This window comes from Schistocerca nitens, chromosome 8 (assembly GCF_023898315.1).
Source record: "Schistocerca nitens isolate TAMUIC-IGC-003100 chromosome 8, iqSchNite1.1, whole genome shotgun sequence".
Taxonomy (NCBI): Eukaryota; Metazoa; Arthropoda; class Insecta; order Orthoptera; family Acrididae; genus Schistocerca; species Schistocerca nitens.
Window position 1 is genome coordinate 574,157,579 of NC_064621.1, and position 144,179 is coordinate 574,301,757.

At 41.2% G+C, this 144,179-nt stretch overlaps 1 protein-coding gene and 1 non-coding gene across 3 annotated transcripts; one reads left to right on the forward strand and one right to left on the reverse strand.

Annotated features, from left to right (window-relative positions):
* Positions 1–9,161: 9,161 nt before the first annotated feature.
* LOC126198506 (uncharacterized) lies at positions 9,162–120,484 on the reverse strand. Of its 2 annotated transcripts, XM_049934890.1 has the most exons (7): positions 120,406–120,484; positions 17,339–17,449; positions 16,654–16,790; positions 12,749–12,819; positions 12,480–12,563; positions 9,747–9,881; positions 9,162–9,577 (listed from the first exon to the last, which is right to left on the reverse strand). In XM_049934890.1, exons 2-6 carry the CDS (start codon positions 17,447–17,449, stop codon positions 9,760–9,762), a joined length of 525 nt encoding a protein of 174 aa, XP_049790847.1. In that variant the 5' UTR covers positions 120,406–120,484; the 3' UTR covers positions 9,162–9,577; positions 9,747–9,759. The 2 variants fall into 2 exon arrangements, with proteins under 2 accessions (XP_049790847.1, XP_049790846.1); XM_049934889.1 differs by having other exon boundaries at positions 9,162–9,881.
* Positions 29,537–29,611, forward strand: Trnar-gcg (transfer RNA arginine (anticodon GCG)). Its single transcript has one exon. It is a non-coding gene; the product is annotated as a tRNA-Arg (tRNA).
* Positions 120,485–144,179: the final 23,695 nt, after the last annotated feature.

Genomic DNA, 144,179 nt, shown 5'->3' on the forward strand with positions numbered 1-144,179 from the left:
CGTTGTGTATGTGTGGCATCAGATGAGAGACAAAAGAGAGACTCACCTAAAGATAACACGAATTTGTGTAGCATGAAAATTTGGAAAGTCTCAGAGAGAGAAGAAGTGATTTACGATAGGAAGACAGAATCTCTGTAGCAAGAATAGACACGATGGCTGAAGCGAGAGAGGTGGAAGAAGCATACTGATATCGTTTCTGAGACAAGGGCTCTTCTACCGTTAAATACAGACACGGAAGTGATGAAGATTTTAAAATAATTGTGTCTAAATGAATGTGGACAGTGAGATAATCATAAAAGGAGAAACTGACAGTGTTTTAAATTTGGTGACGTAGAGTAATTTGAATGAATTAACTTGAAGACAAAATATAAAATGATGAATCGAGGAAAGAGATCTACGAAGAAGTATTACAGGAAAGTAGACACTTTCGTACGACTCCTCCTACGGTGCCAAGGTAGTGCTAAATTAGAGACAGTACGAACTGCAAATGGAAACATTGTGGGAATAGACAAAGTTCAGGGCATAAAGTACCACTACGCACGGTGCTGACTGTAGTTGAAATGTCATGATGGAAAGATAAGAACCAGTGAATAAAGGCTAAAGGAAGTCATCAAAATGCTCGAAACGGTGAAGACAAAACAAGAAAATTTATATTCTGTCAAAGGTAGCTGTTACTTTTTAGCCTTACCCCGCTTTGCTTCAGAAATAGTGACAAGATTGCTTCTGTTTGTTTACTGTATCATTTCTGTTATAAATTATTGACAGTTAGATATAGGTCTTCGAGGATGGTAAGTTTTAATTTTGTTTGGTAAATGTTAACTCAGTAGAAACGTTCATTTGTCATGACACATTTCTCCCGTTGCCATATTTAATTTAACACCACTTAGCTACATTGAACCCGTTTCCATTAATAAAGCCTTGTCTTACTGTAAAATTGTTGTTCCATGAATCCCTTCATCTACAACGTAACAACTACTTGATGTCCTTCCAAACTGTAACTTCCATTAGCCGTTGTTTTGCAAAAAGAACCTCACAGCCTAAAGCCTACACCAATTCTATGACTGTAATATATATTTTCTTGTTTTTCTCTAAATCCGCCCATAGAACAACTAGTTTCTCAATGTTTGGTTCTTATGTAATAAGCCGGCCGGTGTAGCCGTGCGGTTCTAGGCTCTTCAGTCTGGAACCGCGTGACCGCTACGGTCACAGGTTCGAATCCTGCCTCGGACATGGATGTGTGTGATGTCCTTAGGTTAGTTAGGTTTAAGTAGTTCTACGTTCTAGGGGACTGATGACCACAGATGTTAAGTCCCATAGTGCTCAGCGCCTTCTTATGTAATAAAAAAAAATGCATGATGAAAACGGAAGTTTACTGTGTAATAATACAAATTATTACCTTTGTACACTGATTAGCCAGAACATTATGACCCATACCTAATAGCCGGTGTACCTACCTTTGGCACGGGTAACAGCAGCGACGCGTCGTGGCATGGAAGCATTGAGGTCTTCGCAAGGCGCGGGAGGGAGCTGGAACCACATCTGCACGCACAAGTCACCTAGTTCCCGTAATTTCCGGGGAGGGGGGTGATGAGCTCTGACACCACGTTCAACCACATCCCATATGTCTTCGATCGCATTCAGATCTGGCGAGTTGGGGGAAAGCGTATCGATTAGAAATGGCCACTGGGTTCTTCGAACCACAACACTACACTTCAGGGCTTGTGACATGGCACGTTACCTTGTCGAAGAATGCCACTGCGGTTGGATTTACTTTGTCTGCAACCTGTGTACGATACCTGTTGATCATCATGATGTTTTCCACGGGATCCACTGGACCCATGGACGCCCGCATGAATATTCCCCAGAGAATAAGAGACCCACTGCCAGCTTGTCTCCGACGTGCTGTGGAGGTGTCAATGAGTTGTTCCTTGGAAGATGATAGGCTCGCGCCCTCCCATCGGCATGAGAAGAAGGTAGCAGGATTCATCAGCCCACGCAACGCTCTGCCATTCGCCAGGGTGCAGTGCCACTGAACTTTGTGTTCAGACGTACTCCGCCCAACATTAAAGCCTGCTGTTAGTTCCGCCACTGTTCGCCACCTGTCCTGTTTTATCAGTCTGCCCAGCATACAGTCGGGTCCACAATGGTTCGACAGAGTGTATCGACGTGTGGCCGCTCAGTCCCAAGATGTGTGGACTAGGTTTCACCTTGGTTTCGCCGCCTGTTGAAGACAGTCAGCACAGCACTCATCGAACACCAAACAAATCGAGCAGTTTCCGAACTGCTGGTGCCGAGCCTCCGGGCCATCACATTCTGCTCTCAGTCAAACTCAGGCAGATCACACTTCTCCATTGTACACACAGACAGCGCGCTCTCTGCTACTACAAGAACTGTGCGTGTGAATGACCAGCTGTTACCCCTCGCCAGTTGACACAGCTATTGCCTGGATGGGCTGATATCGGTAACAGGTCGGTAGTCATAATTTTCAAGTTGATGAGTGTGTATTCCATTCTTGCAGCTGCTCCACCTCGTACTTAATTATGTACTCAGTTTGTAATGCTTCGTTCAAGTGAGTGTAAGTTATTCACTACAAGTCAATGAGAATTAAAGTATAACACGTGATCTTATGTGAAGAGTTTCAGACTCCTCGTAACAAAATACGGTGGATATTCTTACTTTCTCGTAGACCTTCCCGTTAACGGCTTCGTGGTCTACGTTCGTTGCTGTTACTTAGAACTTTGTGTGCAGCGGCAGACATCTCAGCATGACATATGCGACACGTATAGACGGCTCATTAGCACAGCTGTACATTACTTATACACAGCTGACCATAAGTTTGTTAGTGCAGTTCTTCTAGGTACGTTACAACGTGAATCGCCAGTGAAGCCTTTTAGACTGACACAAAATGATATTAAGTTAATAACAATAAGCGTCGGTCATTCTAGGCACTATCTGCTTGTGCTTTTTGTATTGACGCAATATGTACAGGAACATTGTAACACACTATAATTATTACAAACAGTAGCAATGCAGACACGACAGGTACATACCAACTTTCAGTATGCGAGTCAAGAAACAATGATAGAATTCACTTACCTTTGTCTGTCCTCTTACTGTGAGCGTCAAGTGAATTTATGGTGTGTTACAACTTCCAAGTTGTTCCATTTAAGAAGTGTGATAGCATTTACTTTTACAAGTATTCTGTAATCTCTTATAATACAGTATGAGCATAGATTGTGTTAACTGAAAATCTGTTACTACTATTCGGTAATTCTACATTAAAGTCTGAAACGGAGGCATTTGGCTTCGACCCTTTATTTCGTTCTTTTTTGTATTTCCACCAATGTAACAGCAGTGTTGCGAAACCCAGCTCGCACTATTGGCCCACGAGACTCAGAGGGCCATAGATACGAGTTCCCAGGTAGATGCTGTGTTTCTTGACTTCCGTAAGGCGTTCTATATAGTTCCCCACAGTATTTTAATGAAAAAAGTAAGAGCATATGGACTATCAGACCAATTGTGTGATTGGATTGAAGAGTGCCTAGATAACATAAAGAAGCATTTCATTCTCAATGGAGAGAAGTCTTCCGAAATAAGAGTGATTTCAGGTGTGCCGCAGGGCAGTGTTGTAGGACGGTTGCTATTCACAATATATATAAATGACCTTGTGGATAACATCGGAAGTTCACTGAGGCTTTTTGCGGATGATGCTGTAGTATATCGAGAGGTTCTAACAATGGAAAATTGTACTGAAATGCACGAGGATCTGCAACGAATTGACGCATGGTGCAGGGAATGGCAATTGAATCTCAATGTAGACAAGTATAATGTGCTGCGAATACATAGAAAGAAAGATACTTTATCATTTAGCTACAATACAGCAGGTCAGGAAATGGAAGCAGTTCATTCCATAAATTATCTGGGAGTAGGCATTAGGAGTGATTTAAAATGGAATGACCATATAAAATTAATTGTCGGTAAAGATGATGCCAGACTGAGATTAATTGGAAGAATCCTAAGGAAATGGAGTCCGAAAACAAAGGAAGTAGGTTACAAAATGGTTCAAATGGCTCTGAGCACTATGGGACTCAACTGCTGAGGTCATTAGTCCCCTAGAACTTAGAACTAGTTAAACCTAACTAACCTAAGGACATCACACACATCCATGCCCGAGGCAGGATTCGAACCTGCGACCGTAGCGGTCTCGCGGTTCCAGACTGCAGCGCCAGAACCGCGCGGCCACTTCGGCCGGCCGAAGTAGGTTACAGTACACTTGTTCGCCCACTGCTTGAATACTGATCACCGGTGTGGGATCCGTACCAGATAGGGTTGATAGAAGAGATAGAGAAGATCCAACGGAGAGCAGCGCGCTTCGTTACAGGATCATTTAGTAATCGCGAAAGCGTTACGTAGATGATAGAGAAACTCCAGCGGAAGACTCTGCAAGAGAGACGCTCAGTAGCTCGGTACGGGCTTTTGTTGAAGTTTCGAGAACATACCTTCACCGAGGAGTCAAGCAGTATATTGCTCCCTCCTACGTATATCTCGCGAAGAGACCATGAGGATAAAATCAGAGAGATTAGAGCCCACACAGAGGCATCCCGACAATCTTTCTTTCCACGAACAATACGAGACTGGAATAGAAGGGAGAACCGATAGAGGTACTCAAAGTAGCCTCCACCACATACCGTCAGGTGGCTTGCGGAGTATGGATGTAGATGTAGACGTATTGATTTCTCCGTAAAAAATGACTTACCTGACATACCATTCTCTTCTCTTGTCTTCTCTTTTTTTCCCTTTTGCTTTGTTTGTGTTTCCGACGAGCCTCCATACCATGTTTTCGGGTTTGTACGAAATATGCAATTAAGAATGTTCCGTCAGTTCTTGGTAGAATATTTTATACATTATGACGGAAAACTCAAGCGACAGTGATGTAACATCGTACAACATTTATTATATCTTTCAGAAACCGGTTTTCGGCTGTTACGTCTTCATCAGGTACAAAGATAAATATGTGGTTGAGTGAATTTTTCGTAGCCTCAAAGATTTTAAACTTGTGCATCTAGTGAGTGTCTTTGTTTCCAAAGATGAAACATATTAGTGTTAGACGTAGGAATAAAACGAGAGGAAGATTGTTTAAATAAGAAATTTGATACATTTACAAATTAAAAATACAACAATTTATGATAATCGTTCTTAGAAGAAAATAAATTGAACAATAAATGTTGGTGACATTTCCAAGTCTGGCGATGAATAAAATGCTCTTGTCCGTAAGAGGTCCTAAATAATAAGCAGATTAGATACAATAGTGAAATTAAGCAAGTAAGTGAAGCAGATATGATTGTACAAAGTAAAATTTTTTAACATGATAAGAGAAATTATAGTAACTGAAATACGGAAAAAAATGGGATATGTGAGTGTGAGGGGTAATTTACAACACGTCGTGGATGGGGTTGTGAGTAGCGTGTGCAGTTTGCAGTGGCGAGTTAGGGAACTGTGTTTGGTCGTATAGTACTAACCTTGGGCGTATGCACATATGTGCATTAATTTCTATTACTGCAAGATAGTTCATCTGTCTTCTTTTATGGAGATGTTGTAATACTTCTTGTTGCGCCTTGTACCCACGGGCTTTTTTAAGTATGTGACCTGCAACAGTGGAGTCTCCTGTTCTAAGTATCCAGCTTTTGTAGTGTTCCTTCTAATCTTCTATCTAACAATTAAAATGTGGCTCTAAAGTATACTAAAATAGCAGCTCAAAGATGATATTTATTTCCCCATTTAACGAGCCGATTGTGCAAGAATACGTTAACTATCTGGAAATGTATTAATCATTACACATTACACAACGAAACCGACCATAATGATGTAGTTGAAATAAGTCAGTTGTGGACCTTAAAGCCTCGTAGAATAGCACGGAACAAGTTTACAGATCCATGCAGTAGCCTGTGGTGGAAAGCAACGAAACAAGATATTGAAGGGAAATCAAAAATGGTTACTTCAAGAGGAAACAGTACTCAGTATGAGCAAGGTAATCACGGAGCAAGAGGTGGAGTGACTCACGTAAATCAATCCGAAAGAGAACTTGACAGGAATTAAATAATGATATAGAATTGAGAAAAAATTTCTTAGAGCGTAGGTTACTGTGGAAGTGATACGTATGTGGTATAAAAGCAGAGAAGAAATGCGAAGCATTAAGAACTCTGTTGAATGGAAATATCTCGTAACTTGAGTCGTCAGAAGGAACATGAGAGGAAGGAAGGTCTGTGGGACGCTAACACCAGAAGAATGGGCAAGAGTGTGCGACATGAGTTATGTCTTCCAGAAGTAGTTAACACGGAACTAGGTGCCGAAATAGCACCCGAAAACTTTTAGAAGTAAACGAATATTAAAGCTGCTAGATAAATTACTGAGGACTAGATGCACGGAGACGAAAAATGTAATTAATTCGTGGATATAAAATAGTCATGAAAATAAAGAAGTGATGTACACAAGAACGAAGCAGTGACTTACTAGAGTCGTTTTCTTTGAGGGTGCAACAGCCATATGCTCATTTAAGATACTGACTTGATTTATAAGATAGTGATCAAAATTAAAATTTAATGCGCAAACATTTTTTTATGATGCCTTGTGCCACAATGTTATGCACAAATCATTCTGTCTTCTGAAATGACACTATGAAGAATATAGTATACAGTTGTTATTCATTAGTGCAGTGCATTACTGTCTATATGATTTGTCTGTTGTTGGGAAGACGACGTCGAAATTTTTTAATCACTACGCTTATGAGTACTTATACTCTCTATAGAGTTTCAAGCTACACATGTTTACACAGCATGCAGTGCACCACACAACACTCCAAAATAATGACGTAAAAGACGCTGAAATTTAATAACACAACGTTCGTGTCTCCTGTGCAAAGAGATCGTTTAGTAGTTGTCACCGAAAAGGGGATAGTGTAATTTATGGCCTCCGATTTGCGGCTTCTTGTAGCAACGCATGAAACGTGTCTTAGACGAAAACCAATCACTTCACGTCTACATGATAAAATGATGTGATAGCTCTAGAAGAGGAGATTTCATGTAAGAGAGATAATAATGTAACCGTATCAAGACCTCTATGGAAATATCGTATCATTGCAAGAATCTGAGCAGCACTGCCAGACTGAATCTCAGAACGGCTAACAATGAGTGAATTCGAAAGTCTTATATCGGGTCTGCAGGTGCCGTAGCACATAATGGCAACCAACACTGTGCAGCCACAAATGCACTGTAAAGCGTTGTATGACAAACGTGAGGCCTCTGCCACGGAACACCCACTTCCCACCCCACGCTGGCTCTCTACTTCCGTTTAGATCCACACATACATCCAGCTAAACAGAGTTTGGTAAAAGGCTTATTTTTCCTCTTCTACTTCTACTAGGAGAGTTTCGGATAGAAGGATGAAATTACTATCTATAGGTCGTCTTCCCCCTGACAAGTCTTTTTTTATCTCGTTCTTACTTTTCCTTTGGCGGATGTATGGTGAAGGATGTAGGCCATATGATGAATTAAGTAAGACCTACAGTACATCTACAATAGCCTTTCTCTGATAGGTTCCACAAGATTGTCACTAATCTAGTAATCACATATGATTGAGGCCACTTCCAGTTTTCTTTGGACATTATCTAGTAATTATTCACTTCCATTATATAGAAATACTTTCTAACTCTATTCTATAAAATGTCAGACTAATTATCCAAAACATAGCAGTTGCTTATTCATAATGAAACTGATTTTTTATAGAATATATGGACTCTATTAATTAGTTTTGTGTACATTGCGTTTACTAGTTTTGGCTGGGGATGTTCTGGGCACTGTCTCCGGAGTTTACGTTTGAAGCTGCCTGCAAGACCTTTAAAAACTTAGTACTACCTTTATGACACTTTTGCTACTTACCTATTTAACGGCTGCCTGGGTAGCGATAAAGTTCTATGACACATCTTAACGTTTTCTACCATATGCACAGAACTAACGGGCAGCTAAAGTTTGTCATACACATTCACTAAAGACGGAAACTACTAATTGTCTTTCCCAATAGAGAATAATTATGTTGGTAAACTGAATCATTTCTTCGGAAAACATGGCTGTTCGTTAAGCACTTGTTTAGTACCGAGAGACAACGAGATTCCCGCCGCACAGTTATTGATACTCCTGACGGAATACTTAATTAACATCCTCATCAAATACGAATGACGTTACACGCAACATTCTTAACCAAAATCAAGCTCACGTGCACTGTATTACATGCTGCCTCATATAGCACTGTAAAATTTTGAAGTATGTTTTGCAGAACACACTGAAAAAAATCGTTTGATCACAACCATAATTAGTAAGTTCAGTTGTCATTGTAGTTTTGGGTGACGGAAGGGAGTCATTTAGATAGAATATGTTAATCAGTAAGCGGTATATAGGCTCACAATCCCAGTCGTGACACCAATTGTTTGCAACCGTAGACGAGAAGTAACAAGTTTTATTTTCTGTTGAAATATATGTTCGCAAATAACCTACAGAAACTGTGTATTTAGTGTCATGTAACGGCTAATCACTGGAAGAATGCGTAACGCCTCCGAAGAACCCAACCGCGCTCTCGAGTGTCTGGTCGCCATCTGCAGTGCATCGAAGGCCATCGTTCCTCTGACAAGCGCACACGTATTTTTTCTACGGTGTCTGATCAATGTCGCAGCCTGAGAATAACAATTTTGATAACGATTCTGTATTATATTTTGTCCTGTTGGATGTATCAAAATGTTTATGCCGTCGTTGGCGCGAAGTAAAGTGCTGTGTAACTGCAATGAGGATAAGCTCCGGCCACAGGTGAGATCCCTCTGCTGTACTGAGACATGATGGAGCCACAGATGTGTGCAGAGTGCAGTTAATGCAAACTTCAGCAGTTAAAAAGTTTTGGGTGATCTTGTTAAATCAGTATGTATAGCTCAGTTGTTGAGATGCAGAAGTTAACACGTTGCAAAAGTCAGCTTTATGTCGTAGACCAACGATAAAAGATAAAGTACAAGGATAGAAAGTACTTCCCATCAGGAAGTAGGAACCGTTAAATCCTCGTTTCCTCAATATGTACCTTAGTCTCGGCATGGTAGGGGAAAGAGAAGTGACAACGCTATGAAGTACACTTTTCCATATATTTAATTCCTGAAACTTTGTTACAACTGCCATTGTTCGAAATTGGTTCACTGAAGCAGGAAGTGCGTTTGTTCTCAAAGAGCTGTTACACTTGCGCAAGGGCTTCTAGAACATGGAAGACAGTTTCGAAAGGTTCCCCAAAGCGGGTACACAACCTTTCTTTGTGTCAACAGGTTTGTCATACCTTAACTTCTTAGATTGAACCATAGATAAAACTGACTAAGGCTAGTAACATAGAAACCATAACATACTAAAAAAATTACGCATTTACAGCAGATACCACCGTATCTTAAGTTGTTCGTTTTGGCGTACATTCTCTTTATCTGTGCGTAGAAATAAATTTCCCAGACCGTGTCCTGGATGCCACTTGTTTTAATCTTTTTCTCAAACTACATACGAGTCTGAAATATGTTAAGTGAGAAATTGTGTTTAATAACATATCCTTTCAATGGTAAATAAATATACTTCCTATTTAACAACATTAATTAGCTGTTTCTATGGAAAATGAAATTTAACTTTAGGGTGAGAAATAAAAACGATATCAAAATGTACTACGTTAATAGTTTTTACCATGAGTACAGCATTAACAGACCACTTTTTGAAACTTAGATCTGTCCACTTCACTGTGATTACTGACAATTTCCCATATCATCTCCATCAACTTGTCGCTGGGTTCCTTGACAGTTGTGAAGATTTGAGCCACTTCTGTAACAGAAACATTCGCTTTATGCAGTTCTCAACCGGTTAATTGCCGGACAGGATTAAATGTGTAATGTATTACGAACCTGTCATAAGTTCGGACTGGAGAAGAACTGGAAAAACCGGCAAAGTCTGTTTCAAATGAATTATTCCGGCATTTGTTTAAAGAGATTTAGGGAGATGTAAATGTCCAAAACATGAATGGCTGGATGTCGGTTTGACCCAGCTTGCAACCAGATGAGTGTCCATCGTTTTTGCAACGCTCCTCTCTGTCAGTGAAACTGGTCTGCAGATCGATGCCGAAAGTCATGTGAAAGTGTTAACATCATGTGGCAAGAGGTGTTTGCTATCGTTGTACAGGGTTATTCTGAATGATGGAACCACTTTCAAAAATTCGTTTGTATTCAGGTACAAATTCAGGTACAAGCTTTATGCTAATGAAGAGAGGAAGTTTCAAAGTTTGTGGTGGGCGGCGACGGGCGGGCTGTGATGGTTTCAAAAGCGGCCGGTAGAGTTCGCACGGCATAGGACCGTCGTTCCGTTTCACTGTCAGTTGCGAGTCGGATGGCGACTATGGTGCACAAGGTTTTCTGCGTTCTTGAGTTGGCGAAAAGTGAGTCGCAAACAGCAGTGCAGCGAGCATTTCGCACCAGATTCGGTGTTCGACCTCCAACTCACAAAAGCATTAGCCGTTGGCTTAAGCAATTTAAAGAGACTGGGAGTGTGTGCAAAGGAAGAAGCATAGGCCGACCGCGTATGTTAGAGGATGAAATTTACTTTGGAGAGCACTACATACGGCAAACATAAACCCTTCCTTGATTAAAATAATACAACAGATGTATAAAGATAACATTTGCCAAGTGAAAGTTGGTAATAAACTTTCACAGAGATTTAGAACAAGCAAAGGCCTTTTACAGGGCTGTCCCATGTCACCATCATTATTTAAAATGTATATAGATATTAGCCTTAGAACATGGTCTCGTAAATGTAATAGTATGGGATTAGAAATAGGAGATGGAGTTTATCTACATCATTTATTATTTGCTGATGATCAAGTAGTCGTAGCACAAGATGGGGAGGATGCTAACTATATGTACAATCAACTAGCAGTAGCATACAAAACTTGGGGTTTGAAGATTAATTACCAGAAAACAGAATACTTGACTAATGATTCAGATGAGCTGTACATTGAAGGAAAGAAAATCAAAAAGATAAACACTTTATCTTCTTTGGGATCCATTTTATAAATCGAGGGAAAATCAGAGTCAGAAATCAATAAAAGAATTAGTAGCGGACGGAGGGTCATTGGGATGCTTTACTCAGTCTTATGTAGCAGGAATGTAATGAGCAGAACTAAAAAATTAATATACAAATCCGTATTAGAGAGTGTGGTTCTGTATGGAACGGAGACCTGGACAATTAACATGAAGCACATTAAAAAATTACAAGCTCTAGAGATGGACTTTTGGAGAAGATCGGCAAGAATCTCCAGGAAAGAAAAGATAAGGAACACCGAAGTAATAAGGAGAATGGAAATAAAAGAAAGAATATAGGACGTAACGGATAGGAAGAAATTACAGTGGTACGGGCATGTACGACGAATGGAGAAAACCAGAATACCAAAATTGATACTGGAGTGGGAACCGGAGGGGAGAAGAAGAAGAGGACGACCTATGACCACCTGGCTCCAAAATGTACAGCACACAATGAGGAGAATGGGCGCAGAGGAAGAAGACACACAAGATCGAAACACCTGGAGGAATATTTTGAGAATATAGTTTAAGAACGTTGATTTTTTGCACTGTAATTTCCAAGTAAATTATTATGTTGCAGATAAGCCTCTGTAATGAGGAAAAGCTCAAAATAATAAATAATAAAAGAGACTGGGAGTGTGTGCAAAGGAAGAAGCATAGGCCGACCGCGTATGTTAGAGGATGAAAGTTTTAAATTGATATCGAACATTACGAAAAAAAAATTTGAAACTTGCTCTTTTCATTTAGTATTTGTAGTTGAATAAATATGAAGTTTTGAAAATGGTTCCAGCGTTCAGAATAAACATGAATATGATCATTCTGGAAATAGTGTTACTACTACACTACGTTTGAAGGGGAAGAGATTCAGTAGGCAACGAAAAGGATAGAAGTTTGGCTGATTAGGCCATACAAAAATTCAACAACTTTTTGTTATGATTGTGTGCGTCTTAATGGAACTGCGAAAACTGTCTTTTAAGGTAAAAGGAACTGCGAAAATGTGTTTTAAAGAAAAGAGACCTCTAATGAAACATAGAAGTTAAAACAATAGCTGGTGAGACGCACGTAGAATCCCTCGAGCAATCTTACGGGGGTGTTAGTGTCGGTGATTTGAGATCTAATATGTCCCGTTTTTGTGTACATGTGTTTTGTAATGTCGTTACGGATAGCGATTGCTTCGGACGTTGAATACCTCCCAGTAGCCGTCATCTTAATACACGTGCAAAGTATGAAATGAACCGACAAACTGAATTTCCATCACACACATCGAAAATGAAAAACTACCGTAATAGTTCGTTCACGACACACACAACACAGTAGAAATGATTAATGGAAGAAGATGAGAGCGACTAACCGTATCCCAGAAAGCAGTAGCGGTCCATGATGAAATCCTCATGTGAGTACACTATGTTATACGGTCCGCTCAGTAGAGATTTCCCTGGAAAGAGAAGTAGATATAAATGTCTATGTCTAGCTCCTCCACAAGAATAAGGTAACTCAAAAACAAATGAGTTTGTTAAGTTCTAAGAGTAACACGTGTGTCCTGTTCTGCCAACCACGAAAAAAGGCTCTGCAGTTCTAGAAAACTAGCTTACATTTATGAAAGTATGAATTTGCCCTTACATACGCCTTCGTAGACCTTGTCTATCCTGTTTCCATTTCCTGTGGCTGACGCAACGCAGTTAAGGGGAAAGCTGAAAAAAAAGAGAACAATACTAGTAAGTTTAAATGTATATATCTCACTCATGTGCAATATACTGATATTCTCTGTGGTAAATTCTGAAATTATTGCTAGGGCGCAGCCTTCTCGTTGAAATTGGCTCCAACGTTTTCCGAAGTCCTTCCAGCCAGTGCTGCAAACAATTGGTGTTTTATTTTATTTTACGTGATTCTTTATAATAGTTTATGAATTTAGGAACCGAATCAAGAATTACATCATCCCATATGTAGTTTTCAAGGTGTGGCAGCTTAAAATGGCACACTGCACCGAAACAGAAACCCGAATTTGCTCTCCGCAAATAATTCTCTAATCGTCAGAGCACGACAGCAGGTTATGCCAATATCTGTCCTACTGCAAGTTCACAGAATCACTCGTAACAAGCCATACAGTACTTGTGTCATTTACCTGGACGAACGGATAACGCTGTCCAGCATGCAGGGTTGCTATCCTTCGAATTTCAGAACTGTGATCACTCCACCGCTGACTTTTAGATTCATTCTGTAATTGTAACATACATTGAGTTTTCGCCTGCTGTCTCTCTGAATGGTGAAGTTAATGGCGTGTTTCAGTTTACTGAGACACCATGTTTATCGGCTGTAAAACCTGTAAGTTTCAAAAATATAGAAAAATAGGCCCTATTTTGGTGATATATTTGCTGTGTAACATCATGGCTCCTGCATAACTGTGATTCACGTTCAGAATGCGTCTCAGCGTGAATTTATCTGTACAATCACCGGATCGAAGTACTTTCAATCGTTGTAAGATGCAGTCAAGTCGTTCGCAGTTTGATGCTTATTAAGAAAATCTAAAGTAATAATGAAAGTAAAGTATTACAAAGTGAAGAACTTACATCAACAAAACAAAAAACAACACAAGAATGAGGATACTGTATCAGAAAAATTTACAGTTGTCCTCGTTATTACAGCCATCATTCAATTGTTCGGTTGAAGATACAGACAGCTGCTTTAGAAGTGTTGCAAACATTGAAAATTCCGGTAAAGAGAACTGTGTCTCTCAAGACTGCACACAGTTCGAAATATTTTTAGAAGCGTTTAGCAATCAACGGATGCAGTAGCCCTTATAGCAAATTATACTTCGTAAGCTATAAGTGACCACCAGTCTCTGAAAAGAACTACTTATATTACCAGCTGTCCCATAGGAACATAATGTCAAGAGCTGACAAACAAAAAGCTTGTTAAATATCTATACGCAATGTACTTGTGAACGGATTAACATTTTTATTATTTGATGTTTAGCTTGCAGTTAGCAGCATATTCTTTTTATATAAATTCTATTCATTGAGTGAGCAAGAAAATTAAACACACAGACCGGGACTTAATGGCAAATTAAAACTGTTAATACACAAGCAGGCAATACATGAAGCACGCAAAAGGGAATACAAACGTCTCAAAACTGAGATCGACAGGGAGTGCAAAATGGCTAAGCAGGGATGGCTAGAGGACAAATGTAAGGATGTAGAGGCTTATCTCATCAGGGGTAAGATAGATACAGCCTACAGGAAAATTAAAAAGACCTTTGGAGAAAAGAGAACCACTTGTATGAATATCAAGAGCTCATATGGAAACCCAGTTCTAACTAAAGAAGGGAAAACAGAAAGATGGAAGGAGTATATAGAGGGTATATACAAGGGCGATGTACTTGAGGACAATATTATAGAAATGGAAGAGAATGTAAATGAAGGTGAAATGGGATATACGATACTGCGCGAAGTGTTTGACAAAGCACTGAAAGACCTAAGCCGAAACAAGGCCCCCGGAGTAGACAACATTCCATTAGAACTACTGACGGCCTTGGGAGAGCCAGTCCTGACAAAACTCTACCATCTGGTGAGGAAGATGTATGAGACAGGTGAAGTACCCTCAGACATCAAGAAGAATATAATAATTCCAATCCCAAAGAAAGCAGGTGCTGACAGATGTGAAAATCACCGAACTATCAGTTTAATAAGTCACAGCTCCAAAATACTAACACGAATTCTTTACAGACGAATGGAAAAACTGGTAGAAGCCGACATCGGGGAAGATCAGTTTGGATTCCGTAGAAATATTGGAACAAGTGAGGCAATACTGACTCTACAACTTATCTTAGAAGAAAGATTAAGGAAAGGCAAACCTACGTTTCTAGCATTTGTAGACTTAGAGAAAGCTTTTGACAATGTTGACTGGAATACTCTCTTCCAAATTCCAAAGGTGACAGGGGTAAAATACAGGGAGCGAAAGGCTATTTACAATTTCTACAGAAACCAGATGGCGGTTATAAGAGTCGAGGGGCATGAAAGGGAAACAGCGGTTGGGAAGGGAGTGAGACAGGGTTGTAGCCTCTCCCCAACGTTATTCAATCTGTCTATTGAGCAAGCAGTAAAGGAAACAAAAGAAAAATTCGGAGTAGGTATTAAAATCCATGGAGAAGAAATAAAAACTTTGAGGTTCACCGATGACATTGTAATTCTGTCAGAGACAGCAAAGGACTTGGAAGAGCAGTTGAATGGAATGGACAGTGTCTTGAAAGGAGGATATAAGATGAACAACAAAAGCAAAACGAGGATGTAGTCGAATTAAGTCGGGCGATGTTGAGGGAATTAGATTAGGAAATGAGACGCTTAAATTAGTAAAGGAGTTTTGCTATTTGGGGAGCCAAATAACTGATGATGGTCGAAGTAGAGAAGATATAAAATGTAGACTGGCAATGGCAAGGAAAGCGTTTCTGAAGAAGAGAAATTTGTTAACATCGAGTATAGATTTAATTGTCAGGAAGTCGTTTCTGAAAGTATTTGTATGGAGTGTAGGCATGTATGGAAACATGGACAATAAATAGGTAGGACAGGAAGAGAATAGAAGCTTTCGAAATGTGGTGCTACAGAAGAATGCTGAAGATTAGATGGGTAGGTCACATAACTAATGAGGAGGTATTGAATAGAATTGGGGAGAAGATGAGTTTGTGGCACAACTTGACGAGGGAAGGGACCGGTTGGTAGGATATGTTCTGAGGCATCATGGGATCACAAATTTAGCTTTGGAGGGCAGCGTGGAGGGTAAAAATCGTAGAGGGAGACCAAGAGATGAATACATTAAGCAGAATCATGAGGATGTAGGTTGCAGTAGGTACTGGGAGATGAAGAAACCTACACAGGATAGGGTAGCATGGAGAGCTGCATCAAACCAGTCTCAGGACTGAAGACCACAACAACAACAACAACAACAACAACAACACACAAAAGTGTACTAAGCCAAAGATTCTAGAAACTGTATGGACTGCTTTGATATTATCGCATTTATCAAGAAACAATAATATTTGGCCAATCCTTCTGGGTATATGTGTATTTCGGAAGTGTCTACAAAATCCTTTTTGTATTGGAACAGATTTTATTGCGATGAAGCACTAGGAGATCACTATCAACATGTGGTTGAATATCTCTTCTCTTGAAACTTCATGGCAGATTAAAACTGTGTGCCCGACCGAGACTCGAACTCGGGACCTTTGCCTTTCGCGGGCAAGTGCTCTACGATCTGAGCTACCGAAGCACGACTGCCAGGAAGTTTCATATCAGTGCACACTCCGCTGCAGAGTGAAAATCTCATTCTGATCTCTTCTCTTACTTACTTTATTTACATTGGTACAGAATTTTTTTTCCGTTGCTGTCAGGGGAATGCAAATGCAAACTCAGTGAGGAATGTAGCCTTCTTAAGAAGATAAATAAATTATCACGTATTTATCGCTGTCCACCAGTATCTAGCCGTTGTTATAACATGCCGAGCCTCACATAAAGCAGGTTATTCCAGTGACTTACAAAGGCACCCTGCTGAAGTTCCCGGTAAGGTTCATCTCGATCATGGTCTCCCCAGGCGACTGGACGTAAGTAACACAGCCCAGGTCAAACAGGCCGGGTACCTTGTACTGGTATTGCTGGTACCAGGGCTTCTCCTCCTGTGGATCCAAGGCACAGCTTGTAAGTACAATAATCACAGCATGTGATATGAACTATTCCAGCTTATAAGTTAGAGCGTTAATACACTGATCAAGTGAAACTGTATAGGTTTTATGTTAAAGACTAAATTCTCTAACAGGTTCACGAGAACCGAATACGAACTCAACGGACGAACGCAGGAAAGGATTTAACAACACACGTACAATTGAATTAGATATATAGCCAATACAACGTAGAAAATTGATGTATACGTTACACTGGGGCAGTCTAATGTGTCACGTGTATTAAAAATGTTATTTTCCTTTAGATATTGCTGTCAACTCAGGCAGTTCCTGACTTCAGGTTTTACTGACTCCTGTTACGGAAAAGATTGCAAAGAATGCGTTTTGTGTGACAATTTCTTCCAATTATTTTTTACTGTCTTACATAAACTATGAATCTTATTTCCTTCTGTCATAAATACATTGAAAAATTGCTTGTAATATTGTTTAATCATAAAAGTATTGTGGGCTTGTATAATACCTTTCCTGTACTGCTACTAACTTACGGTAGTGATGTAGAATAACTCCGTGGAGGCATCTTGCAGTACACAGCCCACACTGTCAGAGGAAGCACCCTCCGCCAGCAAGGGCAGCACCAGGAGTAGCAGCGGAAACATCTGTCGGCAAAGACAACGCTCACTGTTTATCGAAATTAGTGGAATATAAGATATACAGGGTGACTGAGATGCCCCTACCTATGGGTATAACGCAACCCACAAGGCCTTCAGAAACCATGTGCTACGTTTTCATATTCTCTCGCTCGATACTTGCAAGCTATTAGTCCTATGAAAAAGCTGAACAGATCGCTTTTACAAAATTTAATGAACATAAATGTTGTACTGGGATACGCACCCGCTGGAGGCCAGCGTTTTCGAGTTAAACAAGAAAAATGCTTTTGGACATCACTTATGTACGTATTTCTTGAATACGAGGTGTGGCTAGAAAAAAACCGGACTAGTACTGGTGAAACAATAAAACGAATGCAATAAGGCTGAAAGTCGCGTGGCCTGTCACGTGACTCTCGCTCCGCCTACTGCTCGAGTTTCATCTGCCTCCTGCACTCAGTCTGCCCGTGGCGTCTGTTTTAAGTAGTTGACGTTTTGTCTGTGCGTCGGAAAATGTTGAGTGTACAGAAAGAACAGCGTGTTAACATCAAATTTTGTTTCAAACTAGGAAAATCTGCAAGTGAAACGTTTGTAATGTTACAACAAGTGTACGGCGATGATTGTTTATCGCGAACACAAGTGTTTGAGTGGTTTAAACGATTTAAAGATGGCCGCGAAGACACCAGTGATGACACTCGCACTGGCAGACCATTGTCAGCAAAAACTGATGCAAACATTGAAAAAATCGGTAAACTTGTTCGACAAGTTTCCTTGTCAACTCCTGTTAACTCAGACACTGCTCTGATTGTTAAACGGCGATCTTGTCGAACAAGTTTACCGATTTTTTCAATGTTTGCATCAGTTTTTGCTGACAATGGTCTGCCAGTGCGAGTGTCATCACTGGTGTCTACGCGGCCATCTTTAAATCGTTTAAACCACTCAAACAGTTGTGTTCGCGATAAACAATCATCGCCGTACACTTGTTGTAACATTACAAACGTTTCACTTGCAGATTTTCCTAGTTTGAAACAAAATTTGATGTTAACACGCTGTTCTTTCTGTACACTCAACATTTTCCGACGCACAGACAAAACGTCATTACTTAAAACAGACGCCACGGGCAGACTGAGTGCAGGAGGCAGATGAAACTCGAGCAGTAGGCGGAGCGAGAGTCACGTGACAGGCCACGCGACTTTCAGCCTTATTGCATTCGTTTTATTGTTTCACCAGTACTAGTCCGGTTTTTTTCTAGCCATACCTCGTAGTTCGAAAACTACAGGTTCTAGCAGATAAAATCGCAGTGCAAAATTTTCGCACAAAAAAGTCCTGTCTTTTTTTTATACAGGACCCTAGTTTGCACGTAGCGAGCGAAAGAATATGAAAACTAGCACGTGGTATTGGAGGGCGTTGCACTTTACATAAGACACGTTAATAGGGGCAGCTGAAATCTCCCTGTATACGTCGTCATTAGCGATTCTTTATTACGTAACAAACATACCGTAGCTAACGAAAGTCACGTAACAAAAGAAGTTCTTCGTCGCTCCATCTAAACCATACACTAGAGTTGACGATAATTGGAATACCCAGAAACAACGTTTCGACAATATCCATACTGGAGGACGTGGATGACAGTGGACCCGCAACAAGTAATTAAGGCTAGAGGAAGAAGATCGAGACGGAATCAGAGTAGTGCCGTCTTATATGCGACAAGGGAACGCCCTGCTAAATCAGTAACGAGCTAGAAAGTGAAACTGAGAAGACACAACAAGAGCCAGCATGCTGGTAAATGTCATTCACTACATCCTCAGCACGTGAGATTACAGGTGGCGTATTGAGTCTGTGGATCCACTGGACACATGAGGGTTATCTGAGCGGGTTATTGGAACATCTAGTTCTTGTTCCTATTGCATTAAACATCTGTACTCGTCGTATGTAAGACGAATCGACAACGGAACTTTGCATTGGTTGTGGACCTGTCTGTGTCGACACTTCAACGGTGTCTTCTGGGGGGATGGACGGATAGCACGCAAGTCATTCCATAGTCGTCCACTTTCCACAAACTAAAAACGCCACAGGCCGTTAAATGCCCTCAATAGCGTGGAGAGAGGCGATCTTTTGTGTTACAGAATTAGTCACATTTCACGGTGTCCTCGAAGGCATATGTCGCGGCTAATGAAAACCTGTTGCAGACCAACTCTAAACCTATATACCTCGCGTTTCACGAGCAGTAGACTTAAACTTAGGCCATTTGAGCATGCCTCCGGCATCGAATAAGATCTTAATTATCACTGAACCTTCGCAACCTGAACCCAGAGATTCGCACAGTGGGTGTGTAATGTTAGCACCTCTGGAGAAGAGGTTATGGTAGAGAACTGTGGCTGGATTAGGGATACAAATAAACTGAATTAATTTCATTGAACTGAAATAAATGCAGTCACTAAAGCTGAAAGCTGTCAAGGTGTAATGAGATGAAATTAAAGCACCGGCTATCATATAACCCTGGGTTTGGTGTGGGGCGGCTGTGGGTAGGGTGGACTGGTGTGGCGTGCTGTGGGGTTGTGAACCACTGAGGGCCATGGCGGGACGAAGCCTCTCCTTCTTTTCTAGGTCCCCGGTTCAATACACAATACGCAATACACACAGGCAATCGCTCAGAAATTCTGAGGATAAACAGACATCCCAGATTTGAGTATTGGCTAGACACGATTTTCATTAGCTACGATATGTTCACTGTACTAGAGTGCAATGTTTTCTGAACACTCTTTGTTTATATCATTTCATACCGGAGTATATCATTCTAGCCACTTTCCGTGTCAGTGAACATGTCTCGATTGCCTTGTACTGAAGGCAGTCTGATCAGCAGAAATGAAATGATTACAGTTGGATTACTTTTTCCACCTTTATTACAACGGCAAAAAAAATGAAATGATCGTGTGGCTTTGTTGAGGGTGAGGACCCATTTGGGGAAGGTCGATCGCCGAGTTTCAAGTCTTATTTCAGTGACGCCACATTGAGCTACTTCCATGTCGGTGATGATGCTGAGGACAACACAACACTCAGTCCACGAGCGCAGAAAATCTCCAACCATACCGCTGCAGGGCAGGCAAGAACGTATCTACTCAGCTAAGAATGCGGACTGATCAGCAAAGGTTCTACTTCATGAGATTGTGTCCACATACAGCGATTCCACACGTCCAGACAATGACCAGTCCACTTTATGAAGACTGTGCAAACCTACTTCCAAGAACAGCGTCTGCCACCTTCGTATTACGCTTATTCGCTTGACCTGTAGTCCACCGAATTTACCTGGGACGTTGCTAAATGACGTCTTGTCCATCACTGTCCTCTGGCAACAACGTTGCTAATATGCTGTGCAGTAACAAAAGAAAATGGATGAATGTTGCAAGACTCCTTACTTGTGTCCATGTCTGACGTTTTTCATTTGCGATTTCCGTTCAGAGGGACTTGAACTCTGGCCGCTGATTGGAGCCTCAGGAAAAGAACTGGACACCTTTATTAGTTAATTCTTGTCGATTCCTGACTTCTATTTTCAGCCTAGCCAAGTGTTTTTCTGTTGATTTTTTATTTTACATTTTCGAACAGTAACAAGAATAAACTTAAATCTGAAAAGCTAAAATCCTGGAATAAAAAGCCTCCCACTCTATCGAACATGAGTCTGAGACCAGTAAGTTTTACACTTAATTCAGGTTACATATTTTGACTCACGTGTTGGTTGGTTATCGTTCGTAATTATTGCAGTACTGTTCAAAATAGTTCAAATGGCTCTGAGTACTATGGGACTTAACTTCTGTGGTCATCAGTGCCCTAGAACTTAGAACTACTTAAACCTAACTAACCTAAGGACATCACACACATCCATGCCAGAGGCAGGATTCGAACCTGCAGTATCTGTATTACTAAATGATTAACCGGCGGCAAACATCACGTGCGGGCTGCATATCTAACGGCTTCCTGGGGCAACAAAAATTTATTGACCGAGTTAAAAGTTTTAAAATGCTGTTATAATCTCCGTATAAGAGGTATAATCTTGCATTAAATGGTTAACACAATGAGTCATGTATTAAAGCTATAAAATGGGGATAGGTCTTGAGTCGAGGTAACACATACGGTGCGTAAAATATCCAGACCACATTCATCCAATATTTGTATTATTAGAACTCGTGGCTACTTCTAACATACTTCATGTGTAGTTCAAACCTTCACGAAACTTTTTCTCGCTGACACTTCCTACAAAATGATGAAAGCAAAAAAGTTTTGCGTTTTCTACATTTTCGCCGCCCATGTTGTGAATTTGCAACCTCAGGCATGACGTTTTATTTTTTTGCTTCTTTACCACTACATTTACTGGCAACACATTTTGCGGATGATTTCCACGTATATCACGGAATGTATCTGACATGTTGTATCATTATGCGAGTTATTGTTCAGGAGATACGACAATTTATGTATAGGCATTCGATTCTTTTAATACTCGGGTGTGGGGTCTACAAGCTGCGTACTGTTCTCCTTGCCAACCATAACTACCGCACGGTAAGTATAAACAAATTATTGGAGTTTACTGTTCTAGGTAACAGGTAACCTTCTATGTATCTAAATAGTAATTAATTTCCAGTTTCCACGGAGGGCAGAGTAAATGCTATTATTTCAAAAATCAAAGGAATATATGTTTGGTTACATAGGTTGTTCGGTGTGGGATGTCGTTATGTGACAACCAGGGACTGCTTCTCCCTTCAATACGACTCTGTTAAAGTTTACTAGAATGAAATTTTCACTCTGCAGCGTAATGTGCGCTGATATGAAACATCCCTGGCAGATTAAAATAGTTTGCCGGACCGAGAACCCAGTTTCTGTGAAGTTTGGAAGGTAGGAGACGAGGTACTGGCGGAAGTAAAGGTGTGAGGACGGCTAGTCAGGCGTGCTTGGGTAGCTTGCATGGTAAAGCACATGTCCGCGAAAGGAAGAGGTCCCGAGTTCGAGTCTCCGTCCGGCTCACAGTTTTAATCTGCCAGGAACCTTCTGTTCAAGATTCTCCGTGAGTGGTCTAGTATCAGAGGCATCTATTTACACTGTGAAGGCAGCATACAAAGCGATACTTAATTACTTCTCAATACGCAGAACCAGCTGCTAATGTGCTGAGCACACAACGACATGTGACACCTCTGGCAGCTTTCTTAGATTCGCACATGTGAAAGTCGAATACGAATGTGAGTCACACGGCACGTAAATTAATTTCACATTACAACGAGAAAATACATGTAATCAGATTTTCTTGTGTAATTGAAAATTAGTAAAACATATAGAGTTTGAGTGGTGAGCAATGTAGCTTTCATAATAAACGAATTTTTTATTCAAGATTAAAAAATCTCTTTATTGCACAGGAATCATGAGTCCATTTGCTTATATTTTCTTTCTCACCTACTTTTTATTCTAAAATAGATCCTTGGCGATATCTATTTGAATACAGTTAGGACATTGTGTAGGGCATATTTCAGTGACTAACGTTCCGTCTGCTAATTCTGGATAGCATCCTCAGGGACTACAAACACGATGCTAGATGATTTTCAGGCTTTAAGAAACTCAATCAGCCGAGCTTAAACAGAACAGAAAAATTGAAATTTGACGTGTTGTTGGCTTTAGTGTTAAACGACGGAAATCTAACTTTTCTACAGTACAAGTTCCATAAAACAAGTCTTTGCTGCTTTGAGACCTTATGCTTCTCTGAGATCTTTGACAGCGGTCGTATCAGGCTACGACTCGACTGTCACGTAGTTAGAGTGAACATTTCGGTTTTCTGACCTTTTTTTAAGATAGAAAATCAACTGATTTCGTCTTTATAGCCTCAGATGAAGTTTCCAGTAAGACAAAATGTTTGACCGTGACACCTCCCATACACAACAGTTTTATACTAATAATACAGTAACCATCAAGGATGTAAACGACGACTGCGACAGCCTGAATATCATCTAGTACATCTTTCTTTCCGGCCAATTGCCAATTATATATATGTTTTGATGAAGCGACCAATAGTAGTTTACCACCAAAATAGCATTCCAGGGGACCTGATAACTTCTTAGCATCACTCAGATGTCCTGATGAATGTCCTCAAATCATATCACCAAAACATTTGGAGAAAAAATGAATCTGACTGTTCAAGGCGCTCAAATATATTACCTTCTCGAATTTTTGCACTATATTGACTACCACTGAATTACAGTGTGGGTTCCTTCTATTGCCCAAGTACTTAGTAAGAACGTCACTGAATAATTCCCGAGCCTCCGTTCTGCTTCATCACTTTTGATTCAAATGTGAATTCGAGTACTGTTCTAACAATGTAATATCAACAAACATGCCATATTTCGATCTTGTCCTTGGTATAGGAGGAATATTGTCGGAAAGTTACTTGAAACATTCTTCATCGTTCATTAAGGCTTTCAAAATTGTTTAATTTGACCAGGTGTAACGGACAGAGATCGAGACAGAAGTTATGGTCGGATACACAAGGTTCTTAAACAATTGATTTTCTTTCAAGTCTTCCAAGATTTTCTTGCAGGTTATGTAGCTCAAAGCCAACGTTGATCCTTGCTCTGCTCCTTCGTATATCCATTATGTTTTGAAAATAAATAATACACTAATTAAAATGGCTAAAATTAGTTTCTGAAGTACTCAGTGTTTACTGTTAAAGTGTTATTAGAAATTGCTCTTTTGTTATATTAGCATTCTGAAATCTAAAAGCCAAATTATGTCCATTTTCATTAAAAGTTCTATTCAGGCTTACACAGTATTTCAATCATCGTTCATTTAAGACACAGAGAATGAAAACTAAACACATCTTGTTGAAGTGCTAACTTTGAAAGCAATAAATAAAATTTTCCTTAATGTCTTGACACACTCGTCGTTACGTGGAACAATTAGGATTTTATACTATTTCTTTAAAAATTTAAGGTCTGTTACTATTTATGAATTATTCTCGGGATATCAACCGAGTAACCTTGTTGTGGTGTGGTCTTCAGTCCTGAGACTGGTTTGATGCAGCTCTCCATGCTACTCTATCCTGTGCAAGCTTCTTCATCTCCCAGTACCTACTGCAACCTACATCCTTCTGAATCTGCTTAGTGTATTCATCCCTTGGTCTCCCTCTACGATTTTTACCCTCCACGCTGCCCTCCAATGCTAAATTTGTGATCCCTTGATGCCTCAAAACATGTCCTACCAACCGATCCCTTCTTCTAGTCAAGTTGTGCCACAAACTTCTCTTCTCCCCAATCCTATTCAATACCTCCTCATTAGTTACGTGATCTACCCATCTTATCTTCAGCATTCTTCTGTAGCACCACATTTCGAAAGCTTCTATTCTCTTCTTGTCCAAACTAGTTATCGTCCATGTCTCACTTCCATACATGGCTACACTCCATACGAATGCTTTCAGAAACGACTTCCTGACACCTAAATCTATACTCGATGTTAACAAATTTCTCTTCTTGAGAAACGCTTTCCTTGCCATTGCCAGTCTACATTTTATATCCTCTCTACTTCGACCATCATCGGTTATTTTACTCCCTAAATAGCAAAACTCCTTTACTACTTTAAGTGTCTCATTTCCTAATCTAATTCCCTCAGCATCACCCGACTTAATTCGACCACATTCCATTATCCTTGTTTTGCTTTTGTTGATGTTCATCTTATATCCTCCTTTCAAGACACTGTCCATTCCGTTCAACTGCTCTTCCAAGTCCTTTGCTGTCTCTGACAGAATTACAATGTCATCGGCGAACCTCAAAGTTTTTACTTCTTCTCCATGAATTTTAATACCTACTCCGAATTTTTCTTTTGTTTCCTTTACTGCTTGCTCAATATACAGATTGAATAACATCGGGGAGAGGCTACAACCCTGTCTCACTCCTTTCCCAACCACTGCTTCCCTTTCATGCCCCTCGACTCTTATAACTGCCATCTGGTTTCTGTACAAATTGTAAATAGCCTTTCGCTCCCTGTATTTTACCCCTGCCACCTTCAGAATTTGAAAGAGAGTATTCCAGTCAACATTGTCAAAAGCTTTCTCTAAGTCTACAAATGCTAGAAACGTAGGTTTGCCTTTTCTTAATCTTTCTTCCAAGATAAGTCGTAAGGTCAGTATTGCCTCACGTGTTCCAACATTTCTACGGAATCCAAACTGATCTTCCCCGAGGTCCGCTTCTACCAGTTTTTCCATTCGTCTGTAAAGAATTCGCGTTAGTATTTTGCAGCTGTGACTTATTAAACTGATAGTTCGGTAATTTTCACATCTGTCAACACCTGCTTTCTTTGGGATTGGAATTATTATATTCTTCTTGAAGTCTGAGGGTATTTCGCCTGTCTCATGCATCGTGCTCACCAGATGGTAGAGTTTTGTCATGACTGGCTCTCCCGAGGCTATCAGTAGTTCTAATGGAATGTTGTCTACTCCCGGGGCCTTGTTTCGACTCAGGTCTTTCAGTGCTCTGTCAAACTCTTCACGCAGTATCTTATCTCCCATTTCGTCTTCATCTACATCTTCTTCCATTTCCATAATATTGTCCTCAAGTACATCGCCCTTGTATAAACCCTCTATATACTCCTTCCACCTTTCTGCCTTCCCCTCTGTGCTTAGAACTGGGTTGCCATCTGAGCTCTTGATATTCATACAAGTGGTTCTCTTCTCTCCAAAGGTCTCTTTAATTTTCCTGTAGGCAGTATCTATCTTACCCCTAGTGAGACAAGCCTCTACATCCTTACATTTGTCCTCTAGCCATCCCTGCTTAGCCATTTTACACTTCCTGTCGATTTCATTTTTGAGACGTTTGTATTCCTTTTTGCCTGCTTCATTTACTGCATTTTTATACTTTCTCCTTTCATCAATTAAATTCAATATTTCTTCTGTTACCCAAGGATTTCTATTAGCCCTCGTCTTTTTACCTACTTGATCGTCTGCTGCCTTCACTACTTCATCCCTCAGAGCTACCCATTCTTCTTCTACTGTATTTCTTTCCCCCATTCCTGTCAATTGTTCCCTTATGCTCTCCCTGAAACTCTCTACAACCTCTGGTTCTTTCAGTTTATCCAGGTCCCATCTCCTTAAATTCCCACCTTTTTGCAGTTTCTTCAGTTTCAATCTGCAGTTCATAACCAATAGATTGTGGTCAGAATCCACATCTGCCCCAGGAAATGTCTTACAATTTAAAACCTGGTTCCTAAATCTCTGTCTTACCATTATATAATCTATCTGAAACCTGTCAGTATCTCCAGGCTTCTTCCATGTATACAGCCTCCTTTCATGATTCTTGAACCAAGTGTTAGCTATGATTAAGCTATGCTCTGTGCAAAATTCTACAAGGCGGCTTCCTCTTTCATTCCTTCCCCCCAATCCATATTCACCTACTATGTTTCCTTCTCTCCCTTTTCCTACTGATGAATTCCAGTCACCCATGACTATTAAATTTTCGTCTCCCTTCACTACCTGAATAATTTCTTTTATCTCGTCATACATTTCATCAATTTCTTCATCATCTGCAGAGCTAGTTGGCATATAAACTTGTACTACTGTAGTAGGCATGGACTTTGTGTCTATCTTGGCCACAATAATGCGTTCACTATGCTGTTTGTAGTAGCTAACCCGCACTCCTATTTTTTTATTCATTATTAAACCTACTCCTGCATTACCCCTATTTGATTTTGTATTTATAACCCTGTAATCACCAGACCAAAAGTCTTGTTCCTCCTGCCACCGAACTTCACTAATTCCCACTATATCTAACTTTAACCTATCCATTTCCCTTTTCAAATTTTCTAACCTACCTGCCCGATTAAGTGATCTGACATTCCACGCTCCGATCCGTAGAACGCCAGTTTTCTTTCTCCTGATAACGACGTCCTCTTGAGTAGTCCCCGCCCGGAGATCCGAATGGGGGACTATTTTACCTCCGGAATATTTTACCCAAGAGGACGCCATCATCATTTAATCATACAGTAGAGCTGCATGTCCTCGGGAAAAATTACGGCTGTAGTTTCCCCTTGCTTTCAGCCGTTCGCAGTACCAGCACAGCAAGGCCGTTTTGGTTAATGTTACAAGGCCAGATCAGTCAATCATCCAGACTGTTGCCCCTGCAACTACTGAAAAGGCTGCTGCCCCTCTTCAGGAACCACATGTTTGTCTGGCCTCTCAACAGATACCCCTCCGTTGTGGTTGCACCTACGGTACGGCCATCTGTATCGCTGAGGCACGCAAGCCTCCCCACCAACGGCAAGGTCCATGGTTCATGGGGGGCGAGTAACCTTAACAAGGTAAAATTTTGCTCATGTGCTGAGAAGAATTCTTCAGTGAAATTTGCGCAGAAATTGACAGTCGATTTATGATAAAGCATTTAGTTTTCCAGAGCTGAAAATGTTGCAATTAACTCACATCCATACTCTGTCAAGTAAGAATTAGACTCTGGGCAAGGATTGAGTTAATGTAAACAGATTCGTGAAAAATTTCGAATGTTCACGCTGTTGTCTTACGCATTATTCCTGTTTATTACTCGTCACTGTAATTAATTATTTTGATTTTCTTACTCTGGCTCAGTTCTAGGGACTACTACAAACAATTAGGTCAATGCAGTACAGACCGTCTGCGATCAGAAACTCATTTTTTGGTACAAGGAAAGACGATCAGAAGTGAAAGTTGCGTAAGAACTTGACGAAACAATGAATGTGAAGTAGGCGTTAGTGAACTGGCCTTGTCTCTGCATAATAGCTGCTGATGAAGCGTTGAAAACCAATGCATAATCGATTGTGATGTGTCCACAACGGGTTTGTTCATATGAGATTGCCTAAAGTCTTTGGCGTATCAATACCAGTAGAAACAAGAGAGGAACAGGTAAACTGAGTTCTGACAGCACCCCTCATTACATTGTGTGTAACAGGAATATTACAGAGAGCGCGGAAATATTTTATGCGTTATTATAATGTATGCACTTAGAGTTGAAGTCGTCACTTTCAGCACTTTTTTAAGATGATCCTATAAGAAGTAAGTTGTTCATATCTATAAAAAAGTAAATATTCTCTTCCGACCACTAGTACCTCATGTCGCGGTACTCCTGTACCATAGCTGTCATTTGTATCCTGAAAGGATTTTACTGATTACTTTTCGAACATAGTTGTCAACTATATCCCATGATGCTTTTCTGAGGCACAGCACATTGTCTGCGTTGGCCATATTCTAACAGTTAAATTCGATCAGTTTGAAAGCATGCTCTATGAGTGAATCATTATGTGAGGAGAAAGTTTCTTATACAGTCGTAGAGGTAGTTACTATCGCGAAGTTGAATGAAGTTTAAAGCGGATACGTCTGTTTCCTTTGTTTATACATGATGACACCGGGATGATGTTACAAACTTTTAGGGATGATGGAGGAAGATAAATGTATCAATCTGAGGTTAGGGCTCCTAGTCTGCAAACATGTAAAGGCAATGCTGGTGCTAACACTGGCGGAAACGAAAATTTCAGAGGTGGTAGTATGAACCAAAACAAGAAAATAATGTCGGGGAAAGAAGGACTCTAAAGTACATACCGTAAGGCCTATGATCGGTTGTTCATCTTCGACACTATGAAATACATATCTTCTGTTGAAAAAGTGCTCTTACGACATGCATTTTAAAGCCCATTTTTAAAGGACTTCCTTGTTTTGGCCCATACTACGTCCTCTAAAATTAAGAAAACCAATGAGCTTGCAGTAGAAGAAATGTGCCTCAGAGTATCGAAGATAAACACGTGCTCTCAGCTCTTGAGATATGAATTTTAGAGCCCATATTTACTACACAATGATTTTCTTGTTTTGGCCCTGACTACCATATCTCATTCTTGCCACCCTACAATCTTAGCAACAAAAGCGCTGTTACATGTATTTCACAGTCAAAGGTAACGGAACAAGTTTTGGTTATAACTTTCTATTCGGCCGTTCCTTCAAACTGATAGCTCCCTGTTGGTTATCCGTCTTGGACTGACTGCAATTTAATGAAAAAGGATTACACCAGACGCATTTCGCTTTTATTTATAAAGTATCTTCCGTGGTAATACGTGAGTCGTGCTTGGGTAGCTCAGTTGGTAGAGCACTTGCCCGCGAAAAGCAAAGGTCCCGAGTTCGAGTCTCGGTCCGGGACACAGTTTTGAATTGCCAGGAAGTTTCATATCAACGCAAACTCCTCTGAAGAGTGAAAATCTCATTTTGGACCCTGGCATTATTTTAGTAAGACTACGAATATGTAGTGAACAGAATGACGCTTAGAGGAGACATTTCCAAAGCCTTGTGCCAGTAACGCATAGCGAATGACTACCTGTTCTGTTACATTGGAACATGAAACTGTCTTCGGTTCTATGTTAAAGGGCTCAGTTACATGTTGCGTAAACGAATGTGTGTTTCGAATGAATGCAGTTCCAGAATTAAATACTTTATTCACAAACGTTCTTATGCGTATTAAAACTTACTAAGCCTCCCTTTATCCAGACTTAGGCCGAAAACACCTCTGGTACGGTTCATCTACATCTACATCATACGCCGCAAGCCACATAATCGTGTGTGGTGGAGGGTACTTTTGCTACCAGTATCTGATCCCTGCAACCCTGTTCCAATAGCGAATACTGCGTGGGGAGAATGATTGTCTCTAAGCTTCTGTATTGGCTCTAATGTCTCGAATTCTCATGGTCAATACGCGAGGTGTTTGTGGGGGGAAGAAATATGTTATCCGACTCCTCCTGACAAGTGCTGTCCCGAAATGTCAATAGTGACTCTCCATGATGCACAACGTCTCTATTGTAAAGTCTGCCAGTGGAGTTTGTTTAGCATCCGCGTAACGTTCTCTTGCCAGCTAAACGATTCCGTGACGAAACGCACCGTTCTTCGTTGGATCTGCTCTATCTCCTCTATCAGTCCTACATGATAGAGATCCCAGATAGATGAACAATATTCAAGAACTTGGCGAACAAGCGCCTTATAAGCCACGTCTTTCGTGGGCGAGTTACATTTCCTTAAGATTCTTCCGATAAAACGGAGTCTGGTGTCTGCTTTTTCCAGTATCTGCTTTATATGGTCATTCCACTTATGGTAGCTCTGGATAGACAAGCCCAGATATTCTACGGTAGACGCTGTGTCCAGCTGTTTGTCATCAACAGTGTAACTGTACATTAGTGGATTTCTATTCCTTTGTATACGCAATATGTTAAATTATTTACGTTCAGGGTCAACTGCCAGAGCCTGCACCATTCATCGATTGTCTGCAGGTCTTTCTGCAAATTCATACTATCTTCAGGCGTTGCTACTTTGATATAGACAACTGCATCATCTGCGAACAGCCTGCCTGAAAGAGCATTCGACGCTTTCTACTAGATCATTTAAACGGGGTGGTCCATTGATAGTGACCGGGCTAAATATCTCACGAAATAAGCATCAAACGAAAAAACTACAAAGAACGAAACTCGTCTAGCTTGAACGGGGAAACCAGATGGCGCTATGGTTGGCCCGCTAGATGGCGCTGCCATAGGTCAAACGGATATCAACTGCGTTTTCTTAGGTAGGAAAGCCCATTTTTAATTACATATTCCTGTAGTACGTTAAGAAATATGAATGTTTTAGTTGGACCATTTTTTTCGCTTTGTGATAGATGGAGCTGCATTAGTCACAAACGTATAAGTACGTGCGGACGGTATTTGCTTCGAGATACATTACCCGTGTTAAAATGGACCGTTTACCAATTGCGGAAACGGTCGATATCGTGTTGATGTATGGCTATTGTGATCAAAATGTCCAATGGGCGTGTACTATGTATGCTGCTCAGTATCGTGCACGACATCATCAAAGTGTCCGGACCGTTCGCCGGATAGTTACGTTTTTTAAGGAAACGGGAAGTAGCCAGCCACATGTGAAACGTCAACCACGACCTGCAACAAATGATGATGCCCAATTAAGTGTTTCAGCTGCTGTCGTGTCTAATCCGCACGTCAGTAGCAGACAAACTGCGCGAGAATCGGGAATGTCAAAAACGACGGTGTTGAGAATCCTACATCAACATCGATTTCACCCGTACCATCTTTCTATGCAACTGGAACTGCATGGCGACGACATAAACGTCGTGTACAGTTCTACCACTGGGAACAAGAGAACTTATGGGACGATGACAGATTTTTTTGCTCGCGTTCTACGAAGCGCCATACACCAACAGCGGTAACGTAACCGGCATAATATGCACTATTGGGCAACGGAAAATCCACGATGGCTGAGACAAGTGGAACATAGCGACCTTGGTGGGTTAATGTATGGTGCCGCATTATGGGAGGAAGGATAATTGGCTCCCATTTTATCGATGGCAATCTAAATGGTGCAAAGTACCTGATTTCCTACCTAATGTTCTACCGATGTTATTACAAGATGTTTCACTGCATGATAGAATGGCGATGTACTTCCAACTTGATGGATGTCCAGAAAATAGCTCGCGTGCGGTTGAAGCGGTATTCAATAGCATATTTCATGACAGGTGGATTGGTCAATGGATTGGTCGTCGAAGCACCATACCATGGCCCGCACGTTCACCGGATCTGACGTCCCCGGATTTCTTTTTGTGGGGAAAGTTGATCGATATTTGCTATCGTGATTCACAGACAACGCCTGACAACATGTGTCAGCGCATTGTCAATGCATGTGGGAACATTACGGAAGGCGAACTACTCGCTGTTGAGAAGAATGTCGCTACACGTATTGCTAAATGCATTGAGGTTGACGGACATCATTTTCAGAATTTTTTGCATTAAGGTGGTATTTACAGGTAATCACGCTGTAATAGCGTGCGTTCTCAGAAATTATAAGTTCACAAAGGTACAGTAGTGCTCAAAAGTATCCAAACGACTTGAATTGCATCGCCTGATTCGCATGCAACCCACATAACGCAGCTGTCTAGCAGGTCCTCTAATCGCTCCTTGGTACAGTCGTTTGACTATTGAAAATGGTACCAACAAGTCACCACTAGAAAACACTGCTCTGTATCGCAATAACCCTAGATGTAAAGCAATACTACGATACTACAAATAACAGGCAACACCTTATCACAGATAAGACTGTCCTTAAGGCTTGTAAGCTCACATTTATTACAATAAATGACATACCTGAAATGTCACCACTCTCATTATTACGTCAGATAGGTAATGCACGTAGTAAGTTCGTCGTAATCATGATTTCTTCTTCAAAGTAACATAACTTACTTATTATTTAATACAAAATGACATTAAAAATTTAAGTTATTCACGAGCAGCTAGTTGAGAATTTGTATGAACTTCAAATGACACGACGAACCGTCTCGTTCTGCAAATGGATTCAAACCCAGGCCATGCAGACTAAGCAAAGATTTCGTGACTAACGGAAACTAACAGTCATTCCTGATTCGGTACACAGAAAGTGATATACCTCGATTTTAGACAGTATCAGTTAACAAATATCAACTTTAAATTACATAACGCAAACATTTGTAACGGTCACGAATTCCTACCCAGTACCTATTGTCCCTGTTAACGAACTACGAGAGGTGTTAAATATTGCTTCTTAACAAGTAACTTACTTGAAATGCCATGAGGTAAAGCTTTGTGTTGGACAGGGATTCGAACCCAGAACCTAATCGGATAGATTTCGAAGCACAATCAACTGTGACATATCGCATTTTCTCGGGCGGAGCTAAATGTTTTAACTGAAATGACGAGACGAAACATTAATTTTTTTCTTCCCAGGACTCCAACCCGGCACCTATCGCTGTTTTATTCTAGAGAAAACGAACGTTAAATATGGGTTTGTTGCACCAGCGACATGTGAGGATGTTTGAACTAGAAATAATATGACGAAGAGTTCAGTGCTGACTGGGAATAGAGCCCCACATATATCGTTGGTGACTACACACAAAGATACATCTGCTACCGAATTTTACTGCACCAGCAGCTGGGAATAACATTTTGAACTTACAGTGATCTCGCAAATAGTTCTGCGTCTCACTGGGAGTCAAAAACGTCAAATATCGTTAGTGTTGACAACGAATGAAAATACATTAAAATCGAAATTATTATCCACCAGCAGATAGGCGTTCTCATGCTAGATCTTGATAATACATAATGAAATCTTTAGTGCCGGGACGGGATTCTAACCCATTCACGCGCAATGTGTGGAGATGTTGAGGAATCTGCAGTTTTGAACAAACAACAAATTGTAGCCAAGCTGTATATGTCACGAAGCGAACAAATTCCGCGTTAAGGGCGGTCTGAGTTGCATTCCGAGTTCAGAACCAATTTTATCGACATACGGAAGCTCAGATAAAAGATGGAATAAGTGTCCTGTGAGCCTACATTGCGTTTGTTTCGCCACTAGAAGTAAATGACTAGTATAAGAAAGATTACTGCCGATAGAGATTCTACATGTCGCCACTCCAGACTTCATTGTGGCTCAACCTAACGTCTACTTGGTAGAGAAGGAATATCTGCTATCTAAAATTGAAATATAACACGCACCATATATAAATGAACCTCTCATCAGCCCAACAGACCACCAAATCCTCTTCAGAGTGGCTCATTTTTCTATCATAACGCCGTTGTGCCACACTGGCTGAGATTTCAGACACAGAGGCTCCCTTTATCAATTTGCAGCATGTTCAGTAAATTAATTTACTTGGTTGACCGCATCACCATGAACTAGCTGCCTTGGCTAGCCAGTGCATACATTCAACTTTATTTTGTAATCACCAAAATAAAATCACATAACTGCCACTAACACAGAACTGCCAGCAGAGTAGGATGCAGAAATTTAAATAGGAAGTGTTCCTTTCCACTTGAGGTACTCTGTTGGGCTATCTGTTTGTTGAAAACGTCGTGCAGTGCAAAAGGAAAGGTATAACTGTTGTCTCTCATAAGTATTGACCTGGCCATATGCATTATCCCACAGCGCTGTGGAATCCAGAAGTTCTGGAGGATGTGTTTTTGACTTCTGGAGCTGTTACAGCTATGTGTCGGATAGTAGTGTAATGGTAAATATCGCGCTCGGTAGATAAGATGTCGCGAGTTCGAGTTTATGCACTGCTTTTTTTTAACGCAATTCTGCTGTCTACTAAAGTTATCAATCAAATGGAACTTGTAACATAATTCCCTTCACTTCTCAACCGAAAATAGTCGTATGTGGAAAAAGGGCTAACTTCTGCGACATTTTGTTCATTTCAGGTTTAACAGACAGCCAAACAGTAGGTGCATCTCGAAACTTTTGTATTATGTATGGGTAGAGCACATCGTGCCAAAGTACGTCGGAAAAGTATTTTCTACATTAGCTGTCGTCTAGTAGTGGCGTTTTATTCTTCTTCAAACCATGTTTCAGAGCTTTAACTCAAAACAAGTTTTCTACAAGCATGTAATCAATAAAGTGCATGTGCATTTTCAGACTGTTATAGATAACGTCAGAGAATTCGCATATATCGTTGATGATTAATTTCTCTCTCATGTTTACTATTGTTTTAACAACACTAAAGGAAACCTTACGAAAATTGTGAGTTGTATTATAAGAAATATAATAAAACTAACCACAATAACCTTATGTCGAAAGTCTGTTTCAATAAAACTGAGTATCTGTTCACAAGCGTGCCTCTATCGTCACGAATTGGTAAAATAGTACTCACTTAGATTTTGATTGGGTCTGTGTTTAATTGGTATGCTGTGTCATACTCAAGAGGTATGCAAATGTGGCATTTCATAAATAAGGTTATGTATTCCTAGAAACACAAAATTTGCTTGTCAGCAGCGGAAAGAGGCGTTACCTGTTGTGCAGCATTGTGAATTTTTCACCATGATCCGAAAGTATTTTCTTGATATTTCCTTAGCCATGTTTGATCTGACTGCTTGTAGCTCTTTCACAGAAGGGATAAAAATTTAACACTCAGTGCGACTGGAACTGCGAACCATAACAGACGCTGTTTCACAACTCAGCACGTTACCACAGAGCTGGCGAAGAAATATGTGGCTTAGTTTCCTCTTACGAGACCAACAGTGGCTAGAACTTGTAAACCGCTATTTGAAGGACAAGATTAGTTGCGATTTCCACGTGCAACGACTTTCCTGGGCTGTGAAACCGTAAATTAACAATCTTTTGTTACACCTCAAGCGATAATAACTCAGATTATTCAATGGAAATGACGGGTAAAATCAAGTGAACTTGGAGATTTAATTCCGTGCACACCATGAAGTAACTCGTCGATCACAGAGTTGCCAAACATACATAGCCTTGTTGCCAAATCTCAGTTACAATACTACCAGGAAGAAGACGAACCGATGTGATCCTACAGCGGGCTGGGAAGTGACCATAGCTGGTGTCTCCAAGTCGCGGCTGCAATGGCTTGGAATACGTAATGCGTCTGATTGGCATTTCTGTATCTATGTTTAGGGACTGGAGCGTAGTTGCTAATAATACTCAGAACTGGCTGCAAACTAAGCATCATAAATCAGTACTTCCAGAGAGAGAGAGTTAAAAATCAAAAAGAATGAGAGAGAGAGTAAAAAATTGTAAAGAAATTGAATCATTATGTGTAAAGAAATCATTCATTAAAATGACAAATTCCACATTATTACGAAATATCGTATTCATGATCTATTAAACAAGAATTAACCTAATGTAATCTAAACTAATCATATCATATTGATGACTAGCCATGAAGAGTTATGAATTACCGAAATTTTTGCTAATACTAGTAACCAAATCTAAACTTGAAGAAAAAGGACGACAGTTTTTTTAATAAATCGGGACTTCTTTCAAGACCCTTTCGTCCCTGTTAACTAACCACGAAAGATGTCTGATATACCTCTATTCTGAAGTAACAAAGTGTGCATGCATTTAATGATGAAGTGCATGATGTGAAGTTCTGAGACGGGGATACGAACCCAACACGTAATCGGATTAGTAACTGACTAAGATCAAGTGTTTCGTATCAGTTTTTCTTACCAGCTGCTAGGTGTTTGAATCTAAATAAAGGATACAAACTTTTGTGCCTAAGCGACAATCGAACTGCACACCTACCGTGCACCCACGAATATAGCTTAAGTATCAGTTGCTTATTCACCAATAGTAATATGTGTGCGTGTTTGACCAGAAATAACGACACCTATTGCGATTGTTGGCAACACATGAATAGACATTAAAAATGTACCTTAATTTTCACTAACAGGTCGGTGTGCACGTGATAGGGCTTGAAATAGAATTATGAATATTTTTGTACTGGATCCGGATTCGGACCCACATACTTACCTTTGGAGGAGACCTAGAGAAGATTGCACTCCTGAGAAAAGGAACGAAATGATTGAACTATACTGTTCCGAGAGATTCAGATCCTCTAAAGAGGAGATACGAATTCGAATCACAGTCCAGCACCAAATTTTTCAACGTCTCTACTTCAATCAAGTACAAGTAAAGTAAGAGCCCTGTTTCTTTAAATGGCTATCGGTTCATCAAATAAAATAAAATTTTCTAATGTAAATAAGTTTATTTGCGACTATATTTCTGTTTACCATGACTTCCGCTATGTAATTTCCCAATGTAAACCGTCTCTGACCAGTTGGTAATGAAGGAACGTGATGTTTAATGCGGATTCTGGATTATAACGCCTTTCTCTTGATGTTACCAGGGGTAAAGTAAATCTGTTTATGCCTCTTAAAAGTAAATGCCTGAACCCACGCATTGCACCTGTGATAGTTCTTTCCGCAAGACCATTGTGGCCACATTTCCCAGCCCCAGGAGTGTGCTGCAACAGATGATGTGCTTAGCTTACAAAATTAGTCAGGGTGGAAAAAAAGGCGAGTCTATTAAATGGTTAAGTAGAAGCAAGCTTCTAAAGCGGAGATTACGCTATTCTTATGTCAGCAGGATGTAAAGACTCTTATAGGCATCATTGGCTCGAAGTGAAGCCATTTTGAAATTTTCACAAATTCAGCAAATTTCTTAGTTCGAGAAAATCCACTGGGAAGTGTGAAATTACCGGATAATTCGATTATTACCGTCATTATTACTATCATTTTCTTCATACCGCTGATGGAACACTGTACTTGAAGATCATGTGATGCCTTTTGGTCACTATAGAAGTAATTTCCCAAGAACTTCCTCTGGGAAGTGCCGCAGTCTACAATGTTGCCAGATCGAGCATATAGCCGGACATAGGATTGTGAGAGGAGCACGACTGTATTGCCCACCTTGCGTGAACGACACGGCGGTCAATGTTTTGCTCTAAGACTGTATCTACAACACATATTGCACGCTGAAGACCCAGAAGAATTAAAAAACAAAAGTAGTTTATGAGAGCAACGTTAACTATAGCGTTCGAAGTATTCAGAGTATTGTATACGTGTGTGTAAACGCCTTCCAATGCCCACTCAAGGAAGACAAGGATACACAGTCTACCTTCAATATTATAAATTCGCCTTAGTTTTCGGATGAACTCAGACTTAGGTTGATAATCATTTTGTAATATTTAGCAGTACTGTACCCATTGGTGTTAAACTCGTTTTCAACCAACGATTCCCACAGCTACAGGAACCCTACTTGTGATACCTCATAGACAAAATACTTACGCAGTGCTATCGGACGAAAAGATCAATCTGACACAAACTGTGGGAGTTTTTTTTCAAACCTTCGTACCTGGATAATGAGGTTTCTCCTATTTGAGATGTCTGTGAACATTACTGATTGAGACGATTTAAGACGAAACTAAATTCCTTCACCTACGACAATGTTTAAAGAAATCGTCTTAACGGCACTAAATCGTGGTTTGTGAATCGTGTACCGGCCGTACTCTGCCGCATTCCGCTGGCTGGAAGGCAAAAAGCTTCCTAACAAATTTCACAGAAGGAAAAGAGGGACGAAATGTCTCCCACTGGAAGGTCATGTTGTTTTATTTAAATGATTACAAAATCAGGTAAAACGAACAGATTGTCAGTATAAGCACATTACTGTTGTCAGTATGATGCTGCACTGCCCAGGGCCTGTAATGACAAAGGGCTCGTTTAGGTCAGGCATATTGTATACAGAAGTGGAAGAGAGAACACCACTAAATTCTAATTCGTATGCATTGCATACGCACTGAAATTACTGTTACAGTGTACTTATGGAGCCCAATGAGAGAATAGCGTAATTCCCGGTTAGAAAGAGCACTGGCAAACAGTCTTCGCTACATTAGGTTACTTAATCTGGTGTCACTCTGAGCTAGAATTTATGGTCAGCGACTAAGTGTAAGGTCAATGAGTCGGATGCGAGTTTTGCAACTGTGAAATACTTTCCTACATTATAGAAGCGAATATTAAATTTGAACTAATATTGCGAAAATTATGTACTTGGATACTTAGAATGAAAATCTTTCTGTTTATTGCAAAGGAAAACAATTGATTTTCTAAAACATTGTCTGTCATACACAACTTGAAACAGGTCATGTCGACCAAATTATATGGAAGAACTGACAGCGACGTATATCGGAAGGCAGTAAGATCTCTTGCCTTTTGGTTTGGCAGTACTCGATAGCTATTTCTAGGCGCAAGTAAATGAAGAAAGGCAGCGCGTTTTTGTTATCAATTAACGTCTTCATCATTTACTTTAGTTTTAATGTAATCTACGAGTAATTACTGCTGTTTGATATTAACATAAAAAGTATTCCGTAGACAGGGAAAGAACCATGTTGGGTTCGTATCTCTGTCACAGAACTTCACATCATGCACTTCATCTTTAAATGCATGCACACTTTGTTACTTCAGAATAGAGGTATATCAGACATCTTTCGTGGTTAATTGACAGGGACGAAAGGGTCTTGACAGAAGTCCCGGTTTATTACAAAAATTGTCGTCTTTTATTTTCAAGTTTAGATTTGTTTATTGCTATTGGCAAAAACTTCGGTAATTCATGACTCTTCATGGCTAGTCATCAATATGATACGATTAGATTAGATTACATAAGATTAATTCTTGTTTCATAGATCATGAATACGATATTTCGTAATGATGTGGAATGTATCATTTTAATGAATGATTTTTTTTACATACCACGAACAATTTTTTTACAATTTTTTACACTCTCTCCCTCTCCCTCTGTCACACACACACACACACAAATATTTTTGTTTGTTTGTTGTGCTCGACTATCGGCGAGGAACGAAAACATCTGTGAATGAATTTCTCAGTTTTTAGTACACTTACGAAAGAAATACAAAAGCAACTATAAGAGTTACTGATTTATGATGCTTAGTTTGCAGTCAGTTCTGAGTATTATTAGCAACTACGCTCCAGTACCTAACCATAGATACAGAAATGCCAATCAGATGCATTACGTATACCAAGACATTGCAGCCTCGACTTGGAGACACCAGCTATGGTCACTTCCCAGCCCGCTGTAGGATCACATCGGTTCGTCTTCTTCCTGGTAGTATTGTAACTGAGATTTGGCAACAAGGCTATGTATGTTTGGCAACTCTGTGATCGACGAGTTACTTCATGGTGTGCGTGGAAATAAGTCTCCAAGTTCACTTGATTTTACCTGTCATTTCCATTGAATAATCTGAGTTATTATCGCTTGAGGTGTAACAAAAGATTGTAAATTTATGGTTTTCAGCCCAGTAAAGTCGTTGCACGTGGAAATCGCAACTAATATTGTCCTTCAAATAGCGGTTTACAAGTTCTAGCCACTGTTGGTCTCGTAAGAGGAAACTGAGCCACATATTTCTTCGCCAGCTCTGTGGTAACGTGCTGAGCTATGAAACAGCGTCTGTTATGGTTCGCAGTTCCAGTCGCACTGAGTGTTAAATTTTTATCCCTTCTGTGAAAGAGCTACAAGCAGTCAGATCAAAAATGGCTAAGGAAATATCAAGAAAATACTTTCGGATCATGGTGAAAAACTCACAATGCTGCACAACAGGTAACGCCTCTTTCCGCTGCTGACAATCAAATTTTGGGTTTTTAGGAATAGATAACTTTATTTATGAAATTCCACATTTGCATACCTCTTGAGTATGACACAGCATACCAATTAAACACAGACCCAATAAAAGTCTAAGTGAGTAGTATTTTACCAATTCGTGTCGATACAGGCACGCTTGTGTACAGATACTCAGTTTTATTGAAACAGACTTTCGACATAAGGTTATTGTGGTTAGTTTTATTATATTTCTTATAATACAGCTCACAATTTTCGTAAGTTTTCCTTTAGTTTTGTTAAAACAATAGTAAACATGAGAGAGAAATTAATCATCAACGAAATATGCGAATTCTCTGATGTTATCTATAACAGTCTGAAAATGCACATGCACTTTATTGATTACATGCTTGTAGAAAACTTGTTTTGAGTTAAAGCTCTGAAACAAGGTTTGAAGAAGAATAAAACGCCACTACCAGACGACAGCTAATGTAGAAAATACTTTTCCGACGTACTTTGGCACGATGTGCTCTATCCATACATAATACAAAAGTTTCGAGATGCACCTACTGTCTGGCTGTCTGTTAAACCTGAAATGAACAAAATGTCGCAGAAGTTAGCCCTTTTTCCACATACGACTATTTTCGGTTGAGAAGTGAAGGGAATTATGTTACAAGTTCCATTTGATTGATAACTTTAGTAGACAGCAGAAATGCGTTTAAAAAAAATAACAATACAGCAGTGAATGTACTCGAACCCGCGACATCTTATCTACCGAGCGCGATATTTACTATTACACTGCTAGCCGACACATAGCTGTAACAGCTCCAGAAGTCAACAACAAATCCTCCAGAACTTCTGCATTCCACAGCGCTGTGGGATAATGCATATGGCCTGGTCAATACTTATGAGAGGCAACAGTTATACCTTTCCTTTTGCACTGCACGACGTTTTCAACAAACAGATAGTGCAATACTGTAGCTCAAGTGGAAAGGAACACTTCCTATTTAAATTTCTGCATCCTACACTGTTGGCAGTTCTGTGTTGGTGGCAGTTATGTGATTTTATTTTGGTGATTACAAAATAAAGTTGAATGTATGCACTGGATAGCTGAGGCAGCTAGTTCTTGGTGATTCAGTCAACCAAGTAAATGAATTTACTGAACATGCTGCAAATTGATACACGTAGCCTTTGTGTCAGAATTCTCAGCCAGTGTGGCACAACGGCGTTATGATAGAAAAATAAGCCACTCCGAACTGGATTTGGTGGTCTGTTGGGCTGATGAGAGGTTCATATATCTGCATTGTGGGTTCGATTCTAACTTCGGCCTGTGATTGTAGATAGGGAGAGACAGATTCCATTCTCTTCTGGCTACACTTAGTGAAGAAGATATAATGGCATTGTGGTCTGAAATTCACATAAAAAATGATATTCCCTCTCTACTAAGTTTACGTTTGGTTGAGCCACAATAAAGTCTGGCGTGGCGACATGTAGAATCTCTATCGGCAGTAATCTTTCTTATACTAGTTATTTACTTCTAGTGACGAAACAAACGCTATGTAGGCTCACAGGTCACTTATTCCATCTTTTATCTGAGCTTCTGTATGTCGATAAAATTGGTACTCAACTGGGAATGCAAGTCAGACCGCCCTTAACGCGGAATTTTTTCCCTTCGTGACAATACAGCTCGGCTACAATTTGTTGTTTGTTCAAAACTGCAGATTCCTCAACATCTCCACATATTGCCCGTGAATGGGTTCGAATCCTGGCCCAGCACTAAAGATCTCATTATGTATTATCAAGATCTAGCATGAGAACACTTATCTGATGGTGGATAATAATTTCAATTTTAATGTATTTTCATTCGTTGTCAACACTAACGATATTTGACGTTTTTGACTCCCAGTGAGACACAGAACTATTTGCGAGATCACTGTAAGTTCAAGATGTTATTCCCAGGTGCTGGTGGAGAAAAATTCGGTAGCTGACGTCTCTTTGCGTGTAGTCAACAACGATATGTGTGCTGCTATATTCCCAGTCAGCACTGAACTCTTCGTCATATTATTTCTAGTTCAAACATCCTCACATGTCGCTCGTGCAACAAACCCATATTTAACGCTCGTTTTCTCTAGAAGGTGCAGGGTTGGAGTCCTGGGAAGGAAAAAATTAATGTTTCGTCTCGTCATTTCAGTAAAAACATCTGGCTCCGGCCGAGAAAATGCGATATGTCACAGTTGATTGTGCTTCGATATCTATCCAATTAGTTTCTGGGTTCGAATCCCTGTCCAACACAAAGCTTTACCTCATGGCATTTCAAGTAAGTTACTTGTTAAGAAGCAATATTTAACATCTCTCGCAGTTCGTTAACAGGGACAATAGGTACTGGGTAGGAATTCGTGACCGTTACAAATGTTTGCGTTATGTAATTTAAAGTTGGTATTTGCTAACTGATACTGTCTAAAATCGAGGTATATCACTCTCTGTATACCGAATCAGGAATGCCCGTTAGGTTCCGTCGGTCACGAAATTTTTGCTTAGTCTGGATGACCTGGGTTTGAATCCATATGCAGAACGAGACGGTTCGTCGTGTCATTTGAAGATCATATATATTCTCAACTAGCTCCTCGTGAATAACTTAAATTTTTAATGTCATTTTGTGTTAAATAATAAGTACGTTATGTTACGTAGTAGAAGAAATCATGAATACGACGAACTTACTACGTGCATTACCTATCTGACGTAATAATGAGAGTGGTGACATTTCAGGTATGTCATTTATTGTAATAAATATAAGCTTACAAGCCTTAAGGACAGTCTTATCTGTGATAAGGTGTTGCCTGTTATTTGTGGTATCGTAGTATTACTTTATATCTAGAGTTATTGCGATATCGAGCAGTGTTTTCTAGTGGTGACTTGTTGGAACCATTTTCAATAGTCAAACGACTGTACCAAGGAGCGATTAGAGGACCTGCTAGACAGCTGCGTTATGTGGGTTGCATGCGAATCAGGCGAAATGCAATTCAGGTCGTTCGGATGCGTTTGAGCATGACTGTACATGTATCACATTAGAACAATCGAAATACAATGTTGAAATGTACCTACGTTCTGTATTTTAATTTAAAAAACCTACCTGTTACCAACTGTTCGTCTAAAATTGTTAGCCATATGTTTGTGACTATTACAGCGCTATCTATCACAAAGCGAAAAAATTGTCCAACTAAAACATTCAAATTTCTTTACGTACTACACGAATATTTAATAAAAAATTTGGGTTCCTATTTTTAAAAAAAATGCATTTGATATCTGTTTGACCTATGGGAGCTCCATCTAGCGTTCCATCCATAGCGCCATCTGGTTTCCCCCTTCAAGCTAGACAAGGTCCGTTTTTTGTAGTTCTTTCGTTTGACGCTTATTTCGTGAGATATTTGGCCCGGTCACTATCAATGGACCACCCCGTATATATTGTAAACAACAAAGGTCCTATCACACTTCCCTGTGGTACATAAGATTTTACCTTTACAACCATCGATTTTTTTCTGTTAAGAGCGACGGGTTGAGTTCTATTTACAAGAAAGTCTTAAATCCAATCGCAACTCTGCTCCGATACTCCGTAAGCTCGTATTTATTTTCATTAAACGGGAATGCGACACAGTGTCAGATGTCTTACTGAAATCAAGTAACACGGCATCAACCTGAGCGCCGTTGTCCACTGAGCTGTGGGTCTAATAGAGGAAGAGGGAGAGCTGAGTTTCACAGGATCTCTGTTTGCGAAACCCATGTTGATTTTTATAGAGGAGCCGTTCGTTTTCCTAACACCGTCATAATTATTGAGCGTAAAACATGTTCCATAATTCTGCAAAAGATTGACGTCAACGATATAGCGCTATAATTGTGTAGATCTGTCTTACGGCCTTTCTTAAAAACGGGGATTACCTGCACTTTTTTCCTGTCGTTAGGTACTTTTTGTTGCTCAAGCGATCTACTATAAATTTTTACTAGACGGAGAGCAAGCTCCTTCGCGTAATCTTTATAGAATTTTATAGGTATCTCATCCGGTCCTGACGCCTTTCCACTACTAAGCGACTGTAACTGTTTTTCAGTTCCACGATCGGTTATCTCAATATCTGCCATTTCGACATTCGCACAAAGATTGAAAGGAGGGACAGTGTTACGATCTTCCGCCATGAAACAACTTCGGAAGTCATTACATGCATTACAATCGAGGTCTGAAATGCATATTCTTTAAAAAATGTAAAACGGGATTGAAGACTTCTAGTTCCTATGAAGTATCGCAGTGTGTAATATCAAAAACAGTATAAAGTAAACGTAATCGTGTTAAGAAAGCAAATGAAAACATTACTGAAAAACATATGAGACAAGCAAGCAGAAGTTGTTGCTATGGGGAACGAAATGAGTAATTTTACAGTGAATGGATTTCTGTCTTAGTGTAAAAATACTTTATTTGTAAATATCCTAGACGTAACTGTAACGGAGTGCTAGTCATTTGCCTTTGTCTCATCCTGTACGCGGAATGAGACATTTCTATGGCTCAGCTTCCTATATTCTCAAACAGTTGTATTCCACAGAAAACTGAAAAAGCGTGGCGACTTAGGTGCTGCCCTTCTGTAGCTTTAAGTGCACTTCCCAGTCTAATTACCGTGACAGGAAGCCAACGTGTCTAGATATCTCTGTGTTCACTTCATTGGTGAACAATGTATGAACGATTGTTCCGTCCTAGTTCAATGTATATCTCGGATAGAAATTTAATTTTACATCTTAAACAGTTACAAATGTCAGAAATAAATAAATCAAAGTCCTTCACTGAAGTACCGAGAGCTACACATGAGGCGTATTTTTTCATTCAGATAAAGACGAATAACTGTCGCTCTCGCTTCTGGTGGCATGTTTCGTTGATTTAGTGGTCCTGATTTGTAAGGTCTTATCGGACGAATCTGCTGAGGTTATCTGTCCATAAACGTACGCACTACTTAAACCAACTTAAACTAACTTACGCTAAGGACAACACCCACATCCATGCCCGATGGAGGACTCGAACCTCCGAGCCGTGCGGACCGTGACAAGGCGCCTAAAACCGCGCTGTACTCATTTGGCGAAGAGTATTGCTGCAGCTTCGCGGGTATGATTTGGGCAGATGGAGGTCATTTCGATGTGGAAAAGGGAACTTGAACTTCCCTTCGATTTTATTTCAGATTTATTCATACACGAGTAACTACAATGCTAATTTTCCAACAATTCTATTAGTTGAAATGGTAGCAAAAAGATAGTAATTATTTCCCCATTTAGCGAAGGAATTGTCAAAGAATACGTTAACTCTCCGGAAATGTATTAATCACTATACACTACACAAAGGCACCCACGATAATAAGATAGACGAAATAAGACAGTAGTGGACCTTAAATTCTGCTGGAACGTTGACAGAACAGAACCAATGTTCAGATGCCTGCAGTAACCTGTGGTCGAAAGCAACGAAACCGGATATCACAGGGAATTAAAATTTTAACGATTGTTCACAGAGGAAACATTACTCAGTATGAGCAAGTTAAGTAGGTAATCCGAGGTGGAGTGACTCACATAAATCAGCTCAAGAAAGAAATTGACAGGAATGATATAATTATACGGGACTGAGAAAAAATGTTCCTAGTACGCAGGTTTCTATGGAAGTGACACACAGATGTATAAAACCAGAGCATAAATAGGAAGTATTAAGAATTCTGATGAATGGAAATGTACTACAAACTTAGTGGTCAGAAAGAACATGAGAGAAAAAAAGGAGTGCCTTACTCCAACACTACAAGAATGGGCTAGAGTGTGTGACGTCATTTGCGTCTTTCAGGAGTGGCCGAATAGCACCAGGAAACATGTAAAAGCAAACGAATATTAAAGCTGTTATATACATTACTGAGGACTAGCTGCGCGGAGATTGCAAATTCAGTAAAAAAGTGGATATGAAATAATCATGAAAATAAATCTGGTATGTACACAAGAAGAAAGTAGTGACTTGCTAAAATGTCTTTTACATTTATGGTACAACAGCCATTTGCTTATTTAATATTAACAAGTGACTAGATTTGTAAGTTGCTGTGCTAGTATTGAGGAAACACGGGAAAAAATGTTTTGAACGATTTCTTGTGCCACAAGGTCACGTACATTCTGTATTCTGTAATGACACTCTGAAGACAACGTTTTATAGGTGTCATTCACTAACAATCTAAAACCACTGAAGTAAAAGATGCTGCAATTTGATAACACTGCGTTTGTGTCTTCTGTGGAAAGTGCTCGTTTAGCGGTTGTTGCCAAAGAGGGGAAAACGTAATTGAGGGCCTCCGATTATCGGCTTTTTGTATCGATATATTAATCTAATCTTAGACGCTTTACGTCTGTATCCGACATGATGAAATGTTATATCTCTAGAAGCGGAGATGTCATGTAAAACAGATAATAATGCAAGCTTATCAAGATCTGTATGTAAATATCAGTGTAAGAGCCTCAGCAGCACTGGCAGATTAAATCTCAGAAAGGATAAATGTAAGTGAAATGGATGGCCTTGCATCGGGCTTGGCTAGTCCGTAGGAGGAAAAGGAAAATAACACTGTGCAGCCACAAACCCACTAAAGGAGGGCATATGATCAATGACCCATGACAGAGTATAGACGTAACGCTTATACCACGGATCACTTACACCTATATATACAGACCTACATATATAGATCGTGTTTAATAACAGCCTTTTTTCTTTTTCTTCTGGGCAGAAGGGAGAAATTACCATACGTAGTTCGTCTTAGTGTCATGTAGTCTTTATTATTTAGTTCTTAATACCCCTTCACCAGATATGTGGTGAAGTGAATAGAACCTAGAGATACTTAAATACACATTCTCTGACAGGTTCCACAGGACTATCTGTAATCTAGTAATCAGATATTATTGAAGTCATTTCGAGGTATTTTTGAACATTAGCTAGAAATTATTCATTTCTGAAAACAGCCATTATATGGAAACACTATCTATTCCTATTCTCTAAAATATCAGATTAATCGTCTAAGCATTAGCAACTGATAATTTATAATTAGGGCAACACTTTAAGGCCGTATGGACTGTCTTTATTACCGAAATAATCTCAAAATCATGGCAAAACTCTTGTGACACGTTTGGTACATCCATACTTAAATGCAGCCTGGATGGAGATCATGTTCTGTCAACTACACCTGTTAACGTATTATACTATAAGTGCAGAAATAACAGGCCACTGAAATATTTCATTCACTTTCAGTAAACACAGAATATACTAAATATCATTTCCAGTTTAGAATTTTTTATGTTTGTGAACTAAATCATTTCTTGTGGAAACTGTTCCTTGAGCACTTGTTTAACTGATACTTCCTACTGAGAGGCAGAACTATTCCTGCTTACCAATATCCGTATACTTGACGTAATACTTAAAAACGTTCTCATGGAAATGACGTTACACATAACATTCGTAACCAAAATCAAGTCCATGCTCCATATATTACTGTTAACTTATTAAGTGTGTTCTGCGGAACACACACACACACACACACACACACACACACACACACACACACACACACACACACACACACGCGCAAAAATCATCTACCCATATTCACATGGGTTCATCTGATTCGATGCGTGCTTCAAAGTAGCACAGAGTGGTTTCACGGTTTTTATAATGTAGGGAAAGAAAACGGTCTCGGCCGGTGCATCTGGTCGACACGTGCTTCAGTGTAACATAGCGCAGGTTATTATTTTTAATATGTTGTAAAAGGAATATTTTAAGAGAATCTGAAGATGCCCTGCGAAGGCGAAACGCAATTTTGAATAAAGAAAAATTTACAAACAAAACTTTTTTTAATTCAAATTTTCCACATACGGCTGCTGTACTGGACCGCCTAATGGAGTATAAGAAATTTCACTCTAACATTGTCATTTTTTATATAAATTAGTTGATCAGTTTTCTGATATATCATGCCATAATAACGCTAAAGACTTACGATATTCCAGTGAACTGATGGTCATCGACTCAATAATTATATTTGTTATACGTAGATTACTTTGATCCTTATAGGGCTATACGTGGCTCTTCAAAGTGCACCTCTTTGGACTGTTAAAATGATTATGGATGTGACGCATTTTTGAAGTTGGTGATTTAAAATTATGTTCTTTTAGGATTATGTTTGACATGTATCTAACAAAATGGTCAATAAGCTAGGAAATAAAGCAGCAAAAATATTCAGAAAACTATTTTAATTAGTATAGCAGTAATGTTTATTAATACCGAATGTGAAGAGTTTGAAGTAGGAAATAATCAGAAGTGAGAATACTGTTGGTTACAGACGAAAGTGAGCAGTCAGAAAAAAAAAACTTTGACGAATCTTTATGGAAAATGATAATGCCGAGAAAAAGTTTTAACACATACGATACCGCACATGGCATTCTGTGAAGCCACACGATACTGCACATGGCATTCTGTGAATCAAAAACAATGCTCCAGGAAACGCTGCATTTAACTACTGTTGATTATACGCCAGGCTACCTTCATACGGAGCCACTGAGGTACTCTTTCTAGTGGTGCTTCCGCTGCAGAAGTATTAGTATAAATGGGCACCGTGAGACGTGTAGCGCCACCACAATTCTTGCTGCCGACTACCACCACGGTTGGAGCAAAAGCGACACTGGGTCACCGCTGGCGGAACATTGTCTCCAAGAGCGGCCTTCACACGACGTCAGTCGATGTCGTTGCTGATCAGCCAAACAGCGGGTAATGCTGTACGTTAACAGTCGGCTAGTGGCATGGCATACTGGGGGTACTTCTCACTGTTATTTTGTAGTACAGGTCGTGTAGGTGAGAGATCCTCAAATTTTTGCCCTCTCACCGCCTTCTGAAACATAAATTATTTCAATCCCACGCCCCCACTCCTATTTTGCTTTCTTTCCTCAACACTTTTCATACTTGGCACAAAAACTGCCCACGATATTCATTTACTTCTAATTACTGCAACTATTAGTTACAACAATAATAATGATAATAGTAATTAGGGAGTTGCATTCGAGCACAAGTGTTTTATTCAGAGGTGGTGGAAAATGATAAAAACTACCAGTTTATAAGTAGACACAGGTGTGAGGGCAGTTACTGGAATTGAGCAAATATGTGTACTTTACTACATTTTTTTACAAAGTATTTCACATATTCGTCAATTAATTAAAATTTAACTTTTTCCGTCGGAAATGCTTTTAATTCATTGAGAATTTTAATATTTGGAAGATTACAACGTACAGATAAAAACACAACAATATCCAACATTTAAATACTAATTAAGTAACTGTTATATCTAAACTGATTGTCCACAAATGGAAATAAACAAGAGTAAAAATGCACACGGTTCAAAATTCGGAATTTTTGTGAAAGTTGCACATTTAGTCTGCTATGTATGCTTATTCAAAATAAGAAAGCAGATCCAGTCTTGGTTCGATCTTTGAAACAGCAATTCGCAGATTCCATTCCAGCTGAAGTCGAAACCAATGTTTCATCTTGAACTAATGACAGTAAACAGACGCGAAGGGTAGTAACACGTCCGCTGCCCGTCTTGCTGTATTGGGACATTCATTCCGAGTCGGCAAAAAAAAATTTCAAAAGACATCGATTTAAATTCTTTTCGAAGTGTTCTATCACTTTAAAGTTCTGTTGGTTCTTCTTGGTCCACTGTTGACAAGTGGTACGATATGATCGTATCGAATGGATTGTGGATCTAGTCATACTCAGATCAAGGCTCTGGAAATTTATTCTCGAACTGCTGACGAAGATTTTCGGATTGCACTATGCGAATTGCATTACTTTTAGCTACACCCAACTCATTTTCCTCCACTGAATCATTCAGTTATCGTTCTCCATCCGTACAAGTTTTCTCTTAAATGCAAGCACATTCTTCCTTAAAAAAAGATATTACTATTTTGGCCCTGAAGTGATACGTTAAGATCCTTTAGTTTCTGAAGAACATTGGCCAAATAGCACAATATTAGATGCCATTTTTCATCCAGAGACTGAGCCACACGTGTGGAACTACTGTTCAGTTGGAAAAGACGAACTTCATCCTTTAGCTCCACAATGCAACGAAGAGTTCTACATGAGACAACCAATGTACCTCCAAGAGCAGTAGAAGCGAACCTTGCGTGGAATCCATCTCCTCGCAAAGAATGGAAAAGAGTCTACTGTTTAAAGCTCGTGGTTTTAAATTTTTTTTACAACACTATTGCATCGTTTAGCAATTTATTGCTTTCTGTTGTACTACTTTAGGAGTCAATGCCTCACTGTGGATCACGCAGTGTGTGAAATTTACAGAAGGACAAAAAGTACACACTCTTGTCATGAACCTGTTTTTATTTCCAGTAAATGCTGCCACCCCATCCGTACATACACCAAAGCAGCGAGTCCATGACAGACTGGTGTCAACAGAAAAGGAGTTGTATATGTTTGACACCGCGTTAGTTTGCGGACGATCTGAAAGTTACTGTGATGTCAAGCTATTAGAATACGCTTGGATGTTAGCACAATATGTATGTTTTAATTGTGTCAAGTGTGACGTGCTCATGTTCCCTTAAACATTGTATTTGACGTAACATCACTACGTGATTTTCAGTGTTGTAACAGGCATGGACAATTAATAATGTTACAAGATGCTACGTTGACAGCGTATATCTGTCGAAACCGGTCATAGCAACGAAAAGAACTGCTAACGATCTTGGATAACTTCATTCTTGAGCAATAACAGAAAATGAATACACAAGAAAGAAAACGTCTTCGCCTGTAGTCTTCCCAGGGATTTAAAAAATAGAAAGTCCTCTGCATTTCATTTCCGTAATAGTAGCGTACAAAAATAAGAAGCCGAGAAGATTTCCGATATCAGCATTGTCATCAAATTACAGCTCGAATTTTGGCTCATGAAGACGTGGTAGCAATTTAGTTTTTATGTCAGTGACTATTGCATCAATATTACGAGCCTCGATACCATGTTAGTGATAGCGGCTTCAGACTCTTGCCCAACTTTCATCTTGCATGATTTTGCTGCAGGAGGTCCTAATTTCTCATCAATAATGTGTGGCCATTTAAATGTTACAATTAGGTAAGGCACCTCTAGGAGTGCTGTTAGAACTTTCTTAGGAGCCCATACACGTTGTTTGAGGAATCTGAAATCTACTTGTAGCTGGTGGTCATGATGCTTAAGAAATTAGGTGGATTTACCTACGTAGTATGGAAGTATTGTCTGCAGGTGTCTCTTTAGGTTTATGGGCTTCAAGCTATCGTTAGCTACAATCTACGAGCAAAAAAGACGTTATTCAAAAGAACGCTGTTAAAGCCTAATTTCAGATAATCAGCTTGAGATGTACGCACTTTGGTTTTGCGTTTAGAGCTAACGTTGCTGACAGAAAATCGGAACAAGTGAAAGAAGAATGGGTCAAATGGTTCAAATGGCTCTGAGCATTATGGGACTTAACATCTGTGGTCATCAGTCCCCTAGAACTTAGAACTACTTAAACCTAACTAAGGACATCACACACATCCATGCCCGAGGCAGGATTCGAACCTGCGACCGTAGCAGTCGCGCGGTTCCGGACTGCGCGCCTAGAAAGAAGAATGGAATTTGATGAAATTCCAATTTTATCCTTATTAGTGTAGGGTGACCAAACGTCCCGGAAAACCGGGATTGTCCCGGTTTTCATCCCTGTGTTCCGGTGTCCAAAAATTTGTTTCGGGACGCTCAAAAGTCCCGGAATTCAGTTTTTAAATACATTTCGTGAAACTTTCTCAAATTTTTGGGATTTCGTTCTATTAAAGGAAATAAAACACAAGAAATTAATATATTTTAGCTTACTTGTCTAAAACCTCCATTGTCCCATACTAGTAATCACAGTATCAGTATTGATACACTCAGGCAATAATTTACTTTGAGCGGTACTTTGGTCAACAAGTAGCAAGTTGTATTATTGTAACAGAGCTATGAAACCGTCCGATTGTCGCGCCACTTACTCACACACTCATTGTCAGAACGGTGTAGTAGTTGATGTTTTGTCAGACAAACTGCAATAGTTTTTTCTCGTATTAGTGGTATTATTGCTGCAGTACTGTGAAACTCATTGCCGAAACGTGCCTACAAGTTCAGTGACTGTTATTCCAAGGAATGGAATTTCATTAAGAAAGGTCGTTTTGATTACGAAGCAGAGCGTTCCGCGTGTAACTGTTTTATTAGTATAAGTCATGGTGGACGTTCCGACATAGTTGATCACATCAGGTCAAAGAAACACATTAACAGATACAGTGCACCGAGCTGCAGTAAAACTCTACAAAATTATTTTGTGAAACATCAGTCAAGTGAAGAGACGAAAGTTCGAGCAGCCGAGCTTATGCTAGCCTACCCCACGGTAAAACATCACCAAACTTATAGATCTAGTGATTGTACTAATAAGCTTAAGAGCATTATGTTTGATGATTCTTCCATTGCAAAATAGTTTAGTTCAGCAAGAACTAGAGTGTCAGCCTTAGTGAAAGGAGTTATTGCTCCCCAGAGTGTAAAGGAAATCCTTGAATACATCAAAAAGTCTTCTTTCTACGTGATACCCACTGATGCCAGCAATCATAAGGCCACTAAAACATTTCCGTTTGTTGTTCAGTTTTTCGATATTAATCAGGGAATTCAGACCAAACTTTTGAAGGTGAGTTCCCTACCTAATGAAACATCTGACGAAATTTCACGATTTTATATGAATACTATCGAAATGTTTGATCTTGAGAAAAATAAATGTGTGGCATTTTGTGGAGACAACACGAAGACAAACTTTGGTGGTTTAAAAAGACAAGGCAAATACAACGTATTTACCACATTAAAGGCAACATTGCATGAAAACATTGAAGGCATAGGGTGCCCTGCACATGTTTTACACAATAGCGTGCGACATCTGATGACAGTTTAAGCTGTGATGTTGAAACTATCGTCATGAAGGTATACTCACACTTCTACATATATACTGTTAGAATAGAGAGGCTTGAGCAGTTCTGTGATTATGTGGGAACTGACTATATGAATGTAATATGTCACTCTAAAACTCGCTTGTTATCACTGTTTCCAGCAGTTGAAAGAGTAATCCGCCTGTTTGAACCGTTAAAAGATTTTTTCCTAATTGAAGACAAAGCCCCCAAAATGTTGGTTCAGTTTTTCAGCAACCCTTTAAGTGAAGCCTACTTATGGTTCATTCACAGTCAGCTTAGCACTTTGCAGCATGGGATAAAGGAAATTGAGGGAAGCACGAAAAGTGTAATAGAGGTAAATGATGTATTGAAAAATACTCTGGAAACTGTTACTAAGAGGTGAGAACAGCAGTTCGTTTCTTTTAATATTAAATCTGTCCTTAAAACAGCAGAAGTATCAGAAGCAGCGGAAAGGAGTTTTAGAGAAGAAGTTAACAAGTTTTATGACACTTGTGTAGAATATCTCAGCAATTGGAGTGCCTCATATTTACCCTCACCGCCGGTGTTTGATTGGGTGTTACTGAAGAGAGTGCCAAAATGGGAAAGTGTTGAAGAGACAGTTTCTTATTTGAAGAGTAAAGAGATTGAAATCGATGACTCCATTGTCTTTGATCAGTTCGGCATACTCACAAATTTTGTTGAAGAAAGTCTTCACAAGGGGAATGATGAAAAAAAACACCATTGGAATGTCTTGAGAAGTGGTTGAGTTTTTTAAAATCTGTGACTATCTTCAGCATTACTCTGAGTAATAATTACAAGGTATTTATTTGCAATCCCAGCCCATAATGCCAATGTGGAAAGAATATTTTCGTTCATGAATATCCGGTGGACTGATGAAAGAAACAGAATGGAGGTAGACTCTCTTGAAGCAATCCTGCACATCCTGTACAACTACAAAATGGCTTGTGCTGAGTTTTATCACTGTGTCTCAAAGAACAAAGACATGATCAAGAAGGCTGGAGGCAGTGAAAAATACCCTTTTCTCCAAGGATAGTCAATTCCATCTACATGTGCTCAATAATGTTAAAGCTCATGTTAATATTAATTGATTAAAAGTTGAATGGCTGTAAAATTTTTTAAAATCGTAATACATTTCTTTATTACTGTATACGTTTATTAAATTTCATTAATTATACAGATAATCTAGATTATATCAATCTTTTGTATCCTCTTATTATAGTATTCGGGATAACAAAATGTATCAACAAAACATTAATATTTAAAATTAAGAAACCTGGGTACATGTGGAATGAGGTGTCCATTAGCACCTGGGTGAATGTGTCCCGGTTTTCACCGAAAATAATTTGGTCACCCTATATTAGTGTCACGTACTTTCGAAGGGGAAGAGACACTCGGTAAATCACTTCCATGGGATGTCTTGTTACCACCTGTTAATGAGGCACTTACCCACGGGAAGGGCAGAACTCGGATCACTTTATTTTAAATCCGGTTAACTGCCTGCACCGAAAACGCACTAGCATTCGACTTCCAGCTGACTCACTATCTTTGAGCTGACTCCGGAAGCCTAGCAGAAATTGGGTGCACAGTCAAAATGGCTGTGAATAATGATGTCTTCTTGTAGTCAGTTGCAAGGAATTGGTGGTCGCATTGTCTAGCGACTTATTATCGTAAGTGGCTGTAAATAGCTAACCCAGTGGGTGATCGGTAGCAGGGGCTATCTGGTGAAATATGACTCTTTCCACCACTCCTACTGACAGGTGGTACTGATCATGTATTGTGGTATTTCAGGAAATCACCGATGGACCGGCTTGCTGACTTGGTTCATGAAAATGAGAATCTGATGCTGCAATATTTCTTCATTGGAGGTCTTTTTCTTACATAATATGAAATATAAATATTTCACTAAAAGTCAGCAGCCCTCCCCCTCTACTACTCTATGTGCCCCCCCCCCCCGCCCCCACTTTCAGGATAGCTGGTGTAGGTCATGCTGTTGGCTAGAGATGAAAGTCAATACAGGAGATCTATCTGTAAAGCTAAAAAACATCCATCGACATGCAACATGGAATGTCAGGAATACTTAGATGAAATACAGAAAATTAAAAGTTTCACCAGACATTGAAGGTCATGGGTAGCGTCATTCAAATTTTTTCTCCCTTGTGTGGCATCTGTTAACATGTCATGTAAACCATAGTACTCAGAATGTCTCTAGATCTGTAACTGTCTCTTTTACGACAAAAACTGTGCAACATACAGCTAACATTTATTATATCTTCAAGAAATTATGCAGATACATTCGAAGAACGATCGGAAATTCTGACCTCTTTAGCAATCAGTTACAAAGGTACATTCAACATATATTCTATCCCAACATAGACAGTGACTGGAAACTCTTCGCAAACAAATTGTCTCCGTATTAACAAAGTAACCTTTAGCACCAACAACTGCAAGAGGAAAGTAATCGCAGCCTTCATACAACTGCCTGCTTTGTGGAAATTTAGTTTCACTGTCAGTTAACTTCTTAGGAAGGAATCGTTTCTTGAACACACATCGGTGTCGTGGTGTTCGCTGCAACGTCACTGCTCATGAGTCTGTTTCAGGAATCACAAATGGCCTTCAACAATGTCAAGAAAACGTTTTTGTTCTTTTAAACGATCCAAAGTCAGCTGCCTTGATGACACGTATCATCATCATCATCATCATCATCATTTAAGACTGATTATGCCTTTCAGCGTTCAGTCTGGATCATAGCCCCCCTTATAAAATTCCTCCATGATCCCCTATTCAGTGCTACCATCGGTGCCTCTTCTGATGTTAAGCCTATTACTTAAAAATCATTCTTAACCGAATCCAGGTACCTTCTCCTTGGTCTACCCCCGACTCCTCCTACCCTCTACTGCTGAACCCATAAGTCTCTTGGGTAACCTTGCTTCTCCCATGCGTGTAACATGACCCCACCATCTAAGTCTGTTCGCCCCGACTGCTACATCTATAGACTTCATACCCAGTTTTTCTTTGATTTCCTCACTGTGGGCACCCTCCTGCCATTGTTCCCATCTACTAGTGCCTGCAATCATCATAGCTACTTTCGTATCTGTGACCTCAACGTTATTGATAAGGTGACCTGAATCAACCCAGGTTTCGCTCCCATATAACAAAGTTGGTCGAAAAATTGAACGGTGCACAGATAACTTAGTCTTGGTACTGACTTCCTTCTTGCAGAAGAGAGTAGATCGTAGCTGAGTGTTCACTGCATTAGCTTTGCTACACCTCGCTTCCAGTTCTTTCAAATGGTTCAAATGGCTCTGAGCACTATGGGACTCAACTGCTGAGGTCATTAGTCCCCTAGAACTTAGAACTAGTTAAACCTAACTAACCTAAGGACATCACAAACATCCATGCCCGAGGCAGGATTCGAACCTGCGACCGTAGCGGTCCTGCGGTTCCAGACTGCAGCGCCTTTAACCGCACGGCCACTTCGGCCGGCCCAGTTCTTTCACTATGTTGCTATCCTGTGAGGATATGCATCCTAAGTACTTGAAACCGTCCACCTGTTCTAACTTTGTTCCTCCTATTTGGCACTCAATCCGTTTATATCTCTTTGCCACTGACATTACTTTCGTTTTGGGGATGATAATCTTCATACCATAGTCCTTACATTTCTGATCTAGCTCTGAAATATTACTTTGCAAACTCTCAATCCAATCTGCCATCACAACTAAGTCATCCGCATATGCGAGACTGCTTATTTTGTGTTCACATATCTTAATCTCACCCAGCCAGTCTATTGTTTTCAACATATGATTCATAAATAATATGGACAACAGTGGAGGCAGGTTGCAGCCTTGTCTTACCCCTGAAACTACTCTGAACCATGAACTCAATTTACCGTCAACTCTAACTGCTGCCTGACTATCTAAGTAAACACTTTTAATTGCTTGCAAAAGTTTGCCTCCTATTCCATAATCTCATAGAACAGACAATAACTTCCTCCTAGGAACCCGGTCATATGTCTTTTCTACATCTATAAAGTATAGATACAATTCCCTGTTCCACTCGTAACACTTCTCCATTATTTGCCGTAAGCTAAAGATCTGGTCCTGACAACCTCTAAGAGGTTTTCATCCGATTTGTCCTCAACTAACACTTGCACTTTCCTTTCAACAATACCTGAGAAGATTTTACCCACAACGCTGATTAAAGAGGTACCTCTGTAGGTGTTACACTCTTTTCTGTTTCCATGTTTAAAGATTGATGTGATTACTGCTTTCGTCCAGTTTGATGGAAACTGTCGCGACTCCCACGCCATTTCAATTATCCTGTGTAGCCATTTAAGACCTGGCATTCCACTGTATTTGATGAGTTCCGACTTAATTTCATCCACCCCAGCCGCTTTATTGCACTGCAATCTATTGTCCATTTCCTCCACTTCTTCAAATGTGATCGTAATTCCACCATCATTCCTATCCCATTGTACATCGAAATCTGAAACATTACTGATCGTATTTTCACCTACATTGAGCAACTCTTCAAAATATTCCCTCCATCTGCCCAAGGCATCAACAGGATTCACAAGCAGTTTTCCTGACCTGTCCAAAATTCTTGTCATTTCCTTCTTACCTCCCTTTCGAAGACTGCTAATTACACTCCAGAATGGTTTCCCAGCAGCTTGACCCAAAGTCTCCAACCTGTTTCCAAAGTCTTCCCAGGATTTCTTCTTGGATGCTGCAATTATCTGTTTGGCTTGACACGTATAAGTTTAAGATTTGTAGCCTCCACACATTTGGATAAATTTGTTGCACTCTTAGTCAGACTTTAACTACTCCTGCTTCTAGAAATGGTAAACAGGGCGGCGAGGCAGCAGCGGAGACTGAAACCTCGCAGCGCGACGACAAAGGAAGCGCTTCTCTTTCCAGTAGCACCACGCCGCCAGCTCCGTGTGAAGGCTCGCTGCACTGCTGAGATGCGGAGGCTCCTGTGAGGCGGCCCTTGAGAATATTGCGACGAGTGGGGCTTGATTGTACAACAACAGGGAAACCCATTGTAGCCAACCTACTTTGAAGAAGGCAACAAAGGAAGTCGGCACGACACAGAAGAGCGGTTTTTTCCGTCTTCTTTTGATCCCAGTGAGTGCAGCTTGCTCGCTGTTAATGAAAATCAGAGCGACGTACAAACGGAGCCAGTGCGTTGTAATCGAACGTGATGTGTCGGCAGCTGGGCCAACACCTTGTAGAATGAAGTGGCTGAAAGTGCACGCTAAACTAACGCAGACGGGCGTGAAGTACTGGAACATGAGACTTATTAATGAATAAGAAGAACAGTACGTAGCTGGAATAATATACTTAACTTTATTCTCTTGTTGGAATACATCTCTTGAATAGTAGTAAGCTATAAGCACTGATACAAATGGCGCCTTGCTAGGTAGTAGCTATGGAATAAGCTGAAGGCTATTCTATCAGTCTCTCGGCAAATGAGAGGAAGACTTGGTAGGTCTGGTCGCAAGCTATGTCGTCCGTACAACTGGGGCGAGGTCTAGTCCGTGTATTGTGACCTGCCATGTGGTGGCGCTAGGATTGCGATTACACAGTGGCGACACGCGGGTCCGACATGTACTACAGGACCGCGGCCGATTTAAGTTACCACCTAGCAAGTGTGGTGTCTAGCGGTGACACCACATTCCTCCCCCGCAAATCGGCGAACGGTCGTGAGATAAGGCTTCCGCCCGCCGTGGGGAGGACCCCATGTTGACGTATGCGATGAGGTGGGGAGCCTAACAACAGGCGAGGCTGTGCCACCCGCACCCGGCCATTCGGTCCGAGGGGAGCTAGGAAACGCCTGCAAACCTAGTCCAGGGTGCACGTCAACATGAGGTGTATGCGCACGTAATGAGACAGAAGGGTCGACCTCCATGTGGTCGGAGCACCCGACGGGCGAAGACGACATCTGGTCCGGAGCGGGCAAGAGGTCCATGGCGGAGGACGGCTGGTCACGGGAAGCGAGCGGCGGCGCGTGACCCAGGGAGGCGCCAGGCGGTTGCAGCGACGCGTCCACTGCGGGCGGCGCCGGCGGCGGCTGCGGCGGCGGCGCGACGCCATGGGGCAAAATGGAAGGCAGCGTCGGCAACACCTGGGGATGAGGCGAGCCAGTAGATGGGTCCCCAAGGCGCTGACCTGACGGCTCCGTCGCTGAAAGCAGACGGGGAGCGGCAGAACCCAGGCGACGACAGAGGCGCAGCTGATTGAGATGCCGACGCACCTCACCAGAGGCCCCCAAAACCAAATACATCGCGCGGCCGAGGCAGCGAAGAATGCGCCCTGCGAGCCAACGCCGTGAACCGCGATAGGTGCGATAATAGACAACGTCGCCAGGAGCAAAAGCAGGAGTCTGCCGCTGCACAGGAACCTGATGCGGCGGATGTAGCAAAGACATCAGGGTGCGATGATATCGACCATGGAGCAATTCAGCCGGCGAGCGACCATCGCGGGGCTGAGAGCGATACGAAGACAAAAAGAGCAACAAAGCGTCCTCCCGAGAATGCGACTCTTTCAATTTCAACATCTGTGACTTGAAAGTCCGGACCAATCGTTCAGCGGCACCGTTTGACTGAGGCGAAAACGGCGCGGACGTCAGATGTTGAATACCATTGGCCTTGCAGAATGACTGAAATTCTGCGGACATGAATTGTGGGCCATTGTCGGAAACAAGAGTCAGCGGAAGACCTTCAATGCAAAAGATAGCAGACAAGGCGTGGATTGTGGCAGAAGACGTCGTGGAAGACATCCGGACAACAAAAGGAAAATTACTGAAAGCATCGACCACAACCAACCATCGAGCATTCCAGAACGGACCAGCAAAATCTATGTGCAAGCGTTGCCAAGGGGAAGTGGCTTTCGGCCATGCAAAGAATTTACGCGGCGGTGCGGATTGGTGGTCGGCACACGCCACGCAAGAGGAGCACATATTCGTAATCGCAGCATCGATTCCGAACCAAGTACAGTGCTGACGAGCAAGTTGTTTCGTACGCACTATACCCCAATGTCCTTGGTGAAGAAGCTTTAAGACAGAGGACTGCAACGAACGTGGGACCACGACTCGGGATTGATCATTATCAGAACGCAACAACAAAACACCACGTCGAACAAAAAGTCTCTCCTTGTGAGCAAAAAAACGGCGAACCAACGGATCCTCGATCCGTGACTTTGACAAGGGCCATTGCGTAGCAACAAAACGCAAAACAGTAGCAAGGACAGGGTCAGCAGCTGTGGCTGTAGCTACACGACGAAAATCAATCGGAAACGATGCGACCACGTCATCGGCTTCCGAATCAATGAACATGCAAGCAAGTTCGGAAGAATCGAATGCTTTATCCTCAGCAACAGGCAAACGGGACAACGCATCAGCGTTTCCGTGCTTAGCAGTGGACCGATACAAAATATCGTAGCGGTATTGCGAGAGAAAAAGTGACCAGCGAATGAATTTCTGCGCTGTACGTGGAGGTACAGGCTGGTGCGGATGAAAAAGCGATGTCAACGGTTTGTGGTCTGTGATGATGGTAAAGTGACGACCATACAAGAAGTCATGGAACTTGGTAACACCAAACACGAGAGCTAAAGCTTCTTTCTCTATCTGTGAATAATTTCTTTGCGCAGATGAGAGCAATTTGGACGCAAAGGCAATAGGGCGATCATGCGAGCCATCTTTGTGCGCAAGCACAGCACCGATCCCGAAATCCGATGCATCTACCATCAACAAAAGGGGTTTTCGGGGATCGAATGGCGTAAGGCAAGTATTTGAAAGTAACGCCGATTTCAACTGGCGAAAGGCGCGTTCGCATTCCGTCGTCCAGACGAACGGAACACCTTTACGGCGTAAGCGATGAAGCGGAGCTGAAATGGAAGAAGCATTGCGCAAAAATTTATGATAATAATTGATTTTACCCAACACACTCTGTAGCTGTTTCAAATTCTGCGGAGCAGGTAAGTCCTGTATGGCACGGAGGTGCTCTTGACTCGGATGTATACCTTGGGCATTTATGACATGCCCCAGGTAGGGTAAGTCCCGAGCAAAGAACACACATTTGTCCTTTCTCAAGCGAAGACCATTCTGACGCAATACCTGAAATAATGTTCGGAGATTTTGCAAATGTTCGGCTTCTGTCTGTCCGGAGATCACAATATCGTCCAGATAGTTCGCAGCAGTAGGGACCGACGCACAAATAGTTTGTAAATATTGCTGAAACAATGCAGGGGCGGATGCACACCCGAATGGCAGTCTTTTGAAGCGATACAAGCCAAGATGCGTGTTTACCACCAAGACGCGCTGGGAGTCTTCGTCCACAGGTATCTGCAAGTACGCATCTGCTAGGTCCAATTTTGAAAAATATTTTCCCGGGCACAGTTTGTCAAAAAGATCTTCCGGGCGGGGCAAAGGAAAAGTAGCAGTCACAAGTTGTGGATTCACAGTGGCCTTGAAGTCCACACAAAGTCTCAATTTTCCGGAAGGTTTTGGCAAAATTACTAAGGGTGAGGCCCAGAGAGAAGCCTGCACACGTTCAATTACACCTTGAGATTCTAAATCGTGTAATGTTCTGGCGACCTCATCACGCAATGCGTGGGGAACAGTGCGCGCTCTGAAAAATTTCGGTTGCGCGTTGTCGTTCAATTCCAAATGTGCTGCATAGTTCTTAGCGCAACCAAGGCCCGGTGCAAAAATGTCTGCAAATTCTTCACAAAGACTAGAAACACTGGCGGAAGGCACAGTCTGATTCACTGATAGGACCTGATTTACGATAGACAAATTAAACAATTGAAACAAATCTAAACCAAACAAGTTCACTGCAGTAGAAGAACGAAGAACGTAAAATGATACAAGTTCCGTTTGTCCCTTGTATGTGGCAAGAAGGCTGCACTGTCCTAACACAGGGATCTGCTGTCCTGAGTAACTAGTTAACTTAACATTTGCGGCACGCAATGGCGGTTTGCCCAGTTGTTTGTACGTGTCGTGATTGAGCAATGAAACTGCAGCTCCGGTATCGAGCTGGAATGGGATCACTTTGCCTGCAAAGTCTAGGTCCACAAAAAGTTTATTGTCCTGTTGACGACAAGAGCGACTGTCACGTGCAATTTGAACTGATACAGGTACAGAAGCACTTGCGACTTTACGGGATTTCCTGCGACGTCGACACACACTTTGGGTGGGACGAACACAGTCACTGTTAGCTAAAGTGTCACTGGACGGGTGGGAATGAACTACATTAATGTCCATGGGCGAAGGTCCACGAGCCTGATTGTCCTGGGTGCGATTCCGGCGCGAAGCAAAAGGCCTGGAATTATTGCGATTGTCTGATCTAAGCTTTTTCTGGCAAACACTTTGAACATGTCCCTTCTTTTGACAGTAAAAGCAAATAGCTTGGCGTGACGGGCAATTTTCACGCGAATGTCTAGTTGCACACCGCGGGCATGATTTCACTGCAGTTGCTTGCTTACGCGGCGCACGTGTTTGCGAGCGCGGCTGCGACGGGCGCGAGGGCCGCTTAGCGTCCCGTGCAGCGGGCCCGGTGGGCTGATTAATGTGACACACTGCTGGCGAAGTTTCAAATGAGTCCTGAGCAAAGTCAAGTGTGTCTTGCCTATCCAATATGTCTATCACTTGTTGAAGGGAGGGATTTACGAGTTTCAAAATCTGTTCCCGTATGCGAACATCAGAAACGTTCTGTGCTATTGCATCACGCACCATTGTATCTGAATATGGGAGGCCACATTCACATTCAAAGGCGCACTCCCTAGTAAGTCCTTGCAACGTTGCAACCCACTCCCTATTAGTCTGACCGGCCGTACGTTTTGTACGAAAGAACGTATACCGTTTTGCAACTACATTTACTGTTTCTTTGAAATAGGCATCTAAAGCCGACAAAATTTCCTCGTAGGTCAGAGTTGCTACGTCGCGTCGGGGAAACAATTTCACTATCACACGGTAGGTAGACACACCGACACAAGAAAGCAAAAACGGCTGCCGCTCTTTACCTTGAATTCTGTATGCTGCGAGATGAAACTGGAACTGGCTGGCCCACTCAGTCCAGGTTTCGCACGTGGCCTCAAAGGGCCTAAATGGCGGTGCGACAGCGTTGTGTGGCTGCGGTAGCGATGAAGCGGCGGCTGCCGCATCGGTTTGCAGCGCACGTTGACCCTGGACGAGCTGTCCAAGGGCTTCCAATAACGCCTGCGTCTGCTGATTCTGCAAGCGAAAAAATTCGGACAGTACATCTGGAGATTGTGGCGAAGCCATGACAAGCAAATCAGAGCACAAAAAGGGAAAAAGAACAAATCAGTCCAAAGCAGAAAAAACACTTTCTCTCGTCGCCATGTGATGTGTCGGCAGCTGGGCCAACACCTTGTAGAATGAAGTGGCTGAAAGTGCACGCTAAACTAACGCAGACGGGCGTGAAGTACTGGAACATGAGACTTATTAATGAATAAGAAGAACAGTACGTAGCTGGAATAATATACTTAACTTTATTCTCTTGTTGGAATACATCTCTTGAATAGTAGTAAGCTATAAGCACTGATACAAATGGCGCCTTGCTAGGTAGTAGCTATGGAATAAGCTGAAGGCTATTCTATCAGTCTCTCGGCAAATGAGAGGAAGACTTGGTAGGTCTGGTCGCAAGCTATGTCGTCCGTACAACTGGGGCGAGGTCTAGTCCGTGTATTGTGACCTGCCATGTGGTGGCGCTAGGATTGCGATTACACAGTGGCGACACGCGGGTCCGACATGTACTACAGGACCGCGGCCGATTTAAGTTACCACCTAGCAAGTGTGGTGTCTAGCGGTGACACCACAGAACGTATGGTGTTAGATTTTCTATACAGTGTGATTTTTTACACCATGTACCAACTCTAAGGACTGACCTATGAGGAGATACTGAACAAGAAACGTGTGTTGAACTTATGTCAGGAAATGCATGGTTTCCGAGCTAGGGACCATTTAATCAGTTTTACATTGTTACAAAAAGAATCTTCAAATGTGTGTGAAATCTTACGGGTCTTAACTGCTAAGGTCATCAGTCCCTAAGCTTACACACTAGTTAACCTAAATTATCCTAAGGACAAACACAGACACCCATGCCCGAGGAAGGGCTCGAACCACGGCCCGGACTAGCCGCACAGTCCATGACTGCAGCGCCCTAGACCGCTCGGCTAATCCCGCGTGGTACATTGTTACAGAACTGCTGTCTAATATGCGCTGTACCATGAAGCCACAGTTACAGTACGTGTTGAAAATGGTTTCTATGTGCCTCAAGGCATGCGTGTATGCGCCATAGCATATTCCACATCGGCCAGTGTCAAAGGCAGCACGAATATGCTGCTTTAGTGTCTCCATAGCTGGAACGGGCTCCTCATACACGATTCTTTCGAGATGTACCCAAAAACAACGCCAATAGTTCCCGTCCGTTGGCCGACGTGGAAGGAAGACTGGTCCCAAAACATGGTCGCCAGTTATCCCATCCCACACATTCCCGCTGCACCGATTCTGATGATTCGTTGTCACCACGCTAAGGAGGTTCTGCTTACTATCCCACAGATGACTGTTATGTAAGTTGAAGATACCACTCCGTGTAAAGGTGGCCTCATCTGTGAACAGGATGAATGACACAGAGACGGGAATCGTGGTTGACTGGTGAAGAAACCAGTGACTAAACTGCTACTGATGTGAAAAGTCTGTCGCTAGTAAGCCCTGCACACGCTGTAAGTGATAAGGATAGTAACAATTGTAAAGCAGAATGTTCCAAAATGTCGTTTGGCTTACCCTGTACTGGCAGGCCAACTGTCTGGTACTGTCAAGGCAGTTGCCTTCCACAGTGCTATTCACATTTTCCTCTAGTCTGGTGTCCGAACATTTCGGGTATGCCCTTCATGATTTTCGACTTCCTGAAACGACCCCGTCTCAGACTAACGGTGAAACACGGTTGCAAACATCGAATGCTGTGGTTCTTGTCTGCAGGGATAGGCCTCCTTGGTGCTCGCCGCTCGTTTCCATTGGCAATTCCGTAAGTAAACATCACGTCGGTAAGCACCCGATTTGAATACGGAACCACTGTGTACAACGCTGTATCACATTCACTATAGGGTGAGTCAGCAAGAGAAGTGAATCAGACACAACATTACCAGTTACAATGGCAGAATAGGGCGCTAGTGCATGACACATGGGGAACAGTATCATCCTCTGGGAGGAAACCGTACGTACTGTAACTGTGGCTGCATGGCACAGCGCATATTAGACCGCAGTCTCTGTAACAAAGTATGAATAAGTGGTCTGTAGCATGGAAATTATGCATTTCCGGACATAAGGTCATTAGACATATTATGTTCAGTACTCTTTCAATGATCAATCCCTAGACTTTGTACAAGTGGAAAAAATCACCCTTTAGAGAAGAAGGTAATTATCCCATCGCAATGAGCCACATAATGCTGTACTTGGCTAAAGGAGAGGTTTTTCGGAATAACGGACCTAACTCCTAGAATGGCATGAGAACTCTCTGGTGAAGAAAAATTTTTACTCCATATTCTGGGGGGTCAAATGCCCCTAATTCACTCCCCCCCCCCCTCCAACCTACCACCACTCCCCAGTACCCCGGATGCATATAATCGTCGTAATTTCCAGTGAACATCTACATGTACATCAGTACTCCGCAAGTGATCCTACGGTGTGTGTGGGGGGGGGGGGGGGAGGGGGGGGACGGACGGACTTCTGGAACCACTAACTGATTCCCCCCCCCCCCCCCCCCGTATTGTCGGTGTTCCACTCACGAATGGCGCGTAGGAATAATTATTGTAGTGAAGTCTCTATATTAACTCTAATTCGGTATTGTTGCTTGATGTGTGTCACCTCCATTGCACATTACATTTACATTGTAACTTCAAAGATCATACGGCAGATGTAATGCGCAGCGGAGGGGACACGCAAGCAACAGTATGCAGAACACTACCGTCCCTGTAAGTTCAATTCGACTAAATTTTTATCGTTAGAAAAAGACGTAAAATTACCTACACTGCCTTGTGCCTTTGCGACTGTAAAAAGACTTCTGTGCTCTTCACCAACACCAGCCCTATAAATGAACAGTTGTCCACCTGGAGATGATACTGTGAACCATTGAAACACGTAGTGGCAAAATAAACAAGTGACTGATGGAGACACTGTTTTTATTTCTGAAGTGCTAAACCTGAAATTCAGTATATTCTCTGGCAACCTTTGCTAGAAAGTGAAAGGATTCTGCTGGTAATCATTGCTGAGCTGTGAGAGAATTCTGTAACAAATAAAAAGCGTGTTCTCAGATTCCAGGAGAGGGCAAGTACTCCATCTTGTCTCCCCTCCCCCCTTCCCCCACCCCCTTTGCGGATGCCTACGTACTGGACACAGGTGCAACGAGCAGCTCCAACGCAACTGTTTGGACGTAGCAGGTGGCAGCAGTTTAAAATGTGACGTTATGGTGACAAAGACCGACATGTGCAGATAAGTGTCGAGCAAAACTACGGAGCAAAGTGACACTGCCATGGGAACAGAAGGTACCATATGTTGCTTACATTAAATCTTGTGGTTTTATTGTATTGATTATAAAAAATTATTTTCCACAAACCTCAATTTCAGAACAGTGTATTGTAAAATTGATTCCTCATTGTACGTTTTAGCAAAATTTTTCAAAAATCTAAAACTAAGCACTGAATATGTTCTCGTTAACCCAAAATCAAACAACAAGGACCTCATGCCCACAGCAATCATAACTGACGACGTCCTTGAATCGGCATGGGGACATGTAGGAGTCTACTGCTGTGGGGTTCCATGTTCAGTATGTGCACGGAACGGCGTGCTCCAGACACCTGGGTCCGCACAGGCTTCGTACTCTGTGGTCAGGTCTTACTCATGTCGCCACCTGTCTCGCCTTCCAGAGTGGGAGAGCCTCCTACCCCGACGTTCTTTGTTCAGACGTGGGCGTCCAGCATCTTGTAGCGTGGTCATTGGTTTACGGTGCTACAGGCACTTTCGCTAACTGCTCACAATAACACTGGAAAATCCGTCAAGCTTCTCCCTCTTCTATTGACTGGTTTGATGCGACCCGCCACGAATTCCTTTCCTGTGCTAACCTCTTCATCTCAGAGTAGCACTTGCAACCTACGTCCTCAATTATTTGCTTGACACATTCCAATCTCTGTCTTCCTCTACAGTTTTCGCTCTCTACAGCTCCCTCTAGTACCATGGAAGTCATCCCCTCATGTCTTAGCAGATGTCCTATCATCCTGTCCCTTCTCCTTATCAGTGTTTTCCACATATTCCTTTCCTCTCCGATTCTGCATAGAACCTCCTCATTCCGTACCTTATCAGTCCACCTAATTTTCAACATTCGTCTATAGCACCACATCTCAAATGCTTCGATTCTCTTCTGTTCCGGTTTTCCCACAGTCCTTGTTTCACTACCATACAATGCTGTACTCCAGACGTACATCCTCAGAAATTTCTTCCTCAAATTAATGCCGGTATTTGATATTAGTAGACTTCTCTTGGCCAGAAATGCCTTTTTTGCCGTAGCGAGTCTGCTTTTGATGTCCTCCTTCGCTCCGACCGTCATTGGTTATTTTACTGCCTAGGTAGCAGAATTCCTTAACTTCATTGACTTCGTCACCATCAATCCTGATGTTAAGTTTCTCGTCGTTCTCATTTCTACTACTTCTCATTGCCTTCGTCTTTCTCCGATTTACTCTCCAACCATACTGTGTACTCATTAGACTGTTCATTCCGTTCAGCAGATCATTTAATTCTTCTTCACTTTCACTCAGGATAGCAATGTCATCATCGAATCGTATCATTGATATCCGTTCACCTTGTATTTTAATTCCACTCCTGAACCTTTCTTTTATTTCCATCATTGCTTCCTCGATGTACAGATTGAAGAGTAGGGGCGAAAGGCTACAGCCTTGTCTTACACCCTTCTTAATACGAGCACTTCGTTCTTGATCGTCCACTCTTATTATTCCCTCTTGGTTGTTGTACATATTGTATATTACCCGTCTCTCCCTATAGCTAACCCCTACTTTTTTCAGAATCCCGAACAGCTTGCACCATTTTATATTGTCGAACGCTTTTTCCAGGTCGACAAATCCTATGAAAGTGTCTTGATTTTTCTTTAGCCTTGCTTCCATTATTAGCCGTAACGTCAGAATTGCCTCTCTCGTCCCTTTACTTTTCCTAAAGCCAAACTGATCGTCACCTAGCGCATTCTCAATTTTCTTTTCCATTCTTCTGTATTTTATTCTTGTAAGCAGCTTCGATGCATGAGCTGTTAAGCTGATTGTGCGATAATTCTCGCACTTGTCAGCTCTTGCCGTCTTCGGAATTGTGTGGATGATGCTTTTCCGAAAGTCAGATGGTATATCGCCAGACTCATATATTCTACACACCAACGTGAATAGTCGTTTTGTTGCCACTTCCCCCAATGATTTTAGAAATTCTGATGGAATTTCGCTTACGTAGCTAATAATATCTCCATCTGTATCCCTGTTTGACGCCAGAATGATTCTCCATTCGTCTCTGCTCCACGTCTATAATATTCTTACCGTATCCTGTGCTTTCAATGCCGCCACAAGCATTCATTCTTGCGATGAGCAGTGGTCGCAATGTTTTGGCTCACCCGTGTGTAACAGAGTGTCAGAACTATCGAGAAGTATTCGCACATTTTTGTGGGAGCAAAAGTGTCTCATGGTCACTTTCAAACACATATCAAAATCAGTTTTGAAACATTGTTCATAATCACATTGATTTTCGTTTGCCTGACCCGTCAAGTTTACTTATGTGTTGTCTGTTAATACATTACATATTGTTTTTCGTCTTATTGAACATTCTCACTTAATAAACTACATGCATCAAAAAAAAGTTTTGCATCACTTCGGTTCCGAGAGTTTCGGAACCTGTACAGAAAATTGGAATAGAGATCAACATAACCATCATATCCGCCCTTTTTATTGGTAATGGAAACCACACATTGCATGTTGTATCACCATACAGCAAGACCTTCAGAGGTGGTGGTCCAGATTGCTGTACACACCGGTACCTTTGATACCCAGTAACACGTCCTCTTGCATTGATGCATGCCTGTATTCGTCGTGGCATACTATCCACAAATTCATCAAGGCACTGTTGGTCCAGATTGTCCCGTTCCTCAACGACGATCAGGCGTAGATCTATCAGAGTGGTTGGTGGGTCACGTCGTCCATAAACTTTTTCAATCTTTCCCAGGCATGTCCGATAGGGTTCTTGTACGGAGAACATGCTGGCCACTCTAGTCGAGCGATGCCGTTATCCCGAGGGAAGTCATTAACAAAATGTGCACCATGGGGGCGCGAATTGCCGTCCATGAAGACGAATGCTTCGTTAGTATGCTGCCGATATGGTTGAACTATCGGTCGGAGGATGGCATTCACGTATCGTACAGTTATTACGGCATCTTCCGTGACCACCATCGGCGTACGTCGGCCCCACATAATGCCACCCCAAAATATCAGAGAACCTCCACTTTGGTGCACTCGCTGTAAAGTGTGTCTGAGGCGATTAGCCTGAGCGGGTGGCCTCCAAACACATCTCCGACGGTTGTCTGGTTGAAGGTATATGCGACGCTCATCAGTGAAGAGAACGTGGTGCCAATTCTGAGAGGTACATTCTACATATTGTTGGGTCCATCTATACAGCGCTACATGGTGTTGTGGTTGCGAAGATGGACCTCACCATGGACGTCGGGAGTGAAGTCGTGCATCATGCAGCTTATTGCGCACACTTTGAGTCGTAACACGACGACCTGTGGCTGCACGAAAAGCATTATTCAATATGGTGGCGTTGCTGTTACGGTTCCTCCGATCCATAACCCATAGGTAGCGGTCATCCACTGCAGTAGTAACCCTTGGGCGGCCTGAGCGAGGTATGTTATCGGCAGTTCATGTCTCTCTGTATCTCCTCCATGTCCGAACAACATCGCCTTGGTACACTCCGAGACGCCTGGACACTTCCCATGTTGAGAGCCCTTCCTGGCACAAAGTAACAATGTGGACACGATCGAACCGCGGTATTGATTGTCTAGGCATGGTTCAACTACAGACAGCACGAGCCGTGTAACTCCTCCCTGGTGGAATGACTGGAAGTGATCGGCTGTCGGACCCCCTCCGGCAAATAGGCGCTGCTCATGCATGTTTGTTTCCATCTTTGGGTGGATTTAGTGACATCTCTGACAGTAAAAGAGATTGTGTCTGTGATACAGTATCCACAATAAACGTCTGTCTTTAGCAGTTCTGGGAACCGGGGTGATGCAAAACCTTTTTTGATGAGTGTATATGTCTATAAACTGTTAGGTATACGACGCTGCGACTCCGAAACATACATATCCCATTATATCTACACTCACATGCCATGTTATTCTTTCTCCTAGGACCTTTAAGCGCACCCATTCCCAATCATAAGAACTGGATACACCAACGTACGAAGTTGTGACGCAATCCCTAAACTTGTGCTGGAAACCTGCCGTGGAATACAGATATGTATTCAGACAAGCTCTGTGTCATGAATCAGTAATAGAACAAATTCCGTTACCAGCAACAAGAAGGTGTCTCAAGGAGATAGCAAAAGGTAAAGGGGGGGGGGGGGGAGGAGATGAGTCCAGGCGGTCCGGACTCCCCCCACTATACACGAACTAGCTGACGAGTAGTAAAACTGAAAGATATTTTGTTTTCAGTCATACGGCGATAAAGAGAAACGCACTATCTATAGTCAGCAAGGTTAACGACAGGCTTAAACTATCTATGCATCCATAGCACTGTCGGCTATCGCCCATCCTATTTTAGGCAAGATTAGTTGGTGGCCTTGCTTGAGCTCAATTTTTTTCAATCTGTTCGGTTAGTACTTGGAGTAAGGAAACTCGATTTCGATTCACACGCTAGCGTTACTGCAAGTTAAAAATATGTACGCACTACTATAATCGCCTCCCTATGTTCCAGAAGCAACGACAGGAACTAAGCACTATAATCGCTTAATAACACACCTATTTACCTGTAGCAGCGTTGGAGTAGTTATGTGGAGGGTGCTGGATCTTTGAGGTCGCAATATCTAAGTATTTCAAAAGGCAACGGAGCGGTAAATATCATAGGAAAATCGTTAATTTGAAATAAGTGCATAAAAATACACTTGTATATGTTTGTGTCGCACAGAAAACACTTAAGTCAACAAAAATATCGCCCAGAAGTCGACGGATGTCGACGGTTGCGTTTCTTTGCCAAATTTTCTCAATTTTCTGTCATTAGTAACCCGAATGACCAAAAATCGCTCATCCTGGTCACTCGGGCGGTAATCAGATATGAAAACCATTTTCGATACGGAGCGATGGCGAGGGGTTTGTGGAGAACGAAGACATGATTGATGCCAGCACATTCTGTAGACCGTTCGTTTGTAAATGATGTTTTTCCCGCTAGCCTCTTGAATTCCTCCGAGCCAACTGTACCCTGTATCCCTCGTCCTCCCTTCTTTCGCTGAAAATCTATGTACGTTCTTGGAATACTATGATAACTGAAGTTGGCAGTTACACACACAATTAAATCTTAAGATATGCATCCATTCCATAACTAAAGATGCACGATTACAGGAAAAACATACACTGTCAGAGTTCAGTCTGTTGTTTTGATGCGTTTTATGTTATTTTAAAACAAAGTAAAACAACCAGTCTTTCTAGTTTCTCCACCGACTTGGGGTAGCTCAGCGTGTTGAGCCGCTGAGCTGGCAATCCCTGTATTCGGGAGGCGAAATGGTTTCAGCCCGTCCGCCGACAATCTTGAAAATGATTTTCTGTAGTTTCTCATTTGTAAATGCCGGCGTTGGTCCTTTAGTATAGGCCACAGCCAGTTCCTTCCGAATGCCTTTCTTTCTCGACAGATACCAATCCCCGCGAAGATGCAAGCACTCTGTTTAAATGAAAAGAGTACTATCGGAGGCGAGCCGAGCATCTCTTCGGTGAGTCCCGGCACGAAAAACCTGTGATAATTAAATAAATAATAATCCAAATCCTCCACATTTAAGCTCATGCATTTGTCTATTAGGACATTCTCTATTGCAAAAAATGACAGATGCATACTTAAATGAGAAAATTTGAGGAAGTTTAAGGTTGAGTGGACCCAGATCCTTGGCATTTTCGACACCAAAAATTGTTCTTTCTATCTTCTCTGTCGAACAAAGATATCCTTATCCCAAAAGCCCTCTCAGTAATAGTGAGATTAACGTCTATTCTAGATCACTTCCTCAGCTAATTCAGACTAAAAGAGGAGGAGTACAAACCGGTGCTTGGAGGGTGAAGGCAGATATGAGCATGACTGTTTCTTAGTGGTTTGCCAACACATACCACTCCTAAGTAACTAGATTATATCTCCCGTTCGGGAGAACTCCGAGATCATTGGCGAATAAAATGATTTATCGTTCATTATGGAAATTTTCACAATAAATGAAAAACAAGTCTTTTAAAGTCCTCTTTAACAAATCGGAATCCTCCTCCCTTTGACAAAATCATAGCCATACGTATAATACTAATCGCCAAATATTTATACCACAATCTTTATTTTGCCACTTACTGCTTAACGGTCAGCTCTCTTCCTCTAAAGAAACTTTTTCAGTTTCTAAAACAGCTTTCTGAGAGTAGTCTGCAGCAATGAAATCACATCAGTAAATATGCACGTTGAAGAATTTAGGACATATTTACCATATGGGGTATTTTAATACTGTAAAGCCTGTAGTACAATTCTTGTTAATTTATTTCATACTACATGGTTTAATGCTGTTTTTGTTAGTTTGTTTAAGAAGTTTATACAAACATGTATTGTAATCAAGTTCAGTGCCCTCTCATAGGGACGGCTTCATCCGTGACTATAATTTCACTGCCGTCGGAGTGCCGTGCGGTTCTAGGCGCTACAGTCTGGATCCGAGCGACCGCTACGGTCGCAGGTTCGAATCCTTCCTCGGGCATGGATGGGTGTGATGTCCTTAGGTTAGTTAGGTTTAATTAGTTCTAAGTTCTAGGCAACTGATGACCTCAGAAGTTAAGTCGCATAGTGCTCAGAGCCATTTGAACCATTTTTTTATAATTTCACTGAATTTGTCGAAGTACATATACTATACCCTCTTTTCTGCTGACACAGAAAATTGATATCCAGATTAACAAACCGTGTCAAAAGTTGATACTGTCACTGAAGTTTATAAGGGGAAATGGAAGGCTATCTACAGTTACTTAAAAAAAGGTCCAAGTGAATTTCACTGTAAGTAAAATCCACGCTAAAAATTCAGCTGCTACTTTTCCTTTTCTCGGTTGTCTGTCCAGCTGCTAAAATTGTATTTGTTGTGGCTCTATAAAGCGTTTCAAACAGTCGCCGACCGTATTGCTTGCAACGTATTTGGCAGATCGCGAATTTTTTAGAACACTCTATTTGCTCTGTCTGCTTACCAGCATTGTTCCGGCGAACAGCTGTATTACTAATTTTACCTTCATTTCTGAGTGCTTAGATATTACTTTAAAGTAGCACATGTGTTTAAGGACGACTTTATGGAAGGCTAATAATTACGTATGTAGAAAATGGAAAATTTCGAGTCCAGTAACGGAATCGTAATTGCTTTTTTCTTGTTTTCTTTTTCATCAATGCCGCACGTGATACACATCTTATCTAAGTTTACGTATAAAATACTATATTTGTATATTTACTGGTGCGTGAGTGCCATTCTCCGAGGAATTAACAGCTGTTAAAACACATAAAAACAGGGAAATGAGGAACAGATGTTCCTAAATGCGAGTAGTAGTTTTCTTTTTTGGGCCTTAATGGTCACACGAAGCATCAGAGGCACGAAAACTGGAGTTAGAGGAATCAATGATGTAAAGAGAGCACAGACTGTCGGAAGCCGGTTGGTAATGTTTGCGGAAGATAAAGGGGGTACCTGATGCATTCTACAGAGCGTGTGTATTCAAAGGAAGAAAGCTGGCATTTGGAAGGTCGTTTACTCAAATGGTGGTGAGGAAGATGGGATTTCTAAGTAGAAAAGTTGTGAGGGCTTTTGTAGTTCATACTCAATAGCACACACGTGCGCGCTCATACACGTACACACACACACACACACACACACACACACACACACACACACACACACACACACATACACACACACGTACACAAACATACACCAAAAGCACACGATCTACCAGATAGAATTAAGTAAAGTTAGAGCTAATATTCCCAGTCGCAAAGTTTCGAAGTATATTTCTTCATTAAGTTCTATATGGCTGCAGATGAACTGTGAAAGGAAACAAGTGCAATTACATAAACAGAAAGAGGAAAATCGCAGCATATGGTAACAAGGTGCACACACAAATGTTTGTTTCTCAAATCTGTAAACACGTCAAAAACTCAAGTTTACATGTGTGCACATAGTAAAGAGTAATTTCCTTGTTTAAGAGAAAGAAAATATAAACCCACTGACGATGTTGAAAATTCAACGACACATGCCAGGGAAATCGAGAAAAAATAAAATTGTGTTTTCCGCAAGGTGGACCTCTCCAAAAACATTTCTGTAAAGTTTGTGTTTGATATCACAGTACCTATCACGTCTGATGTATGGTTATGTCAAGAGTTTGTAATACTGTTGCGATATGATGTTATTCATATTGTCGAATGACGTATATGGTGTACCTTGCTGGCTGTGTTGTGTTTATCCGTGTTATTTAGTTTTAACTTTGTTATGCCTCTTATATTATGGATTAAGTGTTAATTTGTTGGTTACTCTCTGACTAGGATGTTACAAGTATTATTAACTATCCACTTATGCATTGCGAGAGTCTTAACATACCTGCTGTGTGCTTAATTCCACAGTCAACGAACTAGTGATAACACATCATTTTAGTATTTTTATTTTGGGAATTATTTTTATCGGCGTAGAACCAGTACAATTAGGCTTACATTATTGCGTTTTTTTAAAATAATTGCTTAAGTAACATTTTAGTTATAGTTTAGTGGATGTATTTGAATACATCCACTAAACTATAACTAATGTCGTTAATAAACGCATTACTCCTGCCGAACCCCACAGTTACAATCACTGTACAGTCTCCGTTGCTCATTGTACCAACTTCTGCGTAATACCTGCAAAACAAAGAACTGGCCTGAACCTGCGGTTATCACAAGTCTTTAGTCAGAAAACTGATTACGAACATCAGAAAGTATATACAGGCAACGTGGTGTTTAGCAGTATGGTATAGTAATGATAAACGGAAGATTATAATTCAGGGGAATAATAGTATACATGGAACTGCGATAAAGGCTACTTGTGAAACCATAGAGAATAGGAAAAATTCTCCAAGATAGCGTAAATAGGGACTGAATCACGGAGTGTTGTTAATTGTATAGGAGAATATGAATGAATAAGGAGGCTGAACTGAGTATGTAAAAATGTCTGACATTACTGTAAAGGGAAAACATTGTTCCTTTTCGTCTTAATGAAACAGGAGTGGCCTTTTATCAATTCCAGAACAAACATATGTTCAGAAAGGGGAAGCCTTTTACTGGTATTCTGGTAAAGCGGATAGCGTCTGATTTCTGTCATTTGTCATTTTTTATGTATTTTTCGATGAGATCAGTGCAATCAGATCGCGCGTGGCACGTAACACATGTACTTGTAGTATTTGTTTGACAGAAAGAAAGTAGTGCCTTTGAATGGAAAGTATGCTTATTGACAGGAATCGTAGAGGCAAAGGTTATAGGTGTGGTGCAGCTGAATTTTATTTGAAGTTATGGGCGCAGAGTGCTACGTCACAGGTGTGAACAATGGTGAGAAGTTATCAATTCTATGTCAGAGGAAATGTGATGTTTCCATTCGCCAGCCGGCCGACTGATTTATTCCTGTTTCAGGTAAACTGTCAAATACTTTTTATCTCGTACTAGAAAGAACAAGCACAACCGTAAAACATTTGGCATATATATTAAAATATTAATTTCATTAAGTGGTTTATTCCTGTCAACAACATTCAAGGAAAAATTTGATGCTTCATACTATGCATCAATGAAAATGTATTTTTACACTTCACAGTATGTATTTATAAGTTGGTGGTGGGTGCTGCAGTATATAATCATCTTCATCTCCAGTGTTGTTAATTCTATATTATATGAATAAAGAATTTACAAACAGTAACCTCACTATAATAGCAGTTCACTCTCTCCCTACAGCATCTACCAGCTGTATATTATGTTATTTCGTCCATGTATGCTTCTATTTTAACTTGCACACAACCTGATTCTAATTGTATTAGTGGCGTGATTTCAGGCCACTTTTCTAGTTAAGGCTTTTCTTGAGAATAATATTATGTTTTATGTATCTTAGTGAATCGCTAGAATGTCAATGTCTTTTGACCCCATATTCTTGAAGATGCCTCTTAACCCAGAAGGATCAGGATCCTTAGATTTTTGACCTGAGGATTATTAAATATGCACTTGTTCAGTGTATTCGACGGCATTTGTGTTATGTGGCGACATAACGCAATCTTATTTCACAGAGTTGGTCTTTAACCTTCTCTATGTGCGAATACTGTATTTTTGTGATGCTAAAATAACCGGCCGCGCGGGGTAGCAGCACGGTCATGGGCATCTTGCTACGGTTAGCGCAGATCCCTCCGTCGGAGGTTCGAGTCCTCCCTCGGGCATGGGCGTGTGTGTTGTCCTTAGCGTATGTTAGTTTAAGTTAGAGCAAGGAGCGTGCAAGGCTAGGGACCGATGGCCTCAGCAGTTTGGTCCCACTGAACTTACTACAAATTTTCAATTTTCCAAAAATAACCACTTCTTCTTACTGGGACTAAGATCTTTAAGGTATATCTTTCCTCTGCTTCCAGCGTGTCGTGAGGTCTTTCTTGTTCATCGCCAGGCATTCTGCAATCTACGGCAAAATTTGTGCAAGACTGTATACAAGCATAGGGTTAAATGTCACAAGTGTAAGCAACTTTAGACTGCCCGTACGCCACAACCATACTGTTAATCCTAGAACTGAAGACCTTTATCTCGTTGATATTCAGTTCTATACTCCCTCCCAGTTACTTGAACTTTTCTAGCCAAACGATTTTTAACTTATCTACACCTTGCCGTCTCATCACTTGCTTAATGTATATAAATAACCCCACTTTCGTAAGGATGATACGGAACTTCCCATTAACCGCTTGCGTTCGAAGCTCACTGTTCGTTATCAACACTCATAAAAACTTGTATTTTTCATTGCGGAAAGCAGTGAGGCATTGCGACTGAGGATGCGTCGTTCAAGAAAAACAATGTTCCCATACTATGACGAAACAGGAAGTCGAGCGTCATTCGTCCCGCAAAGTCACGGATTGCAGACTACTTCTAACGTTACTAGGATGTCTAACCAGCTGCTTTCATTCCTGTGAGGAAATTGTCCATACATGCTGCCGTCAATTACAGCCATCGGAACAGTTTGTAATTTCCACCATCGTTATCCATTTTAGGATTACCGTAGTCTAACGAGTAATTATGAGTAATCACTATCAGCATATAAGAATGAAATTAATAATTTTGTCGTGTAAATGGTAATGTCACATAATTGCACCAAAGTGTTGTTCCTTTAGGGGGAATGTTGTCTCAAAGGTGAATCCATTTGTAAATAGCGATAAATGCCTACAATTTAAATGTGGTGGGTAACTGGGTTCAATTTGTTGCGTTATGAGAAACTTACCCAGAGCCACCATGTGCTTACGTCCACAGTTAGCTTTATCATCATATAAACGTGTCAAATTCGCAAAGCGTTTTCCAACACTGCAGTTAATGTAACACAAAATTTACCACATACCAAAAAGATTGGCGCTTCGGCAATCACGACAAAAACCAATTCGTTTTGGGTAGTAGTTAACTATATGTTATTTCTACTTCACTGACGCAAGCGTCTGCTTGAGGAAACTATTCATTCCATAGGATGTACTGATCACAATATACAACCTAATAAAGGTGCTGATCTGCTGACTAGCAAGCTGTTTAATAAATGGGCAAACGGTAATTGCTATTTATCACAGAATACCCCTTCTCTATTTGCCAAAGAAATTTTCTGTAGTGAGCACATTTCAATAACAGTTCTTCGTCCTCGTGCCGTTACAGGAAATATGTGGTGCATCCGGTTTGTTTTAACACATAAGGATCCAAGTAAATTACCAGCTACCTTAAATATTAGAATTAGATAATTTTTCCAATTCTGAACAAATCATTCCTGGTGATAATGTTCCTATCATTATCGAACGTGTACTAAGTATGATGTTGGATGCGTATAACACTTCATCCAACACGTGGAATCCCTTCAATTTTATATCTCTAAACAATATTATATACGAACTCATACGATAAAAGCCAGAGTGTTTCCTTCTCATCCCGCGCGGTACTTCTTTATTGTGAATAGCAGAGTAATCACGTAGACGTCACGTAGACGTAGACGTCAGTATCCCCTGACCCGGGGTTGTGGGTGAGTTTTGCACTACCCCTATTCCTAAACCTCTCCAGTTCACTTCAGCCCCCTTCCTTGCTCTTCAAATCTTCTGCTGGAAGAAGGAGCCAGTGGCTTTGATAGCTGGCATAAGTAAAACCATATTTATATGTGTGTTCTCCTATCCAATTACATTGTTATAGAACCTTGTATTAAACACTGGCGACCGTATGTTCGCTGTTTCCATTTACTGCTTTAACAACATCTTTGTTCTGTCCTATGTCCTTTATATTTATGTTTCTGCATAATAAAATAAATTCCATCACCTAGGAACTCCACCAACAGTGACCGTATTTTCCCAGCTCACTCAGGTCTTGGACCCTCGCCCTGGTGATATGCCAACGCTGTTAGAGTACCCCTTCACTGACATGGGTCGGCAACCGACAAAGCAGTGCGGCTATTGAGGTTGCACGGTCGCAGGCGTTAAAACGATCACATTACGCTGTCATTTTCCTGAGATACCGAATTTTTATAGGATACAGTTGTCTACGTCGACATGACTTGCTCACCAGCTTCGTTAACATGATTCAATATATCACGGAAGGAAATCTTCGTGACCTTTACGGTTTTCACAACGATCTTAGCTCTGACAGAGCAATAATGCAGTTTACATGATTCTTCCGTTACAACTAGCAATAATATTATGTACTACCTCGAACTGTGTGCAGTCACTTGCGAGTCTATCGAACCGACGGGTCTTCTTTTGACTACTCGTACATATTATTGGTGATATAAAAAAATTACTCTATCTCTAGTGGTTCCGAAAGTCTTGCCGAATTGGTGGGACTGTCCTACAACGCCATGTCAATGAGGGTCTTGAGATAACGGCCCATTACTCAAGGGGATACTAGAATTTCTGTAGTATAAAATGCCGAATGCATCCTCGGAATTTGCATTTCTGTATACTGATTAAGCATATTTGGATTTGAAATTGTTTCTTATTTTCGTATTGGTGCGGTTTTGGTGAAGTTTTACATTTCAGACCGTTGCGCCTAGTTTGTGAGGGTTTTGTTAAAATTTTGCTAACTGGGGACTACCCTCTTGTTTCCTTAAAAGTGGACACTGGGCACAACTACCTTAGATACGTTTTTAACTGTACATAATGGCAGCGATGAAGTTTTGTTCTCATTTATTTGATTCAATAAATGTTATGAAGAAAAATCGATCCAGTTAAAGAGCCCTTCCACTTCCCTGTTGCTGCTGAAAGAAGAGCTCTACCAAAGTTGACATGATCACGTCTTTGTCAAGTATTATTTTACAAGTACATGTTTTAGCTATACAAATTTTGAGGAAAAACCTCTTTCATATATGAACTATTACACAACGCCACCGATTTATGTGATGAGAATCCCCATTATGCCTAAACCTTAACGTCGACAAAATAACAGACCATGCTCCAAAGCAATACAGCCTCCTTCTTCAGGTCTGTTTTCCTGGTCTCACTACATTTCCCACGTCAGCTTCAACAGTCACAGTTATAAATATCTCAGCCGTTGCCGCATTCTAACAGCATTTTCATTTCATTGTTCGTAGCTACCTGTATATGGCCTCTCTCTCTCTCTCTCTCTCTCTCTCTCTCTCTCTCTCTCTGTCTGTCTCTATCCAGCTGTGAAAACTTTCGAAACTGTCTCACATTTCTCTCTTACGGGAAAAATGCTGTAGCCCTACGAGTTGGTGCAACACATGGATTATCGAGGCCGTAACAAAATCCTAAGTTCTTGTGTCCTCTGTATCTACATATTTTATTGCCTCCTCTTAAGACTCACTGCAGATTCTACCATTCATCGGCTATAGAATTAAGACTTCCCAGCCTGTGTTTACACAGTTTCCTCAATCAGCCAATATGGCCCTGTACTTACCTTTTCTACAGTCACATGTTGACAGCATCGACCTACTTTATTGTAAATTAAAGAAGAAATTACTAACCGTTATTTAAGCCTACTGTTATCCTTGTAAATGTAGTTATGCTGATCGTCTCTTTACCAAGATTACGATTTCCATTGATGGAGTGTGGAGTAGTTTATCTCAGTTATCAAGCGCAAAGACGAAAGGCTTTCGCCGTAACCTCATTATGCTTGTAAAGGAATTATATATAAAAAAAATTATGAATATATAGACACTAGTTCAACTACCAGAGATTAATGCGTAAAGCATTTGTGGAATAAAGGAAGCTTTACGCTCTTCGTTTATTAGTTTTAGAATAAGTTACCTTTCCCCGTCATCCTGCCCTAGTGTTAAGAAGTGTTGTGGCATTTCTTATTGATAACATTGAGTTAAATAATGAAAGTGATTTTGAAGCAGGGCGATTTCGTCTTTTGTGATACCATGAGTCCCACCTCCTGAAATTCTGGAAAATTATTACTATTATTTTAATTTTATGCAGACAACTTAGATGGAGGCGACGATCTTCACGGCGACGGTGCTCAACAATAGAGGCACGTGAATTTGTTCATCTTTTTCCTTTCATGGCCGCTACCGTCAATTTCAATATATATGCCGCGATATTCAGAACCTGCAGTCTTTCTTTTCATTTAATTTCGAAGTCCACGGACTTACTTTCTAAGACGAATAAATGCATTTAATTGTAATTATTTTTATCCAGGCCACGTGGGATGATTACACTCAAAATGTACGTGCCTCTTTCCCGTTCGCATGTTCGCATACATTTAAGTGTGTACAAGCGTAACTATATTTCCTACACAGTGTTAACGCTTACTTTCTTTTGACTACTCATTCACGAATGTACGTGCCCTCTTATTTGATGTAGTCAGTCTGCTGTATTCTTTAGTAAGATTATTTGTAATATTCAGTGGCTTAGTTTCCACAACTGATCTTTGCCTGTGTCACAACAGCGCTTCACGCGAAATATTTATTACCCGACGTCCACAATAACTTTTATTTCAAAATTTCGACGACCGACTGAATAAAGATTTTTCTAACAGCAAAAATAGCAAAACATAATAATACAAGAGGACGCGCTACATACTCGTATTGTTTTATCTTTCAGATTCTCACTTATGTGCTTCAAACATGCTGCACGAAATAACTCGAGTTCCGATTCAAAGATTAAAATTTACATTTCACTGATGTTTCATCAGTATTTACGCGGTTAATATTCTTTTTTATTCTTCATGTTTTATATTCAGTACAAGTAATTACAAATATATAATGCAAGCTTACACTAAAAATGAACGACGGTGAGTGCTTTCTTACATAAAACGCATTAGTAACATCTTTGTTCCGTCTTATATCTTCAATAATTACATTGCATTACTGTACATTGAACTTCATCACTTAAAAATTTCACCTCTCTGTTCCACGGAGTTTAGGCTTGCACTCTCTCTTCTGGTAGCATTACAACACTGTTATGAGAGTGCCTCCACATTCGCACGGTTCGACAACCGACATAGCTGTGCTGCTTTTGAGATTGCATGGTCGAAGGCATTAAAGCCAGTCACATTCTGAGATCATTATACATCCACTATTTTATAGAGTGCAGTTGTCTACGTCAACATGATTCGCTTTTCAGCTAAGGGAACGTTACTCAGTATTTTTTTCAGAATTAGTATTGCTTACTGAAGTTTATACCGTAAATATAGTATCAGGAAGAGAAAAATGGTTGAAACCAGACGTTATTGACGACGAAATCCTAAGTTCGATTATGGATATTTATCGTAAGGATATAGTAGACGCCAATGGTAGCGGCGTGTTCATTGTAGTAAAGAATTTGGAGCAACTCTAGTGATTGTCAATTAACATGGGTAAAGTTAAGTATCAAAGATCGGTCAAAAATTGTAATAGGATGCTTTTATAGACCGCCTAGATCAGAAGCTCCAGTCATAGAGACACAACTTACAGAATATCGTTAGTTATTTTCCTGATCGAGCTGTCGTAATAGATGGTGACTTCATCTTGCCAGGTATATCTGGGAGTGTCCTGCTATCAAAATTGCTGCCACAGACAGGGATTCGTATGATGTTGTTCCGGATGCCTTTTCCGAAAATTACTTTGAGCAGACAGATAACGAACTCCTGAGCGTAACGTTAATCTGAACTTATCGAATCAGTTAACGTACAGAAAGGTATCAGTGATCGTAAGGCTGTGGTAGCATATCTGACCAAGAATGTTAAGAAAGTTAGGAAGATATTTTTGAGTAGCAAGAGTGACAGGATACAAATTTCGGGTTATCTGAGCAGTCAGCATTAAATATTCTCTGATAAGGACGAAGATGCCGAGAAACAAATGGAAAAATTCAGAGCCGTGGTGCGATATTCTTTAGCAAAGTACGTTCCGAGTAAGGATAGGAGCCACCATGGTTCAATGCACATGTTAGAAAACTGCTACGTAAACAAAAATGAGTAAAACACCCATTAGACATAAAGGGTGAACGAAGCGAAAATGACCGTAAGGAGACCAATGAGAGAAGCGTTCATTGACTTTTAAAGCAAAACTTTGTCATCCAATGTGTGTGAAAACCCTAAGAGGTTTAGGTCGTAGGTAAAATCAAGAAGTGGGACAAAATCATTTATTCATTCACTCAGTGACCATGCTGGCATCGAAACGGAAGATAACAGAGAGAAGGTCGAAGTATTGAATTCGGTCTTCCGAAATTGTTTCACCGAGGATGACTGTGACACGGTCCCTCAGATCAATAGTCATACCAGCGTCAAAATGGGGGCCATTGAGATGATCTCTTGTGGAATAGATAAACAACCGCAACTGCTAAGTAGTGAAAAGGTGTGAGGACCAGATCAGATAACTATACGTTTTTACAAAGGTTATTCAAAAGAATTTGCTCCCTTCTAGCAGTAGTTCATCGTACATCGCTTGAGCAAAGAAGGAATCCTAGCGACTGGAAGAAAGCGAAGGTCATTCCCGTTTCTAAGAAGGGCCGTAGAGCAGATGCAACCTGTGGCTGTACAGGTTTGAGCAACCCTTAGAGGCACGCCTTCATACATTCCTTTTAAATATTTTTTGACTAAAGCCCTTCTGGCCTGTTATTTATTTTACTTACACTTTTTTACTCACACTTTTCTATATAAAAATATTTTCTTCCCATAAATTTGTAATTATGTTACAGATCACTTTAAATGTCTAAATTCTGATGAAGGTACTCTTAGAAGTGTTGAAACCTGGTACATAAAAAATGGTGACCAAGGGCTCACCTGTTTAAATTTTACTCTACAGCTACACTATTGATGACAAATCGTTTGAAATAGTATCTACCGTAAAATATCTAGGAGTAGCTATTCAGAGCGACCAGAAGTGGATGTGTTGTTTGTTATGGTCTTCAGTCCTGAGACTAGTTTGATGCAGTTCACCATGCAACTCTATCCTGTGCAAGCTTCTTCATCTCCTAGTACCACCTGCAACCTACATCCTTCTGAATCTGATTAGTGTATTCATCTCTTGATTTCCCTCTACGATTTTTACCCTCCACGCTGCCCTTCAATACTAAATTGGTGATCTCTTGATGCCTCAGAACATGTCCTACCAACCGATCCCTTCTTCTAGTCAAGTTGTGCCACAAACTACTCTTCTCCCCAATCCTATTCAATACCACCTCATTAGTTATTTGATCTACCCATCTAATCTTCAGCATTGTTCTGTAGCACCACATTTTGAAAGCTTCTATCCTCTTCTTGTCCAAACTAGTTATCGTCCATGTTTCACTTCCATACATGGCTACACTCCATACAAATACTTTCAGAAACAACTTCATGACACTTACATCTATACTCGATGTTAACAAATTTCTCTTCTTCAGAAACGCTTTCCTTGCCATTGCCAGTCTACATTTTGTATCCTCCCTACTTCGACCATCATCAGTTATTTTGCTCCCCACATAGCAAAACTCCTTTACTACTTTAAGTGTCTCATTTCCTAATCTGATTCCCTCAGCATCACCCGAATTAATTCGACTACATTCCATTATCCTCGTTTTGCTTTTGTTGATGTTCGTCTTATATCCTCCTTTCAAGACACTAACCATTCCGTTCAACGGCTCTTCTAAGTCCTTTGCTGTCTCTGACAGAATTACAATGTCATCGGCGAACCTCAAAGTTTTTATTTGTTCTCCATGGATTTTAACACCTACTCCGAAATTTTCTTTTGTTTCCTTCACTGCTTGCTCAGTATACAAATTGAATAACACCGGGAAGAGGCTACAACCCTGTCTCACTCCCTTCCCAACCACTGCTTCCCTTTCATGTCCCTCGACTCTTATAACTGCCATCTGGTTTCTGTACAAATTGTAAATAGCCTTTCGCTCCATGTATTTTACCCCTGCCACCTTCAGAATTTGAAAGAGAGTATTCCAGTCAGCATTGTCAAAAGCTTTCTCGAAGTCTACAAATGCTAGAAACATAGGTCTGCCTTTCCTTAATCTATTTTCTAAGATAAGTCGTAGGGTCAGTATTGCCTCTCGTGTTCCAACATTTCTGCAGAATCCAAACTGATCTTCCCCGAGGTCGACTTCTACCAGTTTTTCCATTCGTCTGTAAAGAGTTCGTGTCAGTATTTTGCAGCCGTGGCTTATTAAACTGATAGTTCGATAATTTTCACATCTCTCAACCCCTGCTTTCTTTGGGATTGGACTTATTATATTCTTCTTGAAGACTGATGTTATTTCGCCTGTCTCATAAATCTTGCTCACCAGATGGTAGAGTTTTGTCAGGGCTGGCTCTCCCAAGGCTATCAGTAGTTCTAATGGAATGTTGTCTACTCCCAGGGCCTTGTTTCGACTTAGGTCTTTCAGTGCTGTGTCAAACTCTTCATGCAGTATCGTATCTCCCATTTACTATTCATCTAAATCCCCTTCCATTTCCATAATATTGTCCTCATGTACATCGCCCTTGTATAGACCCTCTATATACTCCTTCCACCTTTCTGCTTTCCCATCTTTGTTAGAACAGGGTTTGCATCTGAGCTCTTGATTTTCGTACAAGTGGTTCTCTTTTCTCCAAAGGTCTCTCTAATTTTCCTGTAGGCTGTATCTACACTCCTGGAAATGGAAAAAAGAACACATTGACGCCGGTGTGTCAGACCCACCATACTTGCTCCGGACACTGCGAGAGGGCTGTACAAGCAATGATCACACGCACGGCACAGCGGACACACCAGGAACCGCGGTGTTGGCCGTCGAATGGCGCTAGCTGCGCAGCATTTGTGCACCGCCGCCGTCAGTGTCAGCCAGTTTGCCGTGGCATACGGAGCTCCATCGCAGTCTTTAACACTGGTAGCATGCCGCGACAGCGTGGACGTGAACCGTATGTGCAGTTGACGGACTTTGAGCGAGGGCGTATAGTGGGCATGCGGGAGGCCGGGTGGACGTACCGCCGAATTGCTCAACACGTGGGGCGTGAGGTCTCCACAGTACATCGATGTTGTCGCCAGTGGTCGGCGGAAGGTGCACGTGCCCGTCGACCTGGGACCGGACCGCAGCGACGCACGGATGCACGCCAAGACCGTAGGATCCTACGCAGTGCCGTAGGGGACCGCACCGCCACTTCCCAGCAAATTAGGGACACTGTTGCTCCTGGGGTATCGGCGAGGACCATTCGCAACCGTCTCCATGAAGCTGGGCTACGGTCCCGCACACCGTTAGGCCGTCTTCCGCTCACGCCCCAACATCGTGCAGCCCGCCTCCAGTGGTGTCGCGACAGGCGTGAATGGAGAGACGAATGGAGACGTGTCGTCTTCAGCGATGAGAGTCGCTTCTGCCTTGGTGCCAATGATGGTCGTATGCGTGTTTGGCGCCGTGCAGGTGAGCGCCACAATCAGGACTGCATGCGACCGAGGCACACAGGGCCAACACCCGGCATCATGGTGTGGGGAGCGATCTGCTACACTGGCCGTACACCACTGGTGATCGTCGAGGGGACACTGAATAGTGCACGGTACATCCAAACCGTCATCGAACCCATCGTTCTACCATTCCTAGACCGGCAAGGGAACTTGCTGTTCCAACAGGACAATGCACGTCCGCATGTATCCCGTGCCACTCAACGTGCTCTAGAAGGTGTAAGTCAACTACCCTGGCCAGCAAGATCTCCGGATCTGTCCCCCATTGAGCATGTTTGGGACTGGATGAAGCGTCGTCTCACGCGGTCTGCACGTCCAGCACGAACGCTGGTCCAACTGAGGCGCCAGGTGGAAATGGCATGGCAAGCCGTTCCACAGGACTACATCCAGCATCTCTACGATCGTCTCCATGGGAGAATAGCAGCCTGCATTGCTGCGAAAGGTGGATATACACTGTACTAGTGCCGACATTGTGCATGCTCTGTTGCCTGTGTCTATGTGCCTGTGGTTCTGTCAGTGTGATCATGTGATGTATCTGACCCCAGGAATGTGTCAATAAAGTTTCCCCTTCCTGGGACAAAGGTTACAGGAGAATATGGGCTTGGGACAAGGAATGAATGAATGGCTCTGAGCACTATGCGACTTAACTTCTGAGGTCATCAGTCGCCTAGAACTTAGAACTAATTAAACCTAACTAACCTAAGGACATCACACACATCCATGCCCGAGGCAGGATTCGAACGTGCGACCGTAGCGGAATGAATGAGGAGAAAGACTAATTGAGTTCTGTAACAAGTTTCAGCTAGTAATAGCGAATACCCTGTTCAAGAATCACAAGAGGAGGAGGTATACTTGGAAAAGCCGGGAGATACGGGAAGATTTCAGTTAGATTACATCATGGTTAGACAGAGATTCCGAAATCAGATATTGGATTGTAAGGCGTACCCAAGAGCAGATATAGACTCAGATCACAATATAGTAGTGATGAAGAGTAGGCTGAAGTTCAAGACATTAGTCAGGAAGAATCAATACGCAAAGAAGTGGGATACGGAAGTACTAAGGAATGACGAGATACGTTTGAAGTTCTCTAACGCTATAGATACAGCAATAAGGAATAGCGCAGTAGGCAGTAGAGTTGAAGAGGAATGGACATCTCTAAAAAGGGCCATCACCGAAGTTGGGAAGGAAAACATAGGTACAAAGAAGGTAGCTGCGAAGAAACCATGGGTAACATAAGAAATACTTCAGTTGATTGATGAAAGGAGGAAGTAAAAACATGTTCCGGGAAAATCAGGAATACAGAAATACAAGTCGCTGAGGAATGAAATAAATAGGAAGTGCAGGGAAGCTAAGACGAAATGGCTGCAGGAAAAATGTGAAGACATCGTAAAGGATATGATTGTCGGAAGGACAGACTCAGCATACAGGAAAGTCAAAACAACCTTTGGTGACATTAAAAGCAACGGTGGTAACATTAAGAGTGCAACGGGAATTCCACTTTTAAATGCAGAGGAGAGAGCAGATAGGTAGAAAGAATACATTGAAAGCCTCTATGAGGGTAAAGATTTGTCTGATGTGATAGAAGAAGAAACAGGAGTCGATTTAGAAGAGATAGGGGATCCAGTATTAGAATCGGAATTTAAAAGAGCTTTGGAGGACTTACTGTCAAATAAGGCAGAAGGGATAGATAACATTCCATCAAAATTTCTAAAATCATTGGGGGAAGTGGCAACAAAACGACTATTTACGTTGGTGTGTAGAATATATGAATCTGGCGATATACCATCTGACTTTCGGAAAAGCATCATCCACACAATTCCGAAGACGGCAAGAGCTGACAAGTGCGAGAATTATCGCACAATCAGCTTAACAGCTCATGCATCGAAGCTGCTTACAAGAATAATATACAGAAGAATGGAAAATAAAATTGAGAATGCGCTAGGTGACGATCAGTTTGGCTTTAGGAAAAGTAAAGGGACGAGAGAGGCCATTCTCACGTTACGGCTAATAATGGAAGCAAGGATTTCCACTAGCCCTCGTCTTTTTAGCTATTTGATCCTCTGCCGCCTTCATTACTTCATCTCTCAAAGCTACCCATTCTTCTTCTACTGTATTTCTTTATTCCTGTAAATTGTTTCCTTATGCTCCCTGAAACGCTGTACAACCTCTGGTTTAGTCAGTTTATCAAGGTCCCATCTCCTTAAATTCTCACCTTTTGCAGTTTATTCAGTTTTAATCTACAGTTCCTAAACAATAGATTGTGGTCAGAGTCCACATCTGCCCCTGGAAATGTCTTACAATTTAAAACCTGGTTCATAAATCTCTGTCTTACCATTATATAATCTATCTGAAACCTGTCAGTATCTCCAGGCTTCTTCCATGTATACAACATTCTTTTATGATTCTTGATGCAAGTGTTAGCTATGATTAAGTTATGCTCTGTGCAAAATTCTACCAGGCGGCTTCTTCTTTCATTTCTTAGCCCCAACTATTTTCGTCTCCCTTCAGTATCTGAATAATTTCTTTTATTTCATCATACATTTCTTCAACGTCTTCGTCATCTGCAGAGCTAGTTGGCATATAAACTTGTACTACTGTAGTAGGCGTGGGCTTCGTGTCTATCTCGGCCACAATAATGCGATCACTATGCTGTTTGTAGTAGCTTACCCACATTCCTATTTTCCTATTCATTATTAAACCTACTCCTGCATTACCCCTATTTGATTTTGTGTTTATAACCCTGTAGTTACCTGACCAGAAGTCTTGCTCCTCCTTCCACCGAACTTCACTAATTCCCACTATATCTAACTTTAGGTTATCCATTTCCCTTTTTAAATTTTCTAACCTACCTGCCCGATTAAGGAATCTGACATTCCAGGCTCCGATACATAGAACGCCAGTTTCCTTTCTCCTGATAACGACATCCTCTTGAGTAGTCCCCGCCCACAGATCTGAATGGGGGACTATTTACCTCCGGAATATTTTACCCAAGAGGACGCCATCATCATTAAACCATACAGCAAAGCTGCATGACCTCGGGAAAAATTACGGCTGTATTTTCCCCCTTGCTTCCAGCCATTCGCAGTACCAGCACAGCAAGGCCGTTTTGGCTAGTGTTACAAGGCCAGATCATTCAATCATCCAGACTGTTGCCCCTGCAACTACTGAAAAGGCTGCTGCCCTTCTTCAGGAACCACACGTTTGTCTGGCCTCTCAACAAATACTCCTCCATTGTGGTTGCACCTACGGTATGGTACGGCTATCTGTATCGCTGAGGCACGCAAGCCTTCCTACCAACGGCATGGGGGGGGGGGGGGGGGGGGCGGGAGGGAAAAAGTGGAATGACTACATAAAACAAATAGGTGGAAATCAGACACTAGATTCAGGTTCTCAGAAAGACTCTGAAGGAAATGTAACTAATCGAAGAAGGAATTGGCTTAAAGGCGCTCGTTCGACCGATTCTTGAGTATAGTTCATCTATCTGAAATCTGTATGAGGTTCCCACCAGGTAGGACTAATGGAAGAGATAGAGAAGATCCCACGAAGAGCGGCGCGTTTCGTCATGCAGTCAATCGTTTATCCGACGCCAGAGCGCTACGGAGATGCTCAACAAACTCCATTGGCAAACGTTACGAGAGAGGCGTTATGCTTCACGGAGAGATTTATTATTGAAGTTTCTCGAGACTGATTCCCGCGAAGAGTAGGATTACATATTACTTTCCTCCACAGGCTTCTCACATAATGAACACGAGGGAAAACCCTAGAAATTAGAGCCAACAAAGTGGCTTGCTGACAGTCATTCTTCCCACGCGCTATTCAATAGTGGAACAGGGTAGGATTAGGATGGCTCAGGTAATGGTACAAAAAGTACCCTCTGCCACACGTTATTAGGTGTGTTGTAGATTATGACGTAGATGTAGATGTAGTATATAACTGCAGGAAAACTTCGTAACATTTACAATGCAATTGTAAATATCTCTTCAATTAAAACTAGCAATAATATTTCATGCTGCCTCTAAATGTATGCAGTCAGAAGTGTAGCGATCGAAAAAACTTCTTTTCACAACTCGTACATACTTCACTGCCATCTCAATATTTTTCAGTACTCATATTTAATATGAAATCTGAATATGTAAATTAGTAGTAGTTAATTTTTGTTGTCAGTCCTATCTTAGATGTCACAGTGCAGGTTTTCAGGGTAATGTAAATGAAAGAGATAGTAATAAGGCATTTTTTTGCCCCTGATTGTGAACTAAATACTTTAGTAGTGTCATATACTGGAAATCACTGTTTTTTTTGCAAATGCTGAAGGTTGGATCTTTCCTTAACTTTTCCTCTGCTTTTTATAACGTTAACTAGTGAAAATATAATATTATCAAATGAAATCTGCCTGAGAATATAATAGAGGGAATGAATTCAATTCTACAAATGGTACACTACTATTGTCTTTTTACGTTTATTGATCTGTAGTAATGGTGATTCTGTTACGTGGTTGATTGACTTGAAAAATATACCAATCAGGCAACTCGCAGAACGTGGTAGTTACATTAAATCTTGTTTTTCACTGCACAGTTGCAGTATTCAAGATGCAACCAAGATTAGATGCTACACTGACGACGCTATAAAAGTATTACTGAAGCTGAAGATTGATAAAATCTTTAAGTACGTACTCTCATAAAATAATGAACAATTTTTCAAAAGCAAGTTCTAATCATATAACTTTCAACTAAACACTTCTTTCTTATTTGCGCTATCAAACAGCTAAACCCATTTACCTGCAGAGAATCCCCGATATGCCTAAGCACTAATGTTGACAAAATAACGTATAAAGTCCCTAAGCGTAACGGTCTCAAAAGTAAAGAAATACACTCTCCTTTTTCTGGTATATTTTACTTATCTTAATATACTTTCCACTATGGGGAAGGAAACCAAGCGAAACTTTCGACTGCTTAGCCGGTTATATATTCTTTAGTTTGATCTCGTAAGAGGAGACACATCATCAGCTTCAGCCATCAAACATACCAATAAACCACTCAGTCATTGCCACATTGTAATTCATCCGATTAGTTTTCCATAGGTGCTTGTTCTTTCTCCATCGCCTCCCCCCTCTCTCTCTGACTCTCTGTCTACCTGGTTATCTTCCGACACTGAATCGCATTATTCTCTCACAGGTACAGTTATGCAACTTCACCAGTTTCTCACAATTGTCGAGGCCTTAACAACGTCTTAAGATCTCATCTGCTCTGTATGTCTGTGGCAATCACTGGAGATTCCACTCATTTTTCGGCTACAAAATGTAGCCCCCTCTATCTGTCTATGCCAACGTTTCATTTCCCTTTCTTAGCTGTCGTATTTTGACAGGATGAACATCCTGTTTCCATTACGAGCTCCGTAGCCAATTGCATCGAACCGTCTCTTCAGTCAAAAGGCGAAAAGAATGTGGTTGTATTATATAAAAGCAAGCAATTGGTTTCTATTAGCCTCTAATGATTCAGAAGGAGAGCTATTTGTAGCTTCTTGTGTACAGGATAATATCTCTACATTGATTTTCAAATAAAGCCAGTTCTGATGCTGCATTTGATCGCAATCGCCACAGCGACTATATGTGTTGCAAAAACTTTGATCACCAATAGACTGTCTAAACGGTAATTAATTAGAAGCCTTTGGAAGAACTCATTTATATTAATATGTAAAACTTATTTTTATTGTCTCATTTGTTGAAATTGATTTGTAAGTACTATTCATATTCGGCATTTGGTCTGACTCACTTCTGCGTCTACGTGAACTATCGTACTCAAAAGTATCAGAACCATCCAATCTCTATTCCACCGCATTTGTAAGCCACATAACATAAGTTTCTTCCAAGATTTCATGTCTCTTCTCGGTTGAGTCGTTTGACTATACAAAACTGTTACTACAGGAGACTTAAAGAGATAACTGCTCTGTGTGGGTATCAGTCCAGATGGAAATTGATACCACGATAACTGCGGATCTCTGGAAATAAATTATTAGAAATGACGTAGTCATCAGTGCTTATCAACTTTAGCTTACTACAATAAATGACATTTCAAAAGTCAGGTTTCAAACTTGAAATTATACAACCTAAATTTTTCTACTGGTATGGAGTCGAGTACCTTTATCCTACAAATACTGGCTCTGTTAACGGTCATGGAAGATCTCAAATGTGGTTTAAATTACAAGTAATAAAAAGTGTGCTTATTTCAGCCTGAAATAACGTGACATTATTTTCGTTGGAAAGGATTCGAAACCAGAACCTAACCCGATTGTTAACTGAATTTAAGAAAATGATATATATTGCGTTTTTTCACCAGTCGTGGGATGAAGGGAACCGTAATGGCGACATGAAAACTTTTGCTCCATTGCAGTTCGAAAAAGAAACTTCTCGGTGAAGATTTATAACCACGAATGGTTGTGAAATATCGGTTTATTTCAACAGTATCGAAGTGAGCCCATCTATGAACCGAAAATGACGCGACGAGAAGTTCTGTACTGAGAGTGAATCGATAACACACATGATCATCGTAGTTGAACGCACATGATGTTAATTATTGAATTGTTTTTCACTTGTGGTTAGGAGTAGTATGTCTGGATTCCGAAATGAGAAGATTAAAAGTTTGTATCTTACCTGACGTTGGAAGACGTACCAATCGTTATTCTTGACAATAATATAATAATTTTTTTCGTCTGTCGTTATGTTTGCGTACATTACAGTTTGAAATGACACGATGATTTTTTTTTATGTCTGACCAAGATCTACTCTAGACACACACCATTTGTGAGGACATTCAATTGCTCGTAATCTTGGGAAGGGACGGAGCTCCATTCTCCGGTACGGTTCATATTGATTTCGAATCCCAGTCGAGCAACAATGTTTTCATCATCTCACGTAAGATAAGAAATGTGGGTCTTGTGCCCATGTATATCGATTAACGCGTTAATAAAGTAAAATTTGTGCCGTAAGAGCGCTTACTGGTTACAGAATGTCGACTTTCCACGACCTCTCCACTGTTATCGTTCAACCTACACCGACTCTCATCCAGTCAACGGGGAAAGGTTATGACGTCTTAAGTGGATTTGGAACTATGGGTACAACATCACGTTGTTCGTCACTGGTATCACCAGAGATGAAGAGAGTCTATATTCTTGTTACAAACTGTTGCCCGAAATGTCAATGGAATCAAGATCTGAAAGATGCGGTGCTAGAAGCATTCGAAAAGAACGCCGGACTATGCCTGGCTCATCATTTTGTCATAATGAAGGATGCTCCACACTAGATGACAATTATGGCTTCTGGAGGTTAATTATAGCGTTTCAAAAACATTCATTGCCTTTTGCTGCCGTACCGCCGTTCATCAGCTGCCTCGGCAATGCAGTGCGCAGTTCCGACCTGATTTTGCGATCGCTGATATAATATCACAAAAGCGCCACTTGCACGAACTGACACATCATAGAGAGCGGAAATTTTTACAGAACATGAGAACATGCAAGCAAATTTTCTTTCAAAGGTATATTGGTGCATAAGTTCTTAGTGGTATTGTTTGGAATGTTGACACTCAGGTTGATATATTCGCCATGTTGTAGAACAATTGTTCTTGTAGTAAACTATCGAAAGTGGCGTAGCAGAAAGTTAAGAAGATCGTTGTTCAACCGTTTGAAAACAGAGAGTGAAGTAGACAAGAAAGTCAAAGACGAGTGACATTTTGTTCTCTTTGGATTTAAAAGCGAGATGCAGCTAGAAACACGCACCGAAGAAAATACGCGAGAAAAAGGTTTCCTCGTTTATAGTACTGTCGTTTGAACGTGGAATTTTTTCAAGAAGGCTACCAGCCTTTGATTAGGGACATTTTTACGTTTTAGCTTCATGGTCCACTACATTAGTGGTAAATGTGATGAACTGTGACTGTTCATGCTGCATGCATTCTGTGCACAATGTTGAGGAAAAAAGGAAAAAAGTATGTCTGGGATTAAACATCCCATTGATGACAAGGTGAATGGAGATGGAGAATTAGAACCGTGAAGGGTGGCTAAGAAAATCAACTCTGCCCTTTCAAGGGAATGATCCCAGCATTTACCTTAATCAATTTAAGTAGGCAATAGAAAACTAAAAATCAAGATGACAGGATAGACATTAGAATCACGGTGTGTAATTTTCATGAAAAGAAAATAGTTGTTGCCCTACCAAAAATGTCTGAAGGAAAGGCCAGTGTTTCCACAAAACATAGCGTTACGCATCTGCTTGCTCGAAAGAGGTATTTTATGTTACGAACTGCATCCCAAGGATGTGTCCAAAGCTGTTGCCATCCGATGACGAGAACGCAGACCCACTGCGGTCGCAAAATAAGAAAACCGACCAGTGAAATTCACAAAGGGCTGCTACTTAACGGGAACGCCAATCCGCAGTATGCTAACTGCACAAAAGAACCCGTTCAGCAGCAAGGCTGGAATCACTTAGGTGCCTGAGATTCATCAGTGAATGTGATAGGATATATTGATGGTTAATTTCTGTTTCACGTTTTTCTCTTATGTTCAGTAAAGCAGTGAGAAGTGTTCAACACTCTAATAAAAATACACATACCACCACAGCAGCTTAAGTGGAACGCAATGGATCCTGTAGCATTTATCGCATCCTACCACGGTGCTACTTTGTGTAATGGCCGTTACGTGATTATTATTGATTCAAGTCCAAAGTGTAATGGAGACAGTTGGTGTTGGGCGTTATGGCAATTAAGGAAATTAACGTTTTTGGAAGACTGTAATTCACCTCCACGAAGTCATAATTACGATCCAGTATGGAGCACGATTCATTGTGACAAAATCTGGAGTAGGCATGTGTAGTTCGGTTGGTTTTTCAAACACATTTAGCATTGTCTGTTTAGGGTCTGGGTTTGATTCACACTTCGGGCAACGATTTTAAGAAGCTCACACAGCTCATCTTTACCTCTGGTAACACTAATGGAACCACGAAGGACTGCACCGTGCTTCCAGATCCATTTTAAACATAATTTCAGTTCACTACTGGCTGTAGGAGAGTCAGTGTAAGTTGGGCCATGACAGAGGTGGAAGTCTTGCCAAGCCGAAACTCTGTAAGCTATTAGTTTTCTTACACCACAAGTTTCATGTAACAGTTGAAGTAATCGTGATGTAAGTTCACAGGGCAGTCATTTTTAATTGTATCTGAACTTGACTTGTTCTTCATATTGATGATGGATTGCGTTTAGAGCTCAGATCTTACCTTTGAAGGGGTTCGAAAACTTGGGGACAATACGCTTCCGTTGTTTTCTCAACTCAGACTCATAGTCTCCACTAATGTCGTGTGCAGCTGTTCTAATCCTGATTCGACACTAAAATTTTCATCGTGTCATTTCAGAAAGATGAGTTTTCTGAGGTTGTTAAAATTGTTGCCTGAAGTGTGAATCAAACAGATACCTTAAACAGACGATGCTAGATGTGTTCGAAAACCCAATCGATCTAAAAATACGCCTACTCCAGACTTTACCGTAATGAATCATGCTCGATACTGGATGGTAATTATGACTTCATGGAGGTGAATTACAGCCTTCCTAAAATGTTAATTTTCTTGAATTGCCATATCACCATTCACAACTGCCTCCGTTACACAGTTCATACTTTCGACTTGACTGAATAGTTATTCAAATGAAATTGCACAAGAACTACAGGCGAAAAGTAATTATATTTAATGCCTTATCGATTGGTGCCTTTTCCAACTCCCAGTAAGACACTTTTCATCACATCATTTTAGATTCAGATACGCCACTCAAAACTACTAGCGAAAAATATTTCGATAATTAACATACTTTCTTGCATAATCAACAACGATACCATATGTGAGGTTCGAGTCTCATTAAGCCCAAAAATGTTTGTCACTTTATTTCCAGTTCATATATGCGCACACCTCGCTACTGGTGAATAAATCGATATTTAACATTTATTCCTGTATGAAAACTGACGAAGGAAGGTGATGTGTTACAGTATATCTCGGTAAAGTGAAAGATTTCCATTTCGCCATTACGGATTCAGGCAATTCATCACTGGAAAAAATTTGGAATACCTATTATTTGTTTGTGTTTAATTAAAAGTCCGATTGACTTCTGGGTTCGAAACCCCAATCTAACAAATAGCTTTGCCATGTAGTTGTGAGTTGAAACATTAATATATTTTATTACATGTGATTGGTAACCACATTTAAGTTTTTTTTTTTTATAAAAAAAAAGAGCCTGTGGGACTATACTGCTGAGGCCATCGGTCCCTAAGCTTACACATTACTTAAACTAACTTACGTTAAGCGCAACACACACACCGATGCCCGAGGGAGGACTCTAACCTCCGACGGGGGAAGCCGCGCGAACCGTGACAAGACGACTCAGACCGGACGGCTACCCCGCGCGGCACATTTAAGATATTTAGAGGTTAGTTAACAGGGAAGTAGTAGTTGGATGGAAGTCCCGTGTCTCAGGACAGTGGGAAAATTTGCTTCTGGTGTGCTCAAGTTGAAACTTCTATTTTGAAATGTCGTATGTTGTAAAAGTTTATTTTACAAGTATTTTATACTGTGCCATCTCTAACGACGTGTTTCCTGATATTTGTGTTATCGTGGCATTAATATGTATCTGCAATGACAGGCATAAAGCGCTGTGTCCTTAGAGCTCACTTGCAAGAACCATTTTTTTTTGACATCAAATGATGGTACCGGAAAGAGATTACAGAAAATGCAAGGACGTTGCGATACGCGGGTCGCTTGAAAGTCCGGTGGAAAGCAAGTCAAAATGTCTAGATTCCTTTGAGCATGATGGTACCTACAGATGCGGATCTGAATCAGGTCAAATGCTACTGTTCTCATCTGAATGTAGACGTATAGTTAGAGACCTATCTCAATTAAATGACAATCCCACCAATCTGCTCTATAAATTACACCATCTGCTAATGAATTACCGACTGAAAAGTAAACTGGTGATTAGAGATTTTGTGGAACATAAAGTTGTGGGATTCCTTCTACAGCTATTCAGACTGCGGCCATGTGTTGTCTCAGAAATGCCTTTGTTTGCACACTTACGGAAAAGTATTCGGCGGTGATTGTAAATCAACGGACAACTTTCATTATATATATCACGAGAAGTTAATAGAAACCTACTATATGGCTTTATGTAAGACATCTATATTCTTAGAGTGAAGTGACTGCTTGTTTCATTTCTACTATGATGTTCAAAACGGAAAAAGGAGCTCGACGATGTGTAAATAACACAGTAAATAAGGTAAGGGAATTTCCCTTTGGGCTAGCTAATGGAAGTTAGCATACATGTGCAAAGCATCCGTCCTTTAGTAGCCGAAAAATGAGAGATGTTTGCAGGGACATGTAGGAAGAATCAGAGTTTGTGGAAATATAAAGGATATTAGAAAATAAGACAGCATAATCCGTGCTTTGCACAAACTGGCGCGTAACTTTTTTTTTCATCACCGGAAATTATTTTGGCTTGAGTGTATTTCGAATGCCGCAGTTTCCCGGTGAAAAATAAGAGTTCATTTAGGTCCTCTGCTTGGTTAATTTCTTCGTGTAATTCACTCTACAGCCACAGATCTCAACCATAATTAATAAGAACAAATTTAATACTAAAGGCTAGTCGAGGTGCACCATTTCGTAGGACTGAATTCATTTACTATATTTAAGTCTCAGACAGATAAAATTATATAGCCAGTAATTAAAGTTACAAGAAACAGAGGAAGAGGCAAAGAATGGCCCAAGCTTGAGTACTTAAAAAATTCGTTGGTTTTGGCTAAAGGACGCTGCTAAAATTCTTACTTCACAATCAAGCGAAAAACGATCGCTTCTTATAACTTTACTCAATTATCATGCCCTGAGGACCTACACTATCATGTCGATGGTAGAACTCACAACAATAAATAACTGCTATTAATTTAGTCATTAAAATGTAACATTAAATGTCAATATGACTGTTGACAGTAAAAATAAGAGTGAATTACGTTGGGGTTGTTAAATAAAGATCCGACGTATATTTTGACATGCGTTTGAATGCACACGTTGCAAGCGAAATCAAATTGTTATTGCTATTCTTAATAGCGAAAATATTGCAGAATTCATTACTGCTTGGTCAGGGATACACGCACACACACACACACACACACACACACACACACACACACACACACACACCGTGACGACAGTAATCTCGGGAAGTGACTGGCTTTAACGCCTTGGACAATGCAACCTGAAAAGCTGGGTTGCTTTGTCAGTTGCCGTACCACGCGAATGTAGGGGCACACTGACACCACTGTGATAATAGTGAGACGAAGAGTTAGTCTTAGCTACAGGGAAAGTATTACTAATGTCGATGGAGTTTTATGGTGATGAAATTCAGTTCACTGTAATGAAATAGAATTATTAAGGATATTCGACTGATGAAAGATGTTATTATTGGAATTCGTGAAATAGTGCACCCATGGTCACTAATTCACAATACAAGTTAGTATAACGTATAAATAACTGATTCCATTGAATATGAAAATGAGAAATAGAAAATAATGTTAGCGGCGTAAATATTGACTAAAATATCAGCAGATTCTTTAAATCTTATTCGTACGATTCCTGCAATTTATTGATTACTGAAGGGCTGCACCCAAATGAAGATTAAGCACCATTCGAAAAATACGTAAGACAACTTACTTAAAACTACATAATAAGCCTGAAATGCTGTCTTCAGAGAATATTTAAAGCGATTTTAGTAGTGATAACAATATTTCGATTAACGCAGAACAAAATCTTTTGGGCTTCGTTAGAGAGTTGAGAAAAAAACTGGACAACTATTCTACAGTGCTAATGAGAAATCAACTCCCAAATTTAATGTAATTTAACAAGGATTATTAAGCACTTTTTGGACGTTGCAGGAATAATAATTAACTTTACCACCCAGGAACCCAAAACTGGAAATTATTATAATCAGGAATAACACAATAAATACACACATCAAAAATAGTTTTGTACCTCCACGGATGCCAGTACTTCTGAAGATAGACGTTGATTGTGAATGTTGTATCACAGACAGTCTCTTCGACTGTTCAGAGATGTCACTGAACCCGACCAAAGATGGAAACAACCATGTATGACCGAAAGGGCTCTCAACAACGGCAGTGTCCAGGGTCTCGTAGTGGACCAAACAACAGCGTTCGGACATGGAGGAGATACAGAGAGACAGGAACTGTCGATGACATGCCTCGCTCAGGCCCCCCAATGACTACTACTGCAGTGGATGACGGCTACCTACGGATTAGGGCTCGGAGGAACCCTGACAGCAACGCCACCATGTTGAATAATGCTTTTCATGCAGCGACAGGACATCGTGTTACGACTCAAACTGCGAGCAATAGGCTGCATGATGCGGAGCTTCACTTCCAACGTCCATGGTGAGGTCCATCTTTGCAACCACGACACCATGCACAGCTGTATAGATTGGTCCATCAACATGCCGAATGTAACGCTCAGAATTGGCAACACTTTCTCTTCACTGATGAGTGTCGCATATACGCCTTGGACACACTTTTTCTTCTTTGAAGATTCTGGATCGGGTCCTCATGGAAGGCGGGAGAGTGAGTCAGCGTTGGCATGCTCAGTCGTGTCGCGGAAGTGAATCTCATACTGGTAGCGCGCCTAAAATAAAGCCCAGCGCTGGAGGCGGTGAGCAGTCCGGCTTGGAATCTTTGCTGCTGGACTGAATAAGATCAGCAGTTTATGGTCTGTGAAGAGGTGAAACTTTGCGCCTTAAACTGAAACGTTGGATTTCTTTAATGCGAAGATGATGGCCAGCGCTTGGGAATACCTGCGTCGTTTGTCAATGTTTTCGATACGTAGACCACAGTGTGCTCGGAGCCACCCGCCTCCGTCGGTGCCATGACCGCTCCGCCGCCTGTATCAGATGCGTCCGTCGTAATAACTACCTGTTTTTTTGGATCAAAATGTGCGAGGCACGGCACCGTCAACGACTGGGATTTCAGTCTATGCAAGGGGCACCCAGAAGCTGGTGTCCACTGGAAAGGCAGTCCTCTTTTACATCACTGGGACAAGGGAGCGTTTTCTATTGTGGCTGCGGGCAAGAACTTTCGGTAGTATGAAGTTTCTTAAGCGTTGTTGTTCTGGGAAGTTTGATTATGGATTCGAAATGTTTATCCAATGGATGAATGCCTCAGCTGGAAATGATGTGGCCTAGGTACTCAATCTTCGGCTAGAAAAAACATTTTACTTTCCGGCATTTTAGACCAGCCTCCCTTAAGATGTTGAATAAAGAGTTCAGATCGCGGAGGAGTTCCTCAGTGGTTCCCCCCGTTACAATGATGTCGTCTAAGCAGTTAATCCATCCATCCACTTCGAGTACCAAATGTTCCAAAAGCCGTTGCTAAATGGCACGGACACTTGCTGTACCAAACATTAAGCGTTTCACACGATAAACCTCGTGCGGCGTGTTAAGTGTAAGAAACTGTTGAGATCCTGCATCGAGTTAAAATGTTATTTCTATTCTCAGTGGAGAAATCATTTCAGATGTAATTATTGCTCTGTGAGGTGTACAAATTCTTTTTAAAATCGTGACGAAAGTACTCTCGGGAAGTGACTGGCTCTAACGCCTTCGAGAATGCAACCTCGAAAGCCGCACAGCTTTGTAGGTTGCCGACCCAGGCGAAAGTAGGGGCACTCTAACACCACTGTCATAATACTGTCAGAACAAGAGTCCAAGGTCTAATAAGGCCACTGTTGATGGAGTTTTATGGTGATGAAATTCAGTTCACTGTAATGAAATAGAATTATGAAGGATATTCGACTGATGAAAGGTGTTGTTAACGGACTTCGTCAAATAACGCACCCATGGTAGCCGGCCGCTGTGGAGAACGCGGTTCTAGACGGTTCAGTCCGGCACCGCGCTGATGCTGTGGTCGCTGGTTCGAATCCTGCCTCGGGCATGGATCGGTGTGATGTCCTTAGGCTAGTGTTAGGTTTAAGTAGTTCTAAGTCTAGGGGACTGATGACCTCAGATATTAAGTCCCATAGTGTTTGGAGCCATTTGATTTGAGCACCCACTGTCACTAATTCATAATACAAGTTAGTTTGCATCAAGAGGAAGTTTCCACCTTTTAATTTTGACAATAATTTTTCCGGCTTAGGAATAGCATACGTCTCAATCTCTGATTGGCCGTTGACAGTTACAGCCACGATGGCTGTGGCGCAGTGACTAATGGAGTTGTCCACTGACTACAAGGAACAGATTCTAAAATTCCAACTGCAGTTAGGCGAGCCAATTCTTGTCTTACTTGGTCTCTGAGAGTTAACGGAATGGGGTGGGCTCGAATGTACCAGGCCGAGCATTATGGTTCAGTGCGACGTGCGCCCCCAAATCCTTTACGGTGACGAGTTCCTGTGTTAACAGGTCCTTATAATCCTGGCAGAGTGACTCTAGGTCCGAGTACGGAACACCTTTAGATACCAAATTCACAGAGTCTTCTACTCGAAATCCAAATTTCTGGAAAGAGTCCAGTCCCATGAAGTTCTCAGCGGAATCATTGTCAACAACGATGAAGGTATTGTGGCGGATGACGTTATGATATGTCGTTTGCAGTTCGACTTGAGCGTATACTGGGATGGTATGTTTATTACACAATATTAGACAACTCTTTACTTCTTACAAGGCTGCGTCAGTGTCGACTTGTAATTGAAGTGGTTTTTTTGCAATTTGCACTTCTACGAAAAACTTATTGGAGATCTCTTGATAGTTTATTGTGGCTGCCGGATTAACATCCATCTGTTGGGCAGGAGGCTGTCTTGCCTGACTGAACTTAAGATACACAGAAACTAAATTTCCGTTGCAAGTGTAGTGTTGGCAATAGGCCCATCTGTCAGAAGAGAATTTACGTTGATTTTTTTAAGCAATCCGGACGAGAAAGCAATCGTTTCGGAACGCAACACCGGCTTGATCGGCTCGAGCAGGGTGGAGGACGTTGTTGGCTGATGCTACGGCGTCCCTCCTGTAATGCTGCTACGCCCAAATCGCCACTAGTGTGTCTGTTGGCTGCTGGCTGGGATGTGGTTAAGTTAACGGCTGCTATGTCGATCTACGACTAGTTCCTTGCCCGCTGCTCGGCTTACTTCGAAGCTTTGTGCTAAGTGGAAAACTTCGCTTAATGACGGACCTTCGACCTAAAGTGTCTCGTGCCGGAAAGCCCTGTGGGGATTACCTCGGATAATCATGTCCCTGATCATTTCTTCTGCGTAAGATTCCTTACTTTTAGAGGTAGCAAAATATTTTCTGCCTAATACTTGCAACTCGGCGGCCCATCTCTATGAGTCTGGTTTGACTGTTTCTTGCACTGGTAAAATGCTATCCGGAAGCTAATAAAATGGGTGTGCTACTGGTAATATTTTGTCAGTAACGAAAGAATATTTGGAAAGGTGGGCTCTGAAGGTTAAGATAAGGGAGGCAATTTGCACAGTAGACTGTAAAACTCAGGTTTTGACCAAGACAGAAACAAAGGTTTCATATGGCTGGAGTCCGATACCTTGAACGTTTGGAAATGTCCCAGTAATACTTATTCGTAGGCTTCCCTATCCTCTAAGGCCTCATCAAAGAAAGGAAGACCGGCTCGAGTGGCCGAGCGGTTCTAGGCGCTACAGGCTGGAACCGCGCGACCGCTACGGTCGCAGGTTCGAATTCTGCCTAGGGCATGGATGTGTGTGATGTCCTTAGGTTGGTTAGGTTTAAGTAGTTCTAAGTTCTAGGGGACTGATGACCTTAGCAGTTAAGTCCAATAGTGCCCAGAGGCATTTTAACCATTTGAACGAAAGGAAGGAAAAGTCGGCACTTGCTTAGTTGCTTGCGTCTGCAGTAGGCCTTCAAGAAATGGTTGGAGGGTGTTCAGTAGCATCTTCGGGTTCTGGTCCTGGTGATGAATAAGTTGCATGGGTAGAGCTTCCACTGCCGGTGGATGCTGGCTCGACGCCATTTTTATTGTGTTATGACCAGGAGTAACACAGTAAATATATCTTCGTTCTACGGTTTATTGACAAAACACTGAAACAAAATAATTCTGTTATCAAGTTCCAATTCGCAGATGAACATTTTATGGAAACTGTGTAAATTGTTAGTGGCTATACCAATGTCCTGGAAGTGCAAGTTAAATGCACCATTCCGGCGGAAATCACAATCCCGGTTACATACTAAGCCAAGTTCCACTTTAGCATTCGGATTCTAAGCCATAGCGCACCCAAATCAACATCGAACAGCAGGTCCCCCGCAGCGTAGCAGTTCCGACTTGTGGAGCAGACCGTAGCACGAAGAGAACTGGCTTGTAGACGTCAATAGCGGCGTTAAATAAGGTTCCACAGTTAATGGAGCCGGCGGCGGGAGTCGCTGTATATTCTGGATGGCCAATCGCTGTCTTTCGAAGCGCGCGAAGGAGGACTGCGGTGCAAGTAGCAACCCGTGCAAGGAGAAGTGAGGCCGGCATTGCATTTCTCGGCCGCGCGTAATAGCACGCCAGTGCTCGGAGAGGAGATTTAATAGTGGTGGACACCACAGAAATAGCAAGTGCTCCAAGCGCCGTAGCAAAGTTAAAGTAAAATTTTACCAACAAGGGCATTAACGGAATAACAGCGGTACCATAAATACAGGAACATCAGAATTAGTGAAAACTGCCTTAGCCGCCCAGGCGGGAGTACACTATCACGTTCGACTCCCACTGGCCAACCGATCCGCCACACTGACCTTTAGGCTTCGCACCGGAACAGGCCATGTCTCTAACTCACGAAACATTCTGTTAGAAACGCACATAAAAATTGAATACCAATGCAAGTCTCCGACCGCAATATCAGGCGTGAGTTCAGCTTAGAGCAGGTTCGATGAAACAAAAACTTCAGGCGAGCGAGCTAATAACACAACGAATTGCTAGTATTAAGATGCTATCGGCCTCTCCTTCCCCTGTAATGCACTATTGGCCATTAAAATTGCTACACCAAGAAGAAATGCAGATGATAAACGGTTATTCATTGGACAAATATATTATACTAGAACTGGCATGTGATTATATTTTCACGCAATTTGGGTGCATAGATCCTAAGAAATCAGTACCCAGAACAACCAGCTCTGGCCGTAATAAGGGCCTTGATACCCCTGGGCATTGAGGCAAACAGAGCTTGGATGGCGTGTAGAGGTACAGCTGTCCATGCAGCTTCAAAACGATACCACAGTTCATCAAGAGTAGCGACAGGGGTATTGTGACGAGGCAGTTGCTAGGCCACCATTGACTACACTTTTCAATTGGTGAGAGATCTGGAGAATGTGATGGCCAGTGCAGCAGTCGAACATTTTCTATATCCAGAAAGGCCTCTACAGGACCTGCAAGATGCGGTCGTGCATTATTCTGCTGAAATGTAGGGTTTCGCAGGGATCGAATGAATGGTATAGCCACGGGTCGTAAAACACCTGAAATGTAACGTCGACTGTTGAAAGTGCCGTAAATGCGAATAAGAGGTGACCGAGACGTGTCACCAATGGCACCCAATACCATCACGCCGGGTGATACGTCAGTATGGCGATGACGAATACACGCTTCCAATGTGCGTTCACCGCGATGTCGCCAAACACGGGTGCGACCATCATGATGCTGTAAACAGAACCTCGATTCATCCGAAAAAATGACATTTTGACATTCGTGCACCGAGGTTCGTCGTTAAGTACACCATCGCAGGCGCTCCAGTCTGTGATGCAGCGTCAAGGGTAACCGCATCACTGGTCTCCGAGCTGATAGTCCATGCTGCTGCAAACGTCGTCGAACTGTTCGTGCTGATGGTTGTTGTCTTGCAAACGTCCCCATCTGTTGACTCAGGGATCGAGACGTGGCTGCACGATCCGTTACAGCCATGCGGATAAGATGCCTGTCATCTCGACTGCTAGTGATACGAGGCCGTTTGGATCCAGCACGGCGTTCCGTATTACCCTCCTGAACCCACCGATTCCATAATCTGCTAACAGTCATTGGATCTCGACCAAGGCGAGCAGCAATGTCGCGATATGATAAACCGCTGCCGTGATAGGCTACAATCTGACCTTTATCAAAGTCGGAAACGTGATGGTACGCATTTCTCCTCCTTGCACGAGGCATCACAACAACGTTTCACCAGGCAACGCCGGTCAACTGCTGTTTGTGTATGAGAAATCGGTTGGAAACTTTCCTCATGTCAGCACGTTGTAGGTGTCGCCACCGGTACCAACCTTGTGTGAATGCTCTGAAAAGCCAATCATTTGCATATCACAGCATCTTCTTCCTGTCGGTTAAATTTCGCGTCTGTAATACATCTTCGTGGTGTAGCTATTTTAATGGCCAGTAGTGTAGTAAACAAATCGCGAGGAGCTACAGAAAGAGGTCAGGTTAAGCTAATGACAAAATTTAACACTGGAGAAGAGAGCGCACAAAAGTTACAGGAAGTGCCAGAATATTTAGGTATGCTCGTTCACACTGCTGCTAAAATTGAACAAGCAAACCCCGGGACGAATGCATTACTATTCTACTGGCTGATTTGCACTTTAATCCTCCCGCGAAAAAGAAGCAGTTTACACAATTCAGCACCCACGATCAAATAGGACCTCTCGGTTTCACAGTTTAAGATGCACAAATACAACATCAAAATCAATATCCATGGCATTATTGTCTTACACAGAAAATAATCAGCAACGCTAACACTAACAGCATCCGCAGGTTAGGTTCTATCATACAAAGAATATCTCAAACTGGACACAAGTACCCCCTAACCCGGGAACACTTAACACAGGTCCACTGAGCAGCCCCACGCTATAGGACTAGGCAAACTATCGTCTATCGTCAGTACAGCTAGCGACGCTGTGATTCCAGCGGGACCGTATCTGCGGAACCACGGACTAGTTGTGGAACTAATCTCCATCAACCACCACTTAAATGCAGCACAGGAACGGAAGAGTATTTGAAAGATTCCACACCGAGTGGATTCTTGGTTGATGTTGAAGACAGCAGATCCGGGTAGCGGCAGCACAAAAGTCAGCGGGCGCAATTCCAACATGTCACACCTCCCAACACCCGATCCTACTGCAAACAGACCAGACCCTTCGGACCACTCTGCTGAGTTCCAGTCTGACGTCCCAACCAGCGTCACACTCTCCACGTCCCGCGTCTTGTGTGACCACGACGTCTGCTACCACTACATCTACATTTACATGGACACTCTGCAAATCAAATTTAAGTGCCTGGCGGAAGGTTCATCGAACCACCTTCAGAATTCTCTATTATTCCAATCACGTATTGCGGCGAAAATTTAATGGTCATGGGTGACTGGAATTCGAGAGCAGGAAAAGGGAGAGAAGGAAACATAGTAGGTGAATATTGATTGCGGCTAAGAAATGAAGGAGGAAGCCGCCTGATTGAGTTTTGCGCAGATCATAACTTAATCATGGCTATCAATTGGTTCAAAAATCATAAAAGAAGGCTGTATACACGGAAGAAGCCTGGAGATACTAGAAGGTTTCAGATAGATTATATAATGGTAAGAGAGAGATTTAGGAACCAGGTTTTAAACTGTAAGACATTTCCAGGGGCAGATGTGGACTCTGACCACAATCTATTGGTTATGAACTGTAGATTAAAATTGAAGAAACTGCAAAAAGGTGGGAATTTAAGGAGATGGGACCTGGATGAACTGAAAGAACCGGAGGTTGTACAGAGTTTCAGGGAGAGCATAAGGGAGCAATTGACAGGAATGGGGGAAAGAAGTACAGTACAAGAAGAATGGGTAGCTCTGAGGGATGAAGTAGTGAAGGCAGCAGAGGATCAAGTAGGTAAAAAGACGAGGGCTAGTAGAACTCCTTGGGTAACAGAAAAAATATTGAACTTAATTGATGAAAGGAGAAAATATAAAAATGCAGTAAATGAAGCAGGCAAAAGGGAATACAGACGTCTCAAAAATGAGATCGACAGCAAGTGCAAAATGGCTAAGCAGGGATGGCTAGAGGACAAATGTAAGGATGTAGAAGCTTATCTCACAACGGGTAAGATAGATACTGCCTACAGGAAAATTAAAGAGACCTTTGGAGAAAAGAGAACCACTTGTATGAATATCAAGAGCTCAAATGGAAACCCAGTTCTAAGCAAAGAAGGGAAAGCAGAAAGGTGGAAGCAGTATATAGAGGATCTATTCAAGGGCGATGTACTTGAGGACAATATTATAGAAATGGAAGAGAATGTAGATCAAGATGAAATAGGAGATTTGATACTGCGTGAAGAGTTTGACAGAGCACTGAAAGACCTAAGTCGAAACAAGGCTCCGGGAGTAGACAACATTCCACTAGAACTACTGACGGCCTCGGGAGAGCAAGTCTTGACAAAACTCTACCATCTGGTGAGCAAGATGTATGACACAGGTGAAATACCCTTAGACTTCAAGAAGAATATAATAATTCCAATCCCAAAGAAAGCAGGTGTTGACAGATGTGAAAATTACCGAACTGTCAGTTTAATGAGCCACAGCTGCTAAATACTAACGCGAATTCTTTACAGACGAGTAGAAAAACTGGTACAAGCTGACCTTGAGAAGGATCAGTTTGGATTCCATAGAAATGTTGGAACACGTGAGGCACTACTGATCTTACGACTTATCTTAGAAGAAAGATTAAGGAAAAGCAAACCTACGTTTCTAGCATTTGTAGACTTAGAGAAAGCTTTTGACAATGTTGATGGGAATACTCTCTTTCAAATTCTGAAGGTGTCAGGGGTAAAATACAGGGAGCGAAAGGCTATTTACAATTTGTACAGAAATCAGATGGCAGTTATAAGGGTCGAGGGGCATGAAAGGGAAGCAGTGGTTGGGAAGGGAGTGAGACAGGGTTGTAGCCTCTCCCCGATGTTATTCAATCTGTATATAGTATGGAGTGTAGGAAGGAAGGCTTACCATCTTGGGACTTACCATCTGTGGTCATCAGTCCCCTAGAACTTAGAACTACTTAAACCTAACTAACCTAAGGACATCACACACATCCATGTCCGATGCAGGATTCGAACCGGCGACCGTAGCAGTCGCGCGGTTCCGGACTGAGCGCCTAGAACCGCTAGACCACCGCGGCCGGCGTATGGAGTGTAACCATGTATGGAAGTGAAGCATGGATGATAAATAGTTTGGACAAGAAGAGAATAGAAGCTTTCGAAATGTGGTGCTATAGAAGAATGCTGAAGTTTAGATGGGTAGATCACATAACTAATGATGAAGTATTGAATAGAATTGTGGAGAAGAGGAGTATGTGGCAAAAATTAACAAAAAGAAGGGTCCGGTTAGTAGGACATGTTCTGAGGCATCAAGGGATCACAAATTTAGCATTGGAGGGCAGCGTGGAGGGTAAAAATCGTAGAGGGAGACCAAGAGATGAATAAACTAAGTAGATTCAGAAGGATGTGGGTTGCAGTAAGTACTGGGAGATGAAGAAGCTTGCACAGGATAGGGTAGCATGGAGAGCTGCATCAAACCAGTCTCAGGACTGAAGACCACAACAACAACAAACATAGCGCGCGGAAACAACGAACACCCATATCTTTCCGTACGAACTCTGATTTCTCTTATTTTGTCGAGGTGATTGTTTCTTCCTATGATGGTCGGTGTCAACAAAATATTTTCACATTTGGAGGAGAAAGTTGGTGATTGGAATTTAGTGAGAAGATTGCACCGGAACGAAAGACGCCTTTGTTTTAATGCCCTAATTCTGTATGATTTCGGTGACACTCTTTCTCATATTTTGAGATAATATAAAACGTGCTGCCCCTCTTTGAACTTTTTCGATGTACTCTGTCACTGCTATCTGGTAAGAATCCCACGCCGCGCAGCAGTATTCTAAAAGGTAATGGACAAGCTTAGTGTAGGCAGCCTCCTTAGTAGATCTGTTACATTTTCCAAGTGTTCTGTCAGTAAAATGCAGTCTTCGGTTAGCCTTCCCCAAAACATCTTCTATGTGTTCCTTCCAACTTAAGTTGTTCATAATTGTAATTCCTAGGTATTTGGTTGAATTTACGGCTCTTAGATTTGATTGATTTTTCGTGTAACTGAAGTGTAACGGATTCCTTTTAGCACTCTTGTGGATGACCTCACACTTTTCGTTATTTAGCGTCAACTGCCAAATTTCACAGCATTCAGATATGTTTTCTAAATCGTTTTACAAAGTTTTCTGATCGTCTGATGACTTTATTAGTTGATAAACGACAGCGTCGTCTGCAGATAACCTAAGACGGATGCTCTATAGGGCTCGGGAACGTTGCAAGCCAGAGGGGCTCTGAGATAATTCACCCACCCCTGGCAGCCCCCCCCCTCCCGGGGCATCCCCCACATCCCCTCCTCGTAAGGTATTTAATAATTTTTTAGTTATCTTAGCCGTCTTGTTCCGTAGGATCAAATTGAGAAGCAAATTCCAAGGTCATGGAACGTGTCAGTACATGAAATAACAACATAAAAGTAATAACAGATAAAATAAAATGTTTATGAACCCTACCCCCCCCCCCAAAAAAAAAAAAAAAACACAGGCTATAAGTTTGTGTAAACGCAACCAACAACACAGGAATCAGCTTAATTTTTTAAGGAAGTCCTCGACAAAATAGAAGGAGTGACCCATGACGAAACTCTAAAATTTTTGAATTCTTTTGTAAGTTTACTGAAAACGGATAGAGCAGTATACTGCACGCTTTTCTGCACGAGGGTCAAGGAAGTGCGATCCAAATGCCGATTCGATACCTGCCTGGTATTAAATGAGTGACAGCTGCCAATTTTTGGGAATAACCGTATGTTGTCATCAAGAAACGATAGTAAAGAATATAAATATTGAGAGGCCAATGTCAGAACACCCAGACTAGTGAACAGGGGTTGACAAGAAGTTCGTGAACTTACGCCACTCACTGCCCGATGCACCCATTTCTGAGCCAAAAATATCCTTTGAGAATTGGAAGAGTTACCCAAACTAAAATACCATATGTCATTATCGAATGAAAATAAGCAAAGCAGACTACTTTTCGTGTCGAACTATCACTTACATCAGATACCGTTCGAATAGTAAAAATGGCAGCATTAAGTCTTTGAACAAGATCATGAGTGTGGATTTCCACGACAGTTTACTGTTCGCATGGTAAAATGGCAGCATTAAGACTTTGAACAAGATCCTGAACGTGGGTTTTCCACGACAATTTACTGTCTATCTAAACACCTAAAAATTCGAACTGCTCAGTTTCACTTATCATATGCCCATTCTGTGTTTTGTTGAATTGCGTGTTAGGAACTATAAAAAGTTAGTTTACTGTGATTTAGCGTTAGTTCACTTTCTAAAAGCCATGAAGGTATGTCATGAACTGCACTATTTGAAACAGTGTCAAAGTTGCTCACGACATCCTTTACAGCCAGGCCAGTGTCATCAGCGAACAGAAATATTTTAGAGTTACCACTAATACTAGAGGGCATATCATTTATATAAATAAGGAACAGAAGTGGCTCCAGCACTGAGCGCCATTTCCAGCACACGCGCTCGCTTTCGCTCGTCTGTTTTCCGCACCAGAATCTGTGCCTCAGAGACGTACTAGGATTGTTCATAAGTCGTGGCACAGCTCACATATACCTATAAATGAGAACCTTCTTGACAAAGTACTGTGAACAAAATGATACGAACTTTTTTCGTCTTTCTAGTTGATAACTGTGATCAGTTAGTACACATGCCGCCACTCGAAGCTGTAATTTATGCAAAGAGAACGATCAACGAGAGTATCAGGCCGAGCACAACAATAGGCTTCCATAAAGGTGGAAAATTCCTTTTATAATTTGCGCTAATGTAGCAAGGCGGCAGACAGCAGGAGGCGATTTCAAAACTCTTAGGAATGTATGGAGATCAGAGACTTCTGCTAAGCAAATTAACGAATTTATTATTGTCTAGCTGGTATCCTTGGCTGTACTTGCATATCAGCGGTTTTGTTACAGTAAGTGATGGTGAGTAAGTGTAGTACTGTAGGTCCAATAATACCAGCTGCCTCACGTGACTGCCTGTTAGGGCTTTACCTCATAATGTGGGCTCCACCTTTCTTCGTCCTAATATGTCCCAACTCATACTTCTTCGGCATGTGAAGAGTCACAGAAGAGCAGTGTGTACACACGAATATGGGCAGGAACACACATCTATGTATCACGGTATTGAAGAACCTATACAATATTGTTGTTGTGGTCTTCAGTCCAGAGACTGGTTTGATGCAGCTCTCCATGCTACTCTATCTTGAGCAAGTTTCTTCATCTCCCAGTACCTACTGTAACCTAATCCTTTTGAATCTGTTTAGTGTATTCATCTCTTGGTCTCCTTCTACGATTTTTACCCTCGACGCTGCCCTCCAGTACTAAATTGGTGATCCCTTTATGACTCAGAATATGTCCTACCAAGCTATCCCTTCTTCTAGTCAAGTTGTGCCACAAATTTCTCTTCTCTCCAATTCTATTCAATACATCCTCATTAGTTATGTGATCTCACCATCTAATCTTCAGCATTCTTCTGTAGCACCACATTTCGAAAGCTTCTATTCTCTTCTTGTCTAAACTATTTATCGTCCATGTTTCACTTCCATACATGGCCACACTCCATACAAATACATTCAGAAACGACTTCCTGACACTTAAATCTATATTCAATGTTAACAAATTTCCTTTCTTCAGAAACGCTTTCCTTGCCACTGCCAGTCTACATTTTATATCCTCAGCTACACAATATACAATGTAAATATTACGCAACAAATATTGTCGAAGTGTGGATTCAACACAACGAAGATTGTGTAAGCATCGTATCACGTGGAATGTATCAAACAACGAATGTAGTTTCGTAAGTATAATAAAGACGGAAAGCCAAAAATAGATATAACATTCTAAAATAATAATTATTTTTTCACAGTTAGTGTGATATTCCTCGGGGCAGTATGTATCTTGTATGTTTCCACTATTTTCGCGCATATGTAAGTGGCGAATGGAATTCACTATTACATTTTATATTGAATTTCAGTGTGGCCTTAATTCTAGTGTTGGTGCTTTTGACACATAAGCTGTGAATATCCCATTTTTTCCCATTATATTAGTGATGAATTGCTGTTCTGTGCTAATAAGTATGAAAATGCATTGTTAACCAGGTTTAATGATGTCGATAGAGTACAGGTTCGTACAAAATCTGAAGTAGCCTGTGTTCTTCCTTACGGTTCAGGCTACCCACAGCAGATTTCATCAGATTCGGTTCAGCGAGCTAGTCTGGAAACGCAACAGAGTTACTTTCAGATTTATGATATTAGTAGGGATAAAACTTTCAATTACTGTGTAGTTTTTTCCACGATCAGATTTTGATAAAAGAAAGACTATAGGTATCCCAGACTACGCCCAAGACGAAACTCACATGAAATAGACTGGCACGTTGGAACAGAGAGACACGATGGTTTTATATTAAAATTTAAATCCCGGTATCTTTTTCTCTTTCGAGATCTGATTTTGATGAAATAAAGCCTATGCTGTGCCCAAGCTATCTTCGAGTTACCGGCGAAAACCCCGTTAAAATCCTTTTAGCGGTTTTGGAGAAGTGTGTTCAAACAGACACACAACAGTGTTTTATAGAATTATTATGGGTGTAGACATGTGATACAACAACATACTAAACCCCTGCGCACAAAAAGAAGGAGGAACGCTGTATGGTCAAATACTTCGCACAGCACGCGGAACACAAAATCCTGTAAATCTGTATATTACAGTGTTCATAAAATGTAAATATAAAAGTGAAGGATTTTTTACGTTTCGAAAGAAAAGTAATATTTTCCTAGCTAACATACGAACACAATCAAGCTGAATTTTCTAATATTTAAGGTAGCTTATCATATTGCTCGAATCTGTATTTATTAACACAAACCTTCCAAAGTTCTAGATATCTCATTATACCTTGTAACACCACGGCTATGCTGAAGTTTCTCTGCAGAAGACTCCTTTGGCAAATCGAGTAATGACTGCTGAGCCGCGTTTTCGGTTCTTTCTTGGATAATCATATTGTTTATCATGAAATCGACATCGTTTGTAGCAAGTATATTGTGATCGCGACCTACTTTGGGATATATAGTTTCTTGAAGCAAATGTGTGAGATAAATTCATGTATGAAAACCACATAACGTACCGGTTTTTGTCGTTATGGCTGAAGCGCCAATCTTTTTTTTTTCCTTACTTTCATTTTTTTTCGTCATGAGTTGAGTGTAGCGGTGTAACGTTCACAACACTTTTGAAACACGCCGCTGAAATTTAGCACGTTTATACGTTTATAAAGCTAAATGAAGACAAAAGCACAAAGTAGTTACTGAAATCTTTCACACTATTCAACAAGCTGAACTCAGTTACTTACTTTAAATACTTTACTTTAAATAGTAAAATATATTCAAATGTGTGTGAAATCTTATGGGACTTAACTGCCAAGGTCATCAGTCCCTAAGCTTACACACTACTTAACCTAAATTATCCTAAGGACAAACGCACACACCCATGCCCGAGGGAGGACTCGAACCTCCGCCGGGACCAGCCGCACAGTCCATTACTGCAGCGCCCCAGACCGCTCGGCTAATCCCGCGCGGCTTTAAATAGTAGACTTTTTTACTGTTTACATATGGATACAAATGTGAACGCATCACTTAACAGCACTTTGTGATGCAAATATGAGACTTTTCCAGTCAACCGACTGAATTGTAACGTTCGTCGACACCTCTTGACAGTATTACTAGTTAAACGATGTTATTCCCAAGGTGTACAACGTCAGTGGCAATTGTAATCTGACCCGATAGTAGTAATTGACAAGAGCATGTTCAGACTATTGCCTCTTAGGAATTAAAACACGTGTTTGGACGTCCAAGGAAAGCTGGAAGTAGTTTCCAATTCGAGACTTTGCAGGACCACTAACTGTCAATTTCCTTTCACGTCATAGTGTCAGAATACAATTTCTCTTACATGTCATATCAACAGTCTCTATACTTCGTTGGTTTGCGCAATGAAACATAAAAAAATTATCTATTATGATAACAAACAATGCACTCAAAACACAAGCGGGTGATGAGACTCCATTTCTCCTTTAGAAAAACCAAGTTTTTTATTAATACTGCATGCAAGTAAAAACATAACCTAAGATATAACATAGTATACAGGTAGCAGAAACTAAAGCAGAGGAATGAAGTAATATTATAATCTGATGAATGTCGGTAACATGCTTTACTCATACAATACAGAAGTAAGAATATTATAGGAAGACTATTACACACATTAGCTCCACATCTACATCTGCATCAACATCACATTACGCGAGCCACCTAATGGGGTGTGGCGGATGGTACTTTCTGTACCTCTGAGACCTCCAACCCTGTTGCGAATAGCGCGCGAGAAGAATGATTTTCGGTAAGCCTCTATATTGGCTTTAATTTCCCGAATTTTCTAAAAAATGGTTCAAATGGCTCTAAGCACTATGAGACTTAACATTTGAGGTGATCAGTCCCCTAGACCTAGAACTACTTAAACCTAACCAACCTAAGGGCTGAAGCGCCTAGAAGCGCTCTTCCACAGCGGCCGGCCACCACGGGTGCGTTATTTCAGGAACTCCGTGTGTAGGGGGGAAGTGATATGTTGCCCGACTCTTCCCGCAAATTGCTCTTTCGAAATTTAAGTGGTAAATCTCTCCGTGATTCAGAACGTCTCTCTTTTAACGTCTGCCATTGGAGTTTGTCTAGCATCTCCATAAGGCTCTCGTGCCCGCTAAACGACCCTGTGACGAAACGTGCTGCTCTTCGTTGGATCTTCTGTATCTCTTTATCGGTCCTACAAGGTAGGGATCGCATTTAGTTGAACAATAATCGATAATGGGTCGAACAAGCGCCTTATAAGCCACTTCCTTCGTGGATGAGTTACGTTTTCTTAAGATTCTTCCTATGAGTCTGTGTCTGGAATCTGCTTTCCCACTATTTGTTTTATATGGTCATTTCACTTAAGGTCGCTCCGGACAGTTATTCCTAAATATTTTACGGCATATACTGTTTGCAGCGATTTGTCATTAATAGTGTATCTGTAGAGTAGTGGATTTCTTTCCCTGTGTATGCGCCATATATTGCATTTATTTACGTTCACTGTCAACAGCCAAACCCTGCATCATCCATGCACTCTCTGGAGGTCATTCTGCAAATCGTTACTATCCTCTGGCGTTGGTACTTTGTTATAGTCTACCTAATAATCTGCGAGCAGCCTTATAGAGCATCCTATACTTTCTACATTTATATGTATACTGCAAACGGTAACGGTCCTATCACACTTTGTAACACCTCCGTTTATTATCCCGACCTGATCTGATCGAATAGCAGCCCAATATTTATTATTAACATGACCGTGAACCTAATGGGGCTGGCAATCGGAATTGACTGCTACGGAAGTTGTTACTTTCCAGTTCGTCCTGCTCAATACTATAATACTGAATGTCTGGTAATAAGGAACACCAACACAGTTAACTAATTATGAACGTATATTCTTCTCAAAAGAACAAAAAGGAGATAGCCACTGCCTTCGTCATACATATCTAATTACGGCTAATCTCAGCACAGGCTTTCTTCATTTTCCATTATCGTCACACGCTAATCCATCACTGCATCCAACACTGCAATCCAAGGTTAGGCCGGCGCGGTAGACGCGAAACCAAATATCGGCACTGGTAATGTCATTGATCACTTTCATAATGATACTTCTTCACTTTCACGGTATTAAACTATTACATAGGGGTCTAACCACGGCAATGGCGACACCCTTCTCCGTTAAAGACCTTATTTCAGCAAATGGCCTTCACACACATATACCCGCCAACCACACTGGCGCATCTCGACACTCACTCTCTCAACACGTCACAATCGATTGTTCGTCCTATCGACCTGTGCCAAGTGCAAAGTTATAGTAAGGGCCTATGGACCCCTTACAACTTCCTTGGGTTACACCGGAAATTACATTTATATCTGTCGAATTTGTTTCAATAAGAGGGACGTTTTGAGTTCTGCCTGCTATGAAGTCTTGAAGCCAGTGTCAAATCTGCTGCAGTACTCGATAAACTGGTATTTCTTTCACTAAACGGCAGTGCGGGACGGTGTCAAATGCCTTCCTGAAGTCAAGGAACACGGTGTCGAACTGAGCGCCATTGTCTAAGGCCCTGTGGATCTCATGGAGGTACAGGGCAAGCTGAGTTTCGCAGGATCTCTGTTTGAGCAATCCATGTTGACTTTTATAGTGGAGACTTTCCTTCTTCAGGAATGCTAAAATTTTTGAGTATAAAATATGTTCCATTATTCTATCAGATTGACGTCAACGATATAGGTTTATAATTGTGTGGACCTGTCCCATGGACCTTCTTAAAAACAGGAATGACCTGCGCTTTCTTCCAGTCGATAGCTACCCACCGTTGTTCAAGCGATCTACGATAAATTACTGCTAGAAAGAGGGGAAATCCTTTCTCATAACCATTGTAAAATCTTGTAAGTTCCTCGTCTGGCCCTGACGCCTTTCCACTACTAAGCAGTTGCAGTTGTTTTCCTATTCCGCTATCGGTTACCTCCATGGCCGTCATTTCGACGTTCGTACGACGATTGTAAGGAGGGACCGTGTTGCGATCTTCGGCGGTGAAACAGTTTTGGAAAACCTAATTCAGTATTTCGGCTCTCTCTCGGGAATCTTCCGCTACGATGCTAGTGTTGTTGCTGTGTGAATGAATAGATGATTGCGACCCACTTACTGAATTTACATGCGACCAAAACCACTTAGGATTTTTACTGAGATCGGCTGACAAAGTTTTACTTTGAAAGTCATTTAAACTTCTCTCATTGCCGTCCTTACGCTCCTTTCGTTTCGTTCAGCTTTTGTTTGTCAGCTAGGTTTTTACTTCTCTTCATTCTTAGGTGAAGTTATCTTTGTTTACGTAGCAGTTTTCTATCACGGCTATTATACCTTGGTGGGTCTTTCCCATTCCTTAAGACCTTACTTGGAACATATTAATTTTTTTCCATCTGTCTTCATCAGCGAATATTTGATGCTGACTGCTCAGGTACTCTGAACTTTGTATAGTGTTATTCCTGCTAAGCAGAAATATCTTCCTTCTTAACATTCTTTGTCACACCAGTAGCCATAGATGCTATCACAGCCTTATGATCACTGATAACGTACTGTACGTTAAAGGATTCGAGAAGTTCTGGTCTGTTTGTTGCCAGGAGGTCTAAGACGTTAACCTCACGAGTTGGTTCTCTAACTATCTGCTCAAAGTAATTTTCGCACAAGGCATCCAGATCAGTGTCACACGAATCCCTGTTCCTGGCAGCAGTTTTGATACCTTGACACTCCCAATCGACGTCTGGCAAGTTGAAGTCACCCCCTATTACAACGGCATTATCAGGAAAATTACTAGCGACATTCTGCAAGTTCTGTCTAAAGCGCTCTCACACTAGATTTCCCGGCCCAGCCGGTCTATAAAAGCATCTGATTACTATTTTTGACTGATCTTTGATACTTAACTCCACCCTGATTAATTCTTAATCGAAATCCGTGATAACCTCCATAGATTTTGTCGAATTCATTACTGCAATAAACACGCCGCCACCATTGGCGACTAACTTATCCTCACGATAAATATTCCAATCTGAACTTAGGGTTTCGTTGTCATTAACGTCCGGTTTCAACCAACTTTATGTTCCTAATACTATATGTGCTTCATAACCTTCAATGAGGGCTATTAACTCCGGGACCTTTCCTTGGATGTTCTTGCAATTTACTAAAAAAGTCACATAAATCTTTTCTATCTCTGATCTGCGACGACGAACGTTCTCTGAGAGCATTGTGGCTAATTCTTCAGACAAATCGTTTTTGAACCCAAGGGAGGGTTTCCCTAACCTAAAAAAGCACGCGTGCACGCCACACCTACTCCGCTGTTCTAGTAACCGCTTCCTGCGTGTTGTGCGTGCCTGACTTACTAAGGGGAACCTTGAAATTCTGTACCCGATAGCGGAGATAGAGAAATTCGTATCCGATACCGTCGCAGAGTCGTGTGAGCGTCTAGCTTAGACCTTCCACTCAGCTCCAAACCAGAGGACCGCGATCAACTCTGAGAACGATGCTGCAAATAAAGAGCTTAGTCTGCACCCAGCGTGTGGTGCTAGTTGCCTTCACCAAATCAGCCACGCGCTGAAAGGAACCGAGAATGCCTCAGAACCCAAGCGCCAGGCGACGTATGAACTCAGTGCGCTCAATAAGTGCCGGCATGGACTCTCCCACATCAGGGACGAAACACCGTGGCAAGCATACCCAGTGCCCGCTGGTATTCTTTTTCACCTGCTATTTTCCTGAGGGGCTCCATCACCCGCCTAAGATTGGAGCCCCAGTGACAAGCACACCCACCCTCTGAACTTCTTCGTACTGCGCAGGAAAATCTGTGGCTGGCCCAACAGGAGAGGCGTCTCGTGCTTGTTCAGGGTTATCATCAACTCTGGGTATCTGTTGCGAAGACTACGGAGGCAGCCGAGCGATCTGCTCCCTCTTTCGCCTTCGTTTCAGCGACACGCGAGCCCATCACAGTCTGCCATCCACTCTCGGGTGGCAGACTGTGGTCTGTTCTCGTGAATACGCACCGGTCAGATGTTGCGAATCAGAAGATGCAGTGACATCTGGGTCACCAGGGGATTCCAAAGGCACCAGGTCTCGTACCCAAAGCCCCGATGCTGTCACAAAAAATGGTTCAAATCGCTCTGAGCACTATGGGACTTAACATTTGTGGTCATCAGTCCCCCAGAACTTAGAACTACTTAAACCTAACTAACCTAAGGATATCATACACATCCATGCTAGAGGCAGAATTCGAACCTGCGACCATAGCAGTCGCACGGTCCCGGACTGAGCGCCGAGAACCGCTCGGCCACCGCGGCCGGCGGTGCCGTCACAATTCTGGACATTGCCTTAAGCATGTCGACGGCAGCCGAGGCTGATTCCAGCTGTTTACGAACTGCAGCCAATTATCCTTGTGTCTACTCACAACAAGCACAGTTCCTAGGCACCTCGTGGTGTCTAAAGATAGGTACAAGGTCTCAAATGACAGTACTGAGTTCGGAATGTACACAAAATATAACGAAAAGAATAAAGCAACACTAAAACCTGCTCTGCAGAATTCTCACTACGCCCTGAGACGGAAAACTCCTAGACAGAAATAAATTTCTATACTGAAGTGGGTGTATTTACCACTATCTGTTACTAGGAACTCTGCTTACCCGAAAGCTACTGCACGAGATAAGTATGCACACTATAATGCACTGTTCTAAACTAGATGCTGTGTACCAGCACGAGATTTAAACATAGTGGCGTGACGTGGCGGTAATTACACTAGGAAGCCGCCTAATTTGCTAAACCCTAGGCTACGCAGTAAAATCACAGGTACAGATCACTCCTTTGCAGAAACATGTGAAAAAAATACAGAAACTAAACTACATTACTGTGTGTCAGGCCAATTCTGCTGCTGCTGCTATCGCCGTTGGCGCGTCCGCACGGCTATGCGTCTGCCGGGACAGTGACTGCGGTAGCCCTGTAGTCCACGGTCCCTGATCCAAATTGAGTTGCGTGACGTGTGACGAGGCGGGAAAGTTCCACTAGGAAGCCGCCTTGCACAAGGATATGCAAGCAAAAACAAATACAGTAATTTGCTAACCACTAGTCTACACCGTAATACACAGAGGTACAGTTCACTCCTTTGCATAAGCACGAGAAGAAAGAAAAAACAAAAACTGAACCAAATTACTGGGTGTCAGGCAAATTCTGCTGCCGCTGCTACCGCTGCGGGCGCGTCCGCACGCCTCGGCGTCTGCTCCCAGCCCATCTTCGAAATCTGAGATGTAAACATAAAAAAAATTTTGATCGTTTAATTGTGTAAATAACTATATTTATTCATGAATATTATTAAAACGATCACGCTATGACATTTATACACTACTGGCCATTAAAATTGCTACAGAACGAAGATGACGTGCTACAGACGCTAAATTTAACCGACAGGAAGAAGATGCTGTGATATGCAAATGATTAGCTTTTCAGACCATTCACACAACGATGGCGCCGGTGGCGACACCTACAACGTGCTGATATGAGGAAAGTTTCCAACCGATTTCTCATACACCAAGAGCAGTTGACCGGCGTTGTCTGGTGAAACGTTGTTGTGATGCCTCGTGTAAGGAGAAGAAATTCGTACCATCAGGTTTCCGACTTTGATAAAGGTCGGATTGTAGCCTAACGCGATTGCGGTTTATCGTATCGTGATATTGCTGCTCGCGTTGGTCGAGATGCAATGACTGTTAGAAGAATATGGAATCGGTGGGTTCAGGTGGGTAATGCGGAACGCCGTGCTGGATCCCAGTGGCCTCGTATCACTAGCAGGCGAGGTGACAGGCATCTTATCCGCATGGCTGTAACGGATCGTGCAGCCACGTCTCGATCCCTGAGCCAACAGATGGGGACGTTTTCAAGACAACAACCATCTCCACGAACAGTTCGACGACGTTTGCAGCACCATGGACTACCAGCTCGGAGGCCATGGCTGCGGTTACCCTTGACGCTGCATCACAGACAGGATCGCCTGCGATGGTGTACCCAACGACGAACCTGGGTGCACGAATGGCAAAACGTCATTTTTTCGGATGAATCGAGGTTCTGTTTACAGCATCATGATGGTCGCATCCGTGTTTGGCGACATCGCGGTGAACGCACATTGGAAGCGTGTATTCGTCATCGCCATACTGGCGTATCAACCGGCGTGATGGTATGGGGTGTCACTGGTTACACGTCTCGGTCACCTCTTGTTCGCATTTACGGCACTTTGAACAGTGGACGTTACATTTCAGATGTGTTACGACCCGTGGCTCTACCTTTCATTCGATCCCTGTGAAACCCTACATTTCAGCAGGATCATGCACGACCGCATGTTGCAGGTCCTGTACGGGCCTTTCTGGATACAGAAAATGTTTGACTGCTGCCCTGGCCAGCACATCCTCCAGATCTCTCACCAACTGAAAACGTCTGGTAAATGTTGGCCGAACAGCTGGCTCGTCACAATATGCCAGTCACTACTCTTGATGAACTGTGGTATCGTGTTGAAGCTGCATGGGCAGCTGTACCTGTACACGCCATCCAAGCTCTATTTGACTCAACGCCGAGGGGTATCAAGACCGTTATTAGGGCCAGAGGTGGTTGTTCTGGGTACTGATTTATCAGGGTCTGCGCACGCACATTGCGTGAAAATGTAATCACATGTCAGTTCTAGTTTAATATATTTGTCCAATGAATACCCGTTTATCATTTTAATGGCCAGTAGTGTAACTATATTTCTTCATCAATATTATTAAAAAGATCACGTTACGACATTTATATTTTAAAACATACCACAAATGTTTAAAGCTGTGCTTATTCTTCCCAGGAATAGATAAAAAAGTAATATTTTACCTGGAACAGAAATAAATCGCACTCGTCCCATTGATGAATTATCGTGAACTCGGCTTATAAATTACCTGCTTCTGGGAATCCGATGGAGTATCTCAACAAATGCGGTTATCAGAAATTAAGAACTGAACAATTTCGCATTTTGTCCTCCACTTGTGAAACTAACGACAATAGAACTAAGGAGTAATATACATTACTGCATGTGATAATATGTACAGAGTGGTCCATTGATCGTCACTGGGCCAAATACCTCACGAAATAAGCTTGAAGGGGGAAACCAGATGGCGCTGACATAGGTCAAACGGATATCAAATGCGTTTTTTTTAAATAGGAACCAACATTTTTTATTACATATTCGTGTAGTACATAAAGAAATGTGAATGTTTTAGTTGGACCATTTTTTTCGCTTTGTGATAGAATGCGCCGTAATTCTCACAAGCATATGGCTCACAGTTATAGACGAACAGTTGGTAACAGGTAGGTTTTTTAAATTAACATACAGAACGTAGGTACGTTTGAACATTTTATTTCGGTTGCTCCAATGTGATACATGTACCTTTGTGAACTTATCATTTCTGAGAACACATGCTGTTACAGCGTGATTATCTCTAAGTACCACATTAATGCAACATGCGCTCAAAATGATGACCGTCAACCTCAATGCATTTGGCAATACGTGTAACGACAATCCTCTCAACAGCGAGTAGTTCGCCTTCCGTAATGTTCGCACATGCATTGACATTGCGCTGACGCAAGTTATCAGGCGTTGTTGGTGGATCACGATACCAAATATCCTTCAACTTTCCCCACAGAAAGAAATCCGGGGACGTCAGATACGGTGAACGTACGGGGCATGGTATGGTGCTTCGACGACCAATCCACCTGTCATGAAATATTCTATTCAATACCGCTTCACCCGCACGCGAGCTATGTGCCCGACATCCATCATGTTGGAAGTACATCGCCATTCTGTCATGCAGTGAAACATCTTGTAGTAACTTCGAGAGAAAATTACATAGGAAATCAGCACCATTTAGATTGCCATCGATAAAATGGGGGCCAATTATCCTTCCACCCATAATGCCGCACCGTACATTAACCCAGCAAGGTCGCTGATGTTCCACTTGTCGCAGCCATCGTGGGTTTTCCGTTGCCCAACAGTGCATATTATGTCTGTTTACGTTACCGCTGTTGGTGAACGACGCTTCGTCGCTAAATAGAACGCGTGCAAAAAATCTGTCATCGTCCCGCAATTTCTCTTGTGCCCAGTGGCAGAACTGTACACGACGTTCAAAGTCGTCGCCATAAAATTCGTGGTGCATAGAAATATAGTACGGGTGCTGTAAGTAGGCTGTTTAGGTTTTTTTATTGGTAATGTCACCTCTGTATGAAAATCACTGGCTGTGCTGTGTGCAGTCTGTGGCTGCTTTGCATTGTTGTAATACTCGCCATTGTAGTGTTAGGCAGCTGGCTGTGAACAGTGCGTAGCGTTGTGCAGTTGGAGGTGAGCTGCCAGCAGTGGTGGATGTGGGGAGAGAGATGGCGGAGTTTTGAAATTTGTCATGAACTGCTATATCTATTATGACTATTGAGGTAAATACATTGGTTGTTCTCTATCAAAATCTTTCATTTGCTAACTATGCCTATCAGTAGTTAGTGCCTTCAGTACTTTGAATCTTTTATTTAGCTGGCAGTAGTGGCGCTCGCTGTATTGCAGTAGCTTGAGTAGCGAAGATTTTTGTGAGGTAAGTGATTTGTGAAAGGTATAGTTTAATGTTAGTCAGGGCCCATTCTTTTGTAGGGTTTATTGAAAGTCAGATTGCGTTGCGCTAACAAAATATTGTGTGTCAGTTTAAGCACAGTCTTGTAAAATTGTTCAAAGGGGACGTTGCATATGGCGACCCTGCCAGGATACCTCACTGGAATCTTCTGATTTTTTTCTTCTAGTTTGTGTAGTTTGTGTAGTTAGTGTAGCTATTGTTTATTGCTAGTGCATAATCATAGAGAGAATTTCCTTTGTAGTTGTAGTTTTTCATTGTTGTACAGTAAAACAGTTGTGGCATGCATGTAGATTTGCACCAAGTATTTCGCAGCTGCAATTAACTAGATATTATTTTCGTTGCTATGTTAATGTGTTCTCTTGTTTTTGCTCTTCAAATTGTGCTTTTCTGTGTTATCGTGTGAAATACTGTGACAATAATGGCGTGTGAAAAACGTAATACTAGGCTCCAAAGTAAACTGAGAAATGACAGTGAAAACGAAAGCAGTGTGTTAGCGCCACCGAGTAATGAATTAACTGATGTTCAAAGTAGTAATTTGGTAATTGTGCATAGGGAAATGGAGCGGGCGGCAAACAATGGCGTGGACAGTGAAACAATTAGTGAAGAGGGAAGCATTATCGATCGATCGGTTGGCAACAGCTCGCGTCAGGAATCGGGAATGACAGGACACAATTTTGCAAATATTGTAGACTCAGGTTTTGGGTCCTCACCGTTTTCTCAAATAAGTCAAGACACATTTTCTGCTTGTCAAAATGTCAATGTTGCCGGTGCAAATTCACTGCCGAAAAGCACTGAAGAACATGTTTCAGACACCAGTGCATTGTTATTACAGTTAATGCAAGAAATGGGACAAAAGCTACAAAAGTTAGACACAACACTTGAACAAAATCAGAAACAAATGGGACAAAATCTTCAAAAGTTAGACACAATGGAACAAAATCAGAGACAAACACAGCAAAAGCTTCAAAAGTTAGACACAACGCTTGAACAAACACGTGAAGATTTAACTACTGAGTTACATAACAATGAATCGAAATGTCAAAAAGTCTGCAATGACGTAAAAACACAAATTTGTGAGCATTTTCAACCTATTTTTTCGCGGCATTAAAATGCATTACAGAATCACGAAGCAGCCATAAAAGAACTGCAAACCATTGTTCATGAAAATCATGAGACATTGTCGGCTAAAATTGACTCAGTTGCATCTACCGATTCGGTTACGCAACTTGCAAAAACTCAACACAAATGGACACTCTGTAACTTGGTTCAGAAAAACTCACTGAGGAAATGTGTTCACTGTCGGAGAAAGTAGCCGAACTTTCGGATCAGTTCACTAACTTATCTACGAAGGTAGATGATAATCTGAACGACACAAAACCGGTAGTCTTTAATGACACAGAAGAGTGCGAACAAATTAGGAAATTCAAACTAAATCAGAATCAAATTAATACGCAACACCAAAGAGAAATCCGGGAAGTGCAAGATCAGCTGACTCAGGTAATACAAGAATTACGTATTTCAGAGGCCACTCGCGCTCCAATACGGGAAGAGGGACTTAGAAATACGGAACAACCACAAAATAATAACACCGTACACTTCGGAAATTATGAAAGAAATTGGCAAGGTGCACCGAATTTTGAGATGGAACCGCCGACATGACGTAACAATGAGCGATATGCGACTCGCCGACATGATGACTTTGACTATAAGCTGTTCATTACTACACGTAAATTCAAAACATTTAAGAATTCTGGCAATGACATTCATCCACAAGCATGGCTCCATCAATTCTCTCATTGTTTTCCTCCCAACTAATCGTTAGAACACAGATTAGAATTTATGTGTGGCTATTTAGAGAATGAACCAGCTGTAAGAATGCGATCGGTCATTCACGATTGCCACAGTGAAGGAGAGTTTTACCATGCCTTCCTCTCAGCATATTGGTCTCAAGCCACACAAGACCGAGTAAAACATAGCATCATAATGATGAAACGTTTCGAACTATCAGAATTTTCCAGTCTTGTCAAATATTTTGAAGACATGTTGCACAAGAATCAGTACCTGTCAAACCCATACAGCCCCTCAGAACTCATCCGCATTTGTTTAATCAAACTGCCTGAACATTTACGACATATTATTTTGGCAGGACGTTGCAAAGACGACATTGAAGCTTTTCAGGGACTCTTACAAGAACTGGAAATTGACACTGACAATCGGGGATCGCGGAAACAGGAGCACAACAATTACAGATCACATCCGTCACAATTCCACGATGACAGAAATAATATACGACAAGGCTATTCTTTCAACGTAAATCGTGACCGAAACAGACACCACCCGTATGACAATCGTTGGCAAAGTAGTAATAATTACAGGGAAAGAACACCTCTCCGCGGTAATGACTATCACAGAGACAATCAGAGAAACAGACAATATGGGAACCAAAACAATTATTATTACGGGAGACAGAATAACTTTAGACGCAACGGTCCAGCGCGCAGTTACGATTCAGGGAGAAATTCTCCACCACGTGACCGACAAGAAAGAAACTATGGAATCTACCGACATGACGACAGACGATATGATCGTAACGACAGACCCGAATTGCATCAGAACTGGCGGGATTTAAACAGGGCAGAGCCCTCTCGTCACGGTGAATTTGTAGAAGTTAGGTCTCCAAATCCCAATAACGACGCGCGCCAACAAACAGACAATAGGCAATGACTCGTACCAATGGCAGCCACAACACGTACGTATGAAACTAACGACGCAGCTGCCATAGCTAGTAATTACGTAAAAATGGAAGACATTAGGGACATCTTACTCCAAGAACACGACGTAAAACATAACAACATTGCATATCCTGTGATTCACATTACAGTAAATGACGTAAAATTTACGGCAGTACTTGACTCTGGCAGTCCCATTTCAGTAATTAGTGAAACAGCTTTTAGAAAATGCAACATATCGAACGATTGCCCCACACTTCCGTTACGTAAGATTAAATTACAAGGTGCAATCTTTGGAAAAAGTGTAGATGTACGCAACAAACCAATTTAGAATTCTTTTGTCAAAGCCACAGCTTCTCTATGAGCTTTCTTATTGTTCCATTATTGTCGACGGAAATTATATTTGGAGTAGACTTTTTGAATGAATACAAAGCAATCTTAAACTTTCACGATGCTGAAATAAGTTTAGAGAAGGAAGGTAAGTCAATAGCTTTGAAATTTGAAGATTGGCTCTCAAACCATGACGAGGAAATTAATCGGCTTTACCTTCTGTTAGACAACAGTTCGGAATTTTCTACGGAACTAGACACTAACAATCGCTCTGCAAGTACTTACAGGGATGATATCGACGGCATATTTGAAATTAATGAGTTAATTCAGAATAAAATTCAAACAATTGAGAATTGTAATGACACTGATAGGCAGGACCTTTTTGAGATTTTACAAGCACATTCCACAGTTTTTACTCACAAAATAGGAACAATCAAGGGATTTCAATACTAATTTCGTGTTCGTGGGCATACTAAATTTTGTGTTAGACCATACGTAATTCCAGCACATTATAGGGACCGTGTTAGAACAGAAATACAATCTATGCTTGACGAGGGCATTATTGAGCCTGCAGTAAGCTCATACAACAATCCGTTACATGTTGTTGAGAAGAAAAATGGATTGATCAGACTTGTCTTGGATTCGAGACAAATCAATACTATCATTATTCCTGAAACAGACAGGCCGCAAACGTTGGAAGAACTTCTCCAAAATTTTAATGGCGTAAAAGTGTTGTCTTCTATTGATCTCAGATCCAGCTTTTGTCAGATCGAACGTCATCCAGAATGTAGAAAATACACAGCTTTCCTTTGTTTCGGCGTTTGTTATCAGTTTCGGAAACTTCCATTTGGTTTGAACATTTCATCGGCAGCATTCATTCGCGGGCTAAATTCCATATTACCTGAGTTCTTAAAACGTCACATCACCTTATATGTAGACGATATTCTGATAGCAGAAGCCTCATGGGAACAACACAATCGCATCCTCAACAGCGTGTTACATATTTTTGCAGAATCTGGAATTACAGTTAACTTGGAAAAGTCTGAATTCGGTAGGACAAAGGTGAAGTTTTTGGGACATTATTTCTTCTGAAGGCATTCAGCCGGATACTGAAAAGTTAGAAGCAATCAGAGCCATTCCAGTTCCATCCACAAAAAAACAAGTCCGCAGTTTTCTAGGTCTCGTAAATTTTTACCGTCGTTTTCTGAATATGCAAATTCTTGTTACACCAAAACTTTGTTCTCTCACTGGAAAAAATACTATTTGGAACTGGGACGAAGAAGCACAGTTGGAATTCAATTCTTTGAAAGAATCGCTACTTAACGCGCCAATACTAGCTCATCCAGATCTGTCACAAGATTTCTGCCTTAGCACGGATTCTTCTAAAGTCGGTCTTGGTGCCCATTTATTTCAAGAAGCCATAGAAAATGACATTACTGTTCAGAAAACCATTGCTTTTGCTAGCCGAGTGCTAACAAAATCTGAAAAAAATTATTCCGTTACTGAATTAGAAGCTTTAGCTATCGTTTGGGCATTTAACAAATTCCGTTTCTTTCTTTCTAGTAAGCACGTAAAAGTATACAGTGATCATCGTGCATTACAATTTCTTATGTCTTCAAAATTAAATCATGACAGGTTAAAACGTTGGGCATTGTTTCTGCAAGAATTCCGCTTCACAATAGTCTACATTCCCGGCAAGGAGAACATTGTTGCGGACGCGCTGTCACGCGCACCGGCTGGGCTTGAGAAAAGTAACACAGAAGGCAACATTGAGAAAAATTTCAGTATTCTTTACATTCAGAAAGTCGCCTTTGAAAACTTCATCACCACATCTTTAAAGGACATTGCTCATGAACAAGATAAAGATCCGATTTGGAAAGACATCAAAAGTAAATGGCATGAAAAGACACACACTCAGATTTGGCATTATTACCTGGTTAGAAACAACATACTCTTCAAACGCTGCACTGTTGATGACAAGCTATGGGTACTTTGCATTCCAGACGATTTTGTTAATAAGCTCATTTGGTACATTCATTTCAGCTACGCACATTTTGGCCCACGAAAATGTTATCATATTCTTCGAACGACTTGTTATTTTAACAATATGGAAAAGAGAATTCGAAGAGTCTTGTCTATTTGTAAACTTTGTCAAAAGGCGAAACCATCTACTATCTCCCATCGTGCTCCGCTGTTTCCTATCATTCCTTCTCAATTAAAAGAATTTGCTGCTTTTGATCTCTTGGGACCACTTGTCAGAACATCTAATGGATTTTCGTACGTTCTAGTCGCTGTTGAACTTACTTCAAAATTTGTTTCTTTCACACCGTTACGTAAAGCCACTGGACGGTCTGTATCCAACGCCTTTGTTAAAAATTTCTTACGTGAAGTTGGACACGTTAGTAAAGTCATTTCAGATAACGGACCGCAATTCAGATCTGCTGTTTGGTCACGCATGCTTCGCAATCATAAAATCAAACCTGTTTTTATTTCATTGTACTCACCACATTGTAACTTATCCGAACGGATTATGAAAGAAATCAATAAGCTTTGCAGACTTTATTGTCACAGAAAGCATCAGCATTGGGACAGATATTTACACTTATTTCAAAACGTGCTGAATGAAATGCCTCATGATTCCACTGCTTTACCACCTACTCTTGTACTAAAGAATGAAGAACCACCGAACAGAATCAGAGAGCTTGTACCTTTCCCGAATACACGTAAACTTCGACACAAAGACATAATTGAATTGGCTCTTAAAAATATAAAATCTGCAGCAGACAAAAGGAGAAAACTACACGGTAAAGCAAATGCAAAGAAATTGTATATTGGTCAGAAAGTTCTCATTAAAGGTCATTCATTGTCACATAAGAAGAAACACTTGAGTCACAAATTCTTTCTAGTTTACAATGGACCTTACATAATCCGACGTAGACCACATGATAATTGCGTTGAAGTTGAAACTCTGCGTACTAGGAAGAGTAAAGGTTTACACCACATTTCACATGTAAAACCGTTTATTGAAAGATAATCTGCTTTTTAACTTTGTCTTTGCCATAAAATTTTTCACTTCACATTTCTAGTATGCTTTGTCAGATTTAGAATCTGTTAACATGCAACGATGTTTGAAGTTAAATATCCAGTCAAGAACCAAGAGAACTTATTTAAACAGAAATTACGAATGCATTGTTATAGTGAACAGACGTCACAGTGTTATTGTGTGTGTACATTCTTGCTTGTTAGTTGCATGATTATGTAACGACTATAAAGCTCACATATTTAGAACATTTACCAGTACAGGTAATGAGATTTTAGTGCAACATTTTGGTTTACTTGAAAATACATTATGGATTCAAGGTGCTTTCTGAGAGATACCAGATGACACAGTGGTTAGTTTATTTGACAGCTACACAACTATTATCACGACGCTACTAATGTGTGACACAATTTACCTTGTTGCTTTTGCGGTGTATCTGCTTTATATCTGCACAGTTTTTCTGAATTCTTCTGGAAAGTAAAACATGTTTTAGTAGTAACTTTTGTGGTATAGCTACAAGGAGACAGCCTTTTCTGTAGCACATCAATACGTTACAGCACAGTACTTTCTTCATCACGGCAATAAGCGTAATAACTAAGATATCTATACTCAAAGCATTTCACTTTTGTGTATCATGAGGTAAGTACATTGACTTCTGCAGAACTTAGCTTTCGGAGGACGATAACTACGACACTTACACAGAGATTATGTTGCAACAAGACGCACATTTAGCGCTACAGGACACGTAGTTGAGTGATTAATTTTGTACTTAAAACGTTTATTTTTAAAGATTTTTGAATTACAAAAAAATTTTCCGTGATACATTTCATTCCATTGCTGTAATCTGTAACACCTGAGGGTATAATTACATTAATCCCCAGGGGGGTACACGCCTACTTTGTGTACCATGTGTTTGGCAAGCACAAGGAGCCCTAGCTAATATGGTATTTGCTTATACAACTTGACACATCGGTACCATATTTCTCTAACACAGAATTACACAGCTATCTGATTATTTACCTGAGAGAGACAAACATTTATTTTACTACATCAGTGACAGACGTTAACGTAATTACACCGTTGGATAACTTCACACTTACGAAATTGTATGTTGTTTGTACTTTGTGAACTGTTCATATTTTTTCAGAACCATTGTGATACTATGAGAGCTTTGAATGATATATTTGGTATGGGATCACGATTTTTAAAGTACGTTTGAGGCAGATGACACTTTTGACATGAGCAGAGAATTTTTTTTTAGGTTTTGAAATTATTGGAGGAAGCTACGACGATGTTGAGAGTTGACTGAGGTGTTATGATATTATTGCGATGACTATGTGCATTATGCTGTTGCGGTATGTTTATGATCAATAAGCTGATGCTATATGAGTTATTTGAGTATGCTATGTATCTGTTATCATAAAATATTGAAGAAGTGTCGACGAATAAGGTAAGGAATAATGAGTAGTGGTTAGGGACTCACTCTGGTTTGTGAAACAGGTTGTTGGAAACCAAGAATCGTACTTTAAGAGTTATGAAATGTATGTAAATGAGTGAATGTATTACAATGCCGACGAAAACTTTTTGGACACTGTTATATCAATAGGATTTTGTTTCTACAGATTTGTAACGCAAATTCTTGACCTGTGAAATATTTTTATACGAGACTGCCACTGTAGCGGAAACTGTTGTCGTAAATATTTTGGTAAGAAAGGTAAGTGACCTTGACATAATGCGTCTTGAGCGGCCACCTGTGCCAGCCACCTGGAGAAACAGCCATTAGGTAAAAAAAAAGGGAGGCCATTAACCTCGCTATTGACGTTCCTTTGTAGAAAGCATCGCAAATACGACACCCTCGAACTTGAAAACATATGATTACACTGTGGAGCTCTTAATTTATGATATTTACTGAAATGCCTAATGAAATGACGAGAAATATTTTTATGTCTATACACCTGATTATGACTACTGTCTCTCTAGTTGAGAGATTTTTCTACTAACTTATGAAATGCCTCATGACTACTGAATGATGTTCTTATGCTTTACTTTGTACATAGTTGCTTATTTCATTTGATATCTGGTTTCTAGCTGTGTTGCAGCATTAGTTTTATAAAATAAACTTAGATGCATTTGCTAATGTGAACACTTTCTGTCAACAGATCTATTAAATAATTATTTTATGATCCACATTCTTCCAAAAAAAAGAGCTCTTGGAATGGAAAGAACAATAAGAAGGGACTAATAACAGTAACTGCATATATAATTTTCTTTTCGAGTACTTGGTAATTTTTGTAGAATTAGTTTTTGTGGTGCACCACTTTAATTACTTAGACATTAAGATGTGAATAGACATTTCCCTTGTCTGCGTTGTTATCGTTAGTGTACTATTTTTTCTGCTTGAGCTTTGTCATGTTTAGATATAATTTATTACCTTTGCTTCTGCTGTTTGCCAGGCATAGTGCTATTAAATTTCACTTTGCATTACTCTGCTAAGCTAGTTTACTACCGATTTATTTTCCTTGTTTGCTGCTCATTGCCTTATGTTAGTTGTAATTTATGCTGCTTGCTTTGCCTTTTGTATTTTTTGTCATTGCTGTTTGTGTTAATTGTTTTGTGCTGCTGCATTGCCACGTCCCTTAGTTTAATATCTGAGCTCAGTAGATTTAAGTTAGCTTAAGAGGGGGTAGACTATATAAGAACCTAACTATGGAGAATAGGGAAAGAATGCTTTGAAAGTTATATGAAAACGATTTGGGCCTAAATGAGTATTGTACAATGAGCCATATTTATTTTGGAAGAAATATGGTTAGAATACAGAAAAGAGGTACAGATAGGACTTTTTGGGAATAATGATGAACGAAGGGAGATCTCCAAGAACAAAAAAGGTTTTGTTCGCAAAATACTGCAGTACCAAAAGTTACACTGAAAACGAACCCTGTCCTTTCCATTGTGTACCCTTGTGTATTTGTTTTATTCCTGTCTCTGTGTACTGTTTCATAGAACTTTTTTCTCTTCTTATACGAAGTTACATTCACTATGATGAGGAATACTGTTATCCTCAAATACAATTGGCATTAATAATATGTTATTTACTTTGTAAAGATGCTTTAGACATTATTTATTCTGTTTTGTGTTAATGCTCATGTGTGAAGTTGATGTTTCGAAAGTTATTCTGATCTTTTATGTATGTACTCATGTCATAATTCCTGTAACACTGTTGTATATGTTATTTCTATTCTTTTGTAAAGCCTGTACTACAAATGTTATCTGTATTGTTATGTTCTTTAATGATGTTTTCTGTATCTTTGTTATTGTATTCTCATGTTATAAAATTGCAATTGACACCAGTTCATCAAATTAAGTAACTTGTAAGTTACATCTCACTGCACACGTTTCTGTTGGTCATAGTATATGGACAATATGTGACAAGTAGGGACTGTTAGTGTTTGCACGTGTGTTAATAATTCAGCAAGGGACTGGATAACAGCATTGCTGGTTCCAAGGACAATTAAAAAAACTTTGTGAGTGCACAAGTGGTGGTTTATGGACTTGCTATATTGTCCGCAAGACTCTTCGATGGTGATTGTGCACCTGCACAGTTGCAACAGATGGCTGCTGGCCGTCTCTACAAGGACTACAGTGGGTCTGCACCTTTGATGACCCACCAATACCATTATTTCTACAAGGACTGCAGTGGGTCTGCGCCTCTGGTGGCCCACCAATGCCGTCTCTACAAGGACTATAGTGGGTCTGCATCTTTGATGGCCTACCAATCCCATAATCTCTACCAGAACTACTGTGGGTCTACTCTGTGATGACCTACGTACCAATATTCTTCAACTTCGACTGACTCTACTGTGGGTTTGCTCTGTTGTGGCCCATTACCTATCTGCATGTCAAGAGTCAGCACCGTCTTTCCGTTGGAAGGACAACACTACTTCTTCAAGACTGCATGGAAATCCACTACTTCCGTGTGCATTTTCTTTTACTGCTCAGACTTTGAGAAAAACACTGATATTTTACTGTGATGAACGATTAGGACTGTCTTTATGAACTGTGAGAAAGTTTAGCTTTTGACCAACATTGTATCAATAAGTGTGTGCATTTGATTTCTTTGTTATTGTAATTATGAAAATTTTTTTCAAATCTGTATTGGCCACTGCACAAACCAATTTGTAAAATTTTTTGTGGGGAGCATGGGGGCTATGTAAGTAGGCTGTTTAGGTTTTCTTATTGGTAACGTCTCCTCTGTATGAAAATCACTGGCTGTGCTGTGTGCAGTCTGTGGCTGCTTTGCATTGTTGTAATACTCGCCATTGTAGTGTTAGGCAGCTGGCTGTGAACAGCGCGTAGCGTTGCGCAGTTGGAGGTGAGCCGCCAGCAGTGGTGGATGTGGGGAGAGAGATGGCGGAGTTTTGAAATTTGTCATGAACTGCTATATATATTATGACTATTGAGGTAAATACATTGGTTGTTCTCTATCAAAATCTTTCATTTGCTAACTATGCCTATCAGTAGTTAGTGCCGTCAGTACTTTGAATCTTTTATTTAGCTGGCAGTAGTGGCTCTCGCTGTATTGCAGTAGCTTGAGTAGCGAAGATTTTTGTGAGGTAAGTGATTTGTGAAAGGTATAGTTTAATGTTAGTCAGGGCCCATTCTTTTGTAGGGTTTATTGAAAGTCAAATTGCGTTGCGCTAACAAAATATTGTGTGTCAGTTTAAGCACAGTCTTGTAAAATTGTTCAAAGGGGACGTTGCAGTGCAACCGATGTTCATGTAGCATTCTCAACACCGACGTTTTTGAGATTCCTGATTCTCACGCATTTTGTCTGCTACTGACGTGCGGATTAGCCGGGAAAGCAGCTAAAACACCTACTTGGGCATCAGCATTTGTTGCAGGTCGTGGGTGACGTTTCACATGTGGCTGAACACTTCCTGTTTCCTTAAATAACGTAACTATTAGGCGAACGGTCCGGACACTTGGATGACGTCGTCCAGGATACCAAGCAGCATACATAGCACACGCCCGTTGGGCACTTTGATCATAAAATATAGACCTTTTTCCGCAATTGGTAAACGGTCCATTTTAAGACGGGTAATGTATCACGAAGTAGATACTGTCCGCACTGGCGGCGGGTAGTGTACCACGAAGCAAATACCATCCGCACTGGCGGAATGTTACGTGATACCACGTACTTTTACGTTTGTGACTACTACAGCGCCATGTACCACAAAGCGAAAAAAGTGGTCCAACTAAAACATTCATATTTCTTTACTTACTACACGAATATGTAATAAAAATGGGGGTTCTTATTAAAAAAAAAGTTGATATCCGTTTGACCTATGGCAGCGCCATCTAGCTGGCCAACCATAGCGCCATCTGGTTTTCCCCTCAAGCTAGACGAGTTTCGTTCTTTGTAGTTTTTTCGTTTGATGCTTGTTTCGTAAGACGTTAGGCCCGGTCACTATCAATGGACCACCCTATACAGGGTGTTACAAAAAGGTACGGCCAAACTTTCAGGAAACATTCCTCACACACAAATAAAGAAAAGATGTTATGTGGACATGTGTCCGGAAACGCTTAATTTCCATGTTAGAGCTCATTTTAGTTTCGTCAGTATGTACTGTACTTCCTCGATTCACCGCCAGATGGCCAATTGAAGGAAGGTAATGTTGACTTTGGTGCTTGTGTTGATATGCGACTCATTGCTATACAGTACTAGCATCAAGCACATCAGTACGTAGCACCAACAGGTTAATGTTCATCACGAACGTGGTTTTGCAGTCAGTGCAATGTTTACAAATGCGGGGTTGTCAGAGACCCGTCTGATGGATGGATTAGCACGGGACAATAGCCGTGGCGCGGTACGTTTGTACCGAGACAGATTTCCAGAACGAAGGTGTCCCGACAGGAAGACGTTCGAAGCAATTGATCGGCGTCTTAGGGAGCACGGAACATTCCAGCCTATGACTCGCGACTGGGGAAGATCTAGAACGATGAGGACACCTGAAATGGACGAGGTAATTCTTCGTGCAGTTGACGATAACCCTAATATCAGCGTCAGAGAAGTTGCTGCTGTACAAGGTAACGTTGACCACGTCACTGTATGGAGAGTGTTACCGGAGAACCAGTTGTTTCCGTACCATGTACAGCGTGTGCAGGAACTATCAGCAGCTGATTAGCATCCACGGGTACACTTCTGCGAATCGTTCATCCAACAATGTGTCAAACCTCATTTCAGTGCAAATGTTCTCTTTACGGATGAGGCTTCATTCCAACGTGATCAAATTGTAAATTTTCACAATCAACATGTGTGGACTGACGAGAATCCGCACGCAATTGTGCAATCACGTCATCAACACAGATTTTCTGTGAACGTTTGGGCAGGCATTGTTGGAGATGTCTTGATTGGGCCCCATGTTCTTCCACCTACGCTCAATGGAGCACGTTATCATGATTTCATACGGGATACTCTACCTGTGCTGCTAGAACATGTGCCTTTACAAGTACGACACAACATGTGGTTCATGCACGATGGAGCTCCTGCACATTTCAGTCGAAGTATTCGTACGCTTCTCAACAACAGATTCGGTGACCGATGGATTGGTAGAGGCGGACCAATTCCATGGCCTCCACGCTCTCCTGACCTCAACCCTCTTGACTTTCATTTATGGGGCATTTGAAAGCTCTTGTCTACGCATCCCCGGTACCAAATGTAGAGACTCTTCGTGCTCGTATTGTGGACGGCTGTGACACAATATGCCATTTTCCAGGGCTGCATCAGCGCATCAGGTATTCCATGCGACGGAGGGTGGATGCATGTATCCTCGCTAACGGAGGACATTTTGAACACTTCCTGTAACAAAGTGTTTGAAGTCACGCTGGTACGTTCTGTTGCTGTGTGTTTCCATTCCATGGTTAATGTGATTTGAAGAGAAGTAATAAAATGACCTCTAACATGGAAAGTAACCGTTTCCGGACACATGTCCACAAACATGTGTTCTTTCTTTGTATGTGAGGAATGTTTCCTGAAAGTTTGGCCGTACCTTTTTGTAACACCCTGTATAATGTCTTTTCTCGCCTCAGTGTATAAGCTCCACGCAGGTGTTAGACTTGCATTAATGGGGTTGTTGTTGTTTATGTCATACGTTAGTGAGTTAGGACGTAGTATAAGTAACACTCTCCAACTTTTCGTTGACAATGGACTATATTGTATGAGAAAATAGTGAGGTAAAAAAATGCAGTGATGCCACTGACCCGTGCTGCGGCTCCCATTAGAGCCGTTGCTAGGTTGGCATCGTTTAGTTGGTATAGTTACGGCTGTTGTCTTAATCTTGTCTTCATTGGCGCTACTCGGTGCGCAAGCGCTGTCTGTCCGCTAGTGGCAGCAGCGGCTGTTATTGATATCTAGTAACGGTGGTACTGTCTTTAGGGTGACGTTGTGGTGTTTCCGGATGCTGTGAGTCGGCAGTTCGCTTGGGGACGGACGAGCAGCCAGAACACGCCGGGGCCACTGGCGGCACGCTTGGACTGCCGGATGGAAGGGCTGTAGTCGCGAGGGGTATAACCTCGTTGTCAACCGGACCCAGGAAGTTGAGTTGACCTTAATTCAAGAAGTGAAACCGCCACCATTTCGAGATCTCGCCATTTGCTTGCGTGTTGCTGCTCGCACTGTCGTCGAGACGAAGAGCATTGAGAGCGTTTGGGGAAGGCGAATCTAATTAGCCTTCCTCCACTTCTTATTATTGATTTTTGCGTTCTATATGTTATTATTTGTGAAGTTCAACCAGTGGTATTTTTCCTGCCTAGTGGCCGCCAACGCCCCAGTTACCTGCCCTGGAGCTTAGTGTGTGTTACGGCAGTGTACTTTTCCCCACCTTGCCACTGCTGTCCGGTTAGGCGTGTAGTTCGACAGCTTCCTTGGTTTGTGGACCGGGTGGTGTGTTTTGTTTTCCTACTATGATAATAGTGGTTCCTTTCTGCTTCCGTATGCTCTAAACACCGGAGTCTGAAGACGTAGTGGTGACCGCCGATTCCGGCTTGGGTGTGTTATTCGCAAATGATTACTGATCATGCGTTTAAACTGCCACTAGTATGAATTACCATCTCGTTAAGTGAATGCAATTCTTGGCTGCCCGTCTCATCGCTTGTAATGTTTTGAGGGACTTCCCTGGTCGATCCTTGGAGTAACTTCTGTGCCCCACCCCCCTCCTTGGTTTGGTCAGATTTTATGATTGTTTAAAAAAATGTTGATAACTTTAATTTCAACTTTGAAGATGTTTAACTGGTTCTTAAAAGATTTCTATTCAGGCCTTCAGCCGTGGAACAGTTTTAAATTATTACTGTTGGGGCCTTCAGCCGAGAAATAGTTTTGAATTTGTTGTCATTAAGGCCTTCAGCCGTTGAACACTTCTTAACCTATTGTCACTTTTTATTTGTTTATGTTTCCAAACAAAGTGTACGTGATTGAAAAATAAACTAACCAACAGCAACTGATTACGGCCCCGTCCTAAATCGTAACCCAATCCTGCCGTCCTCGGTGCCATGTCTCAGCCAAGTGGGATTCCGATAAATATCGGCCTGGTTCAAAGGCTGAAAACTAGTTACTGATGTTGACAACTGAAAAGTTGTTTCCTTTCATTAACACTAATCTTGGCGTCTTTTGAATACCTAATTAATGAGGTAGAACTAGAGTGAGTAATTTCATAAAAGTAAGTGAGTGGTATGATCCAGAGAGAAATGAAATGGAGCTACAATACCCGCCGAGTTGTACGCACGGTGAAGTAAAGTGCACGATTCTTTCGTACCATATTGGAAAACTGTAGCTAGCCTTCAAATAAATCGTATACAAAAGAGTTTTGTGGCCCATACGTGGACACTGCACATGTGCATAGGTCTCGTATCAGGTCAGAATAACGCGGGAAACTGCGCTTAGACAAGAAAAGGGCAGTGCGAAAGCACAAATTGTTTGACAAGCAAGAGAGGTTAATAGAAATTCTGTACCTTCTTAATTGGCAAACAGTTGAATAAAGGCGTCATAAATTAGACGAAAGCATGTAATTTGTTAAAATTTATTTGTATGTTGACCTGTTTCGATCGTGGTCCGACCATCTTAGACCATTAACATTCCATGATGACGCCAATAGAACCAGCCCACAATGCAGTGCCGATACACGAAGCACGTAAAGCTGCAAGAACTGACTTCCAGTAAAGAAACTATGTATGTTTGTAACGTCGGAAACGCATATCCTCCTATTTCCATCTATTGTACTATAATTTTTTTCCCTTGTTTTGTTACCTCAAGATATGACATTTCTGTGCCTTTATATATTGTAATTGTTTTACTATATATATATATATATATATATATATATATATATATATATATATATATGCATTTATGTCGATGTATAATTGGTTTGTTTTGTAAATATTATTTGTATTCTTACGCTGGGTCTGGCCTAGGGAAAACTATGCTATCGAACGAATACATCGATAGGTCGTGTGGAGAACGAAAGTGTTTAGGATCTTTAGTAGTGTTAACTCTGTCGCGTGGAGCGCGGGCAGGGAGAGTCTGGCTGGGGTAGTGCAGTGGAGCAGGTGTGTTGTGTGACGCTCCCGCGAGTTGCCGCGCTTTCGGGGTTGGGCAGCATGTAATTGCGCTCGGCTTGCTATGATAGTTTCTGACACGGTGTCGCGGACGGGAAGCACTAGCTGGCGCACATCAAGAGCCCGTTTCGCCTGGTGACCGTGTCGAGAAGAAGGCGCGCCAACATCCAGCTTCTGCAACAGCGACGGCCGACAATGAGTGACTGTCGCCACCTCCTCGATCGACGGCTTCAAACCTTCAATCAACCAACAAGGAAGACTGGAAGCACGTAAAGTTTTAGAACTGTATGGCAGACCTCAGCTTTTAAAATTGTTCAAATCACAAAATTACAGCAACGTAGCATGAACCTTTGTTGCTCATTGTACCAATTGCATTACCAAGCAGAGTCCCTTCCTTTTCCGGAATGAACTCGAGTGTCGTTGAAATTCAAACGCCAGCATTAGAGCAATATTATTCTATTTCACTGCTTTAATTTCAAAGTTCAGTTAAAGTATTCATAACTGGCTACAATATTTAGATTACGCAAGCAGAAATTATGAGTGCCAGTTTTGTTACCGTATTTTAGCTTACCTGTGACTACAGCTCAGCTTGGTACGTACTAAATTTTACTATTGTTAATTGTTCAGAATCATTTAATTCAAGTTCAAAGTTAAATCTCTTATTTCTACATTGCGTAGATTCAAGTAGCTTTTGAAATGATTGTTGAGGTAGTCCAAGACTAACCGTATTTTACTGAATTTCGATGTGCTTCAGAAAGAAAGCTCACTATTAACTTCAGTCTCTAAATTAACTTTCGATTTTCCGGTTTTATTAATTCTTTTGCTAAATTAAGTCAGAGTGTAGCGAAATTTATTACTTCTGACAAACTTTCAGTTTTCACACTACTCGTGTCAACCTTCATTTGCCACGCTTCTAGTGCTAATTATATGTGTAATAACCTTTCTTTTTCAGTTACTATAGTAATTGTCCATAGGACTGGCAACCGTAATTTCCCCCAAATCTCAAATATCTAATTACCGCTAGTTAATTGTTAACGTAACGGCCGCACATTTACTTTCTTTATTAACTTTACCCCTTTTCAAAATTAATTTCCACCAGTTTCATTTGCATTTTTCCTTTCATTTAGATGTAACCCTTTCCTCCCTCTTTACCGACAGATTAACTTCGGTGCCGATTGCTTTTCCCAAATTTCCATTAGGTACACGCGGTTTAATTTTTCACTGTCATTAAGGTCGATAAGTGAGGTGGAGGTTACATGTTGTTCAGCCTCCTACGAACCTATCCCTTGCAGATCTTATGTATCACAGATTAGGCTGTTAACAGCTCGCACTGACAATCCTTACGCTTTCCGATACGAAGCTCTTACAGAAGTGATGATCTGCCGTCACAGAGTGATTATATAACTAGTGAAGTCGAACATTACAAATCATTTGATTTATGATGGAGGAAAAAGTGTCTTGTATTATGTTGTTTATCTTGTGAAGAAACTAAATACTGTTATCATTACTATAATTACAGTTTCGAGCGCTCTCTGACAATTGAACTAGGGAGCTTGTTTACTTTGCGTACTATCTCAAAATGCATCCATTGATACCATATTATCAGGCTCCTCTGCACGTTCGTAGACCGGAAAAGAGCAGTCAGAACCAACTGCACTATCTGTTCACGATCTTCTTGTCGAAGAATTTTTGAATTGTCAGCCCTGTCCATACAATCTCTCATGGTTGCCATAGTAATAATAAGGCCTCATTAAAATGATAAGACACATTCTCATCAGGGAACACAAGACGGAAAAAGATTTGCGCTTGAATTAATTCTAAACAAAAAAATTTCTTGTCTAAGTTGAAAAGACTGAAATTTATATGATATTAGTGTAATTCACAGACAGCGAAGGACTATAAACGGAGTGAAAGGCGCAGTAGGAAGGCAAAGCAAAGTCTGAGCCAAGTACATCCGACTAGCGCCTGAGAGGAGCCACAACTCCACCCCCCGCCCCCGGCCCCCCCCACCACCACCACCTCCTCTGGCACAACCCACCAACTTTGGCTCACCTACCAGCTGTGACCCTTACCTGAGCAATCACTGTTAAAACGATACAACCAATCACAGCCTAGTGTCCTACCAGGTAACAAAACAAAACAAACCAATAAGGATGCAGCCACCATCTTTACCATGTTCAAAATTAGCGTAACGATCTGAGTTTAGCATTAATTGTCAATACATTCTAAAACATTCTATTATGTGTCAAAAATTCGTAACTAGATTGACAATACTGGCGTAGCTTGGCACTAGTAATGTAACTTAGAGGTGAAGTTGCACTTATCAATGAGCACAGTTCGATATCTGTGTCATACTAGGTGTAAGGCACAATTCTCCTCAGATTTAATATTTTTATTTCCATATTTTCTGTATTACTTATGAAAAGTTTTTCCTTCTCTGAAATTCATAAATATGTTTACAATACTAATTTAAGTACGTTCCCTCACTCACTAAAATAGCAGCGTAATATATTAGCAACACACTCAATCTTCATGTCAAATATCACAAATATCACGTATCACAACATAAATTGGCTGAGAAAATATATAAATGCTGTCACTTACAGTATTTCCACCTCTGCATTGTTTATCAATAACATGTGAGCACTTACATATTGCTGTCACCATGTCTAAATTGTCTGTGCTATTGTTCTACAAAACACATGTTCTTTAAAATTGCGTGTTAGCTAATGGGAAAATACAGTTCAACCTCGCAATACCAACGTGTCATCCATAATGTATATTATCAAAAGAAAGGGGGATACTTTATGTGCACCACATAAAAAATTAAGAAAAATATTTCAATTGCTTTTCTCTTAAAACAACATACTTTTTAAAGAGATACTGATGTGTAAGTAGGGTCCAGGACATGAAAATATCTTTTAGTAGGCTCTTAACAATAGCAACATATTTCCAATAAGGTGTATTATCAAGGGGGCCACCACAAAGAAATGTAAAAAAATTCAGAAAATGTTGCTGACTTCACACACAACATACTTTTTAAAGAAGTAATGACGTATAAGGAGGAGGTAAATTTGCCACTTGTAACTGTTCAGTCATTCAATGAACAATGTCGTAGAGCCACGACTTGAATACTCACATGTGACTCCAGCTTTTTTCTGTTGGTTACCAAACAATTCGCCCACCACAGATGAATTGATCAATCATATTTATGACATCACATTAGTGATAAGGGAAGATAGCCTGATGCTACAGTTTACATAATCTATGTCTTTTACGACATCGAAGAAAGCCATTAAAAGAATGTTACATTGCTCACTGAGATGAAGAAAAGAGAGTTTTCTTACCTCCCTCAGAACACATTTCAGCCTGTGTTCTATCAGAGGTTTGGTTACATGTGACTCAAAATATCTGAGTTCTGGGCTACCAACTACACTGAAGAAATCTCCATTATGTAAATACATAAAACTAGAACCAGCCAGTTTTTTGAATAATTTATTATTCCAAGAACCGGTTTTCGAACCATTTCTCGTTCATCTACAGATGGTTTGTTGGAAGTTATATCACTATTTCTAGCGTAACGCTGACTCTGTGACACGAAGATGGGACACGCCTTAATTTATCGCTATGACTCGTTTATCTGTCATATTGATGCAAATAAAGTATTTTACTTACTGCGACAGTATCGGTAACTTTTTTCTTTAGTGTCCATCTGTCTGCTTCCATTTTGATAGCTCAAATGGCTCTGAGCACTATGGGACTCAACTGCTGTGGTCATAAGTCCCCTAGAACTTAGAACTACTTAAACCTAACCAACCTAAGGACAGCACACAACACCCAATCATCACGAGGCAGAGAAAATCCCTGACCCCGCCGGGAATCGAACCCGGGAACCCGGGCGTGGGAAGCGAGAACGCTACCGCACGACCACGAGATGCGGGCCATTTTGATGGCCAGCTTGTGTAAAACTATGTGAAGTGATGTACCAGCTGTCCATCAAAATGGAAGCAGGCGTATGGACACCATCGAAACAACCCGCCCATACTGACGTAGTAAGTAAAAAATTAAATTTCCATCCATGTCGACAGATAAATAATAGTCACAGCGACACAGTACAGCGTGTCCCATCTTCTTGTCACAGAACCAGTACCCAGCATTATGCTAGAAATTGTGTTGAAACTTCCAGAAAACCATCTGAAGATGAAACTGAAAAGTTTCGAAAACCGGTTCATGGAATAATAAATGACTATTCAAAAAAGTGACTGGTTGCAGTTTTACGTATTTACCTTCAA

What these genes read in the sequence shown, in the direction of transcription:
- LOC126198506 (XM_049934890.1), bottom strand. Translation starts at nt 17,449, where the DNA reads ATGTTTCCGCTGCTACTCCTGGTGCTGCCCTTGCTGGCGGAGGGTGCT. An exon ending in CAAGGTCTACGAAGGCGTAT is followed by an intron (nt 12,564 to 12,748) that starts GTAAGGGCAAAT and finishes TTCTCTTTCCAG; the next exon opens with GGAAATCTCTACTGAGCGGA. An exon ending in CTACTGCTTTCTGGGATACG is followed by an intron (nt 9,882 to 12,479) that starts GTTAGTCGCTCT and finishes TTTCTGTTACAG; the next exon opens with AAGTGGCTCAAATCTTCACA.